The following is a 123,026-nucleotide window of genomic DNA, read 5'->3' on the forward strand; positions in this document are numbered from 1 at the left end:
AATACCATGAGTTTATTTGTATGTATTCTTACAATATACATACAAATTAGACTGAGTGGTTCTTAGCAACAAGTAAATCCAACAAGATAAAATAATATACTTTTATACATACATTAAACATTTATATAAATATGCACATTCTGGTCACATCTCATAAACACATTTCAGACAAAGATTTAAAATCTTAATGTCCACGGGCCCTCCAAACATGCTGTGGCACTCACAGAGTGAAATCTGAGATTATTAAAAACAAATGGGAGCCTTGCTTAATCGGGGCTCTGCAGACTGCTGAAGCCCAGAGGGGCACCCAAGAGAATCCTTTGATGAAAATTAAGATTATAATGAAACCAAGGTGAAAAAAGGCATTGCTGCTATCTGCTTCTCCAGAAGCTTCTCTTGACTTAGAGGAAACACAGCACCTTATGCTCCCAATCAACAGAAAGCAGCAAGGGAAGAGATGGACTAAGAATTGCATAAACATTGGTAAATGTCATACAGGAATGTTTTTTAAAATCTTGATGTTCTTTTTTGGCTTCTGGGGTTTTGGCAGGAACTCTGGTCTCTAGGCCCATTTCTGTGTACACACTTTAATGATGGGCTTGATTAAGAGACAGTAATTCCCTGGAGGTTTAGCTATCTTATTTATTGACACGAACACGGGTACAATGCCAAAATCAAATGGTTATGTCCCAAACCAATGGAAAATCACAGATGCAAAACCATGATGGATTCTTCATTTTTCAGGCTTCATGTATTCCTACTGTTTTCCACTGTATATAAGCTTTATAACCTAACCAACACCCAGCCTGGCCTTGCAAGAGATTACCTTCTACCAAACAACAAGCAGTAGCAAAAACGTCAGCCTACATCTGCCCATGAGGGAATTACGGTGAGGTCCAGTTATATTTGCCCCAGTAACTCTGCCTGCCAAGTGAGCCAGTTTCCCTCAAATGAGGATTTAAAGTAAGAACACAGATGTTGGCTCTGGGATAAGCTAAAACAGGACTGCTAAGGAAAATTCTAGACAATGAACTGTGTTGTAGAGTAGTTCAGGAGTCAATCTCAAAGGAAAACGTGGCAACGATTTTATAAAAATGAACTTGCTGTCCTCCAACCTTCTCGTACACAGGATTCCAAATTTCCAGTGAGGTCAATAGGATTTGCAGGCACATAATATATCTCAGGACAGGACTTTATATTCAAAGCTCACCTTATCTCAATGAAGTGCAACCATTTCTGGGATGACACTTGGAACTGTTTAATAGTGGAAGGGCACAAAATGAAGCTAGCCAGCAATGCAGAATGTGGGCAAGGCAGCATGCTTAGCGCTTATAAAAAGTACTCAGGAATCATTGCTGATCGCAAATTCTGTATCTCTTTAAGATTACTTAAAGACACAAAAAATATATTCAGGAATAGAACCAAGGCTCTGCTTTTCATAACTGAAAGGCAATATGAAGAAAACATCCTTGCCATCCCCTGTGCTAAACTAAGGGCACTGAACTTCAGACTAATGGACCATTTTCTTCTTCCTCTCCCTGGCAGGCTCAAGGAGAAGAACCCTCTCCTATGGCTCTGCATTCCCAAGAAAACTCAAGTCTCCTGAAGCCTTCTCTCTTGCAGGAGAAAGTGGAGATGCTCCACAGCCTGCAGCTCTGCCATATATTCTTTTACTGGAATAAGAAATGTTTCTAGATCAACAACTTAAGAAGCCAATGGAGCATCTGTGTGCCAACATTAAACTTTCTTTTCATCTGTGAGAATTCCACGCTTTCTAAAAGCCTTGCCTTCTCATAGGAAGATGGCCAAAATCTCACAGAAATATGTTTGTGGCAGAAATCTACAAGTTTTGATCACTAATTACATTATTTCTGCTTTTGAATATATCTCAGTGCACACACGTACATTATTCTGTATGTTTTCATTTCTGTTTTATGATTTTATTTGGTATGACTTCTATCTGATTTTCAGTTTATTATGAAATTGTGAATATTTTATTTTTCATTTTATTTTATTTTTAATTTTGTGGGGTTGTTCTCATTCTGATATTTAGTGACTTTCCCTTTCACTTGTTCCTTTGTATTTCCTTAAGGCAACAAGCCATTCTTGTGGTGCTGGATGGGGATATGGGGAGTCGTCAGCAAAATTTCTGATGCCCGTGCAGCAAAAGTCCTCTCACCACCCATTCAGGTTTGTAAAAGGTAACTCTAGGTGGTATTTCTACATACAGTGATACATTTTATCCAGAGAGGTAATTGTAAAGTCTTAATTTGTCTTGATTACTTTTCTATATTATATGCATAGATATTTCTCACATAACACGATAATGAAACAAGTACTTACACATATTTTACATATGAACATGAGCACATACATATTTTCCAATACTCTAAGCAGCACGTAGAAGTCTTAAACAACCTGGTACTTGCAAACACAGAACAAAATGTAGTTGTCAACCAATTAAAAACATTCATGTATGTGGAATATATTTGTGTTTTATCAGATATTTTTACTTAATTTTAAAAATATTTTTAGACCATCAAATGTATTTCTCATGTCATAATATTTTCATCAAATCTACCTATATGAAATCTGATCATTCTTTTGCTGCACTAGAAGCCAAACAGTATGATAATATTAAAGAACCAAATAGTGAAATGAACTAGATACAGAAAGCCCTCACAGTCCAGTTTCATTATTATGACAAACTGCAAAACCCAAACCCCAAATATTGAATCTGAGAAATCTGAATTATGTTGTAGTTAGAGTAAGTGTGATGCAAACCCCACTGATATCTTTTGGAAAACAAACGAGTCTTACAACTTACACAGAAGGTCATCAAACTGAGAATCTAGTACAGCAGAGAAAAAAGCTGAAAACCAATAAAAACTGTGTAAAGGTTACTGATGGTGCAATGAATCTTTGAACATTGTGTTCAACTCATCTTCTAAAGATGTCTAGCTGAAAGAGAAAGGTGTCAAAGACAGCTAATGAAAATGTGCTTAAAGGCACAATGTGACCCTATTAGAAGAAGAGACTGAAATGAATAAGTGATAATATGACACAGGCATCAGATAATGAAATTTCGGCAGTAAGTGCCAAGAATGGTTATGTCCGCTGTGTTATTTGACAGGAATTCTCAGCAAAGAAACACATAAAGGAAGCCTCATGTTTCTGATCACTACTGTAAATGTAACAAAGAAAGAAAATGGACGGGCTCAGGCATAACCTTCAACAGCCTGCCAAAATAAACAAGAAGGCGTTTGATTTTCAGCCAATAAAGACGAAGTGAAAAAGGAAAGTGGGAAAGCTCTCAGTAGAGCTTTTTCTGGTAGAGAAAGACAGGCAGATGTGCATGGTATGTTATTTATTGCTTTGGAACAATGCAAATTGTTGGAGAAAATTTAAGTATTTTTGAAAAAAATAAATTAGAAAGTATTAGTCCTTCAGATATGTGCTGAAGATGTTTAAACAAGGTACAGAGAACTTTGGAAAAAATGGAAATTCAATTGGAAAAGTGCACTTTTCATTATCAGTGCTGTTTCCTGTGGAAGCTGAACTCAACTATGGGATTAACTTTCCAAACACATTAACAGACTACCTAGGATAGACTCTTTGAGAAGAGGCTACCAGAGACCACTGATTTATGAGAAAGATTCAGCAAGACAGAGATATGAAATATTTCTGGAATTAACCTCTTGCATCTGCTGTGCCAACAGCAGGATATAAAGCAGCAAACTAATAATTCCTGCAAAACACTTTTAAACACATTTCGTGAGATGTTAATTCATATTTGCCAGAGAAGTTTGACAAAAGTAATTGCATTTTCAACTCTGACCATCACACAGCTTCCTCAAACCAGTTCTGAAGTTAGACCTCACACTGCTTCTGCATATGCATAAACAATCAATGCTTCCTCCGACTCTGGAAGTGGATATGGCAGTCACGTCACTGCATGCAAATTGTACTTGTTCTGAAATCGGAAGCTAAGGCAACCAGGAGTAGTTGGATGCTGGAAAGACAGATTTGCTAAAATAATCCACCATTTAATGGCCATTCAGAGGCAGAAGTCAACAGTGCCTAGCCCAATCATGCTGTATTATATTGCATAGCAGGAGAGAGACACTGACCTTTCAGATTCAGCCTGCTGCCATCTCTCTGTTTCTCCATCTTTCTCTATTTCCTGCATGTTTTTTTCCCCCTAAGTAGGTGTTTAATGATTTCTTTGATATCCCTTACTGGTAGAAAGGTGGGAAGATGATTGTTGGTTGTTAAAAGTGTCAAAGCTAACTGCAATCATGTTCCACTGTTTTAGAAAAAATATGGTCCATAGGTAATTGTCTTATTAAATTCTTGATACACTGTTTGACACCGTGACAGATCACTGACTGCAAATACCTCCAGACTTTTTGTCTCTCAGGCAAGGATGAAATTTAACACATTACTTCATATCATATTTGAAAGGTAAAAAACTAAAAGATGCAGAGTGACTGGAGAACTATTGCAAGATTGTCTTACATTCTCCAGAATGTTTGGTATCATATCAATTAAAACATGCTTATCAATATATTTGCTGTATTTTTTCACAAGGTAGATATATCCTTATGTTCTATGAGATAACCTAAGAAAGCAGGAGCCACTAAATAATAATGAAAGCCAAGCTGAAGGAGTTATGGAAAGAAAACACTTAAATAAACAAAGTTCCCCCCTAGAGAATCTATAGAAAGAACCAGAAATGTTGACCATCAGAATTCTTACAACAATTTAGGAAGAAGCATTTAAAAATAATGAAAAAAATATTTTACAGTGACATGTATTTATCTTCTACATACTGATCACAGTGACAAACAAGTGTAATTCAAGAAACAAAGCCAATTTTAAGAAAAAAAAAAAATCAGTTTGCTGTTCAAGCCATGGATCTGGTAACAGATGGAAACTGAACCTCTTAGACTGTTCTTACTATAATGACTACTTGGAAAACTTACTAACTCCAATTATAGCCACAATTAGCACTTTTTAAGGACATACACATGCATAAAGCATTGAGACAGATCTAACACAAAAAAAACCCCAAACCAAAATAAAAAAAAAACCCACACCCTGTTTTCTTTTACGTTGGCTTATCACACTCCACAACTGGAAAAGGCTTCATCTTTTTCACCACTTCCCCAGATTTCCCCAGCGTCCTGGCTTCCAGAGAACGGATTTGTCTTCGTGATTTTTAGTGACACCTGCAGTTCTCTAGGAAAAATGCAGTGAGAAGTTTTTTTCCCGTGGTGCAACCCCAGCAGAGTGCCCTCTATCTCATGTATCCACTGCTAATGAGATACTGGGCACAACCAAAAGGCACAAAACAAGATTTTGCAGTGGCTGTTGGCTCATCCCACTGGGGCCATTGGCAGTTAGCATACCTGGGCCTGAGACCAACTCAGAGTACTCTTTTACTATCAGAGAACTTAAACAAAACTTTTTTCCCTTTGTCAGCCCCGTGATATATCCCAGCTGCAGCTCAAGGTCTACTTCTTAATTGACACAGCTGATGTCTCCTAAGCTACAGGCTTTTTTCCAGTCCGCAATAACAGAGACAGAATCCTAGCACTATTTAGCTACTCACCAACACACTGTGCATCCTAATGTCACTTCCCATAGCTCCTTCTCATAGAATCTCATACTATGTCATTAATAGACATATATTTTAGTCATTGTTAAACATTATCTGGAAAAGAGCTATTGATCCGTGAAGCAGAGATTGAATGCCTCTTAAAAAAAAAACAAAACTTCTGACATCCACAGGTTGTAAAGGTTTTGCTGCCTATCATACACAATTACTGTTTATTTAAAGAGCTTCTGAGAAACTGAGAAGGCTCATTGCTATTTATCCCAATGCATGGATGTTAGCCCGCAGTTGGAATGGAATCGGACTAACATTTCCAATGAAAAAAAAACTTCTAGCCAAATTTTAATTGAAGCTAGATAGCAAATAAAACTTTTTTTTTTCCCTTAGGGAAAAGCAGACTCTGAAAACAAAACTGTATGAATGAATTTTGGATTACTTTTATACCCAAATTCTAATCAATAGAAATTATATACAGAAAAGTATTTAGAAAGCCCTGAGTGAATAAAGAAAAGCCAAAACTTTTTGCAGAAAATACTGAGGTGAATACTGATGTATTTTCCCAATGTAAAGATACTTATCTGTTACCAATCTGATATTTCCAGCTCCATCTGCTCATGATCATAGATTAATTCTTAAAATTAATCATTATTATTTCCATTCCACAGTTTTAAACTGAGTATTAATATGTTCTGAAGGCTTTATTGCCTCTTAGAAGTTCACATTCCCAATTAGTCATTAAACAATCACCTTTCATTATATACACTTTCCCTCTTGGAGCAATGTTTAGCTTCAGTAGACAGTGGTCCAATAAACATTCTGGAATAGATGAATTGTTTATCGCTACAACTCATGGACTTGTCTAGTAAAGAAGAGATAGTGCTATTCTGTAATTCAGTAAAAGAAAAATATAAGGCATCCAAACATGCAATTATTGTCATTTTTGTTTACAAAACACACATACTAAAATTTATTTGGCAAAGCAGTCTGGAATTGTTAATTCTTCTGAGGATTATACTTCTAGGAAAGCTTTGTACAGCAGATTCTTTTGTAATACATACTGACACCTTACTAAATCCTAGCTAAATAGTCTGGATCAAGACCATAGTTGCAGCGTTCCATAAACAAGGATTGTCTGGAAAAGGTACCCTTACAATGTTTAGATCTCCAGAAAATACCAAAACTAGTTACTTTAAAGTTTGCATAAAGCCTGAGATTATGGTGAAATTAAAACGTAATCAGTGGCTATGCAGCAAAGTTGTGGAGGCTTAGATGGGGAACTTACGTGTGTGTCTCAGCACTACCTAGACCACAGACATTATACAGAGATTCCATTATGTTTAAAAGACAAGAATATCATGTGGCCTGAAGAACTAAGTGTTTTCTAAGGGTTAACAGTAATGCCATCACATAGAATATTACCATTAGGCACTACAATCTATCCCTTTCAGTAATTAATTAACTCTGATAAAAGACAGTTTATTCTTTCTGAAATACTGGTTGACTTCCTCTCCCGAGTACTTGGATTGCCAGACATGTCCAAGACAGAATGCCTAGCTTGCCAGTTATTTCAATAATCTCCTTCAGAAGCCAGATACTCCACCCAAGAACTGAGAACAGAATGTAGAAAATAGGGGGATCCTATATCTATTGCATGTTCCCTGGCTGGGAGGAAACATAAATCAGAGACGTAAAATGAATAACGCATTGCCAAGGCTTACAACCTTCAAAGACTGTGGAGGCACAGACCATCTAATATTAGAAATTAGTAAAACATTGTTCCCTTTGCAACAGAAGACTCCTGGCAAACAGAACCGGTGTAAGAATTCTTAAGACAGTGGAGTGGAGTTTAATTCTGGAAATGAAAATGAAGGAATGATTAGACAGCAAATTCTCAAAGAGTATTGCATGTCCTAAAGGGGCCAGTGCTCTGCAGCTATGAAAATCGCCACTGTTGAACAGGTAATGCAATAGGATGGGAACTTATGTCTGTCGCATCAAGAACAGTCTGGAGTGATGTGGTGTGTGAGAGACCATCTGGCCTCCATTAAAAAGAGAAAAGAAAGTGTCAGGACACAAGAAAACAGAGAAGAAACCTGTCAAGAAGTTTGAATCTGTGTCTAGGAAACAAAGCCAAATAGTTCAGCAGCCAGCACTGCAATGATGTTGAGAAGTAAGCAAGCCCACTTAGACTGATGAGAAAGGAGGTTGATCCACGTGAGCCAGTTCAAGAAGCAGACGCCCTTGGAGTAAAACATACATACCATTGGGTACCGACATTGATAGTTTAGACTCCCTGACATGAGCTCTTCTTTTAATGATCAGATGAAAACCTATTTTCTCATCATTCCTTGTAGCAGAATCATTTAGATCCCTGAGTAGCAAACAAATGACACTCCTGCTGCCAGGGACAGCTGAAGAGATTTTAAGCATCAAGGAGGAGATTTCAGGAAGTAGAGCCATGCATGCAGGGTAATGTGCATAGTGCTGATGGTAGCCAGTGTCGCCTTAATCTAAAAGATGCAAGAAGCAGAGCTACCAGGTTAGAAACATTCAGGAAGCAACAGCAAATGAGCCAATGTAGATACAGTCCTACTGTGCTCTGTGAGTGATGCCAAACATCAGATGACAGATTGATGCTGTAGGACACAAGAACATCCAGCATTTTCCCCTTAGACTTTACAGAGTACATCTCTAGGCCGTATGACATCCCTGGTGATACTATGAAGACCTCACCCATATGATTAGTCTATGTGCTTACCCAAATGGCACAAGAAATTTTGGCTCTGGTGGCATGCTCAGGATAAGATGAAAAGACAAAAGAAAACTTGGGAGTCTAGCTGCCTTTTGCACGCTGTTCGCATCTTGAACAACCAGCAAAGAAAAAACCCCTGAGAAACATGGCCCTAGTTGAGAAAACCAAGGTATCCCACATGTAGGCTTGATTGTGGGACATAACCTTCACATGTTCTGCAAAACTAAAATGAGGCTTTGGACTAAATCCTCAATACAGGAGAAGCAAAAGGCAATATATTCATTGCAAAAGACCTGCAAAATATTCCCTTTCAACAAGAGAATTTCCTTATATGTCACATGCTGAGTAGCAAGGCAAGGAGCAACAGCACACCTCTACTAATATTGCAAAGGCAAAATTTTGGATCTTGCATGCCTGGGCCATAGCAAACCCATCGTAACAGCTAACATGGACCCATTTCAAGAACTTGTGGTTCAGGAACAGATATCAGTTAAGACCAGAGGGCATATCTAGGACTTCCTTTTTTTCTCCAGCTACAATAACCTTTGAGGTAAAAAGTACAGCCTCTAAAAAGGTTGATCAGGCAGTAAATGCAAGCAGTAGCGGTAAATATGAAAGGCATTTGGGGGCGGCTTGTTTCTCCAAATAAATAAAGATTTAGGGCAGGTGCCAGACTTAGAGGGAAGAACAGAAAATTGGGGACTGTTAATCATCAAAGAGATTATTTGATAATAAGGAAATACCAGGAGAAAAGCCTAAATTACAGCAGCTGATTCCTCATCCCAGAGGGTAAGCTGCACGTCTGTTTTTTCTGTAAGCCACAACCAACATACCATGCCTAAAATATTAAATTGTTCAAAAGAATAATGACACACACTTACTTCTGGTTGCACATAACATCACCCCTAAAAATGTGCAATGTCAATGCATATTAGGAATTCAGCATTTAAATAGCACTGAAAATGTAAATAGTGCTACAGTTCTTATCTCTGTACTCGATCCCTACAAAAACCCACCCCAGATAACTTTTTATCTTTCAATGTGTCCAGCTGCACACTGGTGTCCAAGGTCCTGCTCCTTATACACAAGGTCAAAGCAGAAACTCTCATTAATTTCAGTAATGCAGGATCTAATCCTACACGTAACACTAGATGAGATATTTTCAGGCAGATGTCAAAGACCATTTGCTTAAGGACAGTATTTTTGCAAAAATCCTGTGTGAACCTAATAAAGAGTTAAGCAGAAAGACTTTAAATCAAAACACTTATCAGTTCTTCCCGCTTTTATCCCTATTCATATCATATCTCCTCAAAAAATAGTGGATCACTTAAACAGTTGCAGCTGGTACAGAATGCATTTGGAATAACTATGAATTTCTACAGCTTCAGCAGCAGCATGCTTTGGCTTAAACAGTCAAAGGATGGCTCAAATTCCATTCATGTCTTCCTCAAATAAGTGCTTTCTACCTGGTGTGAACAAAATTAGTAACGTGCCAAAGTAGGAAATTAAACAGTTGGGATTTTACAAAGGATTGGAAAAAACATAAACTAAATTTGATCTGACCAAAAAAGTAGAATGATCAATTAAATGAGTGTCTACATGAACTTAAAAGTTTAATGAACACTAATTGGCTTAATTACTTCAATGAAGACTAACAGCATATGGAGAGAATAGGAGGAAGTATTATTGGTGATAAAAATTAGTAAGGACAGTCAAATCTAAAATTTACTGCTAGCATTTGCAGAAGAATTATACTGCACTGAGCAACAGGAAATAAAATTCATTACCTACAAAGACAGTATCTCTGACTGGAATTTCCTGAACTGCAAACTGCTGGAGCTGGGGAGAATATTCTGACAAAGTAACAATACATGATGGCCCTGTTCTAATGTTTCTTTTCCAACAGCATTTTATTTTAGCCAGTGTCGGAGACAGGAAACTGGCCTAGAGTAACCTTTGGTCTAACCTAATACAATCATTCTCATGTTCTTAAAATGGATAATGGATGCATAAAATCAATAAAGGCAGTATAATACATAAGGTGAAAACATATAAAAAGATGATCTCTTAACTATTATCATAATGAGAAGTGGTCTTGGAGTCATTATGGATGATTCTTTGAAAATAGCAGTTCAATATGCAACAGGCTTCAAAAAGGCGAACAACACAAACTACTAGGAAAGAGACAGAAATAATCCTAGGACAATATAAACCTACCATGTTCCCAACATCTATGCAAGTATGCAGTTCTGACATCCCACCTCAGAAAAAAAAAGACTCTATAAAACTGTAATTTTAGTTTCTAAAAAACTATAGCTTCTATGAAACTATAGAAAGAGTATCAAAGATAAATAGAAGTATAGAACAGCTTCACAAAGGAGAAACAAAACACACCAAGTCGTTTCACTTCAAAAAATCCCCCAGAAGATTGAAAGCGAAGGATGACTAATGTCAGTGTTGACATGACTAATGTTATAAATGTAATTAAGACAGTTAACAGAGAAGAATAATCTGTCATTTGTTAGTCTGCAAATAATAAGGCTCACCAGACAAAATTCTCACATAGCAGGTGAGAGGCAATATTAAGCTAGATGGACCTTTGGTCTCATTTCATGTGGCTGATCTTATATTCTAAATGACATGAAGTAAATGAGGTCAAGAACTTATATGTAAATATTCATATAGATATAAATACAGTGGATATTCACAATTATTATATTTATTTATATCCATTTTATGGAAAGAGCTACTAAAAGTTGAAGCAGATTAGCAATTAAGAGTTCAGGAAAACACCAACCACAGTAGTTTCCCGTAAAATTCTCACACCTTCTTTTGAAAGCACAAATATATCAGCAATTTTCAGAGACAGGATACAGAACCAGATGGAACTCTTATATTCAGATGAACATAAGAGTGCAAGTTCTGATTTTTCACAATTTCTGAATAATTTTTGTTTCATAGAGCCACATAGTATTCCAGGCAATGCATTTATGAGGTCCTGTTTATTGTTCTGTATTGTCAATGTTTCTCAAACCTATTTCCCAGGAATATTTCTTTAAAAATGTATTACTTGTCATGTCCCACTGCCCAAGCATACCCATGGTTTGTTTTGTTCGGTTTTTTTAAATTCCAAAAAGACTTAGGCACACTGAATAAACAGATTTAATATGCTGAACTCAACAGTGACTTCTCCAGTTACATTTTTTGGCAGAAAATGCCTTTCTGAGTTTCTATTTCAGTAAGATTCACTTAATACAACCAAAGCAGAGCAGGCTTTGATCCACAATTACAAAGTTAAAATATATGGCTAAAGAATAATGCTGGGAAAATGCTCTCTTGGCAAATAAAAGCTGGAGCAAATTAATCCCACCAATTTCCCACCTTTAATGAGTTTAAATCTTGTCATCGTTAATAAAACTGAAATAGTTATTAACATTTATATAAATATGATTAGAGAAGGTCTTTGGACCTGCCAGTAGGATCGGAAGCTATTGGAACTTTTATCACATGAGCAAGATCAAAACCAAAGCAGCTATAATGCAAAAGAAAAAAAAGGAGTAAGTACCTTTCATAGCCCAAGCATCTGACTATCGTCTTGACTTAAAGTACTTGGCTATAACCCAAAGACAAGTTCAAATAAGGTTCTTTGATTCCACACACATGCACATACACACATTCTTTCAATTCACCTTCCTTGCATGCAGGAGTCAACAGGAGTTAAAGGCAGTCAGTGCCTCAAAACACGTTCAGTACTTTGCAGGATGTGGCCCTTTATCCTTATTTGCCCCCTTGTACTTGCTTAGTTCTCTTTTGGCCAGTTCTACTAATCATGTTCCAATAAAATTTTCACTAAAATTTGTAAGATATGAAAATTCTTCCGTAAATACAGTCATAATTTTTCCCTGAGATAGTCTATTGTAGTCTGTAAGGAGATCTCTATTTATTTTAAAACATAACAGGACTGGATTCTCATGGCTTGTGATCCTAAAATGTGCAGTAGAGTTTACCCTTGTCATCCAGCTCCCCTGATTTTGTTCAGACTGGAAAATTGTCCAAACTGAAAACTTTCTGCCTGTATCTTTAGGTTCCTATCCAACACAAATGACAGCATTAGATCGATGGGGAAACAGGAATGATACACACCTAGAACTTGTTCTGACAGTCACTTAGGATGCACGTCTATACCCAGGAGCCCACAGGTACCATAGTGGTAGTTTACTTACAGTAGTTCTATAAATTTACTGGTGATGAGGACTTAGAAAATCCATGAGTTTTCTGGACTTCATTTATGGATCATCAAATGAACTATTTAAATATACTGCAAATCAGTCATTAGTGCTGCATTCCTAAACAGGTTTAGATTCCAAAATAAAAGTGACTTGAACTTTTTGGAAGATAGTCAGCAGTTTGATTGTTTGTGAGCCTATAAAGGTGCTAAGAAACCACATTTTAGCACCTAAGCTTGAAAATATTAGTTCAAATGTTTTGGACTTTAATCTTAGCGATCATACTGCATTTAACTATGTAAACATCTAGCTTCTTAATTCGTTAAAATTTCTGTTATGAAAGTAGTGATCAATAAATTCCCCACAAAGTTTTACAGGAGTCAGGGTAGAAGATTATCTAATTGGAATGTGAATTGTGGAAACAGTAATGCAGAAGGACTTTTCATTTTTGGCTTGTTAACCAGAAAGAAAATTCCTAATTTCAAGGAGACAGGTAAAAGGAAGAAAAAGTCTTCCTCCATTTGAGAGACACTGATTGTTTAAAACATCTGAGTTTGTTGCTCTCTACATGAGTATAATCACTTTGTGCTTTGTTTCCAAGTAAATGAAATATGAATTGAGTTTTCATGTCTTTCCACAAGTCTATTAGTAGCTATGGTAAGAAAGCAGTTATCAAGACAGGTAAGAGCACACCTACTGTATTACGTGCCACTCAGGTTAACACATCCCAACTTCTTTAACAGATCTTCTGTGTAGTGTTTGACGGTCACATCTCCTTTCCAGGCCTGTGTTTAGTAACCTATAAAATAGATACAATATTCTTATCGGAGTAATCAGATGTTTACTTTATTAATATTTGTTAAGCGCTTAGACATTCTTAGATTATTGGCACTAAATAAATCAAAAATACTGCATACAACTTGCAGACTCCTTATTTAATAAGTCTCATGAGATAGTTTATTAGCAAATAGATTCTCAGTGAGAAAATGAGAACAGTACCCACATATTAATGTATAAATTGAGCATTTTAACAACTCCATTTTTAGAATCATCTCTTTTTTTGAAAACTTGGCACTAGAAATTGCTTAGCAGCAGCCCCCACTATTGGTATTTGCACTATAACCTATATCTACTGCTTCATTAGTATTAATGCATTAATAAATCAGGATGTATTTTTATATTAGTAAGATATAGCAGATGATTCCTGTATGCTTGTCAGAAAAAGTTATAGTGTGCACACCAAATTATACATTACAGAAGTGGTATGATATTACAGTATTCCAGTACATTGTATTAAATACACTCTAGAATAGGAACTAAAATAGAAAGATAAGTTGCAATATCCTTTATAAACACTACCTTCCCAAAGTCTATCTTTTATACTACAACAACATTTTCTATTTTTAAGAACATTTTAAGAGCTAATATTCTACAATCTGTTTTGAAAGTCTTAAAAGACAGATATTAATGATGCTCATTACACAGTTTTGGAACTAACGAAGCCTTTGAGGCAAGTAGCAAACCTGAATGGTCTAACAGTTCTTTTTAATCAGTAAGTTATCCTTATCCTATGTAGGAACTGCATTTTAACCTACTCTGCAGCTCATTCCTTCCAATAAATCCGTGATAGGAATCCTAAAAATGCTGAGCACTCTCTTCTCAAATTTGACATTGTTGTACTACTGCTGATCTCAAAACATGCAACTGATCCACTTTAATACAAATGTACTTTTTAATTATACCAAGTAAAAAAATTGTTGATGAGTCACATATTTGTCACTAGTTTTATAGCATTTAAATATAATCAGTTTCCAAAGAAAAGGGTATTTTCACACTCAAACACAAAATTTAGTCTAAAGTAATCACAAGAAAATAAGAATAAAAATACTTAACTCTGGAACAAAAACCACAGTGTTACCTAAGTCATAGGCACGCATATCCAGAATACATAAGGTTATTGGGTGGTTAGATTTTAAAAGCAGATATTCTTTAATCTATAGAGTTTCCTTCATTCTTGATACCACTCAGTTTTCAGAATTCTTCTTGTGAAATGGAATAAATTTTTGTGTTTTGCTAAAATCAGTAAGGAATTCAAGCAACAAAGAGGCAATTGAGGAAAAAAATCTTCAAATTATATTAAACTAATTAAAACAAATTAACAAAAGTCTTAAGCAGTCAAAGAAATATTAAGGGAAGTTAAAATATCAACATTCACAGAAAGAAAAATGGATGTTGTAACTGAGAGTCTAAAAAGCAACTGATTCTTCATTTGCTGACTGGTTGTATGCACTCAAAATTCATAAAGATAACAAAACAAGGAATGAAAGGGTAAAGAAAGCACAGTAAGGACCAGATCTTGGACTCCTTATTCAGGTGTTTTTCTTCTGCTGATAAAACTGAATGGAACAGTCATTTTATTAAACATCTCCTTTAATAAGTCATGTACTCTAAGACAATTTTGGGGTCATACTTTGTGGTCCTGTCTGCTCTCACTACATTGCCTGAACATCAAAAAAGACTGGATACATCTCTCTAGGTAGAGCTGGAATCCAGTATAAACAATTCCTACAGTCTAAATTAGTAACTAGATGATCTTTAAGGTCCCTTCCAACCCAAACTATTCTTTGATTCTATGATTCTGTGAACCAGGGAGCAAGTGCAGAACATGGGCAAAACAATTCCAGCTGCTGGACTGCCTCGTGTGGATCATAACTAGGGTAAGGAGTTTGAGTGCTCCCCTTTTTGTAATGCTGCAAGGGCTGATGTAAAAGTGAATTTAGAATCTGAAAGTTCTAAGTATCTCCCTGCTGGTCCTTTGCCACCAACACCAGTCCATTATCATTACCTGTTGTGAATCATCGTTTCAATGGGTTTATCATACAACTCTTACACAGACAGTGCTTACAAATACATTTGGTTATTTACAGTAGTAAAGCCCAGATGCCTAAAATCCTCCCCTTGGTCCCTACCCAAGCATTCCCTACTATAAAATATTGCTTATTCACTATTCCAATGGGGTTTTTTGTGCAACTCTTACATGCATTAATAAATAAAAATAAATGGTGCTGTTTCTATAAGTAAGTTACAGGAGCACTGTTGTACAAATCTCAACAGTTTTTTTAGAATGATTTGATATATCTGTTAATGCTAATGAAAATTCTGCTTGTGCAAGGACAGCCACATCAGGGACCAGTCTCAGGAATATGGAAAAAGCAGAGTACTGTGACTAATATTGTTAATGCCTCTTTACACAAGATTACAGAGTCACATTCTCAAATCCTGAGGGGAATTTGGCTTAGTAGCTCACCCTCTTTGATACTTTTAAAGAACAGAATGTAAGGTGCTAAAAACATTGATTTGGCAAGAAAATGGTCTGAGACACTTCTGAGGGTAAAATTATTTCACAGTAGGTGGATCCAGGCATAGAAAACAGTTTGGAAGGTAATGAAGAAACTGAGGAGTGTTGTGATTAACAGACAGAATGACATTATGGAGTCATGTTCTTCATTCCACAAAAGAAATGTGATCAGTAACAAACTCACCACATGACATGTTTCTCAAAGTATCTACTTAACTTACTTTATCTGTTTATCAGAGAGTGTAGTGACAGGACAAGGGGTAATGGGTTTTAGCTGAAGGAGGGTCGATTTAGATTAGATGTTAGAAAGAAATTCTTTACTGTGAGGGTGGTGAGGCACTGGAACAGGTTGCCCAGAGAGGTTGTGGAGGCCCCATCCCTGGAAGTGTTCAAGGCCAGGTTGGATGGGGCTTTGGGCAACGTGGTCTAGTGGAGGGTGTCCCTGCCCATGGCAGGGGGATTGGAACTAGATGATCTTTAAGGTCCCTTCCAACCCAAACCATTCTATGATTCTATGATCTACTTATTTCTTTTGAGTAGTAAATTACTTAGAAAAGAGATATTATAAACAACAGACATCTAATGAAAGAATGGTTAGACTGTAGAATCCTGTGGGGTTTTTTTTAAAATCTGGTAAAAAATATTAGTAGCAATCAGTTTGTTTTAGAACCTAATTAAACAAACAAACACACACCGTGTAAGATTATTAATTAAATATTTTTGAAAGTACAACATCTGACTAACACTGCTAATTCATCTATACACACTTGTATGCTCAAACTGTAAAGAAGAATGTAGAACTTGATTGTTTTTTAAATGTACATCAATGAAGAACAGGTATTCTGTCCTGAAGACAACAGGGACTGACACAATTACCCCCAAAATTTAAAATTAATATTATTTTAGACTATTATAACATTACAGCACTATTTGGTTTCAGCAAAATGCTTATTACTCTTAAAGCACTTAGTTCTGTCAGACTCCGTTACCAGCAATTTTTGTAGCACTGTTTCCCAGGAGGAAGCTACTCAACTACAGAAAAAGGCACTCCCTGGAAAAGCTGTGTGACTTCTCTGTCTGGTAGTACTTTTGTTACACAATATTTTGATCAAAACATTTATAACTCTTAATTTAGGATATTTTTTTTTATTTCACATCTGTTCGATTTGTTAACTTCTTAAAATATAAAAACAGGATCTCCCATCCCAAACCAATCTACTGATCACTTTAGTACCATGTCCATCCAGCTGTAGTCGGCAACTTCTATGTCACAGAAAGCCAGCAAAGAAATATGCATCTAGAAATTGTGTCATTTACAACTTGAAGAAACAACTTCCCTCTCAGCTGTAAAGGTTCTCAGCTTAAAATATAAGGCATGAAATTTAATAGCAAATGGCTCCCAGAGCCAGATTATAAATGATTTTCCTTTTTCACGATGGCAAATACTTATTCTCTTACATAGTCCCGATTCAGCGAATAGGACTACTATTTTTATTTAAGTGGCCATGGCTTTCTGTTCTACTTGGTAACAAACTAGTAGTTTTGTCATTTCATACTACTGACAACATGCAATATTATTTTAAAAAGTGAGAAGTAGGGACACAGCTTCTTTTTCAGTATCACCAGTCAACTTCTCCTTTCCTCATACAAGATCTGAACTCCCTTCACCAGAATATACCAGCCTGTACCGTATGTCTGTGTTGAATCCAAGGAGGAGCTATCCCTTTCACAAGCCAAATTCTGATTTATACCATATCTAGGGACATTTCTTTAAAAGACTGCAAAGTGAAAAAATTATGTGGTATTTTTTCCTTGCAAATTACATGAAGGTGTACATTGAAAACAGTTTAATTTTCAAAAATTATAGCAAATGCATTGACATGAAAAATATACCATCACATAAAATACAGTATTTAGTTAAAAAATTTCTTCTTTCTGGCTTTTCTTAGTAAACACATTTTTTTCTGACTTCGTATTATGGAAAACCACAGGGCTCTTTTATTCTAGAAAGATTAATCAGTTGACAAAGAGTCTAACTCAGGAGAGGATTCTGCTTTCTGTAGTTCCACATTACAAAGACTACTTAACAGCTATACTTCATTGTACTTTACTTTTTAATTTTTTTAAGGCTCTTATGCATCCTATTCAATTCAAATAAATTCTCAGCACATGTTTGTATGATCTGTCTATTCAATTTATATTAAAAAGTAATTCTTAATACATTCCAGGTATTTAGCTCAGGCAGTAATACACATAAGAGTGAGCTGATACTGAAAGATCTGAATCAAATCTAACATGACAGTAACTGAAATCAGTGTAGACAGATTTTCAGATTTGTTGTCATAGCTCTGCCACATACCATTGGTCTGCTTTCTCTGTCTTGAGATGTCAGGGCCCTTTTTTAAGACCGATTGCTTCCAGATGTATGGGATAGTGTCAGCGGAGAGAAAGACAAGGCATACTTCCCACTGGCATAGCTGAAATCATAGTGAAAAAGCATCCTCCACAAATCAAAGTCAATCCCTTCAATGTATTTGTTTCTTCTGTCTCTGTTACATACCAAATTTTTCTTTCTTGTGTTTTTAGCCAACCACCAGAAAAACAGAGACATTTTGCCTGTGGAATTTCTTAGCCAATGCAACAGGACTCTGCTTGCTGCCTTATTCAGGGCAAGACAATACGATTCTATGATATCCTTATTCACACTGAAAAACACCTGCCTTAATGAACTGAAATCAGTGAAACCATTTGTAAAGTGACATATTCACTGTATGAAAGATCTAATATTCTACTGATCGCATACAGCATGCTGTTATACCGTAACAGGGGCTGGTTCATGTGGTTATTAATGGAAACAGAATATAATCGTGCTAGATTGCAAGTTCATATTCTCCAGATCATTAGTATGCAACTATTACCTGCACATGACATTACAGCACTTCAGTGACCTGTGAGAAATAGATTTGAGGATTTTATTTCCTATATTTCTTTACAGATTTCTGTTAGAAGAGAACACTCTGCCATGGGTCAGAGCAATCCCAAGCACAACTACCAGCTGGGCAGAGAGTGGATTGAGAGCAGCCCTGAGGAGAAGGACTTGACCTGGCAATGTGCGCTTGCAGCCCAGAAAGCAACTGTATCCTGGGCTGCATCAAAAACAGCCAGGACCAGCAGGTCAAGGAAGGGGATTCTATCCCTCTACTCTGTTCTCATGAGACCCCACCTGCAGTACTGCATCCAGCTCTGGGGCCCCCAACATAAGAAGGACATGGAGCTGTTGGAGCAAGTCCAGACGAGGGCCAGAAAGATGATCAGAGGGCTGGAGCACCTCTACTGTGAAGACAGGCTGAGGGAGTTGGGGTTGTTCAGCCTGGAGAAAAGAAGGCTCCAGGGAGACCTTATAGCAGTACCTGAAGGGAGCCTACAAGAAAGCTGGAGAGGGACTGTTTACAAGTACATGAAGTGATAGGACAAGGGGTAATGGCTTTAAACTGAAGGAGGGTAGATTTAGATTAGCTATTAGGAAGAAATTCTTCCCTATGAGGGTGGTGAGGCACTGGAACAGGTTGCCCAGAGAAGTTGTGGATGCCCCCTCCCTGGAATTGTTCAAGGCCAGGTTGGATGGGGCTTTGGGCAACGTGGTCTGGTGGAGGGTGTCCCTACCCATCACATGGGGGTTGGAACTAGATAATCTTGAAGGTCCCTTCCAACCCAAACCATTCCATGATTCTATGATTCTATTTTATGATTATTGTACTCTTTTTGTGCATATCAGCAGGCAGCCCAAATTTTAAATGAATACATAAAATGAACCATATTGTAGGTCAGCAGAGAAGGACATTATTCAAGGAGCTTTGGCTGTTCTTCCCGTGTTATTTGTCCTGCTAATTCAGTTCGGAAGAGCTAGCAGTCAAACTCCATTTGAAAATATGGTAATAGATAAGAAAGTCTGTATTTATTACAGAGCTCTTCTAATGCCTATTCTATACTTCAATGAAACACTGAGAAAAATACGGCACTGGAATCCTAAACAATAAACCATTAGACTATAATGCTTCATAGCCAAAAATAATGTTTTCTAATGTTTCAGAATAATTCTTAAATTCCTATATTTGTATTTAAGGCAACATTCTTTCAATTATAAACATGTGAAACTGCAAATTACAATTAATATTTGTTTAATGGTACTGCTTACTACATAAACACAGTACTATTCTGAAGAAAATTTAAAAAGGTTCCCTTTTGAAGGCAAAATATGTACAAAGAAAACATAACACATTCCAAAAAACACTGATAGTCATCAAGTGAGTATGCGTTGTTCAGTAACATAATATAAAATTAATTTGGTTTTAGTCAACAAGAACAATAAACCACATAATAACCCATATAATAGTAAAATCCATCTTCTTATGCCCTTACATTATTAGTTTTAGATATACAGAATCTAGAAACACAGAATTCAAGAAACTCGGGCAAGAGGAAGTAGAAACAGGAGACAGATTCACCTGGTGGTACTGACCTATTGAAGAGAACGTAGAGCTAAGATCAAAGGTTTTTTCACTCTTTCTACATCACTGGCTTACTTTAACGTAACTTAAGAGATAAAGAGCATTATTTTGATCACCTATGATGTAGGGCCTGTCTTCACGCAAACAGATTGCAGCCTATCACTAACATACAGTTCCCTTTCACAGATCCTCACAAGCATTTCCCCCAAGAGATCTGGGTATTATTTTTCATATCTTTATTTATCTGCAGGACACACATAGCAGAGGCAGAAATTCTGAGACTTCTCTGTATTTCCCATTGACGATGCTCAACTTTCAGAGAAGAATCAGAGGAAAAAGGACAATTCGGTCTTCATTGGGCATTCAAACATTGTTAACAAATGCTGCCAACAAAATTACTGGTTGGCCTTTTCCATAGTTAGCCAATCTGCAATGTAAAATTCTAGCTATATTTTTTGTGGACTGGACACATACGGTTAATTCATGAGACACAGTGCCATGATCTGCCATTATATAATATTTTGTCACTAGCAACGTGAACCAGAATTAAACTGGTGAATCAGAAGCAAAAGGCTTGTTAAACTAGTTACGCAGTTCTCTAACTGGACTTGATACACAAGCGAGCTGACTGTATGGCAAATGGTCTTTGAAAGTAAAATCAGAACAATAAAAACATCAACATGTTCATTTTCATCTGTTCTGCTCATCACTTGTAGAAACCACTTCATAGGAAAAGCTAGAGATGTGTCTTTAACTGGGTCTTCTGTTTCCAGCTTCCACTTTACCTTCCATTTGTATGGGGAATGCATGAATGGGAAGCATCATAACCTCTTTATTCCCAAATGCATTATGAAATATTTTGATAAAATTTCTCAAAAACGTGTCAGAATATTAAAAAACCCTCATGAACACCAAAAAAGATTACTTTCATAGGATTTTTTACATAGTTAGATAAATTTCCAAACTTCCAGAGCAGGAATATTTTTAGAGGATGAGTGAGAAATCATTTAATTTTTTGCAACATCTATCTTCACAGTAAACAAACACACCTTCAGTCTAAACTGGCCCTTTTAGTGGGTAAGTTTGAAAAGCCGATGCACTGAAACTTTGGAGTTTATTCTCTTACACAAAATTTTGACTTTCCTTATTTTCCCTTAAGCTATACCCTGGATTTTTGAAATTTCAAACTGAAAAAAAAAAAAGGATATTTTATGTGCTTGTGGATACCAGTGCCTAGAGACACTCTCACCATAAGAGACTTTAATGCCAGATTTCAAGAGTAGACTAAAAAACAACTTGCGATCCTACCATGTTAAACAACATACCTATGAAAAAGCTCCCCTAGCAGAATACAACTACATAAGTTTGAACTGAAAAATCACAAGAAATCATACATATACTCTGTTTTATAGTCACATAAAAATATATATAGTGTAGCTGATGGTGGTGGTTGAAGCATATATTATCATCATATTGTATGCAGCATTTGGTTAATTATTCCATGTTATGTTATGTAAAACAAAACTCTGAATTCATAAATAATAATGTGGCCAACATGCCATCTTTTCAACACACATAAACCAATTCACACTGATGTAGACTGAGACTTGTGTTAACACATACTGCCACTAGAGGATAGTGTTGTCATATTACTATGCATCCACATTAAGTACATGAAATTACTGTAGAGTTCAAGTTGCTTATTTTCTAAAGCCAGAAAAAAAAATTACATTTCAATTAAGGAATTTTTTGCCTGACAAACCCTGAAGCCTTTTTTCAATAAAAAGTAGAAAAATCACATAGCATAATTGCTTATTAGTTTGTATTTAGTAACGATATTTAATATGCTATTTGTTTTCAAGTAGTGAAATGAATTTACCGCAGGCTGTGTGTGCTTCCTGGGAATCTCTTGGAAGGAGACAGCCCTTGTGCAGTGGTCTGACATACAGCATATAACTGTATTTTATTGTAGTGGTGTTGAAATACAAGATCTATCACTGAGATGTCAGTTAAATGTAATGCAGATCATGGCAACCTAAGCTGGTCTAAATACTTGCTGCCACATCTCTACTCACTTGTCTCGTGTTCTCCCTTGTTTTGTACTGGTCCTTTCAGTGCATGCTTTAGTGAGTTTTCTGCCATTTTAGCTCTCTAAACTATGATCAAGCAGGTCGTGCTCAGCACAAAGTGCAGGAATACACTGCCCAGGCGATGCGTGGCACCAAAGATGCTTCAAATTCAACTGCTTTGTAATCAGAGTCTATGAAAAGTGCTTAAAAATCCATACATTTCTGCTGTAGCAAATATAGTAATCAGATGGAAATAATTCATTTTTATTGAGTTTAAAAATTAATTACAGAAATACTGACTCCAAAAGCAGGTATAGATCCCTTTGACAGGTGTCATATACAATAAAAAAGGTCTCTCGAAGAAGCCTACCTCCTCAGAAAGTTCAACATATATCTGGATTAAAATGCCTGTAGGATTCTGTGCTATTCAAAGTGTCTTTATTTTTATTATTTCAGAACATTCCCACTTCATTGTAGTATTAATTTCATTTGCTGGATGAAAAGTGAGGCTATTGGTGAGAGTTACAGGTATCAGACTTGAAAACTGACTGACAATCTACTGAGGACTAGGCACCAGATCAGGCCAAGCTCAGGTAGGCTCACTTATGGCAATAACAGGGAATAAGAAAGTTACTCCGGTAATATATTTCTTACACCTTCACTTGGGCAAAGCAGAGATAAATCAGCTGCAGATTCCAATTAAAACATGCAGACTGAGCTTAGAAAAATAACTTGCACAAGTTGGAGGAGTACACTGTATCAAATAAAAAGCCACAGTAAATTCCTGTCATAAGGAATAAGAAAGGAAAGGAGGAGAAATTATCCCAGTCATCCCCGCAGCTCTACCTGATGCAGTACAGCTGTAAGTTTCTCCATGTTCAGAATAAGAATTATAATTTCTGGAAAAAAATCAAATTCTAAATTTAGTCTGGTGATGATGTGGACATTCTTCTTCAATAGAAGGCCAGAACATATTTTACACACTTGTTTTCAGCAACTGTAATCTACAGTGGAACACAGCCAACTCATTTAGATCTATGCTTGACACACTGAACATTACTCTGTTCAGAACTAGAGAGCATTTTTCCTTAACGTCTAGTATGTGTTCACAATACATGTTTATATTACTAACATGACAACATTTAAATTAATGTATGTATTTACTCAGTTAATTTGTATTGTTTTAATTTAAAAAGTCAAGAGTTTAGCAATTGTTAGTATTTATAGAAAAGCTCCATCCAGAGGAGAAAACTAACAGTTAAAGTGGCTTAGAAAGTGAGACCTATGAGAGGTGAAGAATCTGAAAGTGTGCAGGACTTGATAATTCTCTTGATACGTGAAAGGTAGTTATAAAAAGATGACCATCTACTGCTCAATGGATCCACTAGAAGAAGGACTAGAAGCAGCACAGGAAGTATTAATTAAATCTTACATTGAGAAGAATTAGAACATATTTTATGATAATTCTGCAGTGGATGGGAAGCCAAGCAACAGATCCAATAAGAAAGCTGTAAAGCCTTCTTTACCAAAGGTTTTTCAGTAAATTTAAATGTGCTTGTCATAGATTATTTAAGGGAAAAAACCTGACAAGAGCAATAGGTTATCCTGGATTACCTCTTCATACATATTACACCTTTCCTACATATTTATAATTCTTTTATGATCCTAAACTATTGCAAGACAAAAATCTCTACTCATGTACAATCTCAGAAAAATCAATACAAACTGGGAAAATGGCATTGCATCAGAATGGCTCACTCATGTTATTAGTAATAGTTATATGACAGTTTTTGGAAAATGGATCTGAACTAGGTATATACAAAACCTATTAATAATTAGGAAAAAATCTGTCACCTTTCTTGGATTTTTTTTTTTTTTAGTTATAAACACATACACTTAGCACACTTTCTCTATGCTCTTGTGCAAAAATCACCATATAAATAATTCTCTTATCATCTCTTCTTAGCTATCAGTTCATCAATAATATCAGGCAACATTGAATCTTGGGAAGTCTTCTAACAATTTCTGAAAGTTTGTTCATAGTACTGAAAGTCACTAGAAAAAGTAACTACTAAAAAAAAAAAAGAAAACCAAATATTTCAGCTTTGCCACTCCACAACTGAAGCATTATATATGAGTCTTCCAAATAGACTGATTTAAATGCAGTTAGGATTATAACTTTATTAAATTTCATTAGGTCGTCTTAATTTAAAATGAAGTAAATCTGAGTAATTTTGAATCCAGCGAACTCCAACAAGATTTTACAGGGATTTTTCCTGTGAACTGCTTCTTTATGCCTTACGTTTGTAGAGATAAAATCACCTTAGTGTGGTTGGTTTTGGAAATGTATTTTACTCCCATTTCAGTAGAATTTTGTAGCAATGTATGTTAATAATCAAGCATTACAGTTTACTGCCTGTAAATGATATTTAAGCAATAAAATTCTGTGTGCTATCTCCACACTCTAAAAAATCCATAAAATCTATCAGATCTTCTATACTATGAAGTGCTTCATTCATGTAAGTTTTTTTTCCTATGACTGCTGAAACTTGTTTTAAGTTGTAGTTCTCATTTTCTTACAAATTAATTTCATTTTCTCTGAAACCTTTATATGCAATTAAATAGCTTTTGTAATGTCAGAACATGTGTCCTGTATTGCTCAATTAAGTCATTGTTATTATTACATAATATTATTATATTTGCACTAACAAGATACTTGGCTGAAGGCGTAAGTGTCCAGGCACATTCAGTTTTGTTTTTAAATGTACATTATTAAGCAACTGTGAATAGATAACTGCTGTCAGATGATCTTTACAGAAATGGCCAACAGTTTTCACAAAAAGAAGTCCAAATACATTGTCAACAAAGATATTAAACTCTGGTCTATGAAATATTTTTAACCAGCATTAAGTTTTGGGGTTGGGGGATTTTTTTTGGCTTTTCTTTGTGTAAGGAGACCTGAAACTGAATTTCAGGTTCTGGGGCATGACCACTCACACATTAACCAGGGGTATGAGTTGAATTTTTCTTAAAATCTAATCAGCACATTGCAGAGGTATTAAGAAAAGCAAGAATCCACATTATTTTCTCTTATATTTCACCTTTCAATCTCTTGGCTTTTGCGACACTGCTATGAAACGTACTCCAATTGCCAATGACTATGGAGAACCTGGATTTTTAATGCCAGGGCTGCAACTGACTTTCCTAATTCAGACGCTCTTTGTATAACCTAAAGAATAAACCCAAGAACATTTCCTATCCCACTTCTTCCCTATCTCGTCTTTAATACAAAGGCTATAGCTGAGGTTGAGTTTGACTTCAGGATTTACTTACACCACTCAGTCAGTCAGGGTTATGAAAAATACCCTTCTGAATGAGCTAGTTGTGTTGGTAAAAGTGCTACAGTAGATGTAGCAATACTGATACTGGCAAAAATGAGACACGGTTTGTCTCACTTGAAGAATTACAGTAAGTATGACTGCAAAAAAATCCCCTCCTAAACCAGTTTAAGATCCATCTGTACCTGTTTATCTATATAAACTCTTTAGAGTTTTTTACAGAAGGATGAATACTAGAACAGAAAAGGCCTTGATGCTGGTCCTGGTCCTGAAGGTCAAAAAAAAAAAAAAAAAGAGCAGTCAGACCAGCAGGGAGATCAGTTTGCAGCAAATCCTTAGAGATGCTGTAATTCATGCTGTCAGTTACCTATCAGGCACTGGTTACCATAGCTATAGCTCCTCAGTCCTTGTGTACTGCAGTAATACAATCTTGAAGCCATAAAGGCATGAAAACTGCAGAGATCTGTACCAGAGAGAAACAGCCGAGCCTTTGGGCATTTTGGCCAGTGATACTACGTGATACTGAGAAAGTAAAAATTAAAAAAATCATAGATTAAAAAGAATTTTTATTCTGCAAATGCCTTGGATCAAGGACTAAGCCTGCATGCCATTTTCTCCCAGGCACGTAATTATTTTCCCAGTGTATACAAACTGCCCATTCTAAGGAAAAAAAAAAAAATCAGTACTTCAAAAGAGCAAGACTTTCAGAGACATTAAGAACTTAATAACTAATACTGTCTTGTTTTGGGTGCTGGCTCTAATTCTGACAACTTTTCAGATCATATTGTTCAGCAATTTAAAAACAAAACAACTCACCCAAATGATAAGACTATAAATTACGGGTTTGAATGGCTTAAGTTCTAATGCAATAATTTTATTGTGCTTGGTGGAACTGTTAATTAAAAATGTTAAAACACTGTCCAAACAAAACAAAATTCTCTATATATTTTTGGCCATTTTTCTGACATTTCCAGTGACTTTGATAGAGCTGCAACAATTTATATCAGCATTCAGCTCCCTAAGTCCAAAACATTACCTTACTCATCTCATAGCATTAAGTGATTTATATTATCAAGTACTAGATTAGTGTAGTTGTCTTAGTTGTAATAAACTATAAGTTATTCTTTTTCGCTCAGACTCCCTCTTTTGCAAAAGTATTTTGAAGCAGTGATAAAATATATTAATGTAGTGTAGATTCTTATACAAAAACTAAGCAACCTCATACTCAGGGGCCAATTTTAATGTCACATCATATGTTTTAATTCCTTTTATCCCCTAAAACAGAAAAAAACAAGCAACTTGCCATGGCTGCTAAGGGGATGTTAGAGCTCAGAAGCTAGATAATGCTGAGATAGCTCATCCTGGAAGAACTAATAGCAGCATAAAAGCCAGAGCACAATCCATGAATCCATTATTAATGATGTTTTCTTCTCAAATCAGCAGATGGACACTGAACGGCTCAAGTGACTGGTAATGGGATACACAGCTTTGCATGTCAAAGTAACTGCTTCAGATCTGCCTCATGTTGATAGTAACTGAAAGTTACTATTTGACAGGTATTCAATAGCCAATATGTAATAACTGGTCTTAGTCTAGCTTTTTCTGTACAATCTGGTTAACAAAGCTGGCATGCTGTTTTCAAACTCAGGGTTGAGTAGGCCAGAAGACTTGATTATCCTTTTAAGTCTAAAAGTTCAGCCCTTCAATATAAGTTTGAAACCCAGGTGCAAGTGGGACAATGGACTCAGCACATATTACACATGTTCAGTGGTCAGTTTCCATTAGTGTCTATCAGGGTTTTTTTTCATGACTAAATCAACTTTAAAAAAAAAAAACAAAGAGAAGAAAATCAACCCGAGACGAATGGAAAAAACTAACGTAATAAGATAGACTATTGCTTCCACAAAGCTTGGCATGAAGGACGTGATGTGTTCTTCTTTTGTATGCTCAAGGCACAAGAAATTTCAGCAGTGATACAAACATACAGTATGGATGCAAAATATCTGTATTGTCCAAAAAGGTATTAAGAAATTGATAAAAATCAAGTGATTGTAACTCCCTTTTGCAGGAAGCTTAGAGAAGGCTGGTAGCTACTGTTCTCAATAAAACTCACCGTGTTCAGTGGTCTCCATAAGCTTTTAATTTATTATAGGGTTTTTTCATGTTTACTGAACAGAGCCACACTTCTGTTTTCACGGAACCCAATTGAAATTAGTAGGGTTTCAAACCAGATCCAAAGGCTGCCTGTATCACCTGGAATCTGACAGCAAAATTTGTCATAATGTAGAAGCACTTTTGCTTTGAAAAGAAAAATACGATCAGGGTATATTTGGAATGAGCCTAGCAATAGCCATTTGAGAAATAATTATTCAGTCATTTTGAAACATAAGGTCAGTATCATATGAAAGTGTATTTAATGAGAATGTTTTTGAAAATGTATCGGGCATCAAAGGGAATTATAGGCGTAAAGTTGTAGGTCAAAGAGTTGTTGAGTCAAAATTGTTACAAATGAATCTATATTACTTCCCTGACGTCAAGGGACATTATCTTCAGCTCAGTCCAAAACATGAAGACGGATCTTAAAGACAGATCTCTGACCCTAATCCTTTAGATTAAAGATGGCTGAATACATAACTTAAATCTGTATCGCTGTATACCTATGCAAACCCATTGCAATCATACTTCAATAGAATGATTGAAACGTACTTTATATTTAATATTATTTGTTATCACTGTTATAGAATCACAGTCAAGATTGCCTTCCTCTTATTCTAGGCACTGTAGAGACAAATTGCAGTAAAGATATACAAGAGAGATAAAAGATGTGAAAAAGAAACAGAAACATAGAGATTAACTTGCCAAAATCACACTGCAAATCAATGGTCAAATTAAGAATAGAATCCAGATCTTCCAAACCCTAGTCCTTTGCTGAGCTCACAAAGTATACCCTGGGGCTTTTTCTAAGACATTTTTGTTAACCATCAGTGTTTACCAGTAGCAATTAATGTTAGACCATAAAAAGACCTTTTAAACACAAAGCAACTGAATTTACCACCTCTCAAAAATCCACTTCCTCTGTAACATTTACAGAATAATCAAAAAGTTGGCTAAGAGGCTCTTGAATATACCTTCTGTACCACATATATTCAAGGTTCACTCAAGCCGACAACAGCCTGTTCGGCTAGCTGGATATAGTATGCCAACAGCAGGCGCAGCAGCGCAATGGTCAACATCATAAATGATCAACTTTATCTCTTCAGCCTAAATGACACAGGACCTAAGTACAGCTGAGCAGCCTGGAAATGCATAGTCAAAGCTTGAATGCACTCATCTGAGTGACTACTGAGCCTTTGCATCTCATAAGTAATGTATACATAGTAAATTTTCTTTATAATTGTACAGCTTTTGATCATTTTTCTCTCATTCTGGCTTCAAGCCCACAACTTATGCATATAGTTAATGTGGCATTTAATTGAATAATACCATTTATGAAGCATACTGTTAGGGAAGTACATAACAAAACCAGACCTTTCTGTGAAAAGGGCATTTTCTTATTACCATTTCATATACAGAGCCATGATATTTCAGTCTGGAGTTAAAACCTCTGGTTGGTTCCATAATACAAGTAAATTTAAAAAAAAAAATCTTAAAAGATTAGCTATTAGTTCATCTAGTTTCCAACATTTTAGATAGATATTAAAATGCCTTAACATATTTAGCAGAACTAAAATTCAAATCCGACTTAGTAAAGAAAGTTGCAAAAATCCAATTAACTTGGGGTGAGGAGTAGAATTTCTACACAAATGTATGTAAAGAATCCTTTATTTAGATATCTAACATATATCTTACCTTATCTCATTTATTTACACACTTTATTTACCTTATTACCATTATCTTCTTTACACATATGAAAGAAGCTTTAAATTTAAAGTGCGATGGGAATTACAGACAGGCAGTTACCAATCTGCTTCTTTTATATGCTAATAACAGGGATTTTCCATTTCAATTTATACTGAAAAGCAGTTAACTTTAGTTCAAGTGCCTGCTAATTCTTTCTCTGAAACAAAAATAAACGAGTCCATGAAGTAATCTGGGCATTTGTCCTATAAATTAAAGAACACAAGATAGGCAAAGGGCTGCCTATAAGACTATCCTGGCAGCCCCTGTGAAAGGAAGGAAAAAACAGCTCTCAAGTGATTGTTGAATCAATGTTACATGTATTTGGAACACTTCTCTAAACATCCAAGAAATGGATGAACAGAGAGTCTTCTGATAAAGTTGGAAAGAAACATGTAGGATAGCAATAAAAGCAAAAGCAGAGACATACAGCATGCTGAAGACACGAGCTGTTTTGTGGAAATTAAAATCTGTAAGAACAGCTGATTAATCAGCTCTGCTCACATCAATAAACGCCATTTTTATGGACAGGAAAAAAACGTGGTCAGCAAAACAGAGCATATAGTTAAAAAAACCCTGAACCTCTTCACAAAAGGAATGCATCAAGTATAAAGATTATGTGTCATGCTTCTGTGGAAGGCATGCAGGGGGAAAAAAAAAAAATCTGTGTCAAAGGCCTTGGTTTTTGACTTCTTAGTAATTGTCTTCCCATGTTGTCTTTCGGTACTTTTATTCACCTGCCTGCTGTTCAAAAGAAATCCTAACATGCTTAAGAAATTATGATATAAATGTAAATACAACTCATATCTATGCAGATTGTTTAAAATAAATACTGAACACAAGATGCAGACAAAGTTAACTTTGGGGCAAAGTCTGGTACAGGCATACCAGACAGTCAGTACACAGCAGGGTATAAATACAGATGGAAGAGAAATCTGTAGTTAAGTTTGCCTGACACTTCCTATTATAAGGTACTAGTTTGAAATGCTTATAAACTTTGCCAATGTTTAATTGCTCAGTCTAAATTCTTTCAGAGTGTCTGATTTTTTTAAACCTTCAGTAGAAATGGAGCTGATACCTTCTAAAATGTGACTAAGCGAAAATATTCTGGTTTGCCAAAGTTGACAAATTCTTATAACTCTTATGTTGAAAAACTGAATCTAGAATGATGCACTTGGGAGTTTTGCCATCCAATAGAATCTACAACTGAATTACAGACCAAGACTCCTCACGTAACACATATGGAGGTTTTGAGTGTACCTATACTATCAGTTTGAATCATCACCTGTTTTTCTCCAAAGTCCTCTTCATTAGCATTCACTCTGTGTACATGCTTAATTATTCCTGGAATATCCTTTGAAGCAGGGTATTGAAAATAACAAGGCTTCCTCTCAGACAAAACCTAGAAGCCATTCAGTAGCTAGATAGCTCTAGGAAATGGTTTGAGTACAAAGTCTCCCTCCACTTGGTCCAATACTCCAACATTATCCTTGCAAGCCTTTTGCCTGGCATGGCCCCGTAACATGCTGTAGTAGCAGGTAAGTGGTACTGTAAGCGTTTATCTTTTTATCCTGGACAAACAAAAAAGGCTATTCTTTAATAAAGAACCTTTAAAAATTGTTCAGATGCCTCACGTGCAAAGGTAGACTTCAAAGTGCTGAGAGGAAGTCAGTGTGGCAGAGGACTCTGGACTATCGCAGCTCCTGAAGAAAGGGGAACCTTGACTGCAGGAATCACCCTGACTACCAAAAGAGATGTGGTAGGGCAGCTTGATGCTGAGGGATTTCCGTGTAGCACCAGTCAACGATACTTAAAACCAAACTTTATCCATCTTAAGGTACACAGTAAGAACTGCAACGATCACAGGATGTGAGCGCAGCAGAGGAGTGGTATTTATGCTGGGTATGTAAAAAGGCTGTGGAAAGGCCTGCAGAAAACTACAAGATCCCACCCAAGACTGCACAGTGTAGATGTAGGCAGCCTGCCCTAGGGGGAGCAAGCCAAAAGCTGTGTTGATGGAAGCTACTCCTCACATTCTGACCAGGAAGCAGGGATTGCTCCTGAAGCAGATCAGAAATCCAGAACAGGCATCATCTGAGAAGGTGGACACTTGTGAGCATACGTGGAAGCAGATCCTCACACATCTACAAACTTACGGTACTTGCAGGGTTAAGTCCTGAGTATGCCTTCTGAGTATGTCTTTCAACTCTTCCCACACTGAGATAAAAATATATAGCTCTATTAGCTATGATAAATCCTAAAAAAGGCAGAAAAATGTATGAAGTGTTGAAAGAGAAAATCTTGTATGGCATCAACAGGAGGTACAATTAATTGGATCTCTTCATTCATTCTATAAATACCAACTTAAATATGATAAAAATGAAAATGTAGGAGTCTTAGCTACAGTCACCTTTATCTTACTAGTCTCGCTCATCTGGTACAAAGTTAATCTTCCCTTTGATATCATGTGGGAAGAAGGAATGGTAGTATGTGAATAGGAACGCTGCACTTAATGCAGCAAAAACCTGGAATCAACAAAGACTGCTAAAAATTGCACCAAAACACACCATAATAATACTCAATTTGGATTAGAAAAAGAGATGAACTATCAAAAATAAACTTGTCCCTTATATCCTCTGAATGCTAGGCACATCCAATAAATTTTAAACAGATTATTATATCATATTTTAAAGTATCTCTCAACTTATTATTAATACAAAAATTAAACCCACAAGAAATAGTGGAAACATGAAAGCAGACATCCTAATTTCATATATGTTACAGCAGAGTTGCTCCTCCCTGAGTTTGTTTTCCCAGAAAGATTGAACTACATGACATGCAGCAAAGTCTTGCTTTTATGATCTTTTCATTTGCATCACTGAGGCAGAAGAACATTAAGTGATTTGTACAAAGTGTTTTAATGTTACTATTTTTGTAATTCCCATCTCTATGGAATTTGGGTACCAGCACACAAGTGCAGGCACTTTTCATAGGAACTGGCATTCTGGATAATACGAATGGTTCATCCAGCTTAATAGCCTTTTACGTTGACTATCATTCAAATTCCCACACGTAGATCATTTTAAAACTTAATAACCACTGTGCAAACTGTGGCCACAAACAGATAAAATGTTTTAGCTATAATTAGATACTGTTAGATATTTTTTGTTATATATTATTTTTTGCAGAATATTATTGAATCTCAGTAATGATGCCTGTTGTGGTTTAACCCCAGTAGGCAGCTAAAAGTACCACGCAGCTGCTCGTTCACTTACCCCCAGTGGGATGGGGAGAGAATCGAAAGGGTAAAAGTGTGAAATTTCATAGGTTGAGATAAAGACAGTTTAATAATAATTTTTAAAAAAGGCAAAAGAAAACAACAAAGGAGAAAAAAAAACCAAACAAACCAACAACAAAACCCCAAACAATTGCTCACCACCAGCCAAACAATGCCCAGCCAGTTCCCAAGCAACAGCAGCCCCAGCCAACCTCCCCATCCCTCCATCCAGCCTTATATGCTGAGCATGACACCATACGGTATGGAATATCCCTCTGGTCAGTTGGGGTCAGCTGTCCCGGCTGTGTCCCCTCCCAACTCCTTGTGCACCCCCAGCCGACTCGCTGGTGGGGTGGGGTGAGGAGCAGCAAAGGGCTTGGCTCTGTGTAAGCACTGCTCAGCAGTAACTAAAACATCCCTGTGTTATCAACAGTGTTTTCAGCACAAATCCAAACCACAGCCCCACACCAGCTACTGCGAAGAAATGTGACACTATCCCAGCCAAAACCAGTACAATTAATGCCTGAATACCTCAGTAACATTCTGCATTAGTTCTCCATGCTCATTATTTATGTTTTTAATGTTCATTTTAAAATTAAGCTGGCCCAAACAGAAATCCAGAATCAATGTGTTAATGAATATGGACAATAGCTACTGACAACGTCTAACACCAGGCCAGTTACCAGCCATATGTGACAACATTTCCAATTGATCCAGAAGCTCCATTTAAGCTCTGGCCTGGACACCCAATCCTGGCCTGCTTTGTCAGAGTTGTATCTGTATCCAGCCCTGTCTCCTTCCAGCATGACTTATTGACTGAGCTTCCCAGATGGACCTCAGGCGTACATTGTAGGTAGTCTTGTCTCTGGCCCCAGTCTCCTGGATGAACCTTAGACCTCTATTTTAAGTAGTCCTCTCTCTGGGCTTGTCTCCTGTAAGCTCGGACTTGCATTACAGTCTTGTCTCCATTCTGATCTTTGGCCCTGTCTCCTGCTGTTCCTGAGTGGATTTCTTGGATGCACCCCTGAGTTGTCACCTTGCCTTGCCTCAGGCTGGTGACTATCACCATCCTGACTCCACTGGGACGGTACCCTGGTCAGAGAGGCCCTGCCTTTGCTGTAGCCATGCCCTGTGCCCAGCTCTTTCTCTCTCATGGGGCAGCCCCACACTTGATAGAAGAGTCATGACCAAGCTGACTTCTGGTTTTGCCAATAAGCCTCTGGGAGCTTAGTGAAAAAGAGGCTTCACATGAGCTTTCACTACCTACCCGAAGGAAAGACAGTCCTGAATTTTTAACAAAAGTGAAAAATCTCCTAGCAGACATTGTCTATAATTGACTAAATAACTCATAATGTTATTTACTACATTCAAAATGAAATCTTATCCTTTTTTTTTAAACTTAAGAGGCAAGAAGGAGAATGAAAATGTTTAAGAACAGACAAAACTCAAAGAAATCTGTATTTCAATGCAATACTTCCACATGGTCACTGAAAAATCTTAAAGCTGATATTTAGATTGTATAATTAATCATACATGAGCATTTTCTTCATTTTTTACCAGTCCAAATCTTACAAAAATATAGATTAATACAACAGCTAGAAGGTATCCAATACTGACACTACTACATGTACATATGATTAATTATGGTTCTGAATGTGCACCTCTGTGTTAAGTGATGCCAATAATTGCCATTTGTAACTATGTGGTCACACACAGGGCTGAAATATCATATTGCTTACATGCATGAAGTTCTAAAATATGACCTGTTATTACCTCAAAAGAGTCTGACTTGTATACAGCTTTGAATAAATTATTTTGTAACCTTTACAACACAGCAGATCATGACAGCAGGGCATCCAACACTAATAGATATTAAAAAAATTGAGGAGAATTAAAGCCTTACAATTTAGATTGCGAACAGCCCAAGAATTATTTAATGTAATTCAGGGCAGGCAGAATAAGTCCATGCTAGTGGAGAAAGTTTCTGAAAGATGTTTAAGCTCTTTTGTGAAGTTGAATATGCTGGTTTTGCAGCTTTTGGTGCTAGGTTGCATAGAAGTGTGTGTATATATATAAAAAATAGTCTATTGCAGGTGCTGATGAAGTAGTTTATTCCCTCAGTTAGTTCCTTCAGACATAATCCGGCAGTTTCACTACTGACAGGAGAGTTACCTTAACTAGTTTGGCCTGCACAAGCATGGAAAAAATTGTTTACATTTCAACCCATCTATTCCAGCCTCTTTACTGCCAGTGGTGCTTTAGTTTTCAGTTCTCTCTTTACATCTGACACAGAGTGCCAGAAAACAGAAGAGATCTGCTTCAGTCAGTAAAGAAGTGTTTTGAGAAACAGCCTGCCAACGTTTGACAATTTTGTATAATGATGACAGTTCACTGGCTTCTCAAACCTTGTCCACAAGTGTAGTTACATAGTTTCAGTTGAACCAAATTAACAGCTTGCTAGCACAAGGTCTCATTGTCTCCTGTCTTCCCTGCTCAGTTAGTTTTCTGCCATTTTAGCAAGGTGAACTGGCATACCACCCAATTAAACTAGAGAGAGTGCATGCAAAGCAGTAAAATTGTGCAATTGGGCATGGAAGATGTTGTCCTTACCACAGTGACAGTGATCTGTTCAATAAACTCAGGCCAGACCATGACTGCTCAACCACTGTAAAGGGATAAAAACAAAACAAAAAAATATCTAATCCAATAGAGTTGGAAAGGACTAACCATGTAAATATTCCCCTTTCATTGGCACACTGGACACTTGGCCCAGTTTCCAGCTATTAAATATTATCCAGGTGTTTTACACAAGACTTTAAATTAGTTGGTGATTTAACTTTTGCAAGTTTAGACAATTTAATCAATACAATAAAAAAAATGCAAATTGATAGCTATGTTACATGCATTAGTTTTTGCTATTTTAATTATAGAGATAGCCTAATCAGTCTGAATCTGTTCAGGTTTTTGAAAACATCTAGTTTGCATGAAACATGTTCAGAAGTTAATGCAAATATTAACATAGTCAGATTTGCACTCATATTACTTATTTACATAGTTAATCCTACTCTGTAGCAGAATAATTAGGCCCAGAGTGATGTACCACTGTAGTAAAAATAAGACTTCATCTTAGCACCACATGAAAATGTAAGTCACTTGTCTTATTCTCATACTTTATGAAGACACTAGAGCATACAGATGGAACTATTTTTCTTGTAAACCACCTCCACCCACTGATTATTTCATGTAATACAGCAGGCCTTGAAAAACACAATTGCTTTCTGTTACTGGTGAATAAGACTCTTTCCCCAGCAAGTGAGGTGAGGGGGAGTCAAGTTTTCACAAGAGTTTCTACATCTGTGGTCACAAAGAAAACCTCCTAAATGTTAACTGACTCAGTGCCATCTTTTGAACCTGTATTCAGTCTGATGTATTGATTCAAGGTTTCCCAACTAACAGCAAAATAAGGACAACAATTTTCACTGCTGCTATTCAGAAGTACTTGGGTAACAGCGATACTGACAGAGTTTTTCCATTATTCGGAAAAACTGTGAGAACTAGGAAGCACAAAGGAGGCCGAGAGCCAATGAGAAACTCATTAAGCTGCTTAAACAGATCTAAATCTAGGCTGTTGAGGTCACATCTCGCCCCCGCCACATATTTCCACCCCCTTCTTTTGGCCAATGCTAGTGTTTACAGAAGCAGGTGGTTGTGTGCCAGTTCAAGGCAAAAAAAAAACCCCGAACCAAACGACTCATCAACTTTGGGGGGAGAGTTTTCAAAATGATCAATTGTATGAACTGGTTTAAGGAGCTGCACAGCACCAGCATCAGTGCAGAGGAGGGAGACAGGAACACAACAGCTGGGAATTAAGAGTAGTTTAAGCTTCTATGAAACTGAAACCTAACAAAGAACTGGAAGTTCTCAAGTTTATCCTCAGCTGTACAAACCCTTTCATACACTGATCAAACTTCAAACTCCAGATGTAGGTAGATTTCCTTCCCTTACTGTCTCTTAGTATGTTGAAAATCCATGTTGTTCTGCTGGTCAGAAGTCTCATTTAGTAGTAGCAACTCACTCATGACTGGCTCTTAACAGAAGCACAGTAGTGATAACTGCACTTCATTTCTAAATCCTCAAACCAGAGAAGATTAGGGAAAGGATAAGAGGCAGACATGATTTGTTTTCTAGCACTGAAGAAGCAGGAAAGGAAGGGGACTGAAGCAAGAGGAAGCAGCTCTCTCCATAGTCAGTAGACTTCTTTGCAGTGCCTGGAAAAAGGAAAGTTCCTTTGTCCTTTCACCAGAGCAAAAGCAAAGTGTTCAAATATAATGGATGCAATCTGATGTTAGATATCATCACATCAGATACAAGTGGTTATTAGAAACCCCAGTTCCTAAAAATGAGAGCGGAGATACTCACAGGTTGGGTAAGGAAAGAGATCAATTTCACTTTTATGCTGGTATTTATTAGGCTGTAATTTTTCTACCCTTTAGTAGCACAGCACAATTAGAATTAAATACGCACGTCCGACCTAAATTTTGAATGCTTTATGTCTTGGGATTACTATGAGTATTAATATTCCCTGTGCTTCTTCCTCAGCTAACAGTAACTTGGGGCTTAATCTGGCCATGTGAGAAACACAGTTCGTAAATTTTCCAGATGAAGTATATGCACCTTTCTTCTTTTGTCTAAGAAGATCATTCTGACTTTTGCATTCTGGCTTTGAGATTAAAGACCAATTTGTTTGAAAAATTATCTCTGGTACAGGTGGGCATCATGAAAATAAACACATCTGCACCCAAGCTTTTAAAAACAAACAAGGATAAGGATACTATTGTAAAACCAGGCTGCAACTACGCAAAGCTCACCTTTTCCTTATTCATATACTGCGAGCATATACTGAAGTCCTCAAACTGATGATGACCATACTGGATTTGTATGAGAGAGCCAGCATGCTTCAGATATGCCCTATATTGGTTTATTTTTTTCTTCCTTAAACATTTGCTGCTCTCCCCGCACGGCGGTCCCACCTTTCCCACAGCGGCAGAGCCTATACCCCTCACTCAAGAACGGGCTTCGGTAGGCAACTCGAGCTCGGGGGGCTGCAGGGACCTCTTACTTCCCATGGGGTGCCACCAGCTGAAAGAGAGCCCGCCGGCGGCCCGCGACGCTGAGAACATCTCAACCCGCCCCACCGCTTCCCCTCAGAGAGGCTGCAGGATCGAGGCGCGGGGGCGGAACAGCTCAGTCTGCGGGGCCCACCCCAAGGCGTGGCTGGAGCCCCGGGGCCCGCCCCACAGCCCGGGCGGAGCAGTGGGAGGCGGAGGTCCAGGCCCGGGCCCGGGCCCGCCGGCCGCCGCCGCTCGGGAGCGTGACAGGAGGGGTGAGGGGCGGGAAGCGGCCGCGAGCCCCGCCTACGCGGTGACGTTCCGAGAGCCGCGGCTCACGTGACGCGGACAGCCAATGGGGAGGCAGCGGACCGCTCACCGCGGGCGGGTGGGCGGAGGAGGAAGGGGGTGGGGGGAGGGCTGAGGCCGTTTGCCGAGGACGGGGGGGAGCGGCAACGCGGGGCGGGCGCAGCGCGGAGCGGGGCCGCCGAGGGTTGCGCCTCTCCGGCCGCGGCGCGTGGGGCGGCCATGCCGAATAAAAACAAGAAGGAGAAAGTGAGTCGGGGAGGCAGTGTGGGGGGGTCCGGCCCCGTAGGGAGGCTGTGGGACGCAGGCCCCGCGGGGAGGAGGGGCCTGGGGCAGAGCGCGGCGGAGTGTGGGGGGCGGCAGCGGAAAACGGAGGCTGGCGCTGAGGGGGTGGCGGGGCGCTCCCCGCCGCTGCAGAGAGCGGGGCGAGGGGCAGCGCCCTCCCTTCACCGCTGTATTCCGGCCCCCTGCCTTTTCCCGAGAACCGGGTACTGGGAAGGGGGTAGCTCCCGGTGGGGCCTAGTCCGGGGGGTGTCCTGGCGGCCGGGAGCGGGGGCGTCCTGGTATCGTTTCGCCGGACCCCGGGGGTGCCCCCCTGCCGAAACGGGGGTGCGGAGCCCGCGGTAGGCGGGCGCGGAGTTGGGGGCAGCCGGAGGGTGGGAGTCGGTGGAGAGAGGCCGTGGTTTTGGTGTGCGGGGGAGTGCTGGAAGGAGTGGATGGGAAACGTGTCCTCAGCTGTGCCTGGCGGAAGGGTGAGCTGGGAGGGGGTGTCTCTCACTTCGGGGCCGGCCCGGGTGTGATTTGGGGGGGGGGGGGGGGGAAAGGGGTGTTTTTCATGGCGGCAGGGCTGGGGCGGGGGGTGGCCGTCCCCGCAGCTGCTCACACAGTGCCCGTCCCGGGAAATTTCGCTGCTGCGTGGCTCTGGCTGCAGCTGAAGTTGTGCTTGGGGCGGGGGGTCGGGTCACCATAAGCACTCAAGGAGCACTAGTCGCCATTCGAAATCTTTTCATCTCTTTTTTCTGACAATGGGAGAGGATGTAGCTTTGGCCCCGCTTTGCCTCAGTTTCCCCTGATGCTCCCGGGAGAGATTTGTTTGGCAGCCACGAAAAGGGCTTGCACAAGTAATGGTCACAGAAAACTTGTAAATCCACCAGATTGCACTTTATTTTATGTGATAGGCAATTAGCTCTACGAGTGGAAGTCTGAAACAGTGAAGTATAGGGTCTGCCTCATCAAGGTGCTATCCCTCTAGAGCTTCTCTGTTTGGTTGACTTCTGCTTGTCTTTTAGTTTTTCAACATCGTTGAAGATTAGATGTAGGCAGGTTGTGTGTTGTGGTTTGTGGGTGGGGGTTTGTTTGTTTTAACTTTTTCCCAATATCCTTGCCACCTTTGATATTAAAAACATTCAAACTTTACTTTTCTGAGAATAACAAATCTCAAAAATATGTTACGGGTGAAGGATGCAAGTTAAGTACAATGCTGGGAGGGAGAAATATGAGTTGTGGGCCTGCTTCTAATACCAGTTTTTCTAGCCCCTAGAACAGATAAAATAATAAAGTGTAAAATGTGTACTGCACTGACGCTTGTTTTAAAGATAAACTAAATATAAACTAAAACTTCCTGAAACTAAAACCCAAAGACAGCAAGGATGAGTTCTTAGACATGGTTCAAATCACTTGCATTCTTTGTCTGTGCATGCTTAGCTATATGAAAACTTATAAATTTTATGGGTGAATTTTGAGGCATAAATAAAATTCCAAAACCTTTCTGCAGATTAAAATGTTTAAAGCAGCTTTGTAGAGACTGGTAGTTCAGTATTAAGATTGTTTAATAAAACTATCATTTTTGTCTTGTCAATTTTAATATTCTTAGTGTCTTAAAAACCCCTGAATTTCTTGACTCAAAAATCTATCTAGATTTCCTTTTCAAAGTAACTCAGACTGCAAACTTTTTTTTTAAAGGAACCTGCAAAATCAGCCAAGAGTGGAAAAAGTGGCAAAGATGGACAAGATAACCAAGAACATGAGGTAAATATTACTAAAATACGTAGGGTTTTTTCCAGATAAATTTGTCGTAACTCTTGAAGAGTGTGTTAAGTTTTTCTAGATTGTTGTAGTTTTGACATGACATGTGGCTGTGAGGAAAGTGATTGTGGAACTACTGCCCTGGTATTTGACAAAAGTGTTTTTAAGAGTTAAGATGCTTTTGAGGAAGTTAGCTTTATTTAGAGTAAATAAATGCTTATTTGCTACAGCCTTAAATACTAATCTGTTTCCTTTTTGTTATGAGGCATACATCTATCTAATTTTCTAGTCTTATTGTGAGGTTTTGGGCTTGTCCTCTAGTTGTTCATTGCACTTTTTGTAATTCTTGGTAATTTCCAGAGCTCTCTTCTCTCGAACTGTTCATGTTGGCATGTCAGTTAAGTGTCAGTAGCCTGTGATGTTGTCAGGAGACCTTAGGCTTAATCAAAGACTTTTTTTATATAGATATGCAATGGAGTGTTCCATTTGTGACTGATTAATCTGTTGTTGTTGTTGATTTTTTTTTTCTTCTGCATTGCTCTCTGTTTTGCCCACTAGCCAGGTGCAGTGACTTGAAAGAGGTCAATTAAATCATTATTCACTCCCTTTTCAATACTAATCCAGAAACTCAATAGATTTGCTTCATTTGGAAATCTGCTGTTTAGGTGGATTCTGAAATTTCCTTTAAAATGTTCATACCAACCTGAATGTAAAATGCTACACTGGAAAGCTTATGTGTATTTCAGCCTGTAAACTACATGTCTTGATACTGGAAAGTAATGTTTGAGAACAAAAATACTCATCCAGCTTTACTGTTTTCCCTCCCTGAAATGACTTTTGGGGATAGGTGGATGGGAGTATTTAGTATATTCCTGATGCACTTCATTGAGTTCTCATTTGTTTGTTGTGCAGAAAGATGCATGCTACTGTCATAAATTAATAAGAGCATTAAAACTTGTAAACTTAAGTATTTTGGTGAATTCAGATAAGAGTGATTGAGTTTTGGTGGAGGGATCTTAGCAACTACAAAAGCTCTTAGAATGAAATAAGAAATGTGTCGGTGTAGATATTTATAATGGTGTAAATAGACATACTTTATTGTGATACTTTCTGTCTTTATATTGCTGTGATGTTGAAAAGAGTATTACTATTTGACTGTAGTTTTAGTTCCTGTGCAATTCTAAGGTTTGTCATTATCAACGTCTTTGCTGTACACTTGTTGACTGCTTATTTTCTCAAGCTGCTGAGAGCAAAACTGATATTCTTGTTCCTTCTTGGTACTTCAGAATAGAGTTTAAAGATCCCATTGTTAATTAGTAGAGAGCTTTAAATGTTAACTAAAAGTGTATATGCAGTTTTCTTTGCAATTTCTTTCTGTGTTTGCAGACCTAGTTTGTTTGGGTTTTGGGGTTTTTTTTACTTAAAATGAGAGATGAATCTCAAAAGGAGAATATGTTGTAGTGTTCATGCATTTTTCTTTTTCAGATGTCCTTCCAGGTAGAATTCACAATGAAAAGTACAGTTTACTTATGTTATCTGTGATACTTAGTCATATGTGAGTAGGGGCAGAATAGGAAAAGGACTGGGAATGTGACTGGCACATATACTATGATTGCCATTCCCAGTGGGCATTATTTAGTCTCCATACAATTTTGAACACCTCAGTGCTTAACTCATTAACTTAATTAATAGAATAATTGCACACAAATAGTAATGTAGACTTTGCATTCTAATGTGGCTGGCTGTAATCATGATGTATGTTAGTTGGTGCTTGTATGAGCAGAAGGGAAGCTATTTGTTAACGCAGTGAAGACTAGTATATATAGAAATATTCTGGAGCGCACTGTTAATACATTTTAGGTGGCTTCTTTCTTTAAAGAAGGTTGTCTTTATGTTTCCTTGTACATGTGTTTTTAACATGGCTTTTTAAAAATCCTCTTCTAGACTATGAGTAGATTTGGAAATATGCTCGTTCATTTAATTTTATCTCAAGATGCATTTAATGCATTTGCTTTTAATGCAAATGAATTTAATGCAAATGGCAGACTGTAAAGACTAGAAACTGTCTGCTATTCAAAGAACAGGGACAACACAAGCAGCAGCATCCCACAAATCCTTTATTTATAGACACTTTTATAGCACTTAACTAAATTCATGATGCCTTGGACTTCTATAGATAAAAACGTACAACAGATCTTAATATTTACACAAATGAACAAGTGTTTTTCCTGTCTTGCAGTCAGAAAAATGATATTTCAGTTGAGTGAAGCAGTACAGACAGTTTGAAAAGGGATTAAAATGATTCTTGGTATGCCAGGTCAGGATGCCCATGCTAAAAGGGGGTAACAGTGTCTTAAACTGATGCTTATTTTGGTTTGAAAATTTCAGCAGTAGGCCACAAGTATGTGCAGAATTATTAAATAGTAGCTGCAGCACACAGGTGACATACTGAAGTAAATGCCTCTTCATTTAAGTCTCAAAGAATCCCATTATAGTTGTGTTTGAAAGCAAGGTCCATCTTGACTATTTTCCTGTCTCCAGCATTCCCACCAAGGAGATGTTTAGGGGAAAAAATGCATGATGATTCTTCTTGCCTTAGCTGTGCCTTGGTTACTTGATGTATTACTTGATGTAATACCAAAAGATCCATGCCGCATAAGAAGAGAGGTCCATCTTGCTTCATATTTGGTGCATGCTCAGTAGCTTAAGAAGAGAGATTCAGGAACAGAGTAGATGTATGGTCTTCCATCCTCATATGCTTTTCTTTAAACCAGTGCGTGGCTTAGAAGGTTGCTTTGCTGAGGTGTTGTAGAAAATTGTTTTCATATTTTTAATGATACTATTGACTTTTTTAGATTGTCATCTGTAGATTTTTTTTTCCCCAGCCCTGCTTAGTCTCCCCTGGGTGGGAGGACTTCCATTACTCTGATTGCCCTTCTCTGTTTCCATGTGCTGTTCTCCTTTTTGTGATGGTGGCATCAGAAATGCACAGTAGGTATGAGGTGAGGGCACCTTGTCATTCTGTACCCTAATGCAATTATTCCAGTTTCCAGTTGCATGTATTGTTCACTTTTTGAACACTTAAGAGCTAATATGATTAAGCTTTCATCTAACTTTAGTTTGTAACCTGTTAGTAAACATTAATGAATTAGACTAAGTATGTGCCGGAAAAGTTGAATCTGTTCCTTTAAGCATAACCTCTTATTTCAGCAATCAGTCCAGGATATTAGTGTCTTCAGGTTGTGAACAAAGACTTAATCGGTTGTGTATTGTTTTTCCTCTGTGTGGGAGTAGTGTCTCTACTCTGGTAAAATGCTTGGGGTGTTTGTTTACCAGTGCCCTAAACCTGTACTCAGAACACAAATAATAATTAAAAAAAAATAATGCCTGGGTGTGGAGTTTGGCTATGCCAACACTTAGTAACTTGTGGACATACTCCCTGTGACTTAACTGGCCTTTGCAGAAGTTACTTGCCTCATGGATAAGCTTTATTGTGGAGTTCTGTTTCGTCACAGGGGTGTGGAGATATCCTTTTGAGTTAAGTCAGTAGTAACTTATGGTGAGTCTAATTTTTTTAGAAAGAGGTGGCTTGGCAATAGTTAATGATTGTTGAGAAACATTACCTTTTTCTCTCTAGCAAAAACCTAACACTTCTAAAAATTCAAGTGTTTCCTACAGTATTTAAACAGTAGTTTTCAAATACAACCACAGGGGAGGGAAGTTAAAATTTTAACCCTGTAGACTCTTATTTCTGTCTGTTTTGCCTCTGGGAATGTATGTGCTAAAACTTGCACTATTCACCAACCACTGAAATGATCTAGGAACACTTGGACTATTCACTGTTATGGTTCACCTGGGGGACAGAAGGGTCAGAAGTACCTGGTAACCTTTCATCCAAGACACTAGTAGGTGACTGGGAGTGATAGCATCTTCTAGGTCTAGCTGGAGTGGTTTAAGAAGGCATGAAACTTCTAAATGTGAAACTGCATTAATTTTGAATCTAGGTGCAGAGTAGTCTGTAGAAGGGAAAGACTACTTTTGTTCTTTAAGAAATTATTGGCTTGGTGACTTTCAACAAAGAAGAACAGAAATCGTTACTCTTTCTTCAAGTTCTGGGCCTTGAAAGCTGGAGAGGGACTGTTTACAAGGGCATGTTTTGATAGGACAAGAGGTAATGGCTTTAAACTGAAAGAGGGTAGATTTAGATTAGCTATTAGGAAGAAATTCTTCCCTATGAAGGTGGTGAGGCACTGGAACAGGTTGCCCAGAGAAGTTGTGGATGCCCCCTCCCTGGAAGTGTTCAAGGCCAGGCTGGATGGGGCTTTGGGCAACCTGGTCTAGTGGAGTGTGTCCCTGCCCATGGGGGGGGTGGGGTGGGGGGTGGAACTAGATGACCTTTAAGGACCCTTCCAACCCAAACCGCTCTATGATTCTATGTTCTTCCATGCAGAACAGGAAATGGAAGACTAATGTGGTTTGAGTGTGTGTATTATCTCACTGTTTGTGTGCTGCCCTGGTTGGTTCTTTCTACTTTAAAGGTGTGTGGGGTTTTTTGATACAGACAAATCAAAAATGTAATAAGATATAAACTGCATTGGTTGGTTTTCTTGCTGTGCAAGAAATTGCTTGATTTATTGACAGCACGTGTTGCCAATGTCTGACTATAATCACTGTTGAAACCAATTAAAAAAAATTAAAAAGGCTTTGTTAAGTACTGATCCATGCTTCTGGCCTGCCACTGTCTCACAGCCATCACTTTTCAGTAGGTTTATTAAACACTGGTAATAGCTTCCAGTGCAGCAATTTTGTCAGGCTTGCTTTTTTCAGTGGTTTTTCTTTCCTGCTTTGTGGAGCCTTTTTTATTTAAAAGTTAATTTTTTAGGCTATTAAACATAGTGATAATATTTTTGGGGAATGGTAATGCAGTTACAGAAACCTCTCTTTAATGGGCTGTCTTTAAAATACTTGACCAACAGCAAGGATTTTCATCGCTATGGAAGAACCTTGAGAGGTGGCTATCTGGTTTTCTTTTCTGTGATCACCTTTCCTATATTAGCCAGCACACAGTGGGGAAAGACTGAGTATTCTCATTACTTCTTTTACTGATTCCTGATTGCATTTGCACCTTTGCCAATTTCCTTAAAAATAATGAATGAAAAAAAGGGATAGGCAGTAGAAGTGATGTTGATGGTTTTGTATGGGTTTCTTAGCAGAGATCATATGTTGAAGTATCCTAATGTTAAGACAAAAACTAGGAAAGGTAAAAACAATAAATCCAGCATTCCTTGTGTTAACAGATTCCTGTGATCAGTAGCAGCAAGTTATTTAGAAAGCTGACTCCATATTTTCTGTATAGTGTTACTTACTTTTCTCATGTTTCCTGTTTGTGATTTTTATCGCAATGTTGTTTAAGGTGCTGTACCAGTTATTAGTAACCCTAAGAAATGAATGTACCTGATCTGATCTTGAGGACAGTGTATGGAGACTGTTATACAGTGTCTAGCTTGTGACTGGATTTTTTTACTTCATAATTTTTAAAGTTATACTTGAAAGTCTTAGCACAGTTAAGTACTTACTAGGCAACTCAGTAGGGACTACAGAGCAGCTTGAGGTTTGGGGATTGGGGAGGGGGGAATTCCTTTCCAAAAGTTCTAGGGTTGTTTTCCCCTCCTTGTTAATATGTATTAGGACTGGGACTGCTCTTAAATAATTTCTGGAATTATCTAAATATCTTTTTTGCCACAGAACATTCTTCCAATCAGCTGATATTATCCTATCTTAATTGTTTAGTATGCTAATTTGTACCTGCATGTGATTTAGTGTGTGTGTGTATATATATATAGTCACTTGTATAATTAAGCTGTCATTTAAGCTCTTTGCCCATCTAACAACAGAAATCTCTGTCACTCAGTGGCATCGTATTTTTGGATGCATTGAGTTCAGCATCTTTGAGGTATAAGATTCTTCTGTATTTGTTGTTCTTCATGGAAGCAGACGTCTCTTATAAAGTGATATTTAGCATAGATAGGATTTATCTCTAGTTTAAGTATTACTTTATTTATAACATAAAACAGTGGTTTAAGAGTTTTGGTAGTACTCCCTACTGTACTGTCAGTTTGATGCCAGTTATATAGCTGTCTAGATCAGGAATGGCTGATAGCCTGTAATAAGGCATCCCCAAACCCCAGGTTTTCAGTGGGCTAAATCAATAATCTGTGTTTGGTGTATGCAACATGTAACAAACCCAGCTAGCTGTACCCTAGCTGTTTCTTCAGGATGTATTCAGTTATACGTCCCAGCTGGACTGATAGCCAGAATAGCCAGTGTTTTCATGAGTCAGTTCCATGAAGTAGGTAAAATTGACTTAGAAATTCTTCTTGTTTCATTTGGAAGAAGACAGATACTCATATTATGAAATAAATTTGAAATTTTGAACAATTAGAACTTTCAAGTTTGAATTGCAGAGTGGCTATAAATGGACAGTGCTAGACCTTCTGTTTTCTGAAGCTGTCTAGGGCTATTGGTTTGGGATTTTACTTCTAACATTAGCAAACCAAGACTTTAAACAAAAACTGTGTAAAGTCAGGATGGATTTTCTTTTGTATCAGCTATGTAAATAAAGTCCGTGGACTTCGGTTTTTTTCTTGGTTTGTTTTTAAAACTGTTGTGCCAGCCTCTTTTAAAAAATAATTTGAAAACTAATTTTTGTTTATGGCTTGCAGTTCTGATTTCCTAGGGAGAATTTTAATGGGTTGATAGTCATTGAAGAATACTTAAGCGTAGCAAGTGAATATACCCTTAGTACTAAATGAGGAGATATTTGCTGACTAGAAGGTTGCACTATGTGTTACTCTTAAAGCAGCTATGCAATTTTTAATTTTTTTAACTTCTGTAATTTCCTATTTCCATTTCTTCATTGACATCTTGCCTTTTTTCTTTTGGGAATTGAAATTTCCTTCTGCATCCAAAGCATGTATACCTTAATACTGAATAGTGAAAGAGGATACCTTAACAGTGGTGGTTGTGTAACTGTAATATTATGCTTTTAAAACTGGATTGATTAAAGAAACGTACCGAACACTGCTGTATACGTCTCCTTTTAGGTAACAAATACTTGCTTTGGAAAACAGGATCTTAGCCCTTCTAGTTCTTACACGAGGCTGACAACTGCTTGTGTAACATAGGATGTATGAGGTCTTTGGTTTGTGGTTTGTTTTAGTACTTGCTGTCCTCTGCTTCCTAATCATGCTTTTAAACTCTCTGAATCTGTCCTGAATGGAAACACAGCAATGAAGGCAAATGCTGTTCTAATTAAAAGGACCAAAGTGATCTTCAAAAATGGTTATCAGCAGTTCGTAAACTGAAAACATCCTTTTCATCCTTTGTTTCAAATAATTTCTCTTAAGGTTTTTTTCATAAGAGTTAAGGCCTACCACTCCTTAAACTTTGAGAGGACTCAGGTGTTCATTAATGCATGTGTAATACAGAATTATTAATAGAGGTATCCCATAGAGAATACAAATAGTAAGAAAAACGAAGTAGCTGTTGAATCTACCCATATGTTCACAAACTTTACAAACATTAAATCTTGTTTGGGGTTTTTTCCCTCAGTTTCATTTGAAGTCAGAATAAATTTGTAATTCTACAAGTAGGACAAGGGTAGTTTTTGTTGGGCTTTTAGAAAGTAAAAGAGTGGTTCAGGCTGATCAGAGAGAAATTACAATTGAAAATCAAGAACTAAAGTAATTTAGGCCAGGCCATAATTTATTCAGATTCTTCATCTCTGTATTTATATAAATGTTTTGAAGTAATACTTAGAACATTACCTGGTTTTAATCATATTTAATTAGCTAACTGAAGATGGCAGGTAACAAATTTTACTTTTCTGGGGGCATTTGTTTCTTTGAAGTTTCATTATAGAAAATGCATTAAGAAACAAATGTTGTTTTGCTGCCGATGTTTGTGAAGTACCAGATGCTCACTGGTGGTGGTGTTTTGGCAACTGCAAAACAGCATGAACCCGCTTACGGTCCGAGCCTGGGCACCCTATCATCTTTGCCAATACTCCACAACCTCAGGCTGCAGATCTGATCTCTGACTGAAAGGAATCAAATGTTAATTTGTTCCTGGAGTAAACTAGTTAAAACAAAATTAAGTTTACAAGGAGCAAATGGAAACTAAGCCTTATGCTACTGATATTTAACTATGAATGTAAAATTACAGTGTGAGAATGTCAAGGATGTGGTACACCGAGCTGAGACATCTTTAGCAATTGTCAGCATTGGTTTGATGTGTTGCAAGTCAAGTGTGTTGCATAAAGCTGTGATGATACAATTCTTAGAAGATAAAATTTGAGCTGTGTGTGTCAGCAGCTAACAGGAAATACAAGCAATGTCTTGTGTCGTGAAAAATAAATGCCAGCAAGAATGGCAGAAGAGCTTCAGCAAGTTGTAGATCAGTCTTTTAAAATGGCTTGTGACTGTAAACTTGCCGTGGGCACCCTTCCCCAGTGAAGAGGGCCAGATGACCTTCACTGCTCATCGGGAACTTCCCGGTCACTGATGCAATTCAACAAACTCCCTGTTGTCTCTGACAAAACAGTAATGGAACTTCATAGTTAGACATCAAGAATAGCCAGCAGTGGCATTGCTATATGTAAATGCAAAATCACAGTTGCTAAACAAGTACCACAACATAAATCAGTGTGTGCTGATTACAGTGTGCTAAAATATATAAACTTTGTCATCATGACCATGTTGAAAGTTAATCTTTTTGTTTATCTTTATAATAACATGGATCCTCAGAGCTTTAGGATGCAGCTTTTGCTATCTTACCAAATAAAACCATAAGAAGTTACATTGGATAGTACAGCAGTAGTCTCAGTGTATCTCAGCCACTGAGAGAATCTTTCATAATAATAAACATACTTGCTAGAAAAGCAGCTGCAAAGATCATTCTAGCAGGCCAATCCTGGTATCATTCTGGCAAATTATTTAGTTGAGGAAAAACAATAGAAATCAAAATTACAGTTTGTGTGAAACCAACCAAAGTCTTCAGCACCATAAGCTGCATCTCCAGAGGCTCCTCCATAAGTTGTCTATCCAAACTTGTAGCGGTGAAACTAGTGAACAGTAATGGCATAGTAGCAAGAATCTTCAACAAAGAGCTAACCTCAGAACTGTTTGCCATCCAAAATGGAGTTGAACAAGCATGTTGTTTCCCTGCTTTTTAACTGGGTTGTTTATGGATCAATGCCCCTTTCTATGTGTCCATATGATTAAGAATCCATATCAAGGTTTGTATAGTTTCCACTGAGTCTCTGTAGATTGAAAATACTGATGTTAAAGATCATAGCTAGTTGCTCTGTAACAAGCTACTTGCATGAACTAGAATTACTGCAAACTCTCTGGATAGCTCTGTCAAGCCATATCTTTTATACTGTAATAACAAGAGTTTATTCTGAGGTCGTCCTCTTGGAAGGCATGTTGAACTAGTGGTGTCAACAACACAGCACTCACGTGAGCTGACAAATGCTGCTCTCCTGGTAGTGTGCAGTCTTGAACAGCTTGCCTTGGTCCCAACTGCTAATCTAACGCCACCAGCCCACCTCCTGCAGGTATGCTGTGGATATATTTACCAGATTGATGGCTAGTGGGCCATTTGCCACATATGATCTTTTTTGGGGTGGGAACAGGGACAGAATAGTAAATGAGGATCTGCATAGGAGGGAGCTCTGCAGCAGAGTTCAAGATTCCTGGAGTTCTCAGAGATTTTCACACTACTTTGAAGTTACTGCAGAAGGGAAAAAACTGCATGGAAGGCTTTTAACTGTTCTCCACCCATTTGGACTTCTTCATGTTTGATTTTTAGTTCTCATCTCAAGAGATTAAATTAAGTTCAACTTCTCGGCCTAATTACATTGATTATGTATTGGGTCTCAAACTCTTAGCTAAATTATTTTGATTACATACTGGTCCATCATACAGATTTGAAAATGAAGTTGTAAATGTCCCTTTTACATTTTGTCATGCTCTTTGTTTGTTTAGTTTCAGTAAATCATATTTCAGTTTCATTGTAAGTATGTTTTAGGTCTAATCCAGAGTGCTTTTGTAGCCCCTTCTGAGGCTGCCTTGGCAAGAAATGAGCTCTTCTGGGTGCTGTAGATCAGACCTCTGTTTATCTAATGAAAAATAAGTCCACAGAGGCTACTTACTATACCAAAAGGAAAAGAAGGAAGGGATGAATTCTGCATTAATATAAGCATTTTCCCTGTGGTATCAGATTCAGACTGGTAATTCTCATAAGTGTTCTGTGCTTTTCACTCTGTGTACACGGATTTTGTAGGTAGTCTTAATTATGTGTTAATTGGTACAAAGTTCACCTATCCAGATCTTGTAGTCCAGAGTTTTTTATCAAGGTTCTTGCTGGTCTGTGGCTTGCTGCTGCCATCCTGGGATGGTGTACGCACTGATACTTGAATTCAGTGGTGATACTCATTAGAGGGAAGAAATTTGTGGATTAGTGTTAGATGTGTGTCAAGAAGCACCATATAGGATACTGCCTAGCACTGTGTTTTCTTCAGGCAGAGAGAGAGTTGTGCCTCATGCTTAGGGAGTGATCTGATTTTTGTCACTAGTAAGCCATCTAATTTTTTTCATCTTGAATGACAGATGCATCCAGGTGTGTGCTTGGTCAAGGTAGCTTGAATACTAGTTTTTTGGGGGGCTGTCAGAAAGGGAAGAATAGGATCTTCTGAAAGGTTTGTTAACATACATGGGATGCAGGGTGGACTCTCCTGCTAGATCCCAGTACACTCTCTCTCATGTCTTAGATGGCTGGCCAAAAGTAAAAGTTACCATGTGGGCTCTTTGATAGTCAATTTAATTTGAAAAGAAAAATTGGCTGTAACTGTAGATGTGCTTGGTCTACTCATCTTTCTTTCCCTGATGACAAACTTAGTGTTGTGCTCTGATCTGTGCTTGCCTGTATAGTTGAGGGGATGAAGGATCTAACTTTGCTCAAAACAGTAATGTTAAGACAAGGAACGTACCACATCCTACTTGATGGAGGAGGACTCAAGGGAAAAAGGGATGGCAAGGACTGTATTTTCAACTGTTGTGACTGGAAGGAAACCTCGTTCTCTTCTCCCTGCCTTTCAGTCTCTTGAATTTAAGCTTATTCAAGGGAACTGAGTTAAAAACTCTATTTTTTCAATTGTTAAAAGCAGAAGTTGAGTCAGAATCACACTGGTCTTGATTGTCTTAATGTTCATTGTCTTAATGTTCATAAAAGTATGTAAAGCCCCAGCTTTTAAAAAATAAATTCATCTGAAAACCCAAGGGTTGTGTTTTAATTATGATCTGAAGAAACACATTCTCAATGTGACATTTTTTCAGACTAATTTGTACACATTTTTAGGGGTTTATCAACACTTTTGTAATTGAATGTGTCTATGAATATATAAACATTTGGTTATGAGGGAGCTGTTTGCCAGAACAAGGGGAAGAATAGGTATTTCCCATTCTAGTCACAGGAAGAGAATTGATAAAAATATGTCTGTAGTTGGACTCTTCTGGTGTCAAATAAGTTGAATGTAGCAGAAGTTGTGGTTTCTGAAGTAGTTTCTGAAGTAGTTTGGTTTGTTACTGGGAGGAAGAAGCTGAGCTTGGTTGGCTCTTCGATCTGAACTAATGAGTGCTGTACCTTCATAAAAAGTTGTATTACCTTGAAATCTTTAGCAAATAAATACACAGAATTGTTAGTCTGAATTTGCTTTCTTTTTAGAGCGGCCGTTAAGATTGCTGAGCTGTGTGGCCTAACATGACTTAACTCACTTTCTCCAGGTGCCCTTCTATCCAAGGGCTGGTTATCACCAAGCTCTGGAGGCCAGTTCTCTGGTGGTAGCACCATGGTGCCTCTTGCAGAGGTCATTGAGTACAGCTGTGTACTGTAGTATTCAAGTAATAATGAACTGGAAACTGGGCAGCTTTCTGGTAATGCTGTCTGAATGACTGGAGCATGACTGAAAAGCAGACATGAGCATGGTTGATGGTAGAAAGGAGGAGGAAATCTGTTGGATAAATTAGCCGGTGATTCAGGGCTAGAATTACACTGGAGTCATCACTGCTAGATGGGAAGTTGCCATAGCAACAAAAAATGCTTTCTTTCAACATTTCTAATTAGAAGAAATGTTACCCATCCTCTTAAATAACCGCTTTTGGCTAATTTTAGAATTTATCTGCAATTTAGAGTACTTGCTTCCCTGAGGTGTGTGTTACCTTAGGACACTGTAGTGTGTGCATGTGAGCACTTGTTAATTCGAAATTGAGGATTTGTTTGGGAGTAGAGGAAACAGGAAAGCAGCTTTTCCTGTTCCAAGTAATGAACAAAAAGCAGGTGGCAGAGGAAGATAGTTCAGAAAACCACCATTAGGCTCAAGCACAATATTGAAAGTATAGAATCACGTGCAGCAATAGTGTTTATAATGCATCTTAATTAGCTTTTATTGTTTCATACATGGTGATTGCTTCCTAATTTTTAGTGCTGTTTTTCTTTCTGCTTTGGTCTATTCATAATTTCATTTGGAATGCTTTTTTTTTAAAAACTTTAATGGATAGATTTTTTTCCTTGCAGATCACTTATATTTCAGCAAAAATATTTTTAAGCATTTAGTGTTAGGGATGAAAAAGTGAAATAGCCTGGAAAATGCAATGTAACAGGTAGTACAGGCTTTTAACTTGCTTATGCATACCATTTTTACTGAAATAAGTTCTAGAGTATTGTTGGTAACTTAAAACTTCTGGTGTTCAATGTATTGTCTCCCCTTACTTGTTCTGTAAGGCTGTAAGGGTTTTTGCTGTCATATTAAATTTGCAAAATCGTCATCTTAAATGTGTTCAATGAAAACTAAATGTTGCTTTCAGTCACATCTTTGATATATCAGAGTAATGTGTGTATAATATAACAATTGTTAATCTATTCTTGAAAAATATGTATTTCTGTCCCAGTTATACTACTAGAACAAAATTTGAAAAAAAATTACTGTCTTAGAGACTCTAAAGGTAGATAAATTTATGTATGGTAACATTTCCATGTGTGCTGAATGTTTACGCTCCCAGACCATATGGAAATTGCTGATGAATAAGCTCTTCTGGAAATCCTTTTTAGAACATGAAAAAAAAGTGGTTTCTGTTGTTTTAGCCATATCCCTATGAAAATGCTATTGATGTTATTTCATGCAGGAATGAAACACTGCTTTCATATTTACTATGCTTAACAAAACTCTAATTAAATCCATTCGATCTGCCAAAGTAGCAGCATTACAACTTGATTTCCATCCTGAATCCCATTCCGATCTGATTTTTTTTTAAATTATTTCTTATCACGTGGGCACTTCCAGGAAAGAAGAATATGGTCTTGTCTGTAAGAGAAAAATGCCAAGGTATATTTTCAGATGTGTGTGCATCAGTGTAAAATAGTCTGCAAATTTGAAAGGCTTCTACAGCAAATTAAGGACCTGTACAATTAATTACAATACTTGCAGTAAGATTTCCTGCTCAGCTGTTTCTATATTCTTAGTGTAGATCACTTCTAGATGTTTTATCATTCTTATAATGAATGTCATCAAATTATTCCTATGTAAAAAGTTAACTATTACCTACTTTAAACCTGCTTTTCCTACTTCAAAAAAAGGAATGAGAAAGGCAGCATCACAAGTTCTGACAGGCTTTTGTTAATGATGCATTTTATTCAGCCTGAGAGAGAGAGAGCACTGTCAAGTGTAGTCTGGGAAATAACAGTAAACTGGAAAACTATAGGTGGGAACCATTTTTCTGGTTTTATGTTATTTACTTCATACACAGATACAGTGACAATCTGATAAGGATTATTACAGTAAAAGCAAGTTGCTCTGAGTAGGCATAAACTGCTACAAATCTTCACGTATGTTTTAGAAGCTGCTGAACCTACTACAGTAATAAGACTCCCTGCTTTATATCAAAGCCTGAAAGTCCTAAGCCAAGCTTAGGACTCTAACAATGAGGCACAGTACAGATAGGCAGTGAAAGGTTCACCTGCTCTAAATAGACAAGGTCCTGTGATCCCTTTGAAGCTGAAGTTAGACAGCCAAATACCTTAGAGACCTGGACTTCTCAGGGAAAAGGTGAGAGTAGCTGAGGAACTACACTATTTGAAAATTTATTTTCAGTTGGCTAATAACTTCAAAAAATGGGCTAGTGCACGTAACAAGGTGATCTGTTCCCATCTATATGAGGGCTACAGTACAGAAATGAACACTGGAAAGAGGAAACAGAATAGTAGACAGCTATACATTCAGAGAATGATGACTAGAGCAATTTGATTAAAAGCTTATTTTGCTTAATTTATTTTTGTAATAAAAATAGATTTTTGGAAGAGTTTCTCTCTAAGTTCAGCTGCAATTAACTGCTTTCATTTCTTTTTAAACAGGTGTCAAACAAAAAATCAAACAGCACTCCTCCCCCAGCACAACTATCTAAAATCAAAGTACCAGCACCACAGACAGTACTGAAGAAGGAAAAACGGCAGAGTTCTTCCAGGTTTAATGTTAGCAATAACAGAGAGCTTCAAAAACTGCCAGCTTTAAAAGGTATGTCTTTCTAAATTAGAATGACTCTTGTAGGGGATCTTGGCCATGAGACAGAAGCATCTCATTTATCATACTTCTTATATCTGGACAGCATATGTTATATATCAAGTATACACATGTGTGAACTTGGACATAATTGCATGCTTAAACACACTATTGTTTGTTTAGTTTTTTCTTTCATTCCTTATATGAGGACTTCCAGTGTGTTGTATAGGAAATATCTAAGTTTCTTCAACTCAGAAATGTCTATGTGAATGTATATTCACTCATCTCACATAAAAGCTGAATATTTGGGCTCTTTATGCAAGGTATCAGTCATCTGTCCTCAGTGCAGCATGTTCAAACCCTGCTTTGTGTACTAAAATATCTCTTGGCGTTATGAGACCTGGTCTATCGCTACTTATTGCTCTGGTTTTCCTGAGCATGAGTCAAGCATAGTGGCATCTTTTTAGTGAATATGATTTTATTCCTTTGTCAATTGTAAAGCTATGTGGTCTTTGTAGAATTATGTTTATTGCCATCTGTGATAAAAAGATGATGACGATGCATCTTCTCTTACTAATATGACTTTTAGTGTTTTTATTTTAGCTGCTGCTTATTGTGTAGATACATGTTTGCGTAGTGTGCTTATGGTAGCTTGTAGTAGTGTTAGGGAAGAATTTTCCAGGTGTGGTCAGATGTACTGATCTATTGCTTATGAGCAACTGATTTGCTCTGAAGGTTTATTTAAAAAAAAAAAAAGGCTGTTTTGAAGTGCAATGCATACTGCTTTCCAGTGTTCAAAGTTGGCAATGAAAAAAGCCTAATAGATTGCTGAAATGTTAAGTAATACTGTTGTAGGCAATGTGAAAATGTGAAGGAATAAGACTTTTTTTCCTCCAGTCATTGTTTTCTTGATATAATGTGTTAGAGTTTCTTGAAAATAAGAAACCTGGCTTAGCCCATGTGAATTCTACTGCTTTTCATACAAGCAGACTGCAACATTCTTCTCTTCACACAGATACTGTTTTTACAAAAAGAATATGAAATATTGTCCATCATGTAACTATAGCAGCCTATATACAAGATGCTGCTTAAAATTTTTCAAGAATTTAACTGCTGTTTATTTAATTAGTGAATTTCAATCTATTTTATTAAATTTGTAAATAAGAATATTTAGCAGATTATAAATAATATGTCCAATCTTTTAAACTGACGTTGTGAGTTCATGCACAAGCTGTCATGTCCAGGGTGTGACATAAGCAAAAGAAACTGACTACTGAAAGTAGTGATTTTTATAAAAATTAATGCATACAGCCTCATTGACTGGCATAACCTTTTGTTTTGTAATCCATCTTACAGCGGATGGGGTGAAGTTTTAGATCTGTTTCCAACTTGGCTCTGTTGCAGTTTAGTCAGCCAGTGAAGGGCAGGAAAGTGCCTGCTTGGACTTAGGGAGGAGGGGAAAGTAAGTCTTAAAAACTGTATAAGATGTGTTCTGAGAGTGCTCTAGCATTTTTGACACGATGTACCTAGATGTGAATAAATGGTAAAAGTATTGTTGTGCATATGCATTATATTTGCCTTTCAGTCTGCAGTCACTCCCCTTGCTCTCCAGTGAAATGAAAGAAAAGATCTTGAGCTTATCTCTGGTGGATGTCTGATGCTGTATGTGTGTCCCCAGGCTGTTGAGGGTCAAACTTTGTTATGAAACTCTGGTGCAATTGCTGATCTAGTGATGGGTAGTAATTATTACCTTTACTAATAAAGCTATGTCTAGCCTCATGGATCACAGCAGTTGTCTGTGTACTTGCCATACTCACAGCACGTGCTCACTGCACATGCTCACTCATGACTTAATTCCCACTTACTAGGGTTGCTGAGAATGCTGTTGGCCAGTCACCCTGTTCTCCTAATGGGTACATAGGTATGTGACTTAATGCCCATTCAGCGGATTGAGTGAAGCTGGGAAGCTTTCTTTTTGGACAGCTGTGTCTTGTTTAATGACTGTGTCTGGACAGGAGTTAAAGTGGACTGGAAAGTGGTCTGGCAGGCTGTAATTTAAAGGACTGAGATGATTAAGGTAGGTTTGATTTTTATGAAGCCCTGGGAAGAATGTAGTGTTCCTTCAGGTTAGCTGTGTTAAACCAGCTTCCAGTTCTCACACTCCAGTTACTTGTAACAGGTGGCTGTATTTCTGTGGCTACAGTACCTGGGAAACCTTTCTTCTATCTGTAGTAGACAAAGAGATTTGTATTTTCTTCATAAATGTTGGGTTGACTACTGTGTGGTGTGATGAACTTTACATGAGATTGTATTTTAAACACTGCATATAGAATGGGGTTGTCTTCAAATACTTGAAGGTTGCATTAGATCTGTGAAAGCTTGTAACTGGTAAGCTCTAAATGGCCTGTGGTATTGCTCAGATAACCACCTTGCTTCTGTGCCGTAGGGCTGGAGTTGAGGTCAGCAGATCACTTGAAATAGTGGGAAGGGAAAGGAGGAGCTGCCAAATGGGGTTTCCATCAATGTTTCTTATTCAGGAAATACTTTGCCTTTTAATCTGAAATAGTCTCAGTTTTCGGTTGTCAGGCATACTGCAAACTTTCTTTTGTGCGTTGCACGAAAGTGCTGATGATAGGCTTCTGAAAATACCAGCCTATTTGCCCTGGTGACTAGTATTAGTGTGGTATGATTTATATTCATTGGAGCAGCTTATGATTAACATTGTACACCCTCAGTTTATTCAGGAAATGGAGGAACAGGATAGCTCAGATAGTGCAAAAAGAAAAGGAAATAAATTATGAAGTGAGAGGCTCTAAGAATAGAGGTGAACATAGAAAAGAGAAGTTTCTAATGCAATTGGTTTGTGGAGCATCAAGATCCAAATATTAGCAAAGCTGCAAGCTGGTGAAGCTCCCTGCAGCACAGTACAATGTAACCTGGTTTAGTTTGTGTAGAATAGGTAGCTTATCTGACCCCAGATAACCCAAAAGTATCTCTGGAGAAGTGCTTTCAGAACTGTGTCAAACATCTTGAAAAGATCTTACCTATTTTCGCCAAAAAATAAAAATTCTGTGCCAACAAACTTACATTATGTTAATTTCTGCTTATCCGGTGGTTCTTAGCTAACATTTGTAGTACAGGTACTTCAGTTACAGAAAGTTTATTTTTGTTTTCAGTTGTTCATTGGGAAAAAATGACTTAGTGGCCTTGAAGGTGTTTATTTTATTATGACTTGAAAACTTCCAGATTAATGCTTTGGTTTTATCAAATGTAAATGGCAAAGGGTGTTTCAGCCTTCAGAAACTTACCAGTTTCTTCATTTTTGCTTTCTTAAGAAAGGAGTTTGTAACTTGATATCTTGAAATTGTTACAAATTTAGGGATGTATTTAATGAGATAAACAGCATAAGTTTTCAGTATGAATATTTAATAAATATATTTTCAAAGTACCATATCCGAGCTTGTGTGTACCTGACCACTGACACAATGAAGTAGTTGGTTTTCTTTGTAACTGCCCACTTCAACTTTTATGCAAGAAGCCTGAATTCATTGTTACATTATGGATAATTTTTTCATGGCTAATTAGCAAATAATTCCACAGCATCTGTGATATAGTTTGTGCTGGCATTTATTACTGGTGATGTTGATGGGTCATCCTCACTTTAATTCTTGATCTAGGTTACATCTATGAACTTCTGACACCCAAATACATTATCTACTGGAAAAACTCTAGAGCTTGAATGTGTGATATATATGTGCTACTCATCTAGCTGTGCTTGTTCAGTTTTGTGAAGAAACTTTTGAGAGTGTCTTGATATGTTATGAATTGCATGCTTGTTGCTTGTGTGATTGATGGCTGCAATAATACATCAACTCTCATGGAGTTAGTATCCAAAGACCGTGATACACATCAAGTCTCTAAAATTTTTAAAAAAAGGCCTGGGTTTAATGCTGAGGGAAAGGAAGGATATATTTTTTCTTCTTTTTTTTTTTTTAATGAAATAACTGCATTTACTTCCAGATCTAGCTACCTTTTTTTTTTTTCTCAAGTTATTAAGAAAATTTTAGAATCATAGAATTGTTTTGCTTGGAAAAAGCATTGAATATCATCAAGTCCAACCGTTAACCTAGCACTGCCAAGTCCAACCACTAAGCCATGTCCCTAAGCACCGCATCTGCACATCTTTTAAATACCTCCAGGGATGGTGACTCAACCACTTCCCTGGGCAGCCTGTTCCAAAGCTTGACAATCCTTTTGGTGAAGAAATGTTTCCTAACAACTAATCTAAACCTCCCCTGGCACAACTTGAGGCCCTTTGCTCTTGTCTTATCGCTTGTTATTTGGGAGAAGAGACTGACCCCCCCCACCTGGCTACAACCTCCTTCCAGGTAATTGTAGAGAGTGATCAGGTCTCCCCTCAGCCTCCTTTTCTCCAGGCTGAACAACCCTAGTTCCTTCAGCCGCTCCTCATACAACCTGTTCTCTAGACTCTTCACCAGCTTCGTTGCTCTTCTCTGGACACGCTCGAGCACCTCAATGTCTTTCTTGTAGTGAGGGGCCCAAAACTGAACACAGTATTCAAGGTGTGACCTCACCAGTGCCAGGTACAGGGGAACAACCACTGCCATAGTCCTGCTGGCCACACTATTCCTGATACAAGCCAGTATGCTGTTGGCCTTCTTGGCCACCTGGTCACACTGCTGGCTCATATTCATCTGGCTGTCGACCAATACCCCTAGGTCCTTTACTGCTGTGCAGCAACAAACACTTGTAAATTCTGTAGGCTTAGTTTACTATCTAAACCATTAGGAAATCAGACTTAATGTTTTCTGCAAACTTTTTTCTTTGTAATTTAAAAAAAAAACAAACCTGTTTTTCCTCTCTGGTTTTACTGAGAATATAGTTGTCTCTTACCAAATTGGCATCTGCAGGACTGCGATTGCTGCTCTGATGGATTCACTGTGTAATGAACCAAGATCAAAAAGGAATGAAAAAATAGAACAGCCAAGCAGTGTGGCATTTCATAACTGGTTGACTGGCAACCTAAATGTTAATGTGTTTCACTTCTATTAAGGACTATTAAGACAGAAAAGTAAAATTTAAGTTTAATGATTCAAAAATATACATGTTATTAAAAATGAGAATTTATATTCATAAGAATTTTATCATTTTAGTAATACTTTCATTAAAGGCTGACAGTTTGTTTCCCCCCATGGTACAAACTCACTAATTATGTATTTCTAAGATGCTCCCTTGCCCATTATGTACACTTCGTTTATACGCTACAAGGGATTTTTAACAGTACAAACAGGTGTGGGTACTTGTATTTGTACATGTTATTTTGCAAGGATGTGCTGATTTTAGTAAACTGTGTAAACGTGCAGTGTTTAGAGGTAACTTGTACAAAGTGGTGAGATTTTTAAGGATGTGGTTTGAATCCCCACAGTACGTAAGAAAATGTTGCAATGAGAATTCTTAAATACGATATTAAGATGCCCTGACTGGGATAAAAATTTTCATACGCTGTCAAATACAATTGTGTCACAAATCTAACTTTAACCTGCAAGTAATATTCATTAAAAGATAATGTTCTCTCAGTCCTAGAATAACAAATTTGAAAAAATAAAAAGTCAGTGCTCCTTAATATTCTGAAGTGTAAAATTTCCCAATGAACATGTGTTAGTCATACATATGTAAATTTGGGCATGATTCAAAAATAGGCTTTTTTGTAGCATTTCTGTATATGTTCTTTAAAGCTGGATAGAAATCCTTTTATAGCCTTATAGAGGACTCTGGTGATGCCAGTGACATGGTTTTCTTCATGGATTTGGGGTTGGTTTTGTTTTATGTAATCTTAATGATGGCGATTGCAATTCAGCTTTTATTTTCAAATACAGTTTGTAATTTATTTACAGAATTACTGTTTGCTTCTTGGAGTTGGATTTTTGATCTCAAGTGTGGATACAATATTCTTATAAAGGTATATAGTGAGGTAGGAAGAAATGAGCTACATTGACAGATGTGGGCATCTATAGTAACTTTCAGTGCCGAGAAGTACAGAATATGGAATACTGTGCTGTTTTCTTAATGTAAAATAACTGCATATGATATGATTAAACAGATTCTGCTGTTCCGTTGTTGAAGATCTTGCCGTGCATGTTGATCACCCTGGTTTTGATCTTCTGGTGAAGATGTCTGTTTCTGACTTAATACTTTCAATGTTGAAATCATGCTATCAGTCATAACTATTTAAAAAAAATAGAGGGGGGGGGAGAATGAATGTGACAGGTCATAAGGGTGCCATTTTTCTGAGCTCATTTCATGCAAAGTACGTCGTTTTTCTTTTTTTCAAAGCAGAGACTTTAGAGCTGTGCCAAATTCTGAGTCTGCTCTGTGCAAGAGACTGTTGGGGTGGTGTCTCAACTTGTCTGTCTGTGATACAGGACTCTGATAGGGAGACAAGCGTTATTAAAGCTTTCCTAATGTTTTTAAGTCATAAATGGCTGTCTAGGAGATAGGTCTGTTTTCATAGTCTGTACAATATTAAAGTATGATGAATCAAGATTGCAGAAGAGGTGATTCCAGTTTAAGGTTCAAATACTTAAAAAACCAATTGGACCAAATTTTCATTGATAAAACTGTTGTAACCGTGAGGAAGGAGGAACAAGTGAGAATTTCTCAAGAGGAGAGAAATGGAAGGTGGTTGTGTGTTTCTCTGAAGTGTAGAGTACAGATAAGTAAGCAAAACTGATAGTAATTAAAACCCAAATAAAGTATTGTTCTCTCTGCTGCAGAGAAATTCAACTATATATGTTAGTAACTTCCAAAAACTCCTATCAGGGTAAGTTCAAACTCAAGCAGAGTGTGTTACCTGTTCATTTAAAACTATGTCTGTTTTTGTGGTACAAAGGAGACTGACTGGATATATGCAATATAGTTGAATTTATGGGAATTGTAGTGATAATGGACTACTTTGGAGTTTTGAGGAGCACTTTTCTTACAAGCTGTTGAGATTGGAGATCTTAATGTTTAATGTCACTTTCATTGCAGAAACCTACTCCTGCCAGTTGTAAATTAGGTGGAGAACAAAGGTGTGGTACTTCAGCCATTCCAGTGTAATCATGCTTCTTGTGTACGTGCATGGCAGTTAAGGAATTTTGTCCAGCTGCAAGGTAGTAGCATTGCTGTTTAGCTAAAAGTATTTTATGCAGAGAAAGATGGTAGGTTAAACAAGATAATACTACCAGAAAGGATAATTTGCCCTAAGATGTAATACATTTAAAAGGCAAAATACTGAGGCAAAACAAACTAATTCTCATGCAAAACATCGATGAATACAGTTTTGTGAAACAGATTATGTTCTTCTCCCTTGTACACAAACCACATTGGACTAACTCAGTATGCTAAGTGCTATCCTTCTGGTCCTGGCTGCGTTCATGCTTTTGTAGGTTTTTTTGGCAGCCCAATATTGTATTGAACTTGTCAAAACAAAGGTTGTGAAGGAAAATACTGCAGAAGCTCGCTCTTGCCTACATCACTACGGCTAGGTGTCAGTGAGTGTATCTGTTGTATCATGTGAAAGAATGGTGGAGACTTTCTTTGACGTGTTAATTCAGTAACTTTGTCTTTGATCTTTAAAACATTATCATAGAGTTGCATAAACAGACTTTCCTGTATTTTCTTTTAAATGTTTAGAAGAGTTATTAAAATATGTGCGTAGTAAGCATATAAATTTCTTAAAGCAAAAACTGGCAATTGTTTGGTGTTTACACAGGAAAATGTGACCTATCAAATGAGTAAATATTTTAATATTTTATGATTATCAAATCATTAATATTAAAGTTTTAGCAATTATCCAGCCTGAATTACTTCTTAACATGTTAAAGATTAAGAAACATCGTAGTGAGTGAATAACTACTAAGTAAAAGTTATAGAGGAAAATACTTCACTTGAGTGTGTGAATTTTTTCTTTAGCTAGCTTTACATGAAATCATAGGCTTAGATTAATAAGCCATTTTTCATTTCAACTGCCCTATCAAACACCTACTCATTAGTCAGCAGCTGAAAGTGTTAGAAGAATGCTCTACATCTGTCACTGGCAGCATTTCCTACCAAACTTGTTTCCACCGAAGCTTGGATAAAATCCATAAAAATAGGATTTAAAATGTGATATTGTCACACTTTCTAGATTCTGACCTGTCTCTTCAATGTTTGTCTTTTTATTATGCCCTTATTTACAAATAGAACATTTTGTTCCATTGTACAGGTCCATTATAATCAGAACTAAACATTTTTGCTGCTGTACTAAACTTCTCTCTTCATAAGACTTCTACTGATCAAACATTGAATGCAATATTTAGACATGTAAACCTAAGTCAGTGTTTTCTGGATAACTAGCATGCCCTCAAGTTTTTACTCTTAAATGTAATTTTTTAGGATTCGTTTCTTGAAAATGACATGTGTGACCTATGTAATAAGGCCACAGACAAGAGTGAGTTTGGTGGTGTACGTGTTAGCTTTTATACTGGGCTTGGTTGAAATAGTGTGCCGATACTTGAAACAAGCTTCTGCAGTCTGCTCTGGGAAATATGGTTTTGTACCAATACTATTCTTAAAATATATTTTTTCTAAGGTAACTAAAGATTTTTTTGGTGGTGTACAGCTTTCTGAATTCAGCAAAGAGTGACTGATTTCTCCCTCTACCCCCCACTTACAAAACCTTTTGAATATACAGTATTGGCTGAAGGAAAACTTGGCTCTGACTCTGTGTGTGCTACAGTGACCACGCAAATATTAGGAAATCCAGATAGAGGCAAATCCAGAGGCAGATGTTTGCCAATTCCACTTTTAATCAGTTTTTCCTGTACTAGAAGCAGTAAATATTACCAGTTTCTCAACGTGGAAGGTAGAATACTATCTTTTGCCATGCTTCAGCCTTCAGAATTCTTTAAGGAAGCCAAATGATAGTCCATATCTGTTTCATTTATACAGGTAAGGATTTTTTTCTTATCTGTATTTCTCTTGATAGCTAGATACTAACATCGTGTTCACTGCCTCTGTTTCCTTGAAGAATTTCATCTTGCCTCCTCTTTTGGAATTAAGTCAGAACCTGTAGGAGAAGCCCAGTATCCTTCCTATTGCTGCAATTTCTCCTCTAGAATGTATAGTATCCAGTGCCTTTTCTCCCCTAAAACAAAGTTGTTGTCCTTGAGTAAGTCACTGTACAGGGTTGTGAAGAGACCCTTATTTTCTATAGCCTGACATTATTCGTGAGAATGGTAAGTTTTGCTTAGGCTATAGTGGGAGAGGAAAAAAAGTAAATTACGTTCGTCCTACCAGTAAAAGCGAGTTGTGTTTATTCCTGTCCCTGTTTTGGGTGGCTGTCTGGTGAACCAGATAATGGAACCAACATGGCTCAAACTCACCCTTTTCCTTCTCGTTTTAACTCTGCTCTGTTTCCTAATCTGGTTCAACCATGCAGCGGTACAAGCCCTTGCACAACGATCTCAGACGATTGCACACGTGTGCCTCAGAAGAGGCGGGATTGCAGTGGTAGCTCGTATAGACGTAGCTCAGCTTAGGCTGCCATGGAACATGGTCTAAGTTAACAGAAAACCAACCTGACAATAAAGTGGCTTTCTGTTGGATTGGTAGGCTAAACCAACTCATCTGTGGGTCTGATGACCGCTGAAGCAGATGAGAGCAAAATAAAGCAGAGGGGTGTGCAGGAAGGGGACTGAAGCAATCTGCAACTAGGCTGGCTTAGGTTGCTGAGGAATAGAAACTTCAGCAGTTGTAGAATTACGGCTTTAGTTACCTTTAGTTCAGATTAAATAGCCCCCCTCCTACCCCAATCCAAAAATGAAAATTTCTCATACAGTCTGAGAGGTAACCAACTCTGTCCAAGGTGTTCTCATGTAAATAGAGGATCATCCAATTTTAATTCTCTTATGTTGTTGATCCTGTCACTGTCAGTTGGAATAGCAGCTAGTTCAGAATGGAAATAAAGGCAACTTTTGGGCAGGTGAATCTGTTGTTGGCGGGCGGGAGGGATGGTGATGGCAGCAGTGGAGTTGATTGTTTTTTTTTAAATCACAACCCAAATGGAGTGTTTGTTTTGAAAGAAATACTACATGGCCTCCCAGTGTGAAGAGAATCCACCAGCTATAGTGCTGGATCCTAAATGTAACGCATTTAATCATATCCTGACAATTTTACAGGATTTTCCTTCATTCCCATCATCAGGAAGTTAGAAGTGATGAGCAGGGTTCAGAGGAAACCTGTAATAGCTCCAGTTTTGCTATACCGTCAATATGGGTTTTTTATTCACTTAATTCTAAAAATGGGTAGCCAAAGTTAATACAGGTTTTGATTCTCTTGCAACAAAGTGGCTTCATAAATTTGTTGAAGTAACCTCTTCCTCCTGCCATTGATATTCATTAGCAGCATTTCACTTGCCCTAATATTCTTTCCCTTCCCATTAGTAAGTCAATTCCTAACTTAATTTTCTTTGCATTTCTTTTCCCAAATGAAGTTGCTCAACATAATTCAACTTAAGTAAATATTTTCCTTTGGTGGCAAATCAAATATTTTAAGACTGAAACAAAGGGTGGGTATACAAACCTCCTGAACAGAATGTACCTCTCAATCTGTATGACTGGTGAGAAGATACCAGATTTTCTTAATGAGCAAAAGGTCTTATAAAGATTGAAGTTATTCAACTCCACTGATGTCCTGTCAGCAGCACACCAGAAATATACTGAATTATGGCTGTTTGAACTAGTTTCATGGCAGTTTACTGAGTACTGGCCTCAGATGTAACACAGTCCTGCAAAGAGGAAGGAACAGGACATGTGAATCTTGCAAGAGAAAGCCTACTTGAATGTGACTTAGTGCTCTGCCAGTACTACTGCTAGTGCTGCAAATGTCACATTTACTCATTTTAGTGAAGAAAAATGGAGGGAGGGTTTGACCATTACCTAAAACTTGCTAACAAACCTCCAACTATTCAAGCCATGCTTATGTATAAAATAGGAAATGGCACTGAAACTAAACACTCTCTTTTTGCTCTGTGGTGTTCCAGTACAGTAGTTAAGTTGTGTGCTGTTGTACCAGCAGTCTTCATATCCATTTTAATCTTTGCAGGGAGTTTCAGAGAAACAGAAGCAGCAGTTGACCATTAAAGCAAAGACATGAGGAGAGAGAGAGCAGCTGCCTCTTAAAGATGTGGTTACCAGATAAACTGGAATTTTAAACCTAATTTTTGCTGCTTCATACTGCAGCTTATCACTATAGAACAGTCTAATTGTATTTTAGATGGGGAAAAGAAACAGAATTTGCTTACAAAATTCTGCATATGAAAATACTGAAAAAAACCTGAGTTCTTCAAGTTTTCTCCTTTGTCCATCAAGATCTTGTAGAAAACTTTGTTTAAGGTCAGTTTTATTAAAGGCCTATCTCTATGGTAGCTTTTTCTTTTATAAGACTAAACTGCCACATATAAGGTATATCCAAGGGATATACAGATATAAAACCTGACATTTTCTAGAATACACCTCCTGTTTTTTTGCCTAGACTGGAAGGACAAATGATTTGAATCTCTGTAGTCTTAGGGAAAAGGTTTAAAAAGGCATCAGAAGTACAGGTAGTCTGTTTTGATGTTCTCAAAAGCAGGATCAACTACGTTAATATCATTCATTATGTTTGGCCATTTTTAAAAATGATTAGAGAGAAAGTTTACAGTCTCTGATTTTCTTTCACTATGCTTATTGCAAGATGATTTCATTTAATATCTAACCTAATCTTCCTTGGTGTAGGTGGAATTTACTGTCTGTAGTGAATGTGGAAAAACTAATTCCTTCCATCTCCGTAATTACTTTTTTAAATACTTGGTTATTCTCAATCTAGTCCTTCCTATAAAACCTCAACACCCCAAAACAAACAAAACAACGTACCACACAAACAACCCAATTAAAAAACCCCTAAAACATTCCATACCACAGCAAACAGAGCAGTTTTGGTTGTGTTTTTTTTTTTTTTTTAAACAAAGTAATATTTTCTGTATTGGTCATCTTTGGGCTTTCTTGTCATGTTTATATCCTTCTTTAACTGTGACATCCTAGAGGTATTACATCAAATCAGGCCTTGTCAGTGATCAGTAAATCCACTTGACTTCAGGTGTCTTATGGGTAATACTACTCTCTTTTTATATTCCAGTTAGTCTTTTCCGTTCATCCAATTAAATAATATTTAGTATAGCTCTAACTCACCTTTCACAGTGTATTGTAGTGTGATACAATTTTTCTAACCAGGTATACATATACCCTATCATTTGTTTTTGTTCCAAATTTTCATCAGGAAATTACCTAATTGAAAAGTCTCTCTTTTTTTTTTTTTAATATACTCCTTTTTTTGAGCAGGTATAAGTTAGGACAGCATCATAGATCAAGCAATCTAAGTATTTAAAGGTGACATAGTGGTGCAGATAGTATTTGGGGAGAAACATAGATTTGGAGATGGTGTAAGTGTAACATTACCTGTTTCTCTGAACATCACTTGCGGAGGTGCAGTACCTAGGAGACAAAATGGTCCTTCAAATAGCTCGTTGTAAAAATAAATGTGCAAGTCTGGTATGATGAAGAAAAGATTGCTTACAGCTTTGTTCCAAATACCTTAAGTAATTTAACTAGAAAGCTTAGACATTTTTATGCTGTGCTTTTTTTTTTTTTTTATTTCTGGGGTTATGCAGCAAAACTGTTTTCATATGCCTATATATTGGGTTTAGCGCTGCACTAAAAAGAGTTTTAGTGCTGCAAACTAAAAAGTTTTTAATAATTAAAAAAGTTACTTATTATTGAACTTTCTAGAAAGGAAAACCTGAGTTTTGCAATATCCAAGTTTAACAATATTAAGTTAAACTTAAGATAGGTCCATTTCTAGATTGAAAGAAATACTCAGATAAGCATGAAACATGAGGTTTTCATCTCCTGAATGTCATATGTATATGTTTTTATTTAACATCTGTATTAGCAACCAGTCATAAAACACTGGTTCCTGCTTCATGGGAATGCTTATGAGGCTTTGTATTTATAAATCACTAATAATAATGATAATAATTCAAGGACCTGTATCTTACTGTGAACTACCTTTTAATAGGCCTCTTGAAAGCTAAAGTTGTAGATGTTGCTCTTAATGCTGTGGTTAAGTTGAACTCCTGTTTGGTAATTCTTGGCAACCTTATTGAGGGAAAAATCTTATTGAAGGAAAAAGCTTTTTCAGGAAAGGGGCGGGGGGGGGAGAACGGGCGCTTTCTAGCAGGTGCGTACTGAGTATTATCTGTGGGGGAAATAACAGCAGCAATGAGGTCATCCTGCTTTAAAACTACGCACGCAAGCGGCCCGTCACCTCCGCGGACTGGGGGTTGCCAAGCCCGGCGGGGAGCTGCGGGGCGGCCCCGGGACCGCGCAGGGCGCAGTGACAGCCCCGCACCAGCCCCCGCTCATTCGCGGCCTCCTCGGTGTCATTTTAAGTTGCTGCCGTTAGCCAATGGGGCTCCTCCCGCCCGCTGACATCACTAACTAGCCAGTTCCCTCCAGCTGCAGAGCGCTTCAGTTTCTGTCTTTTTTTAAACTAAAATGGAGGCTGGTTTCTTGCCTTAAGGAATACATTGCCTTGCCTGCTGGAGCCTAGATGTTGACATGTAACAGAGCTGGCAGCAGGATGGTGGTTGACGCAGCCAATTCCAATGGGCCGTTCCAGCCCGTGGCTCTTTTGCATATTAGAGGTGAGTTATTGTGCGTGTGCGAGTGAATCGCGACCCTCTGACGAGCTAATAAATGGCTATTGTGGTGCTCAGATAAGGGGAGCAGCAAGGCCTTTGTAGCCCCGTCCTTTTCGGTTTGTTACAGCCGCGATAAAATCGGGGGAGATCGAAACCCGTCTGCTGTTATATGCGTTTGGGGAGGATTGAAGAATTCGTAGAGGCATTGCATACATAGTTAAAAGCAGGTTTTACTGCTTTCTGCCGTAACTCTCCCATCCCCCTTTCAAGCTGTGCTGATGTCAAAGGATGTGAAGTCACTACCCCAGAAAGGTACTGAGTGGGGGGAGGGAAGAGCCAAGTTATCGCTATACAGTTTCTATAGAATAAGGGCAAACGCTTGCCAAGGCTTCAAAGCCCTTTTTGTGTCAATCGCTCAGATCGAGCTCCTTTAAAACCCACTGCAGCTTGTAGAAGAATTGGGAGTGTTGTTGGAGAGGAAGGGGGGGAAGAGATGTGACATTTATTATGAAAATATCCTTTATGTATTCAGAAAGCATTTCCTAGAAAAGATGCGGTTCAGCTTTAACAAGCAAGCTCTTATGTGCCTATTGCTTTGTGCAGCTTTGAATGTGAAATTTCGTCACAGAATATGTTCTCTTGGGTTTATAAAATTAGTGCACTGCAAATCTACATTTTATATAATTCATTGAGAAAATAAGTGTTAGCATGACACTTTGTATAATAGTGTGCCTCTTGTATATTTGCAGTTAGTAAATTTTTGCATTGCTATATAGGGGTTTTTGTGGGTGGTTGTTTTTTTTTTTTTTAGCTGGCTCTTAATCTACCAAAGCTTTTTTTTTCTTTAATGTCTTCCTTAAGGTGGTTTTGGTTTAGAACTTTTTATGAAAGCAGAACATGTACTAGCTGGGATCCGCACACCTTGAACAGTGGCATTTATATGCAAGAAACAGCTGATACCGTTCTTCATTACCTTTGCTTCTCAGCCATTCACTGGCATAGCCTAGATGTTACTGAAAATAATATTTTTTCATTAATATTGCATACACTGAAAAAATTGCTTTGAAAGTTTAAAAAAAGCCAACTGTTCAGAAGCCTGCTCCTTTATAGCATGTATTAAGAAATCACGATTTCCCTTTACCTTTTAAAAAGACCCATATCCTTCTCTGAAGTGGGACTGGATGTATTCTAGAAGACTCTAATTTTGGTCTGTGAGTGGGGGGGAAATGTAATAAAATTCCCTTGGGTTAGAATAGGGACTGTGCTTGTTGTCAAGGGAATAGAAATGCAACTGCCTGACCTGGAGAGAGGCCTTCGCTTTTCACTGCACAAATCACCTTAATTCTCTGATAGATGCTGCCTTTTGGAAGGGGAGAAGCACCATCTTTTAAAGGTGCAAGTCAGGAAAACAAACCAAGGTTGGAATCAGAATGATGAAATGTTATAATGATGAATCTTAATAATCCTTTGTCTCAATATGATAACAAGGTTCTTGTTGGTTAATTTATCCTTGTTGTTGCTCCAGTCAAATACATAATTGTGGAAACAACAGATTTTAAGAAACTTCTGAAATTTACTTGCCTAAGACCTAAATTTTTGGTGCACTGGATAATACAGTAGTAAAGTAGAGGTTAAGGGTTTTGTGGCTTGCTTTGGTTTTTGTTTGTTTTTTTTTTTTTAATGGAAGATGAGAGTGGACTTTCTTGTAAGCAATTAAAGAATAACTGGGAGATTGTTTTGCATTTTTAAGGTGGTAGGAAATTAGATGGGTTTCTAGTATTATATAGCCCAGAGGAGTTTCTCGACACTGGGAGAGGAAAAGCATCTCTTCCATACATACGTGTAGACAGAAGTTGCTTTGGTTTTTTGTTTGTACCTCATCTTGCTAGTTGCTCTGATGTTATCAGTGCTGATCTGCCTCCAAAATGAAGCTTGTCAGAACAATATATACAAAATTAATAGCAGTAAAAATTAACTGGTAACTCTGAAGCCTAATGGTAAATGTTTACTGTTTGTCCCAATCCATGCTGCTCTTACAGTTGTCCTTTTGCATCATCTGTTGCAGTACAGGATTAAATTTCTGGTAGAAGTACTCCTCTTTGCAGCTGTAAGAGCTAAAGCTTCAATGTCAAAAGGGGGGGGAGGGGATGGACAAGCCACTCAGTTGTTTCTGGTAGATCTAGTTTATTGTAATAGAGAAGATACTGCTTTACCGATTTCATATAATCTTTAAAATAAAATTTCAAGATGTTGTATTGTATTTCATTTTACCCTTATATTGTAGCTATCATACTTGGCCTTAATCTTATTTAAAAAAATAATAATCTGTGAAGCCTTGTGGACTACACTGGCAGGAATTCTTTGAAAATAAATTGCAATCTTGCTTTTAATTCTAAAGCACTTTCTGTACCTGGGTCATATAGGGTATGTAATGCTGGCAGCATGAAAAGGAAATCTTCTGATCTGGCATGGGATGGGAGCTTGCTCCCCTTCCTCCTGCCCCTCCTGAACTGTAGACAGCTTTGTCTGGGCTACTTACAGCTTTGCTGAATCAACACAGTTGGAAAAATAGATGCAGGTGGCTTTTAAAAATGATGTTATGAGTCTTGCGAATAGGAAATAATGGTGTCAGAATTTTATTGACTGCTTTTGTTGTCACTGGTATATGCACCATCACCACTAAGGAGGAGCAGTAGGTATTTGTGGGATAGGAGGTGTCAGGGCTCCAAATACCCCATCCTCCAGCAGTTCATTTTGCTGCTGGTGCTCAAGGTCATCTTGGATATGTTGCAGTCACGTAATCCTGAGTCAGACTGCTGTGGAAAGACCTGTGAGAAGTCTCGTCAGGGTTCCTCTTTCACTCAGGAGTTGTCTTTAAGCTCAGGCCCTTGGCCTTGGTCATTGTCTCAGCGAGGTTGCAGCTGTGTGGTTGTCTAGCCATATACCTCGCTGATCTGGATCCCAGTGTGTTGACTACCTGGCTTGGTGTGCCTCTTCACAGTGAACTTGTTAAGCAACCACTGGACTGTTGGCTGACCCTGATCACTGTCAGCACACCTGCTCTACTTTCTTCATTCAGGTACTGTGAGACTATGCCCTTTGTCACAACCATACACTGTTGGCAGTTGTTCAAGACCAATGTGTAGAAATCAGGTCTGCAGAAGATGACTTTGGACCCTTTGCTAGAAAATGCCAAGCACCAAAAGAGCCTAATCTACTCTGAACGCAAGTGGCGTGGAGCCATTAGTGTATGCTTTTTGCTTGTGCTGAGAGCACTGGCTCAGTGAGAGTGTTTGGCCTGCTGGGGTAGCGAGCCCTTGGTCATTCCACCCACGACAGGCTTTCCAGCAGATCCGAGTTACACTACTGCTGCATTGATCTTTCTAGAGTACAAAGACGGTGGTCAGCTGAGCTGCTTGTCACTGGTTATCACGCTGAACTGAAAACTTACCTTGTATTGGAACAATCCAAAGCTTCCAAGAAAATTACAATTTCAGGTTAAGCAGCCGTTATGGCCATGGAATAACTACTGTGGTTTGTGATTCTGGAGAGACTTCAGCTTGTAGCTGGCTGTGAAACAAATGGTGTAGCCAAAGCAAATGGTCATGGGATATTTGCCCGGAGAGCTCCTGCAGGATCTTCGTGTATAGGCAGGTCACTAGCTTTGAAGATGACATTAGGATGGCGCAGAGAAGAGGGTTATTAGCTATTACAAATTTTTACAAGGAGCGAAGCAGAACTGGATGGTTTTTTCAAGATGTGTCTTTCTCCTTATGGAGCCCTTCTGGCAGCTAAACCCCTAGGGTGGTGGAAGTGCACTCAAGGCCCTGACAGGAGGATCCACATAAATGGATGAGGCCTGGGGGAAGGAATCAGGACCTTTTGATTTTCCTCTCAGCACTTCAAGCAAAGAAAGCAGCTGGAAAAGCAGCATGGATTAGGACAAACAGTAAACATTTGTCACTAGACTTCAGTTACTAGTTCATATTTACTCTTGTGAGTTGGCTTTTTGAAAACTCTAGCTGTAGTACAGGCTGCAGTTGCAGGTAGAAAAGAATTGTAATTCTGCTGGCAGATTATAAATGTTTATTCATTGTGGGGCAGACATGTTTCATTAGGAATGTAGTTCAGTGCTGTTAAGAATCTTTTAATACTGTATTATCAGTACATAGAAGTAGCCCAAATGCCAGTGTTTTTTGAACTCAAGACACAGATATTTGAACAAAACATAGGTAAAACTGCGCTGATCTGCAATGGCAGAACTAGCAGCATATAGAAGTTACTTTAGTGGCTTAGTTGCTGACTGTCTGAGACTGGTAATGTCTGTCCATCCTTTTAAAAATTATTTTCAAGATGTCTTGCAAGGCATACTGAAAGTTGTGTGGGAAGGAGGGTGAGAACACCCTGATACTGTGTTAATTCAAACTGGTGCTTCCTGTAGGCCGTAACCTGTTTCAAGTATCTCATTGTCCGTCTTTCTCCTCTGCCTTCCAGAGCAGCATTTTTTTTTTGACAGATTAGACTTTGTCATTATTTAAGTTACTTTAGATCTTGTGAAAGATACTTTGACTTTTTTCAAAGATGATGTAAGTGATGTTAACTTTATCCATTTTTTCTATGTGCTCCTTGTATTAATCTTGAGTAAGGGATCATGGAAGATAGTTCATATTCCATCTTCACATATTGCTTTTCTGCAAGGCTAAAAATGTCAGTGGTAGTGGTGGTGGTGTTTTCCCTGAGCTTGGGTCACCTTTGATCTGGAGCTGAAAAGTTACCTGATAGCTGTGAACTACTGTCATGTTCTTAAAGCAACTGAGTGCTATCTAGCTATTGCAAAGTGCATTTCCACTTACTTTGTATTTTCGTACTTGGCTATGAAAGGTCAAGTCCCTTTTGACAATGTGTAAACCTAGGAAACAACTTTTAAGTGAGCTGCCTATTGCATTTAAATCTGAGTATGCAATTTATTTCTTAAAGGAAAAAAGCTCTGCACTTTCATTTTAGAAAGAACCCAACATGTGTTTCCTTTTCCTGAAAAATAATTGACCTGAAGATACTTTTGTTTAACCATACTTGTTAAAAATCATGAAGGCTCTTGCTTTTCAGAAATTGTTTCTGAGCTGAACCACAAAAAAAAAAAAATAAAATCCATTTTGTAATTAAATGGGAAGCAGAGGCCAAAGTTCACACTTCAGAAGTAATACACACAAAATTCAGCAGGCAGAACAGTAACCATTAATCTCACGATGATGTACAAAAGGAGGCTGAAAGAACTGGGTTGGTTTGCCCTGAGGAAGGGAAGGCTAAGGGGAGATCTTGTCTTTGTCTAATTAATGGGAGGGTATAACGGACAGAGCCAGGCTCTTCTCAGAGGTCCACGGTGATTGAGTGAGAAGTAACTGGTATGAGTTGCAACACAGGAGATTGCAACTGTAGACAAGGAGAAAAAAATTTCACTGTAAAAGTGGTTAAACGATAGAACAGAATATTCTGTTAGGACCTCAGCAGTAGTTAAAAAAAAAAAAAGTGGCAGGTATGTGTTTTTTACAGAACACCCATAACTAAAAGTATCTTCTGAATAAGCTAGAACTCATAAATGTACCCAGTCAGCTATTTCACCCACAGTTCTTTACATTTATCAGCTTTTGGAAAGATCTAATAGATTGAATTAATTCGCTCAGTATTGTGAGATTTTTCTGTAGCTCTTGTTAACAAGCTTGAAAGTGACAATGAATGCAGCAGTTACAAACCGTGTGACCTCGCTATTCATCTCCTCTACTGTTTATGAAAATGTTGAATAGTGTAATTTCTACCACAGATGTTTACAACATGTTTCTGGTAATCTTCCTGCATTGTAAAAACATGCTAAAAGTCTAAAAATCCAGGGATAGTTGTCACTTACCAATTTCTAATACTTTCCAAGAACTTGATAAATTTTGAGCATAATTTCCTTTACATTTGCCTTTTTTTGAGGTATTAATGTTTTATTATAGTCTGAAACTGGTCCATGCTGATTATGAAAGCATACCTAAAAATTTCAGAAAGTCACCTTTCGTTCCTTTTTTTTTTTGCTTTGGTTTGTGGTTTTTATTTAGTTGTTTTTTGTTTTTCTGTTAGAATATACTGCAGTGGAAAATGAATCTGGTTTATTCCTTCTGTATTTTCTGTGTAATGATAATCTTCACCTTCACGCACATCTTGCATTTTCCACATAAGTAGGTATTTTTAAGGATGATGAATTTAACTGGTCTGTATGTATGTTGATTTAAATATTTATTTCCTTTAATCCTTCATCATATTTAAATTTAGTAAACTATTAAGGTACAGTGGCTCTTTGTTGTGAGGAGTACAATCTTCATGGGAAGAAAGGTACACAGAGTAGGCATCTTAGTAATTTTCTTCAGAAATGCTGCCATCAGTGATTAATCTTTCCATGACTTTAAATTAAAAAATTACAGCTACTTGTAGAATAGCAGGTTTGTTTTTACTTTTGTGGAAATATTCCTGTGCAAAAGACCTTCATAATTTTTCTCACCCCTGATAATCCAATAGATGGGTTTTCCCATGGCCAGCACACATCTTCTGTCCTGCTTGTGGGTCAGTCATTGGTTTTGGATCAAGTGGATAAACCTCAGCTAAAATTTAAAGGAGATGAAAATGCTTGTTCTTCCCTTTTCTCCCATATAAGCCAATTATAATTGGATAATCTGAAGGGCTGAGAACCAGCTTCGTGTTGGGGCTAATAGCTGTGCCTTCCTACCAAGCCACCGATACTCCATTGGTACTCAGCCTGCCTCCTGGAGCTCATAGTCATCCATCTTGCCAAAAGTTTCTTATATCTTCATAGCAAGTTCTCAGTCACTGCTGCTGTTTAACATTGCTTGACTAGTTGTGCACTGAACTGTTAGCTTTGAAACCCATCCACTGTTCCTTTCTAAAAGTGTTGCCTCAAAAAGGAGAAACAAGACCATCATCTTCAAGAACAAACAGCAGTTCTATTCTTAATGAACCTAGGCCTCTCGTATCTATAGCATTGTGAAATGTTTACATAAGAATTTTGTCAGTTTAATATTAGATAACAATCTGAATTGTCAAAGGACTGATAATGGTACAAATTGACTGTGTTACTGTATTGCCTTTTGTACGGTTTTGCTAGATTTTTTTTGAAGGATGTTCAGAGTACATAGTCAGACATAGACTGATGGTTTTTTACTGATATATGCCGGAGCAACTTGTGCTGAGTGGTTTTAATACTTTACCAAGAGCAGAGTTAAAGTAGGTTGCTTAGTTGTCACTCATGCTGTGTTTAGAATGGTGACATGCTTACCGACTCTTTGTTTACGGTGCATCACTTGGTATTGGAGGATATATTTTACATTGTTACTGCTTTCACTTTGTGTGCTCTGTCATTCCTCTTTATAGAATCACAGAATGGTTTGGGTTGGAAGGGACCTTAAAGATCATGTAGTTCTAACCCCCCTGCTATGGGCAGGGACACCCTCCACCACACCAGGCAGCCCAAAGCCCCATCCAACCTGGCTTGAACACAAGCCTGTCAGGGTCCCTCTGGATGGCATCCCCCCCCCCCCTCCCCGGTGTGTCAACTGCACCACACAGCTTGGTGTTGTCAGTAAACTTGCTGAGGGTGCATTCAATCCCACTGTCCATGTCACTAACAAAGATGTTAACTTTGGGTTGTTTTTACCTTTGTGTAGATCCTTTGCCCATATGAAGAGTGTATGCGTAGGTTCTGCTGCTGGAAACAAGAAGGATGTTAAGTGTTCGCACTGCACTTAAAATCTCTAAGGGTGAAATGTCTCTGGAGGGGACTTTTTGTTGAGCCAAAAGTTCCGTGAAATAATAGGAAGGTAGTCAGCTGGAATTTTTAAGTTATTTTTACTGACTTGTGGTGTAATTCGCATGTCTTTTCAAGGAGGCAAAATTGTATTGGCATAAATGCATATTTTCCCCAATTCTTATACAGACATCAAAAATCTTCTGTGATTGTTACTATGAAATACATTTTAAGATTAAAATTCAGTGTGATCTTTTTCTGAGGAAAATTTTTATTTCGTTTCTGTTCAAAGCTTTCAATAATTAATTTAAACTTCTGTAGAGTCAGCTAATTCTCTCCATGTGCTATCAAATACTATTAGCTACTGAAACTGCATTGTAAATCACGCAGATTAAATGAGCACCAGCAACATTTAATAGATAAAGGAATATTTACGTCATATCCAGACAAGATGCTCCTCTGGTGGAGGTGGCTTTTATGTTCTAACCTTTATGCCAGAGGTAAACACCCAGTGAAAGTACAGTCTTGTCAGCCTCTCAGAGGCTTGTGCTTGGCTTCTGCCTGCATGTTTGTCTCTTAAATGACAAAACTGAGTTAAATAATGCTCCAAGTGCATGATATTTTAAAGCCACATCCGTACCTCTTTTAATCAATTCCACTTAATGCACACACAGATCATGCAGTACCATTTCTGCTATTATAACTTGCCAATTAAGTGTTCTTTTTCAAATGCAGTTAAAATTCGGGGTGGGGTCTGACTCTGGGTTGTTATCAGTAGTGGAAGCGACAGTTTTGTGCCCATTTTCATAATTACTCTTTTTACTGATAATGATCTGAATTCTATGAAGTAAATATTTTTTTATCAGTTACACAACACAAAAATGATACATGAAATGTAAAAATGTAAACACAAAGTAAAAAATTATTAATTTGGAACTTTTTGAGTTGTTTGTAGCAGTCTACTAATTTGAAACACTTTTTCATTTTGAGGAGTTTTGTGGAAGACATTTAACTTGCATTTTGGGATTAAAGGTACAAGCTGTGTGGCTTCACAAATTCTCTATTGCTTTTGCATATAAAGTGAAAACATAACAATGTCAGTGGTGTTTCAAAGGTGTCCTATGTTCATTCAAGCCAGGTTGGAAAGAAAACTTGAACAAAATTGATCAAAGCTTGAAATCCCATATATAGTTTAAGGGAAAAGTGTATTGTCTGTCCTTTAGGAGTAATAAATTTTTTTCAAAAATATTTTCCAAACTGTAACTAATCTTAACACTAGAATCTTTCTTCTAACCTATTCCCAGAATATTTTTATATCTCTTGCTCCTGTTACATCTAATCTTCCATATAAAGTATCTTAAAATCCGAAAATTGATGGATAGCAATTTTTTGAGAACTGTCTGTTAAAATTATTTGCATGCTATAAAAACTTGTGTTGTTCTTGTCCCAATAGGAAATTAACCTTTGAATCAGAAAAAACACATCCTCTCTAAAATTTTAATCATATACTTCACTGTAACTTTTATCACTCTTATTGGAACCTCAGTATTCATTAATGTAGCTTAAGGGATAAAGAATCCTAAAGCTTATTTATAAATGGAAGAAGTTAAAATAAATTGCTTTCATTGCATATCTAAATCTTCTGTTTAAAAAGAAAATTGTCAATAAAATGATTAATACTTTGGGAATTGTGCTGGGAGTGAGATGTCTAAACACGTTCATGGCTTCTGGATGTGCAGTATGGGTCAATCTTGGATTCATAGCTAATAAAGCCAAGCAACTTCTTTGTGCCCTGTAAACTTACAGATTTGTTGGAGGTGCCAATTTAAACGTGTTACATAATGAAATTCTCCACTCTTTCTGCTGTGTGAGAGGGATGGAAATTTGGGGCAAATTATCAGCAGAATGTCAGCTTTTGTGGCAGCTAAGCAACATACTCTGTTAGAGACATTTGCTAATAGGTAGTTTCTGTTCTTCTGAGAATTCCTTTGTGAGTCTGAGGACTAGTTTGACCAGATGAAGACATCTGTTTGAAGGAAATGTATGTGTTTTCAGTCAACTATGATATTTCTGAGCTAAATAGAAAATTATTAAGCACTTAATTCCTGACAGAACATGCAGGTATATTATATCTTTAATCTTCTTAAAATACAATTATGTTGAAAACATTTATGTTAGTACACTTTGAAATGGACATGGTTGGCTTTCTACTATACTTGAGTCAAAACTTTCCTTGCTGAAATGTAATTTTTATTTCCTAGCAGGGAACTGCTGGTAATTTCTGTTAGCATTTGATGTAATTGTTGCTAGTGTTTGACGTGGCCAGCGCTGGTTGCTAAGCAAATTACTGACCTAGCTCTAAAATTATTTCTTCTTCCCAACACATTGTTGCTATTGTGCTTGACCATTTCTTCTACCTGTGTGACATCACACGAGGTGCCTAAATTTCACAGGCTTATGGGAATGAAGTGTTGCTTATGCCAAAAAATGAGGAAAACTATGCACTGAATTGGAAAGTAGGATTTTTCAGGGAATTAAAAAAAACCTGCCCACCACTAACACCCCCCCCACCATCCTCCCACCACCACGCCCTTCCCCAGGGGATGGGACTTGCTGTTGGTTAAAATTTATTAAGAAATTGTTCTCAAGAAAACCATAAAAGAGTGGTGTTTGGTGATACTTTTGCATATCTTGCAATGACTGCTTGGAAGTTACAATGCTGCATGGCGATTTGGGATGATTTTAATTGTTGATTGCTGTTCAGGACCTTAGTTTGAATTTCAGCTCAAAGTTACCTGCACAGTTAAAGCTCTTCCTATGAGTAGACTCTTCAAAAGACTTACCCTATTCCCCAGCCTATTTCTAATTTTGGAAAGAGTGGAGAATTTAGAATGCTAATTCTGTGTTGTCATCAAGGAGAGGTTATGGAAGTTTTTGTTAATTTAAAAATAAATGTTAGCTTAAGACAGGCTGGAAAGTGCCTACGATTGTACTTGGAACTTAACCAGAGTTCTTGCATGGGGGCTGAGCATTTGGTTTAGGTTGCTTTGGGGTGTGAAACATGTTTGAGCATAGGAAACCATGGGGGGCTTTTCTTCATGCTTTCTAATCTACTGTGTCATCTCTTCCGAAGCCAACACATGACCCAGCATTCTTCAATGGATTCTAGTGATATCTGTTAATTATTCTAAAAGTCGTCATTAAATTCACCTATTTTGGCATTCGGAAGCATCTAATAGAAAGCAAGCAGTGACCCCCAGGTTTTAGCATACGTAGGGGGAATGAGGAGACAAAGAAGCAGGCTGAGACACTCCAGGCAAGTAACCAAGTTATTTTTCATTTTGGCAGTTGATCGTTCTTTGAATTCTGTTTATCATAGATGTGTGGCAGGTAACATTGATTGGCAAGTTACTCAGACTTGCGAGTGGCATCTGAGTAGAATTACCCAAACTCCACACACCAACCTCTGTGTTTCAGGAAGCAGCACTTCTGTTTACAGCAGATAGTTAGGCTTGATTAGCTGATATTTATTTCACCCAAGTGTCCAAAGTGGCAGCATTTAGTCAGTGGCTCATGGGTTTCTTCAATTTACTTAATATAAATCTTCTTCTGAATTACACCATGCACTTGAATTATGTTCTGTAATGTAACTGAAGTCTGGTCTCGCCACAGTAGCACTTCATTTTTTCAGAGAGATTGTTACACGTATTTTAAAACAATTTTAAAGTTTTCAAATGCAATTGAAGATGTTGCATAATAAGTTGAGGTTTATGCTATGAGAATGGATATAAGTACACTGTAACAGCTAGGAAATTGAGGATTTTTCTCTGAGGTTTCTAGTAAGTGCTTTCTGTTTAAAAATGGGGTTTGCTGTCATATTAACTGTATGTATACCAAAAAGCTCTACTGAGAGTTCTTTATCTGTTTAGTTTCTCTCTTCCATTATTAAGGCAAGTTGTCTATTTGATTATCCTCCCTGTCATTTTTCTCCCTAATTTTCAGGTAGAATTTTTATTTCATTAACTCAAGCCCATTTCAGCTTGTTTCACTTGTCATTTCCTGTATAAGCATTCCTGTTTTCTTCTTTATGGTACATTGCCTTTAAAGTATTTATACAGTTATCACTCTTAGTCTTCACTTTCTATTTTAAAATATTTTAATAGTCTAAAAATATTTTTTTCTCTTACATATTATTACAAATATATTCTCATGGACTTTTAAAATTTCATATGACTTCTAAGAAAACATTTGATTTATGATAAAACTTCATAGGACAGGAGCTTAGGTGCAGGGTGGTGTTGGTCCACTTTCAAAAAATCGTTAAAGGTAATTAAGTGCACAGATTATTCACTGTTGATCTACTTGTATCATTAGACTTATGATACACACCTGGAAAAGATGTTATTGAAAGTAATTTCAGTGCCACAAGTTTACTATGTAAAAATTATGCCAAATAGTATAAAACAGCACTTTTTTTTCTACTTCATTACCAGTCAGTCCTTAAAATCACTTATCTTAAATCTTTGACAGTTAAATGTCATTACTTAGTTTCTCTATCCTCAAAAGCACAATGTAATCTTGTAATTAGGAGAGAGCTGCCCCCAGCAATAGCCTTCAGCACTGGGTTCCCCAAGGCCCGCAGCTTTCAGAGGGGATTAGTGTTGTGAAGCACCTGTTTTGAGCTTCACTCCAGGACTGACAAACATGTGCTGCTCATTCCTTTCAGGCTCTCTTTTGGGTGGTGGCCTTTTTTTACTGTTGCTGTTTAATTAGTCTGATAATGGCTCATTTGATTCTAACAGCCCTTAATATTTTTTCCATTAGATGGAAGAACATATTGCTTTAAAAGACTCATAATCCAACGAAGAGCTGCTCGTTTGACTGAAAATTTAGCCAAGAAAGTTCTTTATGTAGAAACAGAAAAAAATTAAATGTTGTGTACCTTTCTACTTAATGAATTCCAACATCTTGCTTCTGCCTCCCCCCCTCTCCACTTCTGTATCATGATTAAGACTAATTTCATACACAAGCTGTCATAGGTGAAATAATTTTTTTTATCTTAAGTGAAGTTCTGGCTGGATCCAGACTGCAGATCAGCATACAAGCAGTATCAGTGCTATTGCATTATTGAAAACATAAAGGTTGAGTGTTCACTATTAACCAGGACTTCTTTGTTGGAAATAAAGCTTCTTTAAATAAAATCACTGGAGTACCTGAATGTCCAAAAATTTGAACTACTTGAAAATAAAGTAAAATGCAGCTTGCTTTTGAACTTTAGGTAGAAAATGTGCCACATATGTATGATTTTAAACATTGGTTTTAAACCTTATTTTCTATCAATATTCACGGAACTAGTTCTCAGATTTTGGGTGCTAGTCTTTTTCAGGTGCATTACAGAATGTGAAACAGCAGCAGTTAGGAACAGTGCAGTTTCTCCAAATGCAGGGAAATGTAAATTTCTAATTTGTAACTTCCAAGTACAAATTTCTGTTATCTGAAGATCAGCCAAAAGGTATTTCTGGCAGCAGCTCAGTTCCTTGAAAGCAAAGGAGTGAGCATAGCTGGTAATTGCATCTGGTTCTCGTTTCCCTCCTCTCCTGAATGCCTGGACTGCTACTGAGCATCATGGTGTGGCATAAAGGCAGCTGATGCAGCCGAGGGCCGTGCTGTGGAAGTTTCAGTCTGCTGTACAGGTACTGCTTGAGATTGGGAACTTCCCTTGTGCATCCACCTACCGTTCTCAGCTCACCTTCTAACTGGCCTTGAACAAAACAACTTTACTATGATAATAGCTGGTTGGAATAGTAAGTGTTTTCTTGTAATGCTTGTGGAAGGTCTAAGTACCTGTAAAATACTTTCAATTATCAATCAGGAGTTGTTTGGGAATCATAGGCTTTGTTGTTGTAGATCAGGCTGAATGTCCGTCTATCTTCAGTGTCCTGTTTCGGACAGGAAATGTGTTAAGTTTTTAAAAAAAAAAAATAAAAATTCTTGAGAATCACAGCTCGGTTCTTTTGGAGTAAGTCTGCATTCTTTTATGACACTTCACATCACTTACATGTTCATCCCTCTACCCTCGTTAGTGAGATAAAGAGCGGAAGTTTGTCCTCTTCTATGCCACTTAAAATGTTTATATATCATGCTCTCTTGAGTCTAATACAAGCACTCTGTTTTTCCATGAAGTGTTCCTGTGGCTTTGATCAATGTGGTCATTTTTCTTGTTTTAAGTGTTTCTTTTGGCAAAGAAGTGTTTCTACAGGATCAATAATGTTCCAAATAAAACAATATCAACAGCAGTATGTTTTATGTATTTTCTAGTCAATGTATGCATACAACAATATCTTGCTTGCTTTGAGTTATCTGCCAGCCAAACGCCCACTCCCAGGGTTGCTATGGTATAACATATATTGCGCGTTGTGTATAATTATAGTACTTTCTTGTATTCCTCGAGTTTATTTTTAAGTGCTGCTAGAAGTAATAGCTTTAATTAAACTTTTCCATGCATGAGTTGGAAGATTTCTTCCCTGTGCCACCCCCTTACTTCCAGTATCATGTATTAGGATAGAATACTCTTAACTAGGAGAGTGTCATCTCTAAGTAGTGTTAATTATTGTCATCAAGATTTCAATAAAATCAGTGAAAACTGTAATGAGTCTGTCAAATAATAGAAATGCAATAACAATTACTTTCTGTAACCCAGAAAAGTACTCCTTGGTTGGGATTAGGATAGTAATTTAACTAAAGGTAAATACTTTAAATGGAATTTTATCAAATGTTAGACAAGCTTTTGTAATCTTCTTTCTAGTTTTCTGTGTTTGTCTTATGTTCTTTTTTTAAGGACTTGATTGCTAGTTCTGGAAAAAAGTGCTAATTCTGGTAAATCCATGTTTCAACAGATTATGTCCCTTTCCCCATGCTTTGCAGTCCCTCTGCCTTCTTGTCTGTCAATTTCCATTTCTCTTACTCAAGATACTGAACTCTGCTTACACATAATGCAAATTACTAAAGCTTTAATGCTGCTTGCTTTTCCAATGGACATCAAATTTGAAATCTGCTAATACTTGCTTTTGACCAGTAGAAGGGACCGTGTTATTAATATACTTGATACGTTCTAGGTAGCACCCTAGTTCAGTCAAATGTTGTTTTTCCATATCATTAAAAACCCTTCAGTAGGTTTGTAGACATGTTTCATAAGATGTATCATCTGCTTGAAAGCAGGAGTCAGACTTTTGCTTGACAACAGTGTCTTAAGGAAGCAGTTACTTTTAGTATGCGATTTTTAGTTAGTCTTTTTTGCTATGACCTTGGTTTTGCATGTGCTCCTTTTCCTCTGTATGGTGGTCTGTGTATTCTTTGACTTAAACCTCTGTTTGTGTTTCTGTATGAAAAAAATCCAGCTGCCCATTTAAAATGAGAGGAACTTTTTTACTGATGTGTGTGTACATAGTCTGATAGCTATGACTATCTGACAGTTTACTGAAGAAAGAGCTATTTTTCTTTTAGTGAAATGGGGAGCTGTCAGCCAAGCAAAACTGGTACCTCTGAGCCTTTATATATGAGCAAGAAAGTCCTCAGACAGCTGAGATGAATTTTACCTTCTGTATGTATTTTCTGTAAATTACCAACCATGTCTTTTGTTTTCTGCTTTCAGAATTATGTAAGGTAGTGAGTTTTACTGACTGCAAATTGTGTTTTGTGGTAGAAATTGTATCAACTGTTCTTCCTGTCAGGACATGACCTAAAAATTTTAAACTTCTAGCTTTATTTCAATTCCAATCTGTACTAGAAAACAGCTGGTTTATGACAGCTCTGGGTCACCTACTTACCCTGCCTTGCCTTTTTGTCCTCCATTCAGCAACTATTAAATTACACTGTTGTCACAGAGAAATGTGCCCCTGTGAAAAAGATAGGGGATGGATCAATCATCAATGCCCAGTGATGCTACAATTACAATACAAAACTAAAAATGTAATTTTTGTATTTGAAGGAACAGACAAAATGTTATCCAGAGAACAGTAAGTTCTCTACAGTCCTACAATGCAAAAATATTCATGTACCATGCAATATTGAACATATGTTCAGGCACTTAAAAACTGAACTTCAGTGTTTTCTGATTTATTTTTACTTTTTCTAATTTTCTTAAGGCAAAATTTGTTTTAATATGAGGATGTGAAAAATCTTGATTTGTTAGACTCTAACTATGTTTTAGTTCTTTTAGTTATGCCGTACCTTTAAAAAATGGTGGTTTCTCAGGGTGCTGTAGTCTGTCCTGGGTGCAGAATGATGGCACATCCTGGATGAGAAGCAAGCAAGGACGGAGGGAGAGCAGTTACCAGTGTGAACAGTTCATTTGCAGTGATGTCATTTACCATGATGTCATTTACCTTTAACTCACAGTAACAATGGCTGAAAACGTGACTGAAGCTTCCAAGAAATCTGTTTTTATACAAATTTCACTGTTTAAAATTTAGCTTTTACAACCAATCATCTGTGTTCTGCTAAGGCAGTTGGTAGCTGAGTACCTGGTCTTTCCCTGACTGTTTCAAACCGAGATATGGACTGAAAGTGCTGCCTTTCAGAGTGAGGTACTGGCATATTTAGTTGGATAATAAAAGTACAGCTGGTATCAATTATACAGTGGAAAGAAACATTTTATACTCATCAGCAAGTTTATGTTGCAAGGCCACAGTCTAAGGCGATGTTGAAGATTTTAAACTGAATAGTTCCTGCAGTATCAATACTGTTAAAATAGAAGGGGTAGGGCTTGCATTTCTGTGGTTAAGTTGATCTAACAGTTATCCTGGGATTGGAAGGAAAGAAACTCCAAAAAGTCTGAGCAAGACAAAAAGCTGATCCCCAGGCCCAGAGGCTTACCTTGCTGTCGTAGTACCTACCTTCTTTTGATACTTTTTTCTAGTGTATTCTTCTGTCTCACAAAAAGGTCAGTAGGATAAATAATGCAGATTTAGGCGTAAAATATGCCGTTACAATATTTGTTTGTGTAAATCTGTGTCAGAAATTGCTGGACATACAATCCAAATGTGAGACTGAAATTCTTTGTGATTCTGAAAAACTATACTCCTGTTCTAGTAGGAGACCAGAAACAGTACTCATTTAAAGTATGATTACTGATAGGGATAAATGTTTGGATTGAATAAAGAGTCTTAAGATCATACTAGTGCTACTGTTTAGAAACAAATTCTGTGAAAATTATGTGAATAGTGGCTAGCAAATGGAGGGAGGGATGTGTATGGGGGTTTTTTTGTTTTGATTGGGGGGGTGTTTGGTTTGTGTGGTTTTGTGGTTTTTCTAAAGAAATTGCTCAGTGAATAGCTCCAAATCTTGGTTTTGGAATAATTATTAAGGAGTAACTTCTGAATAACCATGGTCTTTGGGGAATGGAGCACCAGAGTTGCTCAACTATGGGAACTTTTAGCTAATGACACCCTCTTCAAATATGTCAGTTAACTTCAGCAATTGGATGTCGGGGGTTACTGCTTAATTGAAGTGGAAGGTGATGTAGAAGTAGCCATGGAATTTACTGAAAGAACGTAACCAGATAATCCCTGGCATGTGGCTGAGGATAAATGACTTCTTGGAGTGTCTCAGAGTTGCTCTGCAGATGTGCATATGTTCTCTGCGCAAAAGTTACAGTCTATTCAGGTCAGTTTCTATTTTCTGTCATACTGAAATCAACCTTTCAAACCTTAAAATTAGGGATGATCTTGATTTGATGACAAGTACTCCAGACAAGTACCACAAGATATTTGAGGTCCAGACACTTGAAAGCTATTGATGAACAACCCGGGGGGGGAGGAGGGGGCGGGGGCAGAACCCCACCAAACAAAACACAGTTCCTTAGAAATACCTGAGGTTCTCAGTCTGTATAAACATCTCTCTCTGCTAGAATAACAAGGATGACTGAGGTACTTAAAATAGTCAAGCCACTTCAAAATAAATGGCGAGGGAGGTGGCTTGCCTTGTGAGGGTGTTTCTTGACCCTCTTAGTTGTCAGTCTTTAACTTCAGAGATTAATACTAATTACAGCTTTAATGCTTCCTCTCCTTTCAGGTTAGTGTACTGTAAATCACTGTAACTGTATGTCCATTACCTGTGCGATTATAGTCTCTATTTAAGCTTTAGCTTTGGATTTTTGTGGAGTTATATATTCATAGCACAGTATCCCTAAGTGAAATTGTGTTGGTACACGTCAGGTTGAACCACTTTCCGCTTTACAGTGAATTGGGAAAAAAGATAACCACTCCAACCACTTGTTGCATCTGAGAATTTTACATTCAGGTCATAAATTCGAGTGGCTTTCAGTATGCAAACTACTCAGTCTTTTTCCAGGAGAAATTATTCATTGCTATAGTCTTTAGTCCAAATAGAGAAAAGTGTGTGTATTCAGGTACAAAATGTGTGTGGCTTGAAGTACCCTCAATTTGTTTGCAACACTGGATAGGAATTTTGGTTTATTTGTCAAAAGGTTGTTGCTCTGTTTAGGGACACCTGTCATTTAGCACTTTCTTTCTAGTTCTTGAAGTCTTCATATCCAATGTGTCTTGGTGACACTGAAGTCTGTAACTGGTTATGGTTTCTTTCATGTATGCTACATTTTGTTCTGTATGTTCTTCAGGGCTATTGCTTTACAGTTTTGGGTTTTTTTCTGGAATTAATCTTCAGAGTAATTCAGTGTACATAACTTAAATGCCAGTTGCTTAGCTGTTTTAAACCAAAGATGTTCTCCAGGTTTATTATAACAAAAGTACTTCTGAAAGCAACTTCTCTTGGGGAGGGAGGAACTCCTCCAGCTTTTGTTGTCTTAAGGAGAAGTTTGTCAGGCACTTAAAGGAGAGCAACTCAGTTAACTGATCAATTGGACTGTACGTATCTGTCAGATATTCAGTTTATTAGATTGTACGTACATCTGTTAAGTTGTGTGTGCTTGTATTCAGTAGTACCACTTGAAATCCTTTGTTTGATGGTAGCTTCTGCTGCTTGTGTTTAAGAAAATTTTAGCATTTTATGATACTCTAAGGAACAAGAAAAGTCATCAACTGGAAGAGGTGGGAGTAAACTGCAGAAATATTTACAAAGGCAATCTAGTCCTACTCTGTTTTTAACATGCTATTAATGTCTTAGCAGTTCATATCTAACAATAAAAAAGTCACTATGGAGAAACATAAAATGTGTTACAGCATTAATTTATGGAGGCTTTTTGTGGTGTGTTCACATTTCTTGTCTTAATCTTAGTGCTGTAGTTATGTGGCCGTTTTAATTGCACATGAATTTTTGCTGCTGTCAAAATATGGTACTGCTTTCTTTACCTCTGGCCAGTTACTTTAGTATTTCCTAAGGATTGACAGTTAAGGGCCTGATCCTAAAAGTTTTTGCTGTGTATAGTGATCTGTAATTTCACATGCATTAGTCAACTGCTCATGGGATTACTTAGGCGAGAAGTAAAGCACATGCAGAATTTTGTGGCATCGAGGCTAAAGCTCTGTAGAGTTTAAAAGGCATAACTTCTGTTCTATAACTGTTGAACTGTTAACGTAGGAGGTATTTTAATTTGTCAGTGTATGAACATTTATGAACAGCAGTCTAGTGTTCCTTCTTTCTTAACAGTAGCCTAAACTTAAGCTTCTACATCTATATTTGGACTCAATGATTTTGGCTTATTTTAGTTTCAGATTATAATTGGTGGTTTTATGTTGATGTGAGTATATTTTTAATTTTTGGAAGGTTCATTGTTTTGGAAAATACCTATGGCAAAAGTGGTGCTGGCTTACTTGCTTATCAATTCTGTATATGAAGTTTGAACTGTGCAATCTAATTTCGCTTTACGTGAAAGCGCTAAATAATTACAGAGGATCAACAGGGAGAATTAAAGTGTAAAGCACAGGAAGTGAAAACTGGGAGGTAAAAACTTTAAAATTTTTTTATAACCTAGATATCCTTGTCAAACAATAAAAATACTACTGCTCAAAGACTGTATAAGGCAAGGCAACTTTTGTCTCAAAGTTGTCTGTATAGCAATGATACAATGAATTATAGAGTGTTACCAAAAGAGTACAAATATTCTTCTTTTTTTTTCTTTTGGTTTTTTTTTTTTTGCTGTTGAAGATGGAGTCTGGTCTCAGGATATCTGAAACCTGTGAAATACTTTTAATAGGTCTCACAGAAGATAGAAACCAGAATAGTTTCTTATCAGCTGCATCTGAGTGATGATTAAACAATGAGTAAATATCAAATGAGATATTTGCCCAATTTGTTTTAAAACTTACTGGTTTGGGTTTTTTTCGTATCTTATATTCATCTTGGTGTTTAAGCATGGTCTTTTCTAGAAGGCCAGTGTAGTTTAATTTTGCAGTGCTGGCCACAGTTAACCAGATGATTCTTCATGCAAGTGCTTAAATAGATTGATAATGCAAGTCTAACTCATACATGTGAAACAAACATTCAAAATAGTGTTACAAATTGACCAAATAATTGAAGATGCTAAGTGCGTTGCTCCAATTTTTAAAATATTTCTTGTGTAACTGAAATTTAAAAAACTCTTGAATAGTTGTTCCGTGCCTGGATGTGGTTACTGCAGTCTGTTGTGTCGTAGGAGGCACTTGAACTAAAAATGGACTTTGTGAGGTGGCAACTCCCAGGTTTAATAAGTGGCTCTGGCTTAAATGTAATGCTGAAACTGAAGATCCACCCATTTATCTCTAATATTAAACCCAGAGTATTTCTGCAAATGTGGCATAATGTTCTTTACACAAACTGAGCTGTTTGGGGACTTCCTTGAGATATTTTTTCAAGTATGTATTTTTTCCATGCAGTATCTATTTCTGGCAAAGGCAAGTATGCATCACTGTTGCAATTTTGATAAATCATCCTGCCACTTACAGTCTATTTTACTGGGGTTCATACTCTGGACCATTATATTCCGGAGAGTCATTTGAAGCTTGCTTGTAGTCTTAAACACTGCTATCTATGCTTGTGTGTCGGGAAGTAAAAATGGGGAGAAGACTGAAGTCCAATACAATATAATTTATAACCAATTATTTTCACTTTTCAGATGTTCCTCCTGCTGATCAAGAAAAGCTTTTTATCCAGAAGTTACGACAATGTTGTGTACTTTTTGACTTTGTTTCTGATCCACTAAGTGACCTAAAGTGGAAGGAAGTAAAACGAGCAGCTTTAAGTGAAATGGTAGAATATATCACACACAATCGCAATGTGATTACAGAACCTATTTACCCTGAAGTAGTACATATGGTAAGTGATTTAACAATGAGAACTATTTTGAATTTTTTTAATTCAGTTACTTCTTCAGCTGTATCAGTTTATCTTAAGAAATCTTACTGAAGTCTTAAAAAAATATTAACTATGTTGGCACATCTGCAAAATGGTAATATAACTACTTTTAAATCTCGTTGCCGGTGTTGACGACTCTTCTTTGTAAGATAAACTAGACACATATATGAAGCAGAAGTAAATGAGGGTTTAAGTTGGTAAAAATGAAACCTTATATTTAAAAAAAAAAAAAAAGAGGACGGGTTTGCTTTTTTCCCCACAAATCTTTTTGGAATGGATGTTTATAAAAATAGGAAAGTTAAATGCATCTAGCTGTTAAAAAAAAAAAAGTAGATTGCAAAAATGAAAACTTGAAAAAATTTAGATTAGAATAAAGATCACCTGCGCAAGCTTGACACTTAATTTTAGGTAATCCTGTTCAGTACCAGTGACTGATTTTATTCCGTATTCAGAGATGAAAATGAGAGTCAGACCTTATTTAGTATACAGGATGGCAGATGAGTATTCTGCTGGAACAAGCCATCTTTCAGCTCTGTGGTGACTAGACACCAGTTGCCTGGAGTAGCAGTTGGGTTGAGGTCTGTAGCTGTTGTCTGCAATACACTGAGAAAAGAAAGCATCTTTTGAAATTCCTGACTAGTAAGCCTGCAAGAAACTCTTAACTGTGTGTGATGCGATGGCTTTTCCCAAGGCTTTATAAACTTGGGGTGAATTTTCAGGGGAATAAGAAAACAATGCATCTTTAACATAAACATGAACTCAGTCAAATTTTGAGATGTTCCTAGAAATCAGAGACTTTGAAGCTTCTTCAAAGATTCTAAGGATTTATAGTATGAAAGATGTTGCTTATTCTGAAGATTGCTTGTTATCTAAATCAACCATAAGTGTTTGCTGATACAGAAGTTATTTTCATAAGAACTTCTGAGTATATGAGGATTACATATAACTCTAGATGTCAAGCATGTACAGAAAGCTTTGAGGATGGTTAATGAGGAGATGTGGGATCGTGGCTTTCCCATGTCTTGATTGCTTCTTTATATCTGTTTTTTGCTAATTGGTGGCTTGTTTTGGAATACTTGACATTGACAAAAGGGGAGTTATGAAAGACAATAAGCTTGCTGAGACTCCATTTAGGTAAAATGGACTTCATGATGAGTTCCTGAATATTTGTCAGACATCAATGTTTGCTCTGTGTAAGAAGTCTTAACTGCCCATAATTTAATAACTTTTGCCTTATGTGCCTGCATTATCTTCATCCAGCAGTTATGGCCAGAATAGTTGGCTGAGAAGAATGTATACTTTCTTTGCTTTCAGTTGCAACTAGTGGTAATAAAGTCTGCACTTCAGTTAGTTTAATAAATCTTGGTGCAGAAATGGGCTGCTATCTTAATTGCCAGTGTTTTGCTGGGAGCATGCAGCATCTGTTTGAGAATTCTTTCAGTGGATTTAAAATTTTTACATGCAGTGTTCCAAAGGGTGCAGGGTTTCCTTGCATGGGACTTACACAGCACTGCGATAGACGCTGTCAGTGAAGGCACCTGGACTAGTGTTTTGAGGTTAAAGTCAGATATCAGGTTTTTTTAGGCTGCTTTTATGAAACAATTTTCTTTTGGTCATCTGTTCTGAAACAACTGTATTCGTCCTGCAGTAGTACTATCAGCTTCTTCCTTTCAGGCATGTATGTGTAGATTGAAGTGTACTTTTGGTAAGTTCTAGCAGTAGATTGAGTTAATTGCATGGATTTTAAGGAAAAATAAATCTAATGCCTTTTTGTACTGTAAGACTCTTCTAAGAGACCTTGATAAGGTGTGTGCTGCTACTGCCACTGATTTGTATTAATAAGGAATAGTGTTTTCAGTAAAATTGAGGGAGATCAACAGATACTCAGATTTGAGAGTGGGTTTGGTTTGGAAAGCTTGTGGTTGATAGTTGGCCAGGAATTAAGACTTTACTGTACCATTTTGTTCTTCCTCACAATTTGGAGGTTACTCATTTATGTCTGAGTATATAGAGATATACATGCATATAAGTGTGTGTATAATCTTTGATTTTGTTACTATATTATTTGGGCCAAACACTTATGGCAATGAATTTCACAAGTTATCTGTTTAAGAATAATAATAAAATAATACTTTTCCTTTTCAATAGCTTCAATCTTCTCTCTGACAAGAGAAGCATCTACCTTATCATCTCGTTCTTCATTATTCTTTGTGATTGTAGCGCTCATGTCATGTCCATCCACCTCACACTTCTTTTTTTTCTTTGTGTCCTGGGCTAATTTATAGTAAGATCTTGTCTTTAAGCTATATATTCATCTAGTAGCTTAGTTCAATTATTTAATGTTAATCATAAGTCTCCTTTTCAAAAGATACAAGAGAAATTAATTTCTAAAGTGGATTTGATGTTATTCTCCAGAGTGGATCCAAGAGTTTCTTCCCTTTCTTCCTGAAAGAGCCAGCTGATATCTCGTTCAAATTCCTTTTATATTTATAACCAAAGACGTGATGGTAAAGGAAATGCTTTTATTAAATGGTTGTATAACAAGTTCCGTTTCTCAGGTATAATATAGTACGGTTGGATTGATGAGCGTCAGAGCAGGAACTTACCTTTTCTCAAAGCTGTAAGACATGTACTCAAATGTCTGAATAAATCTTGTAAATAATAAATGTTGTTTTTTAATCAAAAGTATCTGTTACAGATTCTTATTTAGAAAAGAATATATGGGGGTTTTTTATCTTGGTTTTTGTGGAAAACAGGGCTTTATGAGAATATTCTGTTGTGCACTGGTTTGTCAGAACCACAGACACTTAGGATATTAGTTTTGTAGAACTTTGTGAGAATTGCTAGCTATGTAGAGTACATACCCAAATTAATGCAGCTTTCCATATCGGGAAAAGATGGACAGTATCTGGATTGTATCTGTTTTAAGTAAGACTATGAAAGTGAACATCCATATGAATATTCACTTCCCCAGCTAGCCAAGGCAAGGGTATTGAAGAGGGCTGCAAGGAAGCTAGGGCAGTGCTGGATGTGGAGGTCCAGGGTTATAAGTATTCTGAGAAAGAAGTAGATCAAAAGCTTATATAAATATGGCTTATTTCTGTAGCACAATAATTTCCTTAGTGGTGGTGATGATGATGAAGTACTTGTGGATGGTAAATTAATACTTTTGTGAAGCATATAGGCTAATATTACTTTAAAAATTGATAATATATAGGAACAAATCTAATTTTATAACTAGGTATTTTCAGCAACTGGAGCAGTTTTCACTGCAACTTTTCATGCATAATGTAAATGAAATTACATACTCTGTTATACACATGGGGAGGGTTTTTTTTTTGCTTTGAGAGTTTTGTGGGTGTGGCTTTGGTTTAGTTTTCTTTTTTTTACGCTGATCTTTGGTCTAGAATAAGAGATTACTGTGAATAGAAGTGTACTACTTGTGACTCTAGCTATTAGGACAGCTTTATTCCCATGAATGTAGAAGGCGCAGACTTTCCGATTACATAGCTTGTCATTCAGGGCTGTTCATGTCAGGTTTCACTTGGGCTGCTCAGCAGGAGGGAGGAGAAAATGTGTAATGATCTCTGCTTATTTGCTTGAAAATATTCTCCAGTGTTATACAAAATGGGCCACCAGGGAAAACAGGGCGCTTAGCTATCATTACAGCAAATATATCTGTGAAGTGGTAAAAGTGCAAGTTGTTTGCTTTTTATTTTTAGTTCTCCCATCCTCGTAAGTTATGTCCTTTGGAGTCAAGTATCATCAGTGCTAACAGCATAGAGGGAATTTCAGCACACTAGCCCAGTTTTCATAGAGACTCAAATTTCATAAATTGGGGGTGGTGGTTTGTGGGGTTTTGTTGGGAGGGGAGAGGGGGAAACTGGGGATAGGATGTGTTTAAGTTGTGCTGTATTTACTTAGTACTTCTGTGAGAATTTGGCCTTAGAGGAAATTAGGTTTTGCAGCTTGTGCCTTGTATCTTTGGGCAAGACTGAGATGTTAGGAAAAAGATCAGCCATTTGACAGAAAGGTAAAGGTCTCACTGATAATAATTAATTGAAAATTTTCCTAAATTTCACTGGCTTAATAGACAAGAGGGTTTCAAGTTTGTGCCTCACTAAGAGATGCTGCACATTGATTTGAGCAGTTTTATGTTCTGTTGATCAAGAATATGAAACACAAAACAGATCAGATCAGGCTTCATTGATACCATTGCTCATGGAACAAATTATTCTGGTTTTGGGTTTTATGTCTTTCCGTTTGATATTCTCAAAAATAAAAAATATAAAACATTATACCTAATGCCTTATATGACCCAGCTTTTCTTTATAGTGAGAGCCTGAGACTTTCTCATCAAGAAAAGGCTGTTTATTCTTCCATTTGCTTAACCACTTTAGCAAGTTGTAAATGTCAAGTCTAGTCTTCCTAGGTTTGTTTTCTTGGAAGACCATTGATTATTGTAAATTTTCACCATATGTTCTTAAACAAAATTTGGAGGTTATTAGTTGCTTGATGCCCATGCTTTTAAAGAGGGGAACATAAAGATATTTTAGGTTTACGTTTTAATTCTATAAAATAGTAATTACTTTGATACGCCAGTCTCCATCTGTATCAGACTTACATCTTGGTTGCTGAAATGAAGGAATATTCTGAAGAGAACCAGAGCATGAGCATGACTTTTCCTTCATGGGAATATGATGTAATTCTTGCAGATTTAGCTGATGCAGTTTGATACTGCCTCCCACTGTCTGCTCTGCCATCTGTCAGATGTGAAATGGTGGGACAGCACATGCATATGCTCCTTAGCCCTGGCAGTTAATAGGTAATTCACAGCATAATTTTAAACTGTGATTGGAGGTGTTAATGAGAAGAAGTCAGAATGTGAAGAGGGAAACATGGTATTCTGTTGCATGTCCCAGAACTCCACCAAAGATGAGTGGAATGCATTCCTCTAAAGCAGCATCTTTAAACTGAGAAAGCTTAATCTTTCAGAGCTTTCAAGTAATCTTCAAATGATCAGCCAGAAAGCTTTGATGCTATTTAAAAAAAAAAAAACAACAAACTGACAAAACGCAAACCAACAAAAAAACCCCCACAGTACAACCTGAGAAAAAAATGTGTGTATGGCATATATGATTATAATTTGTGATGGAATTTGAACATAATAAAGATTCAAATTGTGGCATAGAGAATAGATTTAAAATATGATATTGGAGTATATTTTGCATTCTGAATAGCTACATTATAAGTAAACTCAAACTTAGAGGGTTTTGGGGTTTTTCCTTAAATTGAGCTGCATTACACGCTTGTTGAAAGCATAGGAACCTTTCAGCTGATGAAATAAATAAAATGTTCTTTTGCATCCTCAAATAAGACATTCAGTTCAGTGCAAGTTCCAATGGAGTAATCTTTTTTTCCTAGCTGGTCCTGGACATGATCTGTACTGGCATGTTTGCTGAGCCAAGTATTGATTTTCTTGAAAAGGCTCTGTAAATGTTGCTGCTGCTCCTGGTGATGTAGCCTTTTGCAAAGAATTTTCCTTTTCCTGACAAATTGGCTTCTCTGCCCTTTTGTATCTTACTTTGAGACTTAGGGAATGTATTCTCAGATTTTCCCCTAAATACTTGCAAAAAGACACCTCCAATCTGTTACAGGAATAGAATATCAATAACAATGAGTTAACTCTTACCACTACTTGTGGTATGTATTTAGGATAGAATATGTGTCTTATGCTGAAGCTCCACACAGCCAGCTGCAGCTGATAAATCAATTTTGTGCAGGATGTAGCTCTCCATTCAGCATAGCCACTGTTCTCATTGTGAGCAGAGGTTTACTTTAAAATATCTTAGTATTTTTATAAAGCACAAAATGATCTGTGCATTTGAAAGCAGAATTCACTTTAGTGTTGTAAGAAGAAATAGAATTGAAGATATTTTCTTTATGTAGCCTAATATACTCAACCATTACGAAGGGTTAGGACAGTACACTGCTGTTTTTATTTTGGCAGTCTTCTCATCATTTCTGCAATGTGTTCAAGCTGCTGAGAGACTGAGGCATTTGTCTCAAAGGATCATTTTGAAGTAGTGGAGGCGGTTTGGGACCATATACTAATTTGATTTGATCTTTTTTTTTTATTATTCTGTACAAAAATAAGTCTAGGCTGCTTGATACTGGTTTGATAATGAGCAAGCAACAAAATAGGGCAAGAAAGTCTCTATTGGGCGCACTTACGTGGCTAAATAGATTACATTTTTCTACTTGCTCAGCAATTTGGTTGTCTCCTACCAACATCTGCCGTACCTAATACTCTGGATTACAAGTGGAATTGAGGAATTGGTCTCTTTTCGGTACTGACAGCTATAGCTGCTTTGCATATACAGATAAAGGCTTTCTTGGGTTCTTAGTGGCACATGCAGAAACCTGTTCCGTGCAACTTGCTCAGTAGAGTTTTAATCATTAACTCCGGGTGTGAGAAGGACCATTGGAATCACCAGCTAGTTGTTCCTTTCATATCCACAAAGAAGCCAGCTGGTATTGCTAGCTGTCATTACAGGTGAAGAATTTAGGATACTACAGAGTTATTAAATCTTTGTACCATTCTAGGTAAGGTTACTCTTGAGAATGTGTGCTAAATTTATTCCAAAAATCATGGAACTTTTTTTTCAGCTAACAAATGTGTTTTACTTTGTGATTATATGCATTGTATAAATTGATATAAATGTGATTATTTCTGATTATATATTTTTATTTTTAAAAAAGCTAGATGCTTGATCATATCACCAGAGTGATGAGGTGGTTTTTGCCTAGAATAGGACCTTGTAGAAAAGTTTTCTGTCCATATGACAGGGAATGAGGGGTTTTGTCTTTATTAGGGACTTTAAAACTCTCCTCATGTTCAAGAGTTTGTGAAGAGTATTGCTTTGGTTCAGACATATTATGAATGTGTGTCTAGACAAGCACTTGGAAACACAAAAATAATTTTCTCTGTATATATCAACAACTTGAAAAGCAATTCATCTTTGTAGTCTGCTCCACTTCCATGAAGATGCTAAACTGTTTTCAGATGTTTGAGAATTCAGATGAAGTGAAAGATTAAAGGATTAGGATGTGCATTTCTCCCTGCTCAATGCCCCCGCGGTGTCAGGTAGATGGACATGGTTTAATAGAAATACTGCTGAGAGGGAGGAATTTGGTTTTGAAGTGTTTCCACCTGTATATACCTATGGTGTGAAATGAAACTGATAATATTTTACAGAGAAAAGCTATTGTGGGTAATCTTTATTTTGCATCTCTGCTTCTGACTTCCACTTGTGCAGGTTGTTACAAGGCCTTGTAAAGTGTATATATAAAAAAATCTTTGTGTAAACATTTTATGTATGTTTGCTTGGGCTTTTAAAATGTGAGTGTACATGTAAAGACATAAGTGCAATGTCTTCGTAGGACACATCCTGACAGTAGGTTTGTGCTTTAAAGGGTACTGCATGGAAGAGCGTTCTCCAAGTTACAAATCTTTAAAGAAGAGTGAATGTACCTTGTTGTTTGAACTACTGGGTTATATAGTTTGTATTTTTGCAAATGTTAATTAAAATAGTTCATGTAAAGAATTCTCAGTCAAAACCATCTTTGAAGTCTTTTTTTGATCATTCACTTGTTTCAAAGTTCTTAAAGGCACATGTGATTTCAGTTTGCAGTTAATATGTTTCGAACGTTACCACCATCTTCCAATCCAACGGGAGCAGAATTTGATCCAGAGGAAGATGAACCAACCTTAGAAGCTGCATGGCCTCATCTACAGGTACTTAATGAAGACTAGGATGTCACAGTCTAACAGAATTTGGACATTAAAGTCGTCGTTTATGGACTCAAAGTTGTTTAGGTTATGTGTTTATCTCAATTACATTTCTCTGCAATATTTAAGACATATTTCTTGAATTTAAACGAACAATCTTTTTTGAAAAAAATCGCAGTATATTATAGGTTAAAGGCTCATTGTTTCTCGCAGTACAGATGTAACTGCTGTGATTTTAAATGAGCTTCCGTTTGTGACTATGAATGCTTTGATCTTACTCTGGCACAGCTCTGACTTTCAGAGGTGCCATGACAAACAGAGGAGAACAGAGAATTTTCAAAACATGTACTTCTGGGTATGATGAATATTAGATTACTGTATGTCATTTGAGTAAAGTCCAGTAATGGAGCTCAGCAGAATTTCAGTGTGGTTTAAAGAACCTTAAGTTCTTGTACTTTGTCAGGAGAGCAAGAGCAAAGCTTTTACTGTGTGGCATATAAATAAATAAAAACATAGTGCACCTCTGAGCATCTAATAAGTACTTTTGGTAACGTACTGCTTATAAAATGGTTCCTTGTTTAAAAGACTAATACTAATTTTTGTTGTTGGTTTCTTTTTTCAGCTCGTTTATGAATTTTTCTTAAGGTTTTTAGAATCTCCAGATTTTCAACCCAATATAGCTAAGAAATATATTGATCAGAAGTTTGTATTACAGGTGAGATAAAAAATGAATTTTTAACTTCAACTCTAAATTATTTTTACAATGCGTTAGATTCAAATAAAGCGCATCTCTTCTTTTCCCTCTTTGCAGCTTTTAGAGCTCTTTGACAGTGAAGATCCTCGTGAAAGAGATTTTCTTAAAACAACTCTTCACAGAATATATGGGAAATTCTTAGGCCTAAGAGCTTACATCCGGAAACAAATTAATAATATATTTTATAGGTATGTCAGTATCTTTGTATTATGGTGCATGTGATCAGGTATACAACTAAAAATACTCTGAGACACTGCTAGCAATTTTTTTAAATTTTTTAGTAAGTTTACACCAATATTGCTATAGGTAACAATAATTAGTACCAGTCTGGGAGATTTAATTTAGGGTAGGCTTGCACACAGCATAAATTTGGCAGCTGAAATTTGAATTAGTATGTGATTCAGTGGGTGGTTTGGTATCTTTATCTGTGAGGCTTTTTTTTCTTTTTGGGTACTAGTATTTGCATTACAGGAGTGCCTTAAAATGTAGTTCTTCATAATGCAAAAGTTGAGCTCAGATTGAGTGACTGAGAGATCTGGAATGTGCTTGAAGGAACATATTTACTGCCTTTTCTTTCCTCAGAACTGAGATGTAGCATCTAGGGCTGGTGAAATATTTGTTTAATTGCCATAGCATGAACTGTAGTGTTACCTATCTCTGCTACAAAAAAAAAACCCCACAAACAAACCAAACCCAACAACCTAAAGATGAAAAATTAATCAACTGTATTACCAAAGGTCTTTAGAAGCGTGTTTTTACTGCCATTATGTCAAGTGTGAATGCAAGATTATGGTGCCTTTTAGTTCTGGATACGCTTCTCTTTTCTACAAGTAATTATGTTGCGTATCACTTTTACACTTCTTCCATCATGCTTCCCTTTTTCTCTACTGCTGTTGTTTTCATCCTAAAATGCGTGTATGATGCTGGGCATCATTCCTCTTTAAGGAAATAGCACCAAATATGTGGCAGCTTTTTGCTATCTCATGAATGGCACCCAGCAGTACCAGTTGTAGAGGGAGCATATCTGCCCTGTGTATGGTAACAAGTAAGCCTTTACAAGAGAGACAGAGGGGTTACTTGAAAATAATTAGTAAGCCTTCACTGTCTTGCAGACTACTGCTCTTGGCTGGACGTACGAAGGAAAAAGTACAGGTGTCTCTTTCAAAGAAAGATGTAAATTTTTTTCCCCACACACAGAGTTTATTAAATTAATTCCAAAATGCATAATTTTGTAAAATATCTGAACCAGATGGTACAACAGCATCACAGTGCATTATAATGCACTTCCGAAGAGTGTTTTTATTTGCCACTTCTTGGACTATACTTACAAGGATAATGGAAGCAAAGTCTTCAAACACAGATAGTTCTGGTGCAAGGCTTTTGAAATGTTCTGGTCGTTAGATCAACTTTGTAATAGTATGTATAAACTTATGTTTTAAATCTGAAATGTATGTGGGAGATTATATAAATTTGCACTGTAGAGACTACCTTTATCAAGTTGGGGGAGGATTAAACAGAAAACCTCACTTAGTTGTATAATATTTAGGAGCTAGAAGTTGAAACATTTTGCATCCAAACTAGTGTTCCTGGATATGAACACCAGGGCAGAAAGTTGTTTCAACTTCTGTTTTGAATTGGTGGGTCGTGCATGATAAGCTCTTAAAGAATGTGTAGAATTTTTCAAAATATTTCCTTCTCTTATACTTTTTCTTGCAAATCGACAGTTTGTTACTGTGCTTTCCTGAGAAATGTGTCATCTTTATTTGTCTTTTAGTCACTGTCCAGATTTGCATCAATTCTGTCTCAATAGTGCATTGATATTTTTTCTCATGTAAATTATATATTTTTAAAGTTATTACATCTTTATGTTCCTGTTAATTCAGTCCAAAGCTTTTCACATAATTGTCTTTAGTTTTGCTTGGAATTGTTGTCCTGAATTGTATGGAAAGGGTCTTTAAGGAGGAAAAAACAGTCATATCAAATATTTTGGATTAAAAGCAGCTGTTAATATGTCAGTTTATGACAAATTTTAAAATAACTCCATTCATTAGAAAATATTTTATATTTCCTCATAGGTGTAAATTTTTTTTTTTTTGCAAAATACCTGAAGCTGTGCTTAGAACTTTCTAAATAAATTTACACTCAGGCAATTGGGAAGAAGGGTGGCAGGGTGATTGCCCAGTAAATTACAGTGCTCTGTCAAACAAAAATTCAGGAAAATTTTACTTCCTCTGTATATTAGAGGAATGTATTTCTGTATGCACAGAAGTCTGTAATGCCAAAGAGCTTTTTAGATCTATAAGTAGTAACTGTTTGAACACCTTGTGCTTGCGTGTGCTATAGAAGGTTGAGTCATGGCATTTGATTATGCCAGGTGCTCTTGTGTAGTTTTAATATTTAAAGCGTTGTTTGCTGTGTTCAGTTTTGCATTATTAAAGTGGTATAGAATATGAGTATTGGAAAAAGCTCAAGTGCATGCTGCTTTGTTAAATGTGGGAGAAAAGAGCAAGCAAGTGTGAAGGTTGAAAGTGGCTTGATGTGGTATTGATTTGTTTCCACAAAGTTTCTTTTCGACTATGTATTTCTGGGGTTTTTTTACTGAGTGACTAAAACCTGGGAGGTAAAGGATACCTGTAATGTTAGATGGGGATCTTGGTGTTAGATAGTATCTCTCTTCAACAGTAACCGAGTAAAACTTTTCATTTATTTAGGTTTATTTATGAAACAGAACATCACAATGGCATAGCAGAATTACTGGAAATACTGGGAAGGTAAGTTGTAGGTTTTGTTTAATTAAACTCACTTGGTCTTCAGAGTAGACTTGAAAAATCAAGTTGGGGATTGCAGATTGCTTTGAGACAAGATTAAAATAGCTTCGTATTGTCAGAGCTGTAATGAAGAGAATAAGTTTTGTGTAAGATTGCAGAAACACAGCAAAAACATGAGCCTTGTGGCAATGTTTTGGGATGTGATCTGGTTTTAAATCTTATTTTTTTTAAGTCTTATAGCTCAGAATCCTTGCAATTAATATTATTTGTAAAACAACTACAAATAACATATAATGAGTTGAAATTTATTCAAAAATTCTTCTAACATCACAAATGCACAGCAGGTAAACAAAGGAAGCGCAGGTTATGAAACTTCAGAAACCTTTTGTTAATCCCATTATTTTACAAACTTGGGTGATGCATCTCAAAGTGCTTGAAACTAAAGTTTTGTAACTTAAAGCGAATAGCCTTGTCAAAACTAGTGTGTTGGGTTTTTTTTAATCAACTGATTTCTCTAATCCATGTGCAAGCTTTTGGGTTGTTGGTTTGGGTTTTTTTAATATGTTAATACACTTTAAAACCTTTGTTATGTTTACTTTGTGGTGTTTCCATATATTTGCACATAAAAATTAACAGGTCAGTGAGAGCAAGTTGCTCAGGGTTGTGTCTGGTCAGGCTTTGGATATCTCCAAGGATGGAGCCCCCACAACCTCTCAGGTTACAGGTTCCCATGTTTGACCACGCTCACAATAAAACCGTTTTTTTTCTTACATTTGAATGAAATTTCCTGTGTTTCAGTTTGTGCTCATTGCCTCTTGCCCTTTCACTGGGCACCACTGAGAAGAGTCTGACTGTCTTCTTCACACCATCCCTCCGTGTATTTGTACACATGGATAAGATCCCCCGAGCCTTCTCTTCTCCACACTAAACAGCTTTCTCAGCCTTTCTTTGTATGTCAGATGCTCCAACCTCATCATTATCTTCGTGGCACTTTACTGGATTTCCTCTAGTATGCCCACATCTTTGTCTTAGGGAGCCCAGAACTGGACCCAGCACTCCAGATGTGTCTCACCAGGGCTGAGCAGAGGTGACGGATCACCTCCCTCATCCTGCTGGCAATGCTCTTCATAATGCAGCCCAGAATGTTGTTGAAATCAGAAAGATGTTTTAAAATTTTCTAGGTCTACATGTCTACCCAGAATAGTTCTTTAACTTTCAGTGAAATGTTCAATGATTAAAGGAGTTACCTGTCCATCATTACTTCAACATACTATAATCCAGTAATGCTCATCAGGATATACTGAAGACTGCGTAAAGCTTAAATGCTAATAATGTGGAGCTAAATCTTCAAAACTGTAACTTGTCACCAACCTTTTCATTCTTGGTTTTGTTAGGGTAGCCTTAAGTGTTAAAAATTTAAAAGTTAAGTTGTTTGGTTTAGTTTTTCCCAACCCCTCAGGCTTCCAAATCAAAATTTCTAGTAGCTAAATGAGGCTTCCAAGCTGTAACTTTTCTGTATTGGTTATTCTTCTAATCCGTTAAGGAGTTTTACGCAACTTGTTGTTGATATAGAGCTTCTTACAAGTAACAGTTTTTAGTTGAGTTCCTGGGTTTTGACTTGTCAGAAGTAAAGAGGAATTGAATTTCATGATGAAATACTGGATTTCATTCTTTTCCTTTGCTAAGTGCTATACAATACTGGACAAATGAACATTTCCAGTAGGAACTACTAATGTGGTTGTTTTTCCTGACAATCTCTTGACAGTATTGCAGAATTTCTTCACGCTCAATCACGGCCAAACTTGCCTTACAATTCTGCTCCTCTTTGTGGTTAACAACCCGTAAAACATCTTGGAAATACTTTTTTTTTAAATGAAGTTAATGTATATTTGTCAAGTATGTGGAGGTTGTGGCAAGAACACCATGGAAATGTTAATGTAGAAATGGGGTTTTGATATGCACTGAGAGAATTCAGGAAGAATAATCTCGTATGCTCAAAATAGTTGTGCAGTCATTACTAGTGAAAATTATTTTAAGCATGCACAACAAGAGTGAACAAGTGTTATTTAGTAAGCTTTAGTTCTGGTACATCATCCGATTTCCAAGATATGATAGGTATCTACCTTTGAATTTTTTAATGTGTTTGGTTTTTGATTTTTTGGGGTTTTTTTTGGGGGGGTGGGGGTGGTGTGTGTTTTGGTGGGTTGGTGGGGTTTTTTTTCCAGATAAGTTTGCAGGTTCCTTTTGCCTTGGTGCTTTCTGTCCTTGTTAATGAAGAAAAAAAAGCATTAGAATGAATAAAATAGGATTTAAAATAGTAAATGGGCAATAGGATTCTGAATGTTTTAACTGATGTTAATGCTAGCAAAGAGAATGAACACAAAGCAGTGTTCTAGTACCATGTTTTTAGGTAGGTAAAGATGCTATTGACCCAGTATTGAGCCACATCTGCACTCCCCTGTAACTGGGATGTTATGTGTTAAGCTGCTGTTTGGTTATATGCTAGGGTCTTGCAGAAATAGTAACATTTTAGTAGAAGTCATGTTTTGACTTGTCTGCTGTCCTGGATTGATCTCTTCAACATCCAGTCTCTGGTTCATTCTTTAATTCCGTGAAGAAGCTGGGAGAAATACATATTCAAAGCTTTGATGATAGTGAATAGTTCCTAGTGAAAGTTGGAATCTGAAGTGTAGATATAGTCATACACATTTCTTGGAAGGTGAATTTGGGACCTGTGAAAGACTTGGGTGAGGGATGGGCAGAGGTTGATTTGACTGTTCATTTATAATCCTTAGAGAACCGAATCAAAAATTAAATAGTGTCTGGTGCATGCTTAATTTGTAAATTTTTCTGTTGCATCATGTTCTCTAGGAGACTGCAAAAAAAAAAAAAGGCGCTGAAAACAAGGATTTTGGTATATCCTGTACAGTAGTGTAGATTTTATATAATTACTGATTTTCATCTTAAATTTACTTTCCCTGGCAGCATAATTAATGGATTTGCCTTACCATTAAAAGAAGAGCACAAAATATTCTTATTGAAGGTTTTGTTACCATTGCACAAAGTGAAATCACTCAGTGTCTACCATCCACAGGTAGGTTTTGTTTGGCACTCTTCATGCCAGTGTTAAAGTAAGTTTGCCAACACAGGTTGGGGGACTCTAGTTGTTCTGGTGTGGATTCTCTTCTAAGCTCCAACACTTCCCTGCTAATTGGCCTTGGAGAAATTATTTAATATATGTTCCTATAATGCTTCACTTGTTGAAGAAAAAAAAAAGTGTGTGTATATAAATAAATACCTTTTGTAGTGTTTATAGATGAAATGCACAAAGTAGTTGGTTAATGTGAGAGTTCTTGATATTTATCCATACAGAAATTTTTATCTTGTTCTTGTCTGTAATGTTTAGACATAAAAAATTGCAGGAAAGTATATTTTTAATGAATGTCATCTATACAGTTTTTTCTAAACTACATGCAGAATTTCAGCTGAGTTTGATTTCTTACAACTGTTGGTGTTTTGAAAGGAATTGGGCATTTACTGGGACATCATTATTTAATTAAATAGATCTTTTTAGAAGTACACAGAAAAAACAGGGGCATCTGAGTTGTATTGTGCTTTTAAACCAGCTGTATCTATACTGAGTTTAGTTCATTCAGAATTCCTAGAGGAGTGGGAAATCATACAAAGTTAGAGAAAAGACAGTAGTATTGTTGTACGCTGAAATTCTTGCTGAGAGAGGTTAACAGCTTTGTTTTTTTTAATTTGAAAGTTCTGCATTTTCTATGTAACTTCAAGTACTCTAAGTTTTAAGTACCATTTCTTCAAATAAAATTACTAACAACTTGTATTTTTGAGAACACCATTTATATAATTACAATTCTCTAGCAATTAGAGATGCTTATAAGCATTTGCTTTGGATCTTGCCTACTAGGGTTCACATCAGTTCCTGCTGAAGTAGTAAGCTAGAGTTGCTCCCATTTCAAAAGATTTTTTTTCCCCTTTTTTTTTCTCTAATGCTACAAACATAACCTGTTGGGATGTGGCCAGTCAGACCTTTCTTATAATTTCAACTAGTGTGGACATCTGTGATGGCCACCTTTTCTTCTACCTACCTGAGACTGGTCTTTATTCCCCTTAGTTTACAAACTAATTCTCCCAAACCTTCAGGCGATTTGCATTCCTCATTACTATCAGTAGAAAGAAGATAGTGACATAGGGATGCCTCTCTTACATGTCCTACTGAATGTAATGGGAAAATACTTTGAGTGAACTTAGTGTGTGGAACACCAGAGTAAAACCACAAAAATTCACATTGAAACGGTGACAGATATTCAGAAGCATTTGCTGCCAAATGCAGATATACATGAAGAAAGCTAATTTCTATATTCAAATTTGCTTTAGAATAGTGGGGAACAGTAGATGTAATAATCTTCATACATTCCTCAAATTACTTAGGGACAATGGGAGAGGGATTGGGCTCATCAGCTGAACTTCCATAAATGGAGAGACATTAGAAAATGGTTAAAACAGTTCATGAGATGTGCAGTGATTTTTTCCCATTTACTTTGGGACTATCGAGTGAAAGGGATGTAATAGTTCACTGTTTAGGGACAGATAGACAGTCTCGTTCTCAGAATTGATGTTGGTAAATAGTGTAAATCAGCCTCAGCTTGCATCAGCTTTACACTGGTATGCATAGTTATCGTTAGTTCTCATATATAGAAAATCTAAAGATTTACAACTGTTCAATGCATTTTAACTAACTTAAGTATTTTCTATTTCATAACCTATTAAATCAGCATGAGACACAAAAAGGTTAGTGAGTGAAAAGCACTTTAGAGAACAAGATTGTGTTTTTTTTAAATCCTATGTTTGAAAAGATTGTGTGCTGAAATGCAAAGTACTAGGTCTAAAAAGAAAATGTCAAATGATGTGTTTGTCTATATTATAACACGGAAAAAGGTGAGGACAGACTTGGGAAGGTTGAGAAAAATTGGTAATGTGTATTTACCCTTTTGTTTAAATTGTCTGCCAAATTTTTTTTTAAAATTACAGAAAAACTTGTGTCTTTATTTGAATTCAGTAGTGTTTTCCACTTACGCTAGTGATTTCAAACTGTGTTAGATTTCACAATGAGCATTAATAAAAATATTTTTCTTTTGCTGTAGCTGGCATACTGTGTAGTTCAATTTTTAGAAAAGGACAGCACGCTTACAGAACCAGTAAGTTTATCTTGCTATTGTTCTTGATTTTGGAATATTAATATCCCTTTTATCCGTAGACTGTTTAAGGAGGTTTTGGGAACAAAGTATTGATACGTAATTGTTTATATTAGGAAGAGTCAAATATTTAACTATTTTGATCTGTCAGATTCAGGTTTTCCAATAGGTTGTTTTATTTCATTTTGGATATTCCAAACAAATTAAGAGCATACCTCTTACAAACAGACCAGAGTTTACTCTGCTTATTTTGTTGTGCTGACTGGGTACGAGATGGCTGATCCAGAAGCAGTTTAGTCAGAAATTAGCTTGCCTGAACTGTTCTCTGTTAAGAAACTGATGTTATGATGGAACACAGATTTCTGGCACACGGATCTACCTACTGATGTAAGGCTTTTGAGTCAGATCCTGTTCATGTCTACCGAGTTTGGGCCATAGACAAAACCAGACTTTGATCTGGCTGCATGTAATTACATAGATGAATACTTTTAATCGTCCTCAATAGTATATAGTGTTTTGCCTCATTGCACCCAATATTGAGTAGGTAAGAACTAATATGTTTAATCACTAAGTAGTAATCAGTAAAATGATTGAGACTAACAGAAGTGCACATTATCAGATTATAACCCTTTCCATTGTAAAATGGAAACTGGGATTCTTGAAACAAATGCAGTGTGCAGCTGAACAAGAGCTCTCTTCTACTTGGAGCTTTTAATATTTGTTAAGATATCAAATCTCAGACATTCTGTCATTTCTGCTATATGAGATCTTGAAATCTTAGTTTTCTTCCAGACATCAGCTAGGATGTTACATGTTTCCTAGTACAAATCTTGAACTAAAACACATCCAAGTCTGTTTCCTGTTTTGATGCCAAATTAGTACATGATTACAACATTCTTTAAAATCTTAGCACATGCATCACCGAAGTACTAAGTTCCCCTTCAAAAATTCTGGTCATTACAAAATAAGACTCTTTGTTTCCCCTTGTAATTGTCATATGAGACTTTTAGACATCTTATTAAAAAAAATGCATAAATTTCCCAAGGCTTCATTGAGAACATAGTGTCTGCTTTCATGGTTAAATAATGCATACATGAAAGACGCACTGATTTCTCACTGAGTTATCTTGTCAGTGATGATGTTAAATATTGTTTATGGGTTTTAAATACAAAAAGCGAGATTTCTATAAAAATATGCTCCATTTCAGAAAACAAAAGACTGCTTTTTTACCTAAATGAAAAAAATTGTCTGAGAGAAAGACTAATGGATTGTTGCAACTTTTAAACTATTGAAAAAAAAACCCCAAACCCCACTTTATTTTAAAAATGTTTTTCAAGAAGTCTGTACTAGTTTGGGGCTTTTTTTGGTCCAGTTCTACATCTAGAACTAGACAGACACTATCATATTTTTGTTCTTTATGTATTTTTTAATCTTTTAACCACAAAACAAAAGCTTTTATAAACTTACACAGTTGAGATTGCATCTATTTCTCATCAAAAATACCTAAGTGTAAGATTGAGTGCTATGCCAGTCATTTTAAAATATTTAGCATGGTTTAAATATCCTTTAAAGGAAAATGTCTTCGTATTTGAATGTTGTTTGGCACCAAATTGCCACAGATGGAAAGCAGTTTTCATAGTTAAAAAAAAAATAAAATCTTACACTTTGATGTGAAAACTGGCATCTTTGGGGAAAAAATCATCATCGTTTCACAATAAAAACATTTGTGTCTACTTATATTTTCCTTAAATCAGAAATTGCTAACAGTATAAGAGTCATTATTCCTTCGATATAACTTTGTGGTTTTGAAGATTCTTAAATAAATTATGATGTAATTGATAACTCCACTAATAAATACAATGTATAAATATATTTAACTGCTAAATTAGTATCATTTTTCGGACTCAAATTCTTCTACTCATATATTCAATAGATGAGAGAGTTTGTTTTTCAATTAGACTTCGGAAACCTTTCCGACAGATGTATAGACCCTTTCTAAAGAGTTGTGAGCCAATTGGCAGATGACTTCCTTTTATGTCATGTTTTTATAGATCCCTTAGTTGTGTGTGTGTGCGTCCCCCTTTCTCCACGTATCTTTTGAGTGTTCATGGTTTGCTAGGCAAAAACTGCTTCAGCAAGCTGGGTAAATAATTTAATTATCAGAAAGAAAGTTAAGTCTGTGATTATAGTAATATAGTCAATTAAATAAAACTCAGTGTTTTAAAACTCAGAGCAGCATGCCCGGAGTATTTGGTCACCTGTCAATTTGGGTATTTATAGTAAATCTTTACTTAAAATATAATGATAGAACTTAATTTCTTGAACTTTGGAGTAGACTTCCAAGAAATTAGAAGCTGCTATCATTTAAGTGGCAGATAATTTTCCCCATAGTATAGTAACAAATTTGCACTTTGATCATGTTAAGTTAGATGTCAGGTTACTTCCTCTAATCTTTTGATGATTATTTTTGAACATGTCTTTTAAGTGTATGACTTTGTTTTCTGAAGAAGTGTTTTTAGACCTATTAACAGTTATTTCTGTGACACAGAACCATATTTGATCACTGCTGTCACATGGGACAAGAAATCTTAGTTTTGTTCTGTTTAAAATATCAGACTTCTTAATGAGATATAATTTAGTGCAAGGTAAAGTCAAATTGTCATGAAGATTGTGTTCGCTTTGTCTCTACAGGTTGTAATGGCACTGCTGAAATACTGGCCAAAGACTCACAGTCCAAAAGAAGTCATGTTTTTAAATGAACTAGAAGAAATTTTAGATGTTATTGAACCATCTGAATTTGTAAAAGTTATGGAGCCTCTTTTCAGACAGCTAGCCAAATGTGTGTCCAGTCCACACTTTCAGGTCTGTACTTACTGCATGTACAATAATATGAGGATTTTTATAAAGCAGACTTGTTAATGGTATTATTTACTGTTATTCACCATAATGAATTTTATTTGTTGAAGAACAAAAATAATCTTCAATTCTGTGTCAAATTTTAGGGATCCACATGTTAGCTTTATTGTTTCTTTTCAAGAGTGCAGTATGTGCATTCGTATTGGTGGATTCACTTCGGTGTTAAACTTAACATAAAAACTTAAAAGCTCACTGTTTTCAGAAATTACCTGAACCCTTTAAGTACATAATGTTTGCACTTCACTGCTTGTAATAGAGTTATACAAATACTCTTTTCTTTGGGAAAACATTTCTTTGCTTGAATTTCAGAGTTCATAGGTTATAGTTTGTTGTGTCCCTATCAAGGAAAAAAGCACTTTTTTCATATCTCTCTCCATCAGCTCCATGACTCCTATTTACATGAGAAGAATCCAAATCGAAATTGCAACTTTTCTTACCTTTCCCTTGTATTTGGCAAATGTTTCAATTATTTGCTCTGTAAGAGATTGTCTGAAGAAGTGTTCCTTTTTTCATGTTGTCTTAGGTTGCAGAGCGAGCATTATACTACTGGAATAATGAATATATTATGAGTTTAATTAGTGATAACGCAGCAAAGATTTTACCCATCATGTTTCCATCCTTGTACCGGAATTCAAAGACGCATTGGAACAAGTAAGAAACACTTGTACAAATAAAATTCTGCTGCTTTACTTTTCTCTAGTTTCAGGCTTAAAAGTGGTTCAACTCCTGGAGTTGCTGCTTTTAACAGTGTGGTGAGCTGTTTATTCATGACATGAAAGTTGCTAGATAATGAGAAGACTACTGTTGTCAAAATTTTTAGGAAATATTAAGAATTGAGGAAGATAGTTTTTCCTGTTTTCATTATACAAGAATCAATGTTTTAGTGCATCTAATCCATGACACATTTTTATTAATATGAAGCAAATTTGACATTAATCTGTAGTTCAGATACTTCTAAAGACTAACTTTGATTTCTGATCTCTAACATCTTTGCTGATTTGCATTTCTTCTGCATTCTAGTGGATTGTAGATTAGGTCATTTTTTCCTTTCCTTTTTTTTTTCCCTCTTGTTTATTGTTTTCTCTTCTTTCTCCATTGACTGTTTTCATTTTTTTCTCCACAATAACATAGTACTTACACATGAAAACAGTCCTGGTCAGCTCCTTTCTGCAGCTGTTCCAGTGCCTCTTTGTTTGAGCTGTTGTGCAACTACTGGGATGGTGAAATTATCACAGACTGCTGATGAGTTGGCCAAGAATGCGTTATCAATCTGCCACTAAACACAGGAAAAGAAATGGAAGACAAAGTGATGTTAAAGTGATTGGTTACTGTCACTGGATGTAAGCAGTAACAAATAATGTGCTCATTAATAAAATTCTGACTCAGCGATGCAACTGTACACAATAAATGTGGAGTGCCATGAGTGGGGTTTTTTCTGGCTTTCAAGGCCATGCATTTGTTTTATTCTGAGCAGAAGTTGTGCTACCCAGTACAGCTGCACTCTTACTTGTAGCTCACGTGTATGATACAAAGTAATCACTTAACTGATTGCTTTTGGGATTTAATGGTCAGGAATCAATCACAGACTGGAGCTGTAAATTACTTTGTAGAAGTGCTTCATAAAGCAGATTATTTTTGTTTAATTTTTCTGATGTTTTCCACTTCACTTTTCTAACACTTTTCTGAAGAGTCCTGGCATAATTGGGTTGAAATGAGTGCTGTTGCTGTGTGGCAGTTTTCAAAATGAATGGTGTCTTTTCTAGGCTCCTTTTAATCACTAACTTTTTTGTCGATTGCCAGCAACTTACTTATATCACAATCTTAAATGTCATCTTGCATTTTCTCTAATAACCCTAGTTTGATTAGTGTCAGCTACTAAATTTCAAAACTAGTCCTGTATAGTTAGTTACATGTAGCATTAAAAATGAAGTTCAAACATCAAAAGTGTAAGTGATGAGTAGCACTATAGAGTAAGAGAACTGCCTTCAAAGTTGGTAATTTTAGTACTTGTATTAGCCCTTTTGAGGGTAAACTGAAACTTCCACTGACTAGTTTTGTTTCCACTTATTCTGAAATGATGTAATTTTCCAGTTATGTAGGCTATTGGCTACTGTTGACCAGAAAAAATAGATTTCAAAGTTTAAAGTACTCTGAGTTTCAACCAGAAGTTTTACTTATAGGACAATACATGGCTTGATATACAATGCTCTGAAACTCTTCATGGAGATGAACCAAAAACTGTTCGATGACTGCACACAGCAATTTAAAGCAGAAAAACTGAAGTAAGTTTTCATGTCAGTGTGTCTGTTCTTGAATAATTTGTTCAGAGTGCTTTAGCTCTGAAACTACTGTGTCTTTAGTGGGAAGTTGCCCATTTGATTACAGTACAGCAGTCTCAAAATCAGCTTGGTGAAACTTCTTGTTATATATGAACTGTAAAATCTTCTTGAATAGGATGCTTTGTGTAGTATTGGACCTAATACTGCTGGGGGTCACCATCTTCCTAAAAATTTTTTTTTTGAGACACTGCTAATTGTGAAGCCCAGTGTAAAAGATCTGTTAGAGTTTACTTTACATCCTGTGTTTATTTTAGCATGTTTTATTTACCCAGTGTTATTTTCTTTCATGCTATCACTCAACTCTTCCCAAAACACTTTTTCCAGTGTTTTTCAGCATTGCTCACATATGTGAGCATATGTGCGTGTTTTTCTAAAAATTACCCAAAATAAAATTGTTACTCTGTTGTAATACAGGGTGTTCATACATTATTTGACTGAAGAATCCTGTTTAGTATATTCTTTCATAGGCCAGTGAACAGAGCAGGGGTTTGGAAGCTAGAATTTGGTATGGAATGTCCCTTTGGTCAGTTGGGGTCAGCTGTCCCGGCTGTGTCCCCTCCCAACTCCTTGTGCACCCCCAGCCTACTCGCTGGTGGGGTGGGGTGAGGAGCAGCAAAGGGCTTGGCTCTGTGTAAGCACTGCTCAGCAGTAACTAAAACATCCCTGTGTTACCAGCACTGTTTTCAGCACAAATCCAAACCACAGCCCCATACCAGCTACGGTGAAGAAAATGAACTCTGTCCCAGCCAAAAACAGGACAACTAGTATCAGCCAGTTTGTTGCTTTCATGAGAAAATACAAGGTTTTTTTTCCTTTTAATGTTGCTTTGTGATCATGGGGTATTGATATGATGCAAATTATCCTGTCAACAGTTAAGTGATACTTTGGGCAGTAGGCTGAAACAGGCATAGCTAAATAATTTATTCTGTTGAAATCTTTTAGTGAATTTCTTTATATTTAACAAAGTATACAAGTTGTGATGCAAGATTCACCAAACTTTTTTTGCCATTTTTGCTTCTAAATTTTTTTTTGCAGAGAGAAGCTAAAATTGAAGGAACGGGAAGAAGCATGGGTTAAAATAGAAAATCTAGCCAAATCAAATCCCCAGGTATTTAGAAAAGATTAACATGTTCATGTTTAAATACTTTAGTTTTGTTAAATATCAGTGGGGGAAACAGGTCTGATCATGGAAATAAAGCAATTTCACTAATTGTATTATGAAAGATATACAATAAAAATACTTTTAAAATTTGTAACCTTTCTCTTGTGCAAGTAATTATTTTTTTAAAAGGTATCTGAAAAGTATGATATGAAGTACTTTTTTCCTTTTCTTACAATAGGAGATATACTGTATTGCGGTTTGAAAAGTTATTGTGCAAAATTATGGAAAATATAGAGATGCCGTAATTGGTTTCTCTTGAAAAGCTGTTTGCAAACAATATATTACAAAAGAGATCTTTCTGCAAACTGTGAGTTATGACTGGTCAGTTTTCCTCTGTGTCAAATGGATTAAAGTAATATTGTACCTTCTTGTCTGCTGCATTTGTTCTCATACTTGCATTGGGCCGGTCTTCTGGTGAACCTGCACCTCAGGTTCTTACTAAAAGGAAAACATCTGTCAGGCATTACTTCATGTAACTGAACTTTTGGTAAAGAAACAAAGGTCCTCTAGGTTTTTCATTATATTTTGAAATTATGGGAGAAGGGGATGGTTTGGCTTGGGTTTTTTACCCCCTCTAATTTGCTTGGAGAATGCTGCCAGTTTTCCTTTCTCTCAATCATACTGACTGTTGCTATGGGGGAATCAAACTCAAACATTTCAATTACTCTGCAGCCAGAATTTTATTATACTGCAGCAAGAAACTTACTTGTACTGTATCTTTTCAACATTGTCTAGCTGAGATTAAAGTTGTGGAAGATGGAATAACGGTACTCTGTAAACAGAAGTGGGATACTGTATGATCTCAGCGCTATTTTAAAACAAAGTATGGGTTCATCTTTTTCCTAAGAAGGAGGAATTTCATAAATTTTTTTCCTCTCATGGCATTCCTCAAGGAACAATTACTAAACTGCTCAAATGAAATTTGTTAAAATTAAACAAAATACCAGTTGACAACAGATGAGTTAATAAAAAAAGAACCATTGATATGAAACCAGCAATTGACTTTCAGTGACAAAACATTCCTCTAATCAGACAAGCTATACAAAAGCCTTGCTTGAAGAGTACTTGATAGACATGGTCATTTGCTGTCACAAATGATGAACTATTGCACGTCTGGCTCGATAAAGGGATTGACTTCTAGTAGTAAAATTTAGAGTTCTACAGTGTAAATTTCCTTTTCTTCCCAAGTAATTTTTTGTAACTGTGTACATTTTCTGAAACAGGTTAACACAACCTGTATACAGCATGTTCTGCATAGTACGCTCGAAGAGAGCTAATAATTGGAAGCTATTTAAAATAAAAATTATTAATTTGAACAGAGTGCTCCACTGAATTGATGGAAGGATATCAATGCCTTTAGCAGTATATATAATGGATTTTTAAGGAATTTTTTCCTGGAACTTTAGTTGTCTGTTTACTGACAATTCTTGTTGTTCAGAGCTATTCCTAACTTTGCATGACACAAGAATACATTTTAAGACTTTAGATCACTATAGTTGTTACATCCTTGCTGACAGTTTTTTCCTATTTTGTCTCATCTGTGTTAAGTTATTGGTACACTCAGATACTAAAATATTTGAGGAAAATGGATGAAAAAGTGTGTGTGTTTCTAAATGAGTTGATTTCAAGACCACATACACCTTGTCTGAATTAAAATAGAATTTAAAATACTGAGATTGCTGTACAGTATTTAAAGCTTACTATACAAGTGTTTTTACAAGATTTTTTTATTCCCCAAAGACTTATGGCTGTTTTACTTTCTCAAGACAGAAAAATTTTTAATATTTTGTTTTGAAATTATTTAAAATGTGTATTAACCATATTTGGCCTTTTAACAGTGTATTTTCTCTTCCAACACAAAATTGCACCAGAAAGTAAAATCATTGTATTTTGGTTGCTACACTGTTCACAAATCACTAGACAATGTATTAATAAGGTTTCAGATAAATGATTGCCAAAGTAGACATTCAATACTGGCAAAATCTGAATATTTAAAAATTCAATCCCAGATGATCAAAGCATATCTTTTTTGTGTTCTGACTGTATCTTTCAACAGAACATTTCTGCCAAGTAGAAGTATTGGAGTTTCATTTTAAAATGTATTACTTGGTGCCTGGAAGCATAAGATACTGACGCTAATCTCAAATAACTAATCATATCATTCAAATGCTCAAATACACTCTTAGTATTTAGGTATTACTACTAAGAATTATTATTTTAACACTTTGCATTTTATTAGTACCCAACATACAGTGACACGAGTTTGCTGAACAGTCCTGTTGCAATGGAAACAGATGGGCCTTTAATTGAAGATTTGCAGATGCTGAAAAAGACAGTGAAAGAGGAGGCTTGTCAGGTAAAGCCAAGTGAAGATAACAAAGTACTCTAAATTATTAATTACTTTTTTAAGTGACTGTTAATCATAGGCATAAACTTGGGCTTTAGTTTCAGCCCTGTAACTATTTATCCTAGAGTAATAAACTTCATATTCTGTTCTCTAACAGTTTTGTTTTTACATAAGGCAAACTTGTATAAAATACAGATTCTAGTGATGACATGTTTGTTATTCAAGGCCTCCTTGGTGGCTAAAGCTACTATGTTTTGAGAAAATGTGTGCATTTGTCTTGCCCGCATATGGGTGGTCTTCCTTAGTCCGCCATCTGTCATGTTCCATTACCTACTGCAGGGCAAGGATGGACTTTCAAGGTCATTCCAATCTCTTCATCTGTAGTTAATGCTTCGTGATTGTCAAGTGTTTTTACTTTAAGTGGAACTGGAATACTGACATTCAAACTAGAGAATTAAACTTGGAGCTGATGGAAAATGGAGAGGTGCCAGGGGGCATTGCAGTATCACTAAGATGTCTGGTAGGAATATCAGTAATACGAATATCTCTAAATCCAGTAAAGTTTAAGACCAGAGAAATTATCTGGAGCTGAAAAACTGGTTGAGATTGAAGATAAAGTCTGTTAATTTGAATCAATGTGTCAAACAAGAAATTTAATAAAAATGAGCCTATGGTCAACCTAACCTCTTACATTATTTTCTTAAAATTCGTGTTGTTATACTGCAAGATTATATTTTAGTGTTTGTACTGTGGCATTTTGGATGAGTACCAATATCGAAAGAAGTGCTGGAATGCCTCCAAGACATGCTCAGTGATTTGCTGTTTTTTCAGACACCGCTGGATTGGAACCCTATGCATTATGTGTAAATCTCAGCTGAATTACATGCCTATCCAGGGCAATGAATGAGGGTGGCATTTCCTGGAATGGGAATGCTAGTTAGAGCTAGTCAGTGAGGAGCATTGGATTTAAAGTCTCTAAACCTCTGCCTTTCTTCAGACCTTGGATAGCTTAGCCAGGCCCACATGGTGGGGAGAGGGGCCTCCTTTCACTAGCTCCAGAGCCAAGAACCAGTTCTAGTGGAGAAAGGTATATACAAGGTTATTGAAAAAAATGAGTACTGCTTAACCTTAGATTTGTGTGGATGGTAGCGTCCATCTTTTACTATGCTATTTCCTAGTGCATAACCATTTCCTCAAGATTTATGAGACCTTGGTTCACTTTCCATCCTGGCCAGAGGAAATTAAAACTCATACCTCCTAAATCTGCATGCTCTAGCATTAGTTCTCAAAGAAAAGCAGCCAAGTTATGACTATATACTAGAAGTTGGGACAAAGTTCCCAGTCCCAGTTGCTCAAGTGTTTGGGGATTTGGGCCCGTATTATACCACATAAAATGCACAAACAGTAATGGCAACCCAAGCTAAAACCAAGGACTCTACCTAGGTCTTACCTTCTTTTCTGCAAAGAATTCAACTTCAAGAGCTATAATGTTGGGGCTATATGCAGCTTCACTGATAACATTCCAGCTGGAAAATGAGTGCATCACGTTCCTATGGATGAGCTTGATTTCCCTCCCCCAATTGTTAGAAGGAATGGGGATTGAGAGAGTGATGCTAATGGAAAAGAAACAAATTGTAAACTGAACAACATTCTGAAACTTGGGTTATAACTGTTCTAGCATTCTTTAGCCATCTCTCCATGTGCACATTTTCCTGATTTTGCATGCTCAGAGCAAGTAGTAAATGAGATGATTAGAAGGTTATAAGCCTGTTTTTCAAAGATAAAGATTCTGTCCTAGCAGAGCTAATAGAATGGTTTGAAACAGGAATTCTTATTATTAGAAAAACTTCCAGAAATCTATAAGAAGTATAAAGCTTGCAAGAGGATTGATAAGTCTTGGTCACCAGGCAGGAAAAGGATTAGGGAATTGCAGAAAGCAAGCTAGGTAGCATTCTTGCATCAGTCTTTCAGAGGACATTGGAAAGACAGTTATGTATTCCTTGCTAAGTACCATCAGAAATTGATGCTAAAACAAGAGGTATTACAGTTACCGGTTTAAAAAAAAAAAAGGCAAATCAAAAGGACAACTTAGTTTATTTTTTAAAATAAAACCTCAGAAGTGAGAATTATGTAGAGATCTACACAGTTTCAGGGAAAGTAAGGTTTATGCCAGAGGTTAGCAGGGTAGCAGAATGTCCATACTGAAGATATGATAGAATGGCTGAGGAAAGTAGACTAGGAATTTTTTTCTACAGCAGACTATGTGAGCGTTTTTAGTGAATACTCTTTGCTACGAGAAAATTTGACCACTGTGACTTACTAACTTTTTGAACATGCTGGTAAATCAATGGCTAAGTAAAAGCCAATCAGTTTTTATAAGGACTTTTTTATAGAATAACAAGAATAAACATCATTGATCTAACAGGCAAATTAGGGTAGGTGAGACAGACGTGGATATATAAAGACATCGTTATGTAGTTTCAAGATACTCTGATAGGAATACTGTCTGGTTCTGAGAGCGCCTCAGTAAGATAATTTTCAGCTGTGTGAATAGTGTAATAAGAAGCATGGAAAAAAATTAATTTCTTACATGTAGAGACATACAAAATGAAAAATAAGTGAGAAGGTAGATGATGGTTTTAAAGATGTTATCAAGTGATAATTGTGGTAGTAATGTCATGATTGCTAATAGCTTAGAATTTGTTAGTTGTTTCTAATTTTTCCTCTTAGAAAACAAATGGTTTTGAGACTTGAAACTGGATAGCTGGTGAGGTAAAGAGGAGAAAGTATAAACTTTTCCCCATGTGTTGGATGGGGTTTTTTCCCATAAGTGAACATACTGATGTGCAAGAAATATTTTTAAGGTAATTGTTTAGTAATTAATATTTTTAGCCAACTTTGTTCTGTTCTTATTTCAGGCACAGAAAGATCAGAAAAAAGATCGTCCTCTTGTGCGACGCAAGTCAGAACTGCCTCAGGATATCTATACCATGAAAGCCTTGGAATCACATTGCAGAGCTGATGAATTAATATCACATGATGGGCATTAAAATATTGCAGTGAAATATTATTTTGGAGGAAAAGTTGTTGGTTTTTTTTCTTCTGGACTCAGTTCTACAGTAGAACTTACTTGTTTGTGCCATACCAATCAGTTACACACAAAGTCAAAGCTTTCTTCAACCCAGTTCTGTAGGCAATAACTTAGAGTATGCAGCTCAAGATTAGTAGTTCAAACAATGGTAAATTACCCTATTCCATATGCAGAATATTGGGTTGACTATAATCAAGTGGACACAATTTCCTGGAGGTGTTATCATAGTACCAGCTAGCTGATAACATGCAGTTTTTATAGTCACATTTGAGAAAAGCATTCTATACACTCTTTCCGTCTAAAGGGAATGACCAATAGTTGGTACTAATGATAAATGTGTGTTTTCAAAAAGAAAATTATTTCAAATTTAAGTATTAAAGTTTTTCTAGGATTTTTCAACTTTACAGTTGTTTCCACATTATTGCTGTCTTGTAATATACCAGCAGTTTTGAAAATACACAGTTATTCTTTCGTATTATGAAACACGGCTTACAAACTGATAACCTTCATGACAATCCTCGATCGTCATTCCTTTCTAAGAATTCTGTAAATTTATTTCTCCTTTACTTAGGATAAAGATATATATCTATATATACCATGTCCTAATACTTTATGTATATTTAAAGCCATATTTTCCAGTCTTTATTGTATAATACGGCACCAGTATTCCGGATATGAACTGGTAGAATTTTTCCTAAAATGAAATTTTGTTTACTATGACTGGGAGTAAGACTGAATATAAAATTTCATTTTAAGTTTTTTCAAGTCAATAAAATACTCTTTCATTGTTTTCTCCCTTATCTGAGCTTTTAATACTCAGCATTTTTCTTGGGCTCTAGGAGTTCAATATTCTGTGGCAGATATTATGCGTGATTTCAGTTGCATCAGTTTTTATCTGAAAGATGAACATGACCTTTCAGGAAACACAATATCACAAGCTTATTAAACTAAGAAAAAGAACAGACCCTTGAATTCCATTCTGCTTCTTTTTAAATGAGTCTAAGAGCTGAGGAGATAGTGACCATAATTTTACAGTGAAAATATTTTTTTTGTTGTTGCTGTAAAGAGCACATGTGCTGCAAATACACCTCACAAGTGAACTGAAAATGCATCTGAGTTGCTGATGATCTTCAAATGCTGCTATATATTCCACAAGATTACTTGCATGTAATGAGCTTTTTGTTGTAGATGGAAAAGCACGGGAGGAAAATCTCTTTAAAAATATAGTGCTTTGTCTTCAATATTTGATTTCTCTCAGGGTGGCCAGTATTTTGACTTACTTATCCTGCTTACAAGCTGTTTGAAATGTGTTCTGCTATTCTAAATGGGTGATTAGTTTCTTTTGTCTCTGGCAGTAACATGATATAACTTAATGTTTAATGTCTTGATGCATAAAGAGATAAAAATGTGGCTTCTTTAAAAATAGTTTTGGTTTACTTTTTAAGGAAGTATAACATCTCCTGCATCCATTAAAAAAAAAAAATTGCTCAAAGCAGACCTTCATAGTAACCTTGTGCAGATGTAGTGCCTGCTGTTTGTTGGTTGCATTTAACATTCAGTTTCCAATATTTGTTATGTTGTCTATTGGAAGAAAATTGTGGGTGGTAAATATTGGCTTACAACTACTAAATTTAAAGACAAACCCAACCTTTAAGTGGAATGTCCACTGTGTCTGAAAACATTTCCTGTAAAACTTGAAAAAGAATATGCTTTACCATTAGGATAAACTATATTAAAACAGTTTAAAGATGCCTTCCCCTTTTGAGGGGAAAAGGGTGCTTTTTTTAATTGTGTAAAGCAATGTCTATGTATTTTGATATACCATTGTTTGAACTTCCATCTTTAGCTGGTAGATTATCAGTTACTTTTGATTTCAGTATGTTTGTGCAAGAGGTTGCTGAAAGGAATTACTCTTACGTTACCCAAGAGGAAAAAAAAAAAAAAACCACCTGTATATCAATGTTTGATTGATTGTGTGATGCTCAACGTATAAGAACATCTTTCACTGTCTATATTTTATTTCTGTTCTTTATTGAAGATAAACACTCACCAAAAAAAAAAGGAAATATTACGATATTTTTAAAGGCTTAAAAGTTTACCATACATTCATATTTGAAGTTTTGGGCCACTAAGCATTGGCTTAGGCAACATTCCAAAATCTGTCACCACTAATGGTTTAGCATGTTTATTATCAGTATTTATATACTACTTATCCTGTACTAAACCAGTCCAAAACTAATACATCCAAAATAAAAAAAAAGTAGAATTTTGGTGACTGTTGTTCTTCATAAAGTTCTGTGTCTGACACCTTCCCTCGTTTTCCAAAATTACACCTGTACATCAGGAATGTCAAAAGTAATATTACAAGTGTCTTTTTAGTGTGGCTTTAGTATGGCTTCATTTTAATATTGTACATACATTGTACCTTGTTTTATGGTAATAAGTAATAAAAATGTAGACTTCATATTTTGTACAGAATCGTCCTGTGTACAGAATAAAAAGTTCCTAGAAACAGCAAGAATAGGTAAGTGGCACAATTATTTTTCATTAGACAATATCTGTAACATTATGCGTTAGTGGAATGTTAAGTTCAAATGTACCTACATATTTTTTAACATTTTGTAATTCAATTTTTTTTGTTCTGGCATTGTTTCTGAAGAACTTCATACACCTGCCATTTAATATGCTTTTATCTAATTTTAAAACTTTAAAAAAAATGGTGTATTATATGGACAAATAAAGAACATGTGAATTTTACTTGCTCATCATGAAACTAAATTTAGCACAGGGTGTTTGGGGGTGTGTTCAGATTATCATATTTTGCAGAATCAGCTGTACAAATTAAAATAATTTCATAAATTTCACAAAAGCAAAAACTATGGAAAGACCATTAGTGAAAAAAGGGGAATAATCGATATTCAGTAGAAGAAGCAGACTTAACTTTTACAGCAACTATCAGTACTGAAAGGAATTTGATAAATCTCCAATCTACAAATACCATAGTATTTTCCCCTGGAACACTTCCATATTGACAGGCTTTAAGCAAAGTAGCCATAAAATTGGGGGTTATCATGTGGTAGATGATACGTGGTGAGGTGGCAAGGATGCGGGAACAAACTGAACTCCAGTAGGAATTGTCTTCCTTCTGGAATCCATAAAAGTCTTCAAAAGAACTAAGGAAATTACATAAAGCTGACTTTCAGTAAGTGGTGGGCTTGGGGGGAGTGTAAGCCTGGATTGATATCTGACTAATAACATGAGTTATAAATGAAGCCTTTGCATGCTGAAAGAGAGTTTTCTGCATGAGTTCAGAAATGAACTCGCCATGTGCACTCCCAAGGTTAATCAGTCAAAAACTAGGTAGTGAAACAACTGAGGATTCAGTCATTCAGTTTACAAAGTTGGGGTCAAATACCTCTCAAAATGCAGTATTTTAAAATACAGTAGTAATGTGGGATTTTTTCTATATAAATATCTTAATGAGTTGCAAGCATGTTCAGGAAGTGAACTTCAGTCCTTTCTCTTGACTAACTTTTTTTTGGCATTGCTTGTTTGGTTTGGCTTCCTAGAAGTGGAAAGGAAGGCATGGCTGGCTGGTAAATGAGGGGAGAGCAGTGGATGTTGTCCACCTCGACTTCAGCAAGGCTTTTGACACCGTCTCCCCTAACATCCTCATAGGCAAGCTCAGGAAGTGTGGGTTAGATGAGTGGACAGTGAGGTGGATTGAGAACTGGCTGAATGGCAGAGCTCAGAGGGTTGTGATAAGCGGTGCAGAGTCTAGTTGAAGGCCTGTAGCTAGCGGTGTGCCCCAGGGGTCAGTACTGGGTCCTGTCTTGTTCAACGTACTCGTCAATGAGCTGGACTAGGGGACAGAGTGTACCCTCAGCAACTTTGCTGATGATATGAAACTAGGAGGTGTGGCTGTGATACACCAGAAGGCTGCGCTGCCATTCAGTGAGACCTGGACAGGCTGGAGAGTTGGAACCTAATGAGATTCAACAAAGGCAAGTGCAGGGTCCTGCACCTGGGGAGGAATAACCCCAAGCACCAGTACAGGTTAGGGCTTGACCTGCTGGGAAGCAGCACTGCAGAGAAGGACACGAGAGTCCTGGTGGACAAGAAGTTATCCATGAGCCCGCAGTGTGTCCTTGTGGCCAAGAAGGCCAATGGTATCCTGGGGTGCATTAAGAGTGTGGCCAGCAGGTCGAGGGAGGTTCTCCTCTCCCTCTGCTCTGCCCTGGTGAGGCCGCATCTGGAGTACTGTGTCCAGTTCTGGGCTCACCAGTTCAAGAAAGGGAATTACCGGAGAGAGTCCAGTGGAGGGCTACAAGGATGATTAGGTGACTGGAGCATCTCTCTTATGAGGAAAGGCTGAGAGAGCTGGGTCTGTTTAGTCTGGAAAAGAGAAGACTGAGAGGAGATCTTAGCAATATTTAAATATCTAACAAGCAGATGTCAAGAGGATGGGGGCCAGACTCCTTTCAGTGGTGCCCAGCAACAGGACTAAGGGGTAACAGGCACAAACTGGAACACAGAAAGTTCCAGCAGAACATGAGGAAAAACTTCTTTGCTTTGAGGGTGACAGAGCAGCAGAACAGGCTGCCCAGAGAGGTTGTGGAGTCTCCTTCTCTGGAGATACTTAAAACCTGCCTGGACATGACCC

The 123,026-nt window shown here is 36.9% G+C and overlaps 1 protein-coding gene across 5 annotated transcripts; it reads left to right on the top strand.

The window, feature by feature from the left end:
• The first annotated feature begins 38,573 nt into the window (after positions 1–38,573).
• Positions 38,574–121,118, top strand: PPP2R5C (protein phosphatase 2 regulatory subunit B'gamma). 5 transcript variants are annotated; one of them, XR_008577250.1, is made up of 16 exons: positions 38,574–38,705; positions 40,419–40,484; positions 54,948–55,107; positions 89,737–89,936; positions 97,663–97,773; positions 98,390–98,482; positions 98,579–98,709; positions 101,233–101,292; positions 104,275–104,383; positions 106,458–106,511; positions 109,200–109,370; positions 109,948–110,075; positions 111,605–111,706; positions 112,799–112,871; positions 113,104–113,232; positions 115,165–115,287. XR_008577250.1 is itself a non-coding variant. In XM_054826284.1 (16 exons), the coding sequence occupies exons 1-16, from the start codon at positions 38,679–38,681 to the stop codon at positions 118,320–118,322; spliced, it is 1,734 nt and encodes a 577-aa protein (XP_054682259.1). In that variant the 5' UTR covers positions 38,574–38,678; the 3' UTR covers positions 118,323–121,118. The 5 variants fall into 5 exon arrangements, 2 of the variants coding, with proteins under 2 accessions (XP_054682259.1, XP_054682260.1); XM_054826284.1 differs by lacking the exon at positions 113,104–113,232 and adding an exon at positions 118,191–121,118 and having other exon boundaries at positions 115,165–115,281; XR_008577251.1 differs by lacking the exons at positions 113,104–113,232; positions 115,165–115,287 and having other exon boundaries at positions 111,516–111,706.
• Positions 121,119–123,026: the final 1,908 nt, after the last annotated feature.

The sequence above is a fragment of the Grus americana genome, chromosome 5 (genome assembly GCF_028858705.1).
Source record: "Grus americana isolate bGruAme1 chromosome 5, bGruAme1.mat, whole genome shotgun sequence".
Classification (NCBI taxonomy): domain Eukaryota; kingdom Metazoa; phylum Chordata; class Aves; order Gruiformes; family Gruidae; genus Grus; species Grus americana.

What these genes read in the sequence shown, in the direction of transcription:
- PPP2R5C (XM_054826284.1), top strand. Translation starts at nt 38,679, where the DNA reads ATGCCGAATAAAAACAAGAAGGAGAAA. An exon ending in ATAAAAACAAGAAGGAGAAA is followed by an intron (nt 38,706 to 40,418) that starts GTGAGTCGGGGA and finishes TTTTTTTTAAAG; the next exon opens with GAACCTGCAAAATCAGCCAA. An exon ending in AAAACTGCCAGCTTTAAAAG is followed by an intron (nt 55,108 to 89,736) that starts GTATGTCTTTCT and finishes TTCACTTTTCAG; the next exon opens with ATGTTCCTCCTGCTGATCAA.